This window comes from Gallinula chloropus, assembly GCF_964237585.1.
Source record: "Gallinula chloropus genome assembly, chromosome: 1".
Classification (NCBI taxonomy): Eukaryota; Metazoa; Chordata; class Aves; order Gruiformes; family Rallidae; genus Gallinula; species Gallinula chloropus.
In genome coordinates this window covers 131502124-131615828 of record NC_140085.1, presented here as the reverse complement: position 1 = coordinate 131615828, position 113705 = coordinate 131502124, and the positions used below count along the sequence as shown (strand labels likewise).

General features: G+C 44.5%; 1 protein-coding gene across 1 annotated transcript; it reads left to right on the top strand.

Moving 5' to 3' along the window:
- Positions 1-8504: 8504 nt before the first annotated feature.
- Positions 8505-112259, top strand: REPS2 (RALBP1 associated Eps domain containing 2; the record flags this gene model as incomplete). The annotated part of the gene is made up of 18 exons (XM_084279655.1): positions 8505-8750; positions 43993-44116; positions 47117-47265; positions 48770-48893; positions 52247-52344; positions 54063-54201; positions 55756-55819; positions 57687-57829; positions 61620-61714; positions 66646-66715; positions 69068-69133; positions 74005-74047; positions 76633-76769; positions 92126-92190; positions 104171-104254; positions 106825-106970; positions 109937-110042; positions 111825-112259. 18 exons carry the CDS (start codon positions 8505-8507, stop codon positions 111891-111893), a joined length of 1968 nt encoding a protein of 655 aa, XP_084135781.1. The 3' UTR covers positions 111894-112259.
- Between the last annotated feature and the right edge of the window lie 1446 nt (positions 112260-113705).

Genomic DNA, 113705 nt, shown 5'->3' with positions numbered 1-113705 from the left:
CTCTTTATGTAGGCATCCTTTCAGACAGACCTCTGATGTCCCTTGTCCATCTCTCCTTCCTTCCTTCCTTCCTTCCTGCCTGCCTGCCTTCTTGCCTGCCTTCCTGTATCCCTGCCTACCTGCCTTGACTTCCTCCTGCCTCCCTTCCTGCTTTCCTTTCCTCTTTCCCGTCTTCCTGCTTGCCTGCCTGCCTGCCTTCCTCCTGCCTTCCTTCTTGCCTTCCTTCCTGCCTTCCTGCCATCCCTCCTTCATTCTCCTTTTTCCTGTGCCATGGATTGCTCTTGCACGTGGAATTCTCCTTGCAGGCATTGTGTCCCCATGCTTCTCCTGTGCAGTCAGCTCCTGACACTGCTGAGTGACACTGCAAATCCTGTACCTAGTGCCAAAGAGCTGGTACGTCAGCACAGCCTGGCTCATTGCCCTTCACAGGTTGGGAAGCTGGACTCCAGAAGGGTGACTGTGCCATTAGCCTTCACCTACACTTGTCACTTTGGCCATGGGCAGCTCTACTATTTTGACTTGCAGGTTGGTGCGTCCGGCTCCTGCACGGGATCTCTGGACTTTACTGTATTATGGAGCCTGGTCATCTGTGCAGAAAACTGAAATAGCTTCTGAGCCATGTTATCAAAGCCTGCACTTCCCTCACTGAGCTCCTGCTAGTCACTGTCATTGCACCTCAAGTCCTGACTGCTAGTCCTTCGCAGAGCTTACGTGCTCCCCGGCACCCTTTCAGAGCACCTGAATGCCCTACAGACATTGCCTGTATCTGATGGACAATTAAAAAATACTTCCCTTGTGTGACTAACAAAGAATGTCTGCAGGGTTGCACAGCAAATGCAGTGGAGGTAGGAGATGTACCAGATTTTTCTGAGTCTAAATATACGCTCCTCGGTCACAAGACAGTAATTTTTCTTCCTTACACGCACCTTCACTCTTCACCAGGACAAGATTTAATATGTAATCTCTCTGCTGAATAATAGTATCTCAGCTGTCAACTGCCTGGAATTCTCACACCAAGAGAAAAAAATTAAGAACATGTGCAAATGTAAAAGCAAACAGTATTCTAACAACATGTGAGTCTTTGCCAGTCAATACGGGCAGTAAGAGCAAGTGTAACCAAAGAGATATAAGATTTTATTTAATAATGGGCATGATGTTAGCTCAATACCAGAAGATGTAGTCTATATTTTAGGCCCTATTCCTATTTCAAATCCTGGCTTTGGATACCTCAACAGCAAATCTATAAAGGGCTTGAAGTGCATCGAGTTGCAAAGACTCCAGGCCGTTTCTCTTTTCACACCGCCATAAATGCAGATTAACTTTGTCGGAGCCGCTGTGGCGCCAGCGAAGGGCAGTGAGGAGGTGCTCAGCTGGCCCCGTTCCCTCCTCAAATCTGCAAGCAGCAAACAAAGCTCGAAGAAGGGGCCCCTATGGAATGGTGCAGAAAATGCCTGCGATGGTGGGTACTGCAACTGTGAGGAACTCGCACAACGTCCGCGAGGCTGGGGTTGGTCTGGGACAGACACACGTAAATAAGATTGACTGCTGGTGTCTCTCTGCTGCCTGTGCTAACAGCGGACCCCGTGGCGTGGTGCAGCTGATGTGTTTGGCTTTTATATTGAGCTCATGAATTAGCTCAAGGACCGGGTGGACCCTCTGCTGTGTTAAAGTGTAACTAGGAGAGTGGTGTGAGAGCGTACCGCTTGCCTTACGGGGAACTCATGCAGGCCAAAGCCGTGTGCGGAGCAAGAAACTGTAGGAGCAGCACCAAGACCCCCTTTTTGGTCAATAGGTTATTTCATAAAGGAACCCATAGATTTTGAGAGGCAAATTAGAAGAGGGAACTCACAGAAGAGTGGATGTACAGTGATTATTTTGCCTGTTATTTCTTCAAATGGAAGATACGCATTTCGCTTTGCATTAAGGGCTTTGCTGTAGTGATTAACGTCCCTGTCCCTTTCTGTGATTATTTTTCACTTAAAAGGGTGGTTGCCAGTAACAGTTTGTGAAAAAGAAACAAGTGATGGAACATCAGCCACCTCACCAAGCACTAAGAGATTTTCTTTAATTATCGTCAGTGCTCTTGTAATAGCGACTTCTGCCTAACATGCATTTCCCTCCTTGTCCATGGGAATACCGTTAACTGTCAGGATGTATTTCAAGATCTACTTTTTAACTTGTGTCTGTGGGATAAGTCAATCATAGGTTCCTCCTTGACATTTTTTATATTTTTAATTTAATTTTAATTTTTTTTTTCTGCGTGTGTGACTTCCAGGATTACGTAGAACTTCCCCTGGCAGCACCTCTTGGTTCCAGGCTTTCAAGGGTGCTGACAAGATGACCTTTAGGAACCATTGCCCTGCAATACGGTACGGTTGGGCGTATTCTGGTTGAAACCGGGTGTTTGGATAGTTGCTGAAGGCTTGGTGAAATTCCTAAGTTAAAGCATAAATTACAGAGGAACGGCATTTTCTAACACTTGGTTTCTTGAGTCACCTTTTGAACCTACGGAATATAAGAGGGTAATGTTCAAAACTAGAAGTAAAAATTTAACTAGCTGATGTGCACCTAAAATATTATATTTTTATAAAAAAATCATGTGAAGCCATTATTTTAAAAGAAATACACTGCCAGGGGCTCTGATGGAAATTAGTGGAAATGAAACTTTCCTGGAAAGTTACCTAAAAGGGAGTATACTATTTTTGGCCTTGCTCTTACTCTGATGTGAGCACGGGGCTAGCCTTGTGCCGCCAAAGCTTGCACTACATGTGTAAATCTTTGTAAGAGGACCTGGCAAAAAGACTCTTCTAAACACAACTAGTTGTGATATGAGTTACAAAACTTTCCTGTAACTAAGAAACTGTACGTGCCAGTGTATAAAAACGATTCAATTTATTTATTGTTTGCATGAAAAATATTGTCAGTTATGTAAACTGGGTTGAAACATGATTTATGAAAGTATGGTTTAGCTCTGTGTGTGGTCCTCCTTCTCTACTTCCATCCCCACCCAAATAATAAATATATGGATATTTGTCAAATATCTCGTGACTCCAACTGTTACTCCGTATGATGCACTCAGCTGCTTACAGAAAAAAACCTGGCATGAACTGCGTCTCCCACAATCTGTTTAGAGAAGGCAGTTTTCACCTAGGGTGTAATCTCTCATTTATGAAAACAAGGAATAGGCCATAGAATCATAGAATGGTCCTGGTTGGAAGGGACCTCAAGGATCACAGAGCTCCAACCCCCCTGCCACAGGCAGGGCCACCAACCTCCAGGCCTGGAGCTACACAAGGTTGCCCAGGGCCCCATCCAACCTGGCCTTGAACACCTCCAGGGATGGGGCACCCACCACCTCTCTGGGCAGCCTGTTCCAGCACCTCACCACTCGCTCTGTAAAGAACTTCCCCCTAATATCTCATCTAAACCTTCCCTCCTCTAGTTTCAATCCATTGCCCCCTTGTCCTGCCATTATCTACCCTTTTAAAAAGCTGATTCCCCTGCTGTTTGTATGCTCCCTTCAGGCACTGGAAGGCTGCAATGAGGTCCCCCCGCAGCCTTCTCTTCTCCAGGCTGAACAAGCCCAGCTCCTCAGCCTCTCTTCGTAAGGGAGGTGCTCCAGCCCTCTGATCATCTTTGTGTCCCTCCTCTGAACCCTCTCCAACAGTTCCACATCTTTCTTGTATTGGGGCCCCCAGACCTGGACACAGAACTCCAGATGGGGCCTCACGAGGGCAGAGTAGGGGGGGATCAATCACCTCCCTGTCCCTGCTGGCCACCCCTCTTCTGATGGAGCCCAGGATACCATTGGCCTTGCGAGCTGCAAGAGCACACTGCTGGCTCATGTCAAGCTTCTCATCCACCACAATCCCCAAGTCGTTCTCAGCAGGGCTACTCTCAAGGAGCTCTTCTCCCAGTCTGTATCTATCTCTGGGATTCTTCCGGCCCAAGTGCAACACCTGACACTTGGCAGTGTTGAACCTCATTAGGTTCACCCGTGCCCATCTTTCCAGCCTGTCAAGATCCCTCTGGATGGCTCCTTTCCTTCTGTTGTGTCAACCGCACCACTCAGCTTGGTGTCATCTGCCTCAGGCTGGTGTCATCCACAGAGGTACGAAACAGCTACTATTTCTCGGGTGGTTTTAAGGCACCAGAGGTATTAACAAGCTGGAAAACAGGGAATCAAACTTTACAGTTCACAAGCCATTTCTCCTCTTTTTCATAGAGATGGAGTATCTTCATGTAAGCACCAGTGCAAAGAGTAATAAGAGTATTATTAGCATGCTGAATCGACGCGTGGAACTACAAGCTTGTCATGCCTGATGCCGCGGGCGGGAAACCCGCCCACCAGTTGCTTGTCTTCAAAATCCTCTTCCATTTTGCTATGAGATTAAATAAAAATAAAATTGATATTGGGAACAATGGGTGGGATTCACTTGCACTGAGTTGGGAAAAGCTAAATCACAGTTTTCCAGCCAACCATTTCCCTGTGTTTCCGAAGCTTCGCTCAGAGATATGTAGGATGTTTTTACTGTCAATGGGAAGCAGCTGCCCAGCCAGGTCTCATGACTTTTGGGCCAGGGCAAGTTTGACATGATCTGTCCCCTAAGATAAGTGAAATAACATACACATTTGAGTGAAGGGACCTTGGCTGTACTGCTCAAATAAAAATAGTTCCCAGGATCCCCTAAATGCCAAAATATTGGGAGGGATTTTTTACTGGTGATTATGTATTACATGTCATGTTATACATGGCAATTTATACTGATGGTTTTATCCTGAAGAAAAAATATACCTGTCATGCATATTGCTACTGTTCCTGCTAGCACATCTTTGTAAGTGATACTTGTTTATTTTAATTTTTTTACTGTGACCTCGCTCTCCCTCCCACACGTGATCGCACAATTGTTTGCAGGGCTGCTGCTGGCTGCTTCTAGAGAAAGTCATCGCGTTCTTACTTGGGTGGGGAGGAAAGGAGGACCACACACAGAGCTAAGCCATCCTTTTGGTAAGTCAGATTTCCATCCAGTTTACATTACCGAGGTTTTTTTTTTCCCCAGAAAACAATAAATACTTAAGTTGTTTTGATTCACTGATACACAGTGTTTCTCAGTTACAGGGGAGTTTTGTAACCTGCGATGACATCACAACTTCCCTGTAAACAGGAAGGTTGGAGGCTTCTTCCTATGATGCTTGCATAGCTTCTGATACCATGGAGTGCCTCTCGGTCTGAACTAACGTACCCTCACACGCGAGGACTGTCAACACCATCGCAGAGAGAGGAAACCGAAGTGCACTGGTCTACAGAAAGCAGCACCCAGGGTGGGTTTATGCTCCTCATTGGGTTCAGCAGGCTCACTTGGTGTGGTTGGACCCCTGCAGTTCACAGGGGGCAGGCAGACACCTGAGCACCCCCTGCTTTCTTCCCCAAAGGTGCGCTCGGGCTCACGGGGTTTCCAGCTCACGTCTGTTGCACCTTTACGCTCAGACCTGATTTTGCGGAAATAAGAGGCACAGGTTTCCCTGCCTCCTACCTCAGCTTGTGGGGGTTCAATTCTGCAGTGTCTCGGAGACGACACATTGGAGATGGTATTTCCCAGGTAGGCTGGTTCTGACTGACTGATGCCACTCTGTCTTTTCTAATGAAGTGGGTCATATGGAAAGGGGAGTGCCAGTTTTACAGGTCAAGAAAGAAGAGAAAATTGTCCAAAGCCAAAAAAAAAAAAAAAAAAAGTAAAAGCAAAACAAGAAAAAAGCATCTGTGTTTATTTGCAGTGAGAGGTGTGGCTGACACAACAGACAAGACTATTGTATTTGGGGACAGTGGGTGTTTCCAGTATCTTCCTGCCATGATTCACCTTAGGAAAACTTAGAGGAACTGAGGCCAACGCATAAGTAAAGGTCAAAGGATGCCCAGACATCGGCATCGCAAGTACTGAGCTGGTCAGTGATCAATAAGCACCTTCAAGCTCAGGGAAATGCACAACTAGCACAAATCATTGACAGTCTTCCTTGCTTGCCCAGCAAAACACCTCTGTTGTTCAAGTTCAGCTGTAAGACAGCTGTTCCTCTGTAAGCGAATTTGAAGATATCATTCTATTTTCCTGATAGGTGTATAATTTAATATAGTGATAGCTCGGTAAAGCCCTGTGTCATCTCCATGTGGCTGGTACCATGCTCTCTGACCAGCATCTTCTACCTGACTGCAGATACAGGAAAAGGATGGTGACATCACAGGACTCTCCAGGTGAAGAATCATTCACTCTTTGCTCTGCAGAGTCTTCTCAAGAGGACTCACTCAAGTAGCTCAGTAGTCTGAGCTGCTATTAGGGGTCTTTGCCACTTTAAGTTGGGCTACAGGATTCAGTTTCTGAAACATACTCACCCTCCTTCCAAAAGATATATTTCAAGATGAGAAAATACAGTCCAATGTCCCTAAAGGAACAAAGATTTCCCTGTAACACTTTTGTCCTTAAACACAGTCATCAATTATTCAGCCATCAATAACTGCAACTATCAACCCTTTCAGTGTTAACATGGAGAACAGACACAGATTTCAGATTAGAGGAATTAAAGTAGAAAGAGTAGTTTTAAAAAGATTTTAAGAAGAGATAATGGGTCTTGGTTAACAAGGACGGAGGTGATGAACTAGCAAATGTTTTTTTGGCTTTACAGACCATAAACTAAACTGATAAGCAATTTCTAACTTAATATTTTCCAGTAAAAAATGTTATGTAAAATGATTAAATTTGCACTTAATATTTTGCCAGAATTAATAGTAAATGACCACGCTGCCAACCATGTCCTGGGCTGCATCAAAAGGTCAGGGAAGGTGATTCTGCACCTCTAATCAGCTCTCTCCAGTTCTGGAGTCCCCAGCATAAGAAGGACATTGAACTGTTGGAATGGGTTCAGAGGAGGGCCAATGAAGATGATCAGAGCACCTCTCCTACGAAGACAGGCTGTGAGAGTTGGGGTTGTTCAGCCTGGAGAAGAGAAGGCTCCGGAGAGACCTTATCACTGCCTACCAGTACCTGAAGGGGCCTACAGGAAAGCTGGAGAGGGACTTTTTTGAAGAGCATGTAGTGATAATATGAGGGGACATGGTTCTAAAATGGAAGGGCATAGATTTGCTATTAGGAAGAAATTCTTCACTATGAGGGCAGTGAGGGCCTGGCACAGGCTGCCCAGAGAAGCTGTGGCTGCCCCCTCCCTGGCAGTGTCCAAGGCCAGGTTGGATGGGGCTTTGGGCAACCTGGTCTAGTGAGAGGTGTCCTTCCCCGTGGCAGAGAGTTGGAACTAGATGATCTGTAAGGTCCTTTCCAGCCCTAACAAGTCTGTGATTCTATGATTCTATGTAAGAAATGAACCATTTTGACTTCCTAAGCCTTTTGTATTTAGGAAGATGGCTAACAATGCTCACCATGTGTTGCTGACCATACAGGACTGTGAGCACACAGAGGGTAATCGGTTTTCTTCTGGGCCAGGCTGCACAGGTCAGCACCAGAGCCACCATGGAGACACCTCTTCGCATATCATCTGTGTCCAGGAGAATCACCTTCAGGCTGATGACCTCATTCCTTGAAACACATCAGAGAGCTGCTGGCAGGAAAGGCACTGAAAACCAGCGCGAGACCCACAAGCGGCCTCTTCACCCACAGATTCCCAGCCTTCCGACCCCCGGCTGTGACCCACCTGACTTTTCAGGTGGGGCTCGACTTGCAAGGGGAACATTTGGAGTGTTGGCAGAGAAGTAATAAGGAGGAACCTTGTCTCTGTAAACACAGGGCTCTTTCCTCTGCAAAATCGACAGTTGCAGGGTGGGAGGCGAGAGACTGAGCCCCTCACCAGGGTGCTGGAGCAGGGCTGTGCCAGTGGGGCAGGTATGGGAAGCCCAGGAGGGCTGGCAGGGGCATGGTGGGGGTGGCAAGGTGAGTCACGCAGCCGTGTGAGGGGTTTCGACGCCTCTGCACCCATCCAGCTGCCGTGCTGAGCCCATGGGGCTTCCACGGCACACTGGCGCTCTGCCCCACACTGCACCCACATCCCGCGGCTGGTGACAAGTGCTGGCGGTCGGCGCCTAAAAGATTAAAACCACACAAACTCGTGAGAAATGAAACAAGGAGAAGGAGCCGGGCAGAGGGCAGGGCAGGGCCGAGCCAGGCGGGCGAGCAGGGCAGGGGAACGGTGAGGGGCCGCGGCCGGCAGGGTCCCGGCGCGGTGCCGCTGGGTGCGGGGCGGAGCGGCGGGTCGAGGCGGGGCCGGGAAGAAGAGGAGGAGAAGGAGGAGGAGGAGGCAGCGGCGGGAACGACTCCCGACCGCGGTGTGGGCTCTGGCGACCGGGGCACTGCGGAGCCAGCACGGCGCCTGCACCGGGCGGGGGGCGGGTTCTGCACCTTCCCCGCCGCAGCGAGGCTCCGCCTCACGCCCGCCCGCCACGCCTCCCCTGCCGGCGGCGCGGCACCCGCTGCCCCACCGCGCGGCTCTGCCTGCTCCGCCCCGCCATGGAGCAGGGGTCGGTGGGGGGGTCCGCCGCTGCCGCCGCCGCTGCTGCTGCTGGCACCGCCGCTACGGCTGGCACTACTGTCGCCGGTACCGGGGGGCTGCTTCTGCCGCTGAGCGAGAGCGAGCAGCAGCGCTACTCCGAGCTCTTCTCGCGGTGCTGCCCGCCCCCCGAGGCGGCCGCCGGGGGCAGCAGCGTGGGCGAGCTGTTCCGGGCCTCCCAGCTGCCCCCGGACACTCTGCACCAGGTGGGTCGTGGGGCGGCCGGCTCGCCCCGAAGTTGCGGGGTGCGGCGGCGGGGGAGGGGAGGGGGGAAATCCGCTCCCTCGCCCCTGCGGGAGAGGGGGGCCGGCTTTGCCTCCGCCGCAAAGTTAGGGGCTTCGCGGCGGGCCGATAGCCCGGCTCCCCTGCCCTCCCCTGCCCTGTCCTGCCCTGTCCTGCCCGCGGGTTCGGAGCGAGCGGCGGCCCCGTCGTCGGCGGCGGGGCACTGCGGGCGGCGGCGGAACGCCGGGCGGAGCGGGGCACGGCTTCTCACCGCAGCGGCGCGGGTGGCGGGGTCTGTGGCGGCTTTGTGTCTCTTGCCTCCTTCTTCTTGTGGGTTTGTGGGGACCCCCCGCTCCAGGCAAGCGGCGGGATCGGTGCGGTTACGGGGGTAGGCGGCGTCCCAAGTCCCACCATGGGTGCGGTGGCACGGGGCGTCGCTGGACGGAGAGTAAGGTCACGCGTAGCCCTCGAGCGGCCGTACGCGACCCCCCCGGGCCAGGGTGGTAATGCCACCGCCTGCCTCAGAACGGCCCCCGGTGCCCTGCAGCCGGCAGCGGCTGCCGAGCCGAGACGGACGTGCGATGCGCTGAATTCCTGATATATATATATATATATATGTACACACACGTGTTGGTTTTTTTTCCTGAGCGTTGTTTCTGTCGGTCAAGTGCCGTCGTGGCGTTTGTACGTCTGTCCTGGAGAGCGAACACATGTAGGTGGGAGGCGAGAGGCTGCTGGTCCCTGAGCGCGGCAGGGTCCCAGAAGAGGCTCTCCTGGCAGAGGCCGTGAGGCAAAAACCCTCCTTAGCCCTGCGGAGGAGCTCGGTCAGGGTGCAGGAAGGTTCCTGCCGCCTGGTTTCCAGTGAGGGGAAAGAGCTGGACTTGCGGTCTCTTCCACCTGTGGATTAGTAATTCGACTGACGCACGGTAGTTGCATAATACTCCTGGCAGTAAACTAGAGGTAGGGTGACCGTGTTGGGGGTTTATTTTTATTTATTTTGTTCTATGTAGTAGCCTTAAGGAACCCTGTTCTTCGGTCGGCTGTTATTTATCAAGCAGGGGTGGGGGGGGGAAAAAAAGTCTCATGGAAATTGGGCACCGCCAGAAGGTACCAAACTTCTACCTCAGTGATGGCTCCAGAGGTGCACAACAAAAATGTTACCTGCCACAGTAGAACTGCTTTGGTTTGAGCCAGGTGGCAGCTTTGGTCTTGCAGGTATGTTGGGAGGTGAAAGTAGAGATCTTTGCGTAGATCTAGCACCAAGGGAAGGTCTCTTGCGAAGAGAAAGAGACCTCATTTTAAATAAATAAAGAGGCATGTTTAAGAACCGTCCTAAAGCCCTGTGAGGAAACTTGTGTGCTTTGGTATTAGTCACTTCATTTTCCGAAGAAGGATGGAAGAAACCTCTTGTTTTTGCTGTGTAGTTCCTTACCCTACCAGTCAAGTGAAATTTATTACTGTATTATAGCCTTTTTTGGGAGTCATTTTGATAGTAATGGGCATCTTAAGCCTGGAAATTTTTGTTCTTTTTTTTTTAAATGTTCTTGCTTTTTATAATTTTAGATTATTTCCAGGTATATTTATGTTGTGAGGAAAATGTTACTGGGAAACAAGCCTGTAATTGGCTTCAGGAATATTCAGATAATAAGGCCTGTGGGATCTGGGGCTGTTTCTCTTTTTCCTTCCCGCCCTCCCCCTCTTGTTTATATGGCATTAATCACAGTGACGTTCTGCTCTACAGCTAGAGCTGTCCTCAAAACCTACCGCAGCCTGGTAGTCTTACTAACACCTACTGGAACTTAAGAAAAAACTGAATTAATGTAATGTGTTTAAAGAGGAGGAAAAACAAAAAAAAAGGAAATGTTGATTTTTTTTGGTGGGGCAAACCCCACAACATTGAGATATTTGCTGATATTTTGTCTTTAATCCTCTTCCAAAGATGCAATGAACAGTTTCTGGTTAAAACCCGCTGCCATTGTAACAGTTATGGGAACAAGACTCATGGTATGTGTGTTCTGCTAGTTTCAGAGAACACCAGTTTTAAGCAGAGGCAGCTTGTTTGGGTTAAGATAACATTTTTCTTTGAAATAATTGTTGACCATAAAACCTATTGGTGGTGGTTTGTTTTTGGTTTGGTTTGTTTTTTTTTTAATGTGTTTTTAAATCCCCATCTGTCACAATTAGTGCTTAGTGTGCAGGCACCCCTACCGACCCGCAGAGAAATGGTCATACTGAGTTTTGCCATGCCAGAAATGAATTTGGACTGGAAACTAGTCCTGGATTTCTACTGTGCAGATCCTGCACAGTCCAGAAGGTACTTAACGCCATTCCCTGGACCTTGTGTGGGCTGCAACAAGTTGCAGCTATGGACTGCTTTTGTAAGAGGTGTGCAGTTTGCAGCTCTCTGTACTCAGGGTGTTCATTGAGGAGCGCTTTTACAGATCCCCATGCTTCTAGAACTGGCATTCAGTGCCACAGCCAAGTCCTGGACATGTGCAGTTGTCTTGGGGGACTTGAACTTGCGTAGGAAGTGGGCCACATCTCACTGAGATTCCTTACGCAGTCCTTGAGCAAGGTTTCTTGTTGATCAGGAAGGTGCTTACAGGGGTCAAGGGGAATCTCCTTCCACCTTCCTTAACTGTCATGGCGGAGCGTGTAGTGCCGGCAGCGGTCGTGTGCGGGCGCCGGGGCCGGCGGACAGCTGTTGGATGTGGCAGTTCCTGGGGGGGGGACAAAGCAGCCGCGCGTGCTCCCGAGCTGCAAACGGGCAAAGGTTCTGTTTGGTTTAAGGCTAGTTGGCGTGATCCGAGGGGTTGTTTAGATGCAGGAAGCAGGTAGGGGACGCGTGAGCGTGTGCCAGAAGAGGAAATGCTGGAATAAACGGGAAAAAGTCCAAGAGCAGCCGGGTTGGTAGGAGCAGATGGCTGCACCCGAGAGTCCCGGCTCTTGCTATAAGAATGAAGTGATTGAACGCAGATTCATTAAGCCCAGGCTCATTAGAAGCCAGCTATTCTGCTGGGTGGTAGGGTACGGCAGTGGTTGTGCCGATCTCACTTTCTTTAAAGAAGGGGTGGAAGAACGAACAGGGCAAGAGCTGTTTCAGGGCTGGGAAAATGGTTGGAGTTAGCGCTGAAATTAAAAACACTTCGCAGGGTGGAGAAGGGCATGACAGGGCCAGGACAGCGTGGGGTTTGGGGACTTGTATCAGTATCTCCCTTGCCTAAAGGCTGTATGGTGTGGTTAAAGGCCAAACTGTTAACGTTTTATTTAGACTTGCGCAAAGCCTGTGGGAGATCTTTCACCAGGAGCTTTTAAAGTAACTCTGTAAAACGTCTATAATCTCGTGCTAGGATTGGATTGTGGGGTTTTTTTGGTTTTTCTTTTTTACAATGCTTTTGTTAATGGAGGAAGGAACAGACTATCCCTGTGTCATGGAGTTACAGAGACTGTCAGAAACAGAACAACCTGAATAGCACCACCCCGATTTACATTTACTCCTTATGGTTAGATTGCAAATAGTGTTCCTTATGTTTTGGCTCCTAGTAACGGGGGGAAAAAAACCCTGAATTTGTACAAAAGGAAAATCCCTAAAAAAATAAATGTTTTGAACTCACTGGGGCCACAAAAATATCACTGAAGCAAGCACAATCCCACAGCACACTTGGTTACGTAGCTCAGTATTGATCTGTCAGGGGAGATCTCTACAAGTATAGCCAGGACTGATGAGTCTGTTGGGGTGCCAGTAACGCTTTGTTATATTTATGCTCCCGGAGTGTGTTGGGATGTCGGTACCCCAGAGCGAGCACTGTGCCACACGTGTCAGTGGTGGCTGGTTTGCCTGGTCTTGTTTTGGGCAGTCGCTTTGCGACCCCATGTTGAAGCCATCCGCCAGTGAGCACAGCTCCTCGAGTCAGGGACCCCGAAGGGCATCTGTTACCTGTGCCACATGCCGGTGGGCTGTCATCTGCCTGGATTTCAGATAAAATAGCTCCTTACAGAGTCATTGCCCACCGATCAGCAAAGGAGAGGTACCTTGTGCTGGTTTTACTGTTTGTCTGTATTGCTGTGGTCTCTGAAGACTTTTGTCTGAGAAATGACGGAGCAGGCTATGGATTCAAGATTTACACTGAAATGCTTATACTTACTTGATTAATTCTCACTTGTCCGCCCGATGCTATCTTTAATTCCTGTTTTTATAAACCCCAGTCTTACTTGCTGACTTGTGCTATCAGCACAGAGATCAGATTTTTTAAAGAAAAGGCATTCTTCCCTCTGCAAATGAACATGCTGTGTTATTTTGAGCTCTGAGGATGGCAAGGACTAATTGTGAGACACTGGAGCTGCACAGACACTGCATTTTTAACTGGGATTCTCCTTCCAGCTTTGTGTGAATAGGGATCTTGCTTTTCTTCCACAGGCTTCGTGTGTTAATTTGTGTTTACTGTGTGACTTGTCTCTATAGTTACAACTCTACAGTTTAACCATATTTTTCTGTTCAAAAAGCAGAAGTGTGAATAGATTAAAAAAAAATAAATTGCCAAGTTGATGTTTCTTTGGAGAAAAGCCAGTAAGGGTGGGCTTTTCTATACTTTTTCTTTAATTCCATAAGCGTAAATTGGTACCTGCATGATAGCTGGGGTGGGATTAACTGTCTGCCTCAAATAGGCAGAAAAGAACAAGAACCACAGCAGTTAAAATAGGAGCTTTTTTAGTGTGGGAAGTCTGGACCGATGGTAAAATTCGCTCTGTTGTGCCCCTTGATGGAATCTGGCACTATGCTAGTGCTGGAAATGTGAGTTAACCAACTGACTAGCAGTATGTCCATCAAAAGGTGATGTTTGGTATAGAGCACATGAGGATAAGTTCCATCCTACTGATATCTTTGAGTCAGGAAGAATCAAAATTGGGGGAAGATGTTTACACCTTCCTGGGAGCGGTACAGCAAGAAGAGGAAAGGAAAATTGGTGTTTCAATATCAAAAAAATCTGCCCAGAAATCTCCAAACTGTCATTGCCTTTTTACAGTCACAGGCAAACTTGTGTTTATGTAAGTAGGGACACGCAAATTGCAGAAGTAAAAAACATAGTGGTATTATTTATTTTAAAAATAAATCTAAATTATACCAAGGCCAAGAGTAAAACTTCACCTGAAGCAGTCTTGATATATTACATTTTGGGGGGCTAGGGGAGGGTAGAAAGTCCTGGTATGTCTTTAAGCTATTGTTTATCATGTAAACTATCATTTAGTGGTCATTACTTAAAAGATTAGTAGTTCTGAGTGCCTCAGTGTTGAGATATGCAGCAGAAGGCTTGTGGAAACTGTTCCTTCCCGAGCGTATTTCAGTCACTCTGCACAAGCAGAGATTCCTGGCCCTGGTCGTCACGGGTGTGCAGTGGGATGGTCAGAACTAGCCTGGCCAAGGCCTGCGGCCTTCAGCACTTCGCCCTCATTACACCTGAGTGTGAACCAGGTAGTTTATTTTGTGGTGAAACGGTGCTTTGCCGTGCCAGCGATTTAAAGTAGACCTACGGGAGGGATGGAGAAGAAAGATCCCTTGCCATGGAACTGAGGAACTCTCTCTGTGAGAGATTGCTGCAGTATAAAGCAGTGATGATAAAGAATGAGTTTTATTTTTATTTAAATGAGTAGGTTTGTCATGGTGCTTATGCAAAGGCAGTGGGTTCACCAAACAGTTGAGCGTAACCTCTTTTGCTTCCATCTGCAGCAATATCCTGTTGGTGTCCTGATTCCTAGATACAGGTCGGTCGAGGCTGTCCACAGTCCGTTTTGCAAAGCAGATGGAATAGGCAGAATTCAGCTGCTTCAGTGAGGGAATCTAGCGCAGACATCCCTCCAGCCCCACCTTGCCCCTGCAAAAGAGGGTTTGCTGTGAATTTAGCTGAGCTGAGCTGAAAAGCTTAGCTGAGAGGGGTTTATGAAAGGTGGAACAAGCATTTCTGTGACAAGGAATAGGGATAAATAATCTATTCAAATTTAAAACATTGTGAATCGAGAGACGTGTTTGATACAGCATTTGTAACGCAAGATTCTTTGATGTATTAACATCTAAACACACCAACGGTATGGTTAAATAAAACATTAATGAGCAATATGTTCTAGTTCAACTTTTGAAGACAGTCAAATGGTTGAACAGCTGAGTCAGTAGATAATTAACTAGAAAAAGTTGCTGGAGTAGAAAACCCGCTGAGGACAAATAGTAATCCCCTTTTCCTGAACGGAGGGAATGTTTTCTTTTTCTGGTGTGTTCAGGAGCATAACTGGGTGTCCACTGCATCAGACTGGGAGCTCTTGGGAAGGACATGGGTTTTGGTTTTTTTGTCTTTCCTGTGGTTTAGAAGCAGTCATGATGTGGAAGGATATGGGGGGCACACGATGAGATCCATTCGTTTGGTCAGCTGGTAGGACACAGTGTCCAGAAATAGTCACCTAAATCAGTAACTGCAAATTACACTTCGCTTTTTTACCAAAGTGCTTACAGGATGAAACACTTCTATAAACTTCCAAATGTTTGTGCACATAAGAAATGTGAGGTGTTCATTTTGTAGCAGATGAAGATGGTCTTTGTGTTTTTAAATGAATTCCAGTTTTCGTCTGAATTTGACTTTGCATCTGGAACACGTACCTGCGCAAGTAGGTGTATCTCTTATTAAAGATGATAATGGAGCAAATTGCTTGTGAAATAAAAACTAAGATGTATATTAAGCTATGTGGTTGCTTTAAATATGTTTTAAAATATTTCTTGTTGGTGAAACAAAAAATTATATTAAAAAAAAAAAGCCTTGTTCTAATCTTGACTGGGATGGATCTTGATATACAAAAAATATGAAATTAGGGTTTTATCTCTTCAGACTTGTCTCTTTTCTGCCATGAATCTGCCTCACAAACATAGAGGTTAAGGTGCCTTATGCTACCAATGATTTTAGACTGGGCGGTACATGAGGAAATTTAGGTAGCCTACTATCAAAGCACTTTATTTTTGATTTCAGTGGAGTTTTGTTGGGGTTTTTTCTGCCCCATGCACTCTTCCCCCATCCCAAAAAGCCACAAACGGCTCTTCCAGTAATCTTACCCTTGCATCTGCATAGTCCCGAAATCTGAATGTGCACCTCAGTCGGTCCTCTTCTCTGGCCAGAAGGTGGTGGGGAGCTGCTCCTTTGAGCAGGGCCAAGCTTGAAATGCTGGGCTTGGACCTCCTCAGTCCCACTGGCTTGGTGGCACTGAAAATTTAGAGCTGGCTGATGGGAAGCACTTGGCTGAGCTTCAATTTAAGCTGAGCTTCAGTTTAAGCTGTCTGAACGCGGCCCGTGGTGTCTGCTCGCTCGCTGCGGTATGAGTCATGAAGCTGAATTCTACTTTCAATAGTGAATGTCTGTAGTGTTACATTATTATTATTATTGTTATTAATTTCAAGTGCTTTTTGGCATGTCCTTTTCAAATTCTCTTTTTTTTTTTTTTTTTAATCCTTTCTTCTTAAAGTCTTTCTTTCCACACCAAGAAACATTAGATCAGCTCTGGCATAGGTAACGTTTCACATTTCATGCATTATTTACTTCTGGCATAATTTGCACAAGGGTGTCCTGTGAAAGCCAAGATGATGGTCTTCCAGAATAAAACAATGTGTCTCATCATATGGGAAACATGATAGGAGCTGTGAGCTAACAAAGGCAGTCAGGATTATTTTGTTACCAACAGCCACGGAGCAGTTAAAGGTGAAGTACTTGGAGGTTCTAAATGCCAAACACAAAAATAAATGGGAGGGGAGGCAAAGCCAACTCAATAGCCCGATTTATGAATTTATTAACCTTTTTTTCCCCCTTTCCTTCCTCTTTTCTGCCTTTATAAGAACTTCTGTATGTTTTAATAGTCACGGACTGCCTGGGCTTTGCTGTGTAGAGACAGAAATGCAAATGCAAGTTGTGGTATAAAATGCTGGTGTACTGTGCATGGGCACTGGAGACAGTGTCCTCTTTGACTCTGTCTGATGTTGCTGCTTTGAAGTCCTGTGCTCTTTAGCTGAATTGAGGATGAACACCTGGTTCAGATTCTCACTGGCTGAATGATGCATTTTCAGCACATAAGGTGCAAGCACGTTGGGTGAAAAGGCGATAATTTTAGGGTTTTGTTTAGCGATATGGAAGAGGAAAAAAAAGCAAAAGTCAGCCGCTTCTCCAAGTGATGCGTTGATTCAGACTAGAGGTGAGTGGGGTGTAAGATCACAGAAGGGCAAGAGGTGTCCTCTGCGCAATAGAGTGACAATGGTACACCTTCAGTTAAGAAGTCTTTTGACGCCTCTTCAGTCTTATAAAAATAGTTCATAAAATCCTTCTTTAGTTGAGAGTTAATTAAAAGTGATATTAATGAAGGTAATGGCACAGCTGTAGAGGATAATGTTCGTGTGTTCGTTGTCTTTGGAGGTTGTAGAGAGGTGGGCGATGGTCTCTTCAGCCAGGTGACAGGAGAAGGAACAAGGGGAAATGGCACAAAGCTGTGCCAGGGCAGGTCCAGATTAGATGTTAGGAAAAAATTCTTCACTAAAAGAGTTGTCGGGATGTAGAACAGGCTGCACATGGAGGGGGCTGAGTCACCATCCCTGGATGTGTTTAAAAAAAGGGTAGATGAGGTACTTAGAGATGTGGTTTAGCGTAGGATGGGAACGTTTGGACTCAATGATCTTAAAGGTCTTTTCCAACCTTGTGATTCTGTGATTCTGTTGCCTTGCAAAGTACCTGCTGTAATGTAAGGATCGGGGAAATGAGCTCAGGAAGCATGCGGTGTGTGATAAAACAGGATGGGCACAGGGACCATCAGGTCTTTTCTGGGGCAGCCAGTCTAGAATATATTAGAGTAACTGTGGGAGAAAAGCTTATTCTAAAAAAAAAAAAAAAAAAAGCTGATGAAATGGGAGATAAGTCTGTAAGATGTTTCTGTTTGTCGCAAAAATGCATCTTGTGTCACAAAGTCTCTCTTCTGTATTAGTTGGGTCCTGCTTTGCAAAGCAAAACAAAACCCAGAATTATGGGAAATGCCATAATTTCTAGCAGTCTTCTAGGGCACAAGAGAAGTTGATTTGGAAATGGTTAAAAACATGTAATTTATTAAACTAAATCAAACCACTTTGTTTTGAACTGCTTAGGTGTTAAAGCACTGTCATATCTTAAATACATAAATTTTGTGAAAGAGGATGTTGGTTTACATCATCCCTTGTTCCTTTCTGTTACACTAATTCTGTGTTTGCATGTGGCAGTGATGGTGGCCAGGCAGCTTGTTTGGAAGAGAGGATGTGGTGTCTCATGAATGAGACATCACAAGTGTGTGAAGCATTGAGCATGGAAAATACAGTTTCCATGAGGCTCTGTGGTACCTTTGTATTAAGGCAACCTAAAACAATATATCTCATTTCCTTGCAGAAATTTGAAAAACTCATTGGGAAACTGAGTGGGGTTGGGTTTTTTGTTGGCTTGTTGCTAGTGGGTTTTTTGTTTGGTGTTTTTTTTTTATTTTTTATTTTATTTTACTTTAAATTTTGAGGAAGAAACTCAGTATTTTGCAGTATTTTCAGTTAGTCTGGTTCAAGGTGGCTAGATCTGGTGACTGCCATCTAGTTGGTGAGGATTTGTCAGGGTTTCTGCATGTGTTCTTCATCACTTCTTGGGTATTAAGTCTTGCAGTTTTCAGCAATTTGAAGCACTTTCTGCCTCTGCTTTCAAAATGTCCTGTTTCTCAGTTCTGCATTCTGCTGACATAATTTTAATTATAAAAGACTGAGGACTGGGAGATGCCAAGTGTCCGATCTGCCATGCGGAGTTGTCCGTAATTGATTCTTCTTCTGAGAAGTGCAAAGCAAATAGTTTAGATCTTTGAAGCACGATTTTTTTCTGTCATTGTTGGGATTTGTGGAAGACCTAGATAATTGTAGCTGCTAGAAATGTTCTCCTTTTTAGCTATGTAGATGTGTCCCATATGTTCTGGCCATAGACTCTTCTTTTCTGTAAACTCTGAATTCAATATTAGTGATAAAAAGGGCTCCTGACTTTTTTTCCTTTGGACCTAAAATACAGTAATTCCCTTCTTAAACAGAGAGAGGGAGGAAAAAATGAAATACAAGGCTATGCCAAAGGGACAGTGTGTTTCCATAGATCCTTGTCGGCTGACTTCTAGTTTACTTTGGGGGTTACTTCTGGTTACTTTGTGGGTTTAGTAACTGCAACATTTGTGCCTCCCAGCAGGTTTTTGTGCTTCTGGTACTTCTACCTGGTCCATTACGGTTCTGGTTAGGAGGCATAAAAAACAAGTAGGTTAAAAGTAGTTTCCCAAGATAAGAATGTAAGGCAAGGGGAGACCTTACCTGAGGATGAGGGAGCTGGGAGGTGGTAGGAGCAGGACAGTGGTGAATCTCATTGCAAGTGGTGGTTGTGGAAGAGATTGGAGAAGCTTGAAAGAGTCAGCCAGGTGGCCAGCGTGTGTATTGGGGGATAGCTGGTTTGGGAGATGAGGAGGCAAAAATAAACAAATCCCTGTTGTGTAGTTAACCCTTGTTCTCTGTCATTGAACAATTGAAAAGCAGGAACCAGGAAGCTGCTTGGTTCTGACTTATATTAGATGCTTTAGATACTGTGGTGACGAGCAGGTTATAAACATAAACATGTGCTGCAGATAGAAGGTGAAACAGGCTGGAACCTGGTGACGTAAGGTTGAAAGGTATGCTGAGGCCTGAGCTTGCGTACCGAGGTGTTGAATGGTCTCACAAAAAGCATTTCAATAGCAAAAACCCCCAAAACCTCAGCAATAGCAAACCCCTCGAACCGCCCTCCCCCACCCCAAACCCAAATAAACCACTCCCAAACACAAAAATAACTGCACAATCTTACTCTGTTTTTAGGTTGAGTTTCCCACGAGATGTCACCAAGGTTAGAAACGGAGAGCCGCGGCTTTGTTCTCCACACCTGGCGTGTGACGGACGTGTACCACCGTGACAAGGAGTGTGCTTGGGTTGGGTTGGGGTGTTTTGTGCTTGTATTGTAGCCTGCTGCTAGCCAGGCTTAACCGTGGGCTGCTTTAAAAACAGCACTAAATTACTGCTCTGGAGGTATAGTACACTTATAAAATAATACAGCTGTGAAGTCGTGCCTGTCAAAACATGTTTTGAATGTTGTGAGAGGAAGGGACCAGGGTGGGGAGCCTTGGGACTGATGATGTTAGAGCCCGTGGTACTTCACGGTGGGACAGATGTTGGGTTAACTGGCTGGAGCAAATGTAGTTTCAGAACAAGAGCAAGCAGCTCTGGGTAGTGCTGGTGTTGGCAGGAAAATAATTCTTAATGTTACTTACACCAAGTTATCCATTACTTACCTTTCTCCCTCTCCCTCCTCACCTCCCAGCTGTATCATAGTAATTATATCTTTTATTTGATCTGTTCTGAATCAGGACTGACCTTGAGGAGGATACTCTCCAAAGGAACATTTCTCCTTAGGAAATGCTCGTTAGCTGTTTTTAAAGACTGTGTTATTTACCATGCATATGTTTGATTGCAAGAGACGTTTGCAAGAGGTAAAGCTTTAAGTGAAGTCTGGCAAGGCATTTTATTTAGTATAATTACTGAGTTTAAGCCCTGCAACAAAACAGGGCACTCTGGAACTGGGGTGAAGGTCTTCTGTTCAGATACTGAAGGACGGGTCTTAAAATAAGTAAGTAAATATCTCTGAGCAGGGGAAACATCCAAAAGCGGATTTTTTTTTTTTTTTTTTAATTTTTAAATTTTTTTAATGTCCTGTAACGTTTAAGTTACTTGGCATGTTTGCAAGTATTAGTAACAAATTAATACTGAGACAGGCACAGGCATATTTGGGCCATCCTTCCAGTAACTTGGTGACTCAGGGTAAGTTATGTTTCAAAATGTGTTTGACATTTTAATGCAGGGAAAGAGGAGCAATGTGTCAAGGGCTGTAGATGTAAAATATATTTAAAGAAATGGGTGAGCAGTGCTATCTATTTTTTCGTGTTCCTGATTCCCTTCCATATGGAGAGTTCTGGTAGCATATAATGCTTTAAATAGGTGCAGAACTGTCCTATGGTCAAATTGGCATTTGCCCAGAGCAGCATGTCTGCAGTTTCCACAGCAGTGGCACGGTTCATATGTGATTGGACACAGCGCAGAGAACTTGGGTTTGGGTTGGGTTTTATTTTTTGAATAGTGAAATGGTTTGGGCCAGCTCTAAATGCTTGGAGTTCTGCTTTGCCTCTTGATGGCTATTGTGAGACAACGTGTTTTGCAAGCGACATCGTACAGCAGTTTTAATTTCTAGAAGGACATGAAGCCGTTTCAAAACCAGCTCGCTGCTGTGCAATGGCTGGGGCTGTAGTTTTGTAGCCACAGAGTGTACTGGAGTTGTGTAGTTCCAAGGAAAGGGGGGGGTTGAATCATAAGCTAACACTCATTGGTGTCAATGAGCCACTTCCCAAACTTAAGGCTTAAAAAAGTTTAACCTAAAATGACTTCTCAGTGCTGTGAAATACAAAATGGTTCTTTCCCTTTGCTGCTGTGGTCTCTATTCTGTTAGAGGTTTGCCTCTCTGTGTTTTTAGTATCTTGTTAGGGTGTGTTTCATTCCGAGTTAGCCTTTTCTTGGTGGCTCTGGGAGACCTGTGGCAAGCGTTGTGCTGGAAGTGCTCCTTGGCAGTAGGAACGCGCAGGTTACCCCTCCGTGGCAGCAGTCACTCATGTATTAATGACATTGCAAGCAGAATATGAATGCTATGTATGTCCTTGTGTGGTTGCCCATCAGCCCTGAAAGCCATGAAAGGGTCAAATGGCTGAAGAGGCCTTTGAGTTTCTGGGTGTGTTATGTAGGCAGTGGGGAAGGCATCCTCCCCCAGCTTCCCTGTTAGCAGCTTGCTGAACGTGTCACCCCCTCTTTGCCCAACACCAGGTTTCATCTCCTGCTGGAATGACTTGGCAACTAATGGTCTTTTTGCTGTCCTTGGGTGGCTAACCATGGGCTTGTGTGCTGAAAGGTCTTGACATTTCCTACATTTAAAAAAAAAAAAAAAAGAGCACAAAAATGAGAGAGTCTCCTTTGTTACTGTTCATTCTTTCTAAGTGTGATCTAAAATTTGCTGACTTCCCATGTTACGGTTTGGGGTTTTTTTGGCCTGGTTTTTGAAAGAAAGGTGGCTTGTGCAATGGTGCTGTTAGCTCAGCCCAGTAATAACTTCTGAATCTGTTAACTGTTGCAACAAAATTTCAAGTATATCGAGAGACTTTGAAGAGTTAAGTGAAAGACCAAGGTAATTCATTAAAAGAAAAGCCAATTAATTTTCCTGCTGAGGAAAGAGTCCCAAAGTGAACTCAAGCCATATGAAATATTAAAGAATCCGTAGAGGAATGTCACTTCAAGACAGGGGTCCAGAGAAAGTTGGCATTTGTCACTTCTCCTGCTTAAAGGCAACTTTGTACTAGAACTGATGTAGTTAATACAGTGGTGTGGGAATGAGATGAAAGATGGATGTGGAATAGCATTAAAATAGTTACTGTGATAGAGAACGGAGAGGAGCAAAGGAGGAAGGCGAGTCTCTCTGTGTCTGCTCTGTGTCGCTATTTTCATTCCCTCTCTGCCCCACACCCCACCGCCCCCAGTCCCTTCCCACGAGGCTCCACCTGCGCTGCTCTTTGTTCCCCTTGGTTCCAGCTGGTGACTTCCACCAGCCAAGAGAGCTGCTGGTTCAGCACTTCTCTGCATCTGCCAGGAAACAAATAAATAGTGGGAAGAGGAGCGGAAGGGATGTGTTCTTGCTCTTTTTTGTCAGCTTTGCTTATGGCTCTTTTCTTTTTAATTGTGAATCTTGCAAAAATGTATTGCAGTGAGAAGGTTTCCTTGCAACTAGAGCTGAGTCCTCTCACCACCTTGGTTTCCTTAGTTTTCTGGTATTGAGAAAAATGCATCTGCTTCAACATTGATGCTTTGGAGACGGATTCTTGTTCATACAGCCATTAAACATGCCGTTGCCATCGTGAGGTTTGGTGTAGCCCCTCGGGACTTGCCAGTTACCGCTCGCGCTGTGCTTGGCAAGGTGTCCTGTGCCCCACACACCAGCAGGGAGGTGCAGCCCAGATTTCATTGCTTGCCCCTCTGCCATGTACATTCCCTCTGACTCCCGGGGAAGTCAGTACTGTGTGTCAGCACTATTTTTGGTCCTTTAGCGCCAGTACTTTCTCCTCCCAGTGTTTCCGGCGGTTACAGCTGCCATCTGCCTGGGAGCTAGAGAGAACGGGCCCATTCTGTTGCTGGGCTCTTCTGTTGCTCTGGTTGGTTTTTTTTCCAGTTGTGCTTTGGCTCAGGTTCCCCCTCACCCCAAGTGATGTCCCACCTTGTGTCAGGGATTCAGATGAACAGGTGGATTGTACTTGGTGCAACAAGCAGGTGAGCCCCTCACATACAGTGTGCCAGATCAGCATGTCACTGTGGATAGCTGCTTCTAAATCAAATACCCAACTTCACTGCCACTTGCTCCTTCCTCATTTGTTGCTGAAAGGAGGCATTCATTTAGCTGTGTTTAATGAGTCTACATGGTTTAGCAGCGCTTTCCCTTCAGAAGTTTCACTGCTTGTGGTGCAGGAGCTGCCCATGTTGCACTGGCACGCAGGAGAGCCCGCCTGCCTGAATCTCCTGTACAATCAGGTTATGTCCTAGCCCAAAATACTTCTCCTGCAGTGGGTTTATCTCATTATTTGTCTCGATGTCTATTCCACTCTTAACAAAGAGGATCACTGTCACCTTTTGAAAATATATACAGGTTTTTATTCATGTGGATTTATCTTTATAAAATTTGGTGGGTTTTACTGTGTGTAGAAATAGGTAGCACAGTTTCCTTAATTTCTGGCTATGTCTCTGCTCTCTTTTTTTTCTCAGCTTGGAAGGAAAATTTGCCTCTTTTTTTTTTTTTTTAAACTTGCATTACAGAAACGTTAGCAGGGAAATATTTGCGCAAAAATGACACAACTGTTTCCAGTGGAATTTAAAAATAACAAACACCCCCATCCATCTCATTGCTGGAGTGTTTTTTTTTTTTTGGAAAAAATCTTTTAGTGATATCTAATTATGCACCAAACATTGCTTGACTGGGTACCTTCTGACTTTGTGTTAGAGGTCTTGAGATACCCAAAATGTTCACAATGTGGTTTGTCTGAAAGACTGTTTGGAATGCAAAATTATTTCAGAAATCACAGAATCACTAGGTTAGAAATGACCCTTGAGATTGAGTCCAACCATACCTGTCCTCTACTAAACCATAGCCCTAAGCACCTCATCTACCCATCTTTTAAACACATCCAAGGTCGGTGACTCAACTGCCTCCCTGGGCAGCCTGTTCCAATGCCCAACAACTCTTTTGGTGAAGAATTTGTTCCTAATGTCTAATCTAAACCTGCCCTGGTGCAGCTTGAGGCCATTCCCCCTTGTCCTATCACTTGTTGCTTGGGTAGAAGAGACCAACACCCATCTTTCTACAGCCTCCTTTCAGGTAGTTGTAGGTGATGATAAGGTCCCCCCTCAGCCTCCTCCAGGCTAAACAACACCAGTTTCTTAAGCCACTTCTTGTAAGATTTGCTGTCCAGCTCCTTCACCAGCCTGGTTGCCCTTCTCTGGACACGCTCCATGGCCTCGAAGTCTTTCTAAAGGCCTAAAACCACACACAGTACTCAAGGTACGGCCTCACCGAGTACAGGGGCACAATCACATCCCTGGACCTACTGGCCGCACTGTTCCTGATACAAGCCAAGATGCCATTAGCATTTTTGGCCATCTGGGCATGCTGCTGACTCACATTCAGTCTGCAGTCAGCCAACACTCCTAGGTCCTCCTCTGCCAGGCAGCTTTCTAGCCACTCTTCCCCAAGCCTGTAGTGCTGCATGGGGTTGTTACGTCCCAGGTGCACTTGGCCTTGTTGAACCTCATCCTGTTAGTCTCAGCCTATCAATCCAGTGATCTGTTACTGTTAACATTCTTGCCTAGGGTTTTGAGGAGTATTACTCAATATGTATGCTTTTGCTTAAGATTCACCAGTTAATAAATTTTATGGAAAAATTGTAGCAATGTGTTAGTCAAAGGTACTGTAAGGTACATGTTAACGGTCTCTTGGCATGTTGTGAAATGCTCTACGCTTATGTTTACCCAGCTTGCACAGTCCGTGCATCTTCTGAAAACCTCAAGCTGAGTGGTGTGATCATGCAGCCTCACTTTTATGGGGAGCTGCATTATCTGCAAGCATGGAAAGGTCCTCAGGACATCCCTAGACATCCTGTCCTTTCCACACTAAAATCCTATTTCTGTCTCATTCTTGAGCAATTTGTTAATCCCTGTTGAAAACTCTCCCAAGTTTTACAGGCAATGTACTCTACTGCTACCTTACCTTTAGATTTAAGAAGTTGTTTGTTGTGAGGTTTGGGGTTTTTTAGCCCCATGTTTAGGGGCTGCCTACAGAGGATTTGAAGGACAGATGATTCCTCTCTCTTTTCAAGCCAGCTGTTATCGTTGACTCCTTTTAGTTTAATGTTGCAAACTGTCATTTACATGTTTGGACATTTCTACAGTGAGTCAGAAATGGGAAAATGAAAATAAAGAAAACTTTTCTTCCAAGAACCTTGCAGTATCATTTAATAATGAGATAGATGAATATACAAGTGGTTGTATCGTAAAGAATAAAATCTATACGGATGTGATTCTTTGGAGAAGAGGGATTTTCATGTCAGCTTTCCTTTGGGCTCTGAGGAGGTGTGCCCTTGTTCCTTAGGCATGTCAGGATGTTTTCTGTGGCCCCTGGGGAGCTGCAGTGCCGGGGGAGGTCCTTGCTGGGGATGGGGCTGTGCCACCTAGTTGCAGGTCTGCTGTGTGCCTGGACCGTGTTGCTGACCACAACCCCCAAGACAGCCAAAACACATTTACTGACTGCAGGATCTTTTGCATCCATCAGTGTGCCAGGACACTGACCGCCCCAAGACCATCCCCTCACCTCTGTGGGCTTCAGCGTAAAGAATTTGTGAAGGTTTCGATATTTATTAAAACATCTTAGGTTTTCCCCAAAGCAGGCTTGAATTTATAGATCCTGCAGAGGAGCTGAAATGACGGATTGTATCCCATGGTCTGTTTGTCAGTGTGTTCTTCCTCTCCCCTCCCCCGCTTTAATTCTGATTTTAAAACATGGTTCCTGTGGCTGGTGGCTTCCTCTTGTGTGCTTTTCATTCCTGAAAACAACCTTGGTTGTGGACCAGAAAAAGGAGACCCATTTTCAAAGGGTCCCAGTTAGAAATTTTGGCGCCAATCTGTTTAAACAAAAAAACCCCCAGCAAAACAACAAAAGAACCCAAATCCTACCCAAAAAACTCTCTAAGGGAAGGAATTCATGGTAAACATCTTGTTGAGTAGGAAGTGTTTCTTACTCATTCCTTAAAAAATGAGCCATATGCAAAGCTTATGGCGGCAAGATAAGTTGGATGGCTGCCGTTGTATGTGTCTGTCAAGAGTTAGAGAAGATCAGCAGTCGCCATGAGAACAATTTTATTGCAGAATGCTTAATAAGGAGATATAGGAAAAAAAAGTTAAGCTCTTAAATTGTTTGTTTTGTTACCTTTCATTCTGCTCCTCTGGGACTTTCTCAGAAAGTTTTATTTGATGCCAGCGTGTTGGTGTTTTATATGCTGCGCTCACATCTGCGCGTCGTGCTGCTGTAGATTTGGGTCTAAACAGACTGTAAGTATCTTGCACAGGAATCCAAGTCAAATCCTTTCCAAAGTTCTTGTAGAAAATAAGTTTCCTGTGAGGAGTGTCAAGATTTTGTTAAGTTTAGTACTCTGTGGAAATGCCTCCACCTCTTTCAGCAGGCTGGGGAAAAAAAAAGATCTAGTATTCCTGTGCAATACAAATTGAATTTATACTTTTGATGTGCAATAATACAATTATGTAGCTTGTTAAAATATCTTATTTAAAAGGACAAAAGCTTTTGTATTCTTTCAGTTAGAATTAATTCCTTTTGACATTGAAGTATGGAGCCAAAGATTTTTCAGTGTTGTGAGAATTGTTATTATGAAAGCAATTCTGAGGGATTTAAAAACAATAAGTGCCTAGGGTACAGTGCCCAAATATTATGACAATAAAAAGAAAGGTACAGAGTACAAATATATTCCGTTGTAAGCTCTGGTTTAATTGGATCATTTTCACATTACTTGGTGGGATTTTTTTTTTTTTTTTTTTTTTTTTTACTGAGAGAGTTGTCGGGGCCTGGAACAGGCTGTCCAGGGAGGTGGTTGAGCCACTAGCCCTGGATGTGTTTAAAAAAAAAAGGGTAGATGAGGTACTTGGGGATATGGTTTAGCTTAGGATGAGAACAGTTGGACTTGATGATCTTAAAGAGCTTTTCCAACCTTGTGATTCTGTTCATTGTGAACAAATTTTTTCAGTATTTCTGAATCTGGAAGAATGAAATAAGTTAAACCAGCAGGTGTCTACAAGGATGTGGCTGTTTCAAGGAAGGTTTAACGGAATATTTGCGATTGTCACAGTTTTCCCATGACTGTTTGCTTAAGAAGTTACAAATAAACAATTGATGCTTATATTTCTCACTGTTTATTCAGGAGGAAAAGCTAACAGAGTTGTCTTCATTTGGCAGAAATAAAACCATCCAGATTTTGTGCGTCTGCATCCACAGGCATGCAGTTCTTCAAAGCTGTATTTTATCTGTCAGTACTAAACACCTCCCTTTGTGTTAGTAAGGTACATAGAGTGCAGGGATTTAGAAATATTTGACATCATCCCAAACACAGTTTTGAAACTGTAGTGAGTTTATTCTTTCTTGTACTTGCCATGCCTGTTGAGAAGACTTTTTTTTCTTTGATTTCCCCTCCTGCACGATATTTCAAGAACTTGTACTGACCAGAAACTTTTCAGGGAATTAGAATATATATATGTATTTTATTGTATAATGCAATGTTGTACTTCATTTTCTTATTACTAGTTAGAGCAGGCAAGCTGTTTTAATTCAGGGCTAACATAGTGGCATAGGTTATTTAAAAAATCGTTTTACCTTGATGTAGCGCATCTTCTATAAAATCCAAGAGTCTTTCAGATAGAAGTTACAAAACATGCATATACTGGTTTGTTTTCTGAAGCAAAAAGTGCTGTGGATTAAAGTGCTGAGCACTGTGCACAAAGCAGTTGTTTCCAGAGTCTGAAAATGGGTTGTTCACATGCCAATAGAATGATTTTATAAGAAAGGTGGTGTGGCTAAGAAGCTGAAGAAAGACAAAACTCCCTTTTGCACTAGTCAGCAGTGAAACATTGAACCTGCAGTGGTGGTGAGTAGCAGGTACCTGATGGTGGTAGCTTTTTGGTTACTTGGCAGATGGGTCACGCAGGAGCACAAGTGTAAAATCGGTATTTCTTCCCTACCCCTATGCAAGCAACTTGGAAGGGGGTGGGAGGGGGAAAAGAGGCACTATCTTACCTCAACTCCTCCTCTCTCTTCCTTTCAACCTATTCCCAAAACCAGTGATGAAATGCAATCTAAATTCCTTTTAAGTATTCACACATGTGGAAGAAAAGACTCCTGGTATTTGACTGAAGACCTAGTTTCAACAGGAAGATCCAACTAAGCCACAGTTGAAAAGATTTCAAATGAAGAAATGTAGCAACAGTGCTTTCCTCCCCTCCTCTCCCAGTTTATTTAAGTGTAATCTTCGTGTTACATTTAAACTTGATTTCTGCAAGCTGGCAATGATAAGAACGCCTGAAATTTAGCTTCCCAACAAAACCTGAGACACTGCTTTCTGTGGCACCGCTCTTGCTGAGCAGCAGCAGGTAGGTCGGGCGATATCAGATAGGCAGGGCCAGGGTGAAGAGGGGTGTCCGGAGTAGGGCTTTCCTTGTTACCTTACTTCTCATGCTGAACAAAGTGGTTGTTGTAAGTCTACTAAGCTGGCAGATTCCTGTGCAAAAGCACTGAGGGAATTAAAAGCTTAAGTGGGTCCCTGCACTCTAAATGGTTTGGGCAAGGAAAATAGGGGAAAGAGTGTATTTGTTAAGTACGAATGCTTTTGCTTGTTCTCGGTTAGGCTCCAAACTAACAAAGCAGTTAAACTTGGGGGTTTTATCAGCCCATGAGCTTTGCTAGTGAATTCACACGGTGCCATTTAATGTGAGTCTCAGAGAAGGAAATCTTTTGAACGGTACAGCCCTTACGGAAGGGAAGAGTTGGTAGTGCAGCCATACAAAGCGCTACGTGCTGGCTAAAATATGAATTTATTGAAAGTCTTCTGTGGTTTTGCTCTTTTTAAAGCTGCTGCGCTTTGGCCTCTTTTTGTGAACGTGTTGTGGGGTTTAATTGCACGATAAACTATTTGCTCTGCAGGGCTCCTCTTCCATTTATTGCAGAAATTGTGCAAAGTATAAGGCCAAGGGTTAGAAGGAAAAAAGGCTGCTGCTCTTAAGATGTGAATTGGCACGCAATCCAAGCTCAGTTTTTGGCATCCAGCTTTCATTTACTTTAAGCAATAATTCATCTAAAGATTTCTGCTTAAATATAAAACTCACCAGTGTTAAAGAATAAGAAATAAAAGCAAGCAATTGAAAAATGATTTCCAGCTAGTGAATAGTATCCCAGTGCATAGGTTTAATTTTCAATAGTGAAGGGAACTAATGCTAAAAATGAATAGATAACTTAGAAACGCTGCATGTGACAAGCTTTCACAAATCCTTTTTGTTCTAATATGTAGTAATGTGTACAGATGTCTTTTTGTTTTTCTAGATTATCTCCAGAAAGTCCTGTGAAAGTCATAAAAGCCTCACAGCTGATATTTGTAAATACCTCGCCTGCTGCAATGTTTTATCCTAATAATGGAAGTATATTACAATAAACCTGTTGTTAGCTCTTGCATTAAGACCAGAGAAACCACAAACTCTTAATAATTTGGCATTTCCAATGCGTCGGGTGCTCCTCCTGTGCGCACCACAGTGCTGGAGCTAGCGAAGGTGTTTCTGCAGGAGCCGCGGATGGAGCTGGTACATGGCTGCTCTTTTCCAGTGCATCCCCCTCTTTCCCAGTGCATCCATCTCTACTGAGCTCCTTTTTCTTGAACAACAGATCAGCACAGAATAATTGCTTAATATAGCCATTACTAGAGGAGATTGTAAATACAGAGTATGAACTGCAGCAGGCTTTGGGAAGGGAAGCATGGGGCTGTGTTCCTAAAGGAAATGCAGATTTATGGCCCTGTTTTGGGACATTACCCAGACGTGGGTGATGCTCGGTTGGTGAATTGTCCCATTTGATGGCGGGAGGATTTCTAGCAAGCTTAAGGATAAACTGTAGCTCCTGTACCTTGTGTGAAATGAGACCTGGATCACAAATAGCTATGAGCACATCTTTATAACATGGGCCTATGGAAATGAAATTAGCAGGGATAGCAGCTTTTGTTTGTTTAGTGCAAAATGTTGCTTGTGAATGTGTGGGAGATGGAAACACAGATGTAGGAATTAATTTTGAAACAGTTGTATTTTGTGTAGAAAAGAGTGGAAATACATCTTAGAATTGGGGAGTGTGTGTGTATGTTTGGTTTCCGCTACTAGAAGAAAATCAGAAGAAGAAAATGGTACGTTTCCTTCTTGCTTTGCAGATAGTAGTATAGGTCTCCTGCAGTGCTCATTAGTGCCTTTGGAGAGCTGAATCAGCCAGGCATCACTCTCCATTTTACCCATCTCTTCTGAGTCAAATCTGCAGTCCTTTCTCTGCCTGAAGTATTCAGTTCTCCCGTATTAATTTGCTGGTTTGAGCCATAAACGTTTGTTGAAAGTTGTGCCAAGGACTGAGAAATTAAAAGTGGGGATTTGCATACCTTCTGAGATCTCAGCCACGGGGTTGCTCCCCTCAGCTGTGCAAGCCTGTGTGCAGTTCCCTGGTGCGGTGCCGGTAAAGCCAGGGCTGTTGTAGGAATATTTTCAGCATTTGATTGAAGCCTTAGAAATCCAAAGCACTTTTTGACAGCCTCTCGAAAGAGCAGATTACACTGTCGTTATCTGAGAGAAAGGTTGAGCAGGAATGGCTGCGGCAGTGATTTGCGATGGATCCACGCAGCATCTGTGAGCCTTGAGAAACAGGCTGCACCATTAGTGACTTTTTGTCTTCCCGGAGTGAACTGGCCTCAGCTGGTCCACACAAATTGCCACAGAGCTGGTAGTCAGAAAACCCTTTTACTGAATTTCACTCCAGACTTGCCTCCCTGTCAGTGAGTGATGGCCATCTCAATTGAGTGCAGTAACATGCCAATTAATTTTAAATTGCGCAAATCTTCACCCTGCTACCAAGACTTGGAAAACAAGCTTCATCAATTGCTCCCTCTGGGACTTTGGCAAAGGCATAGTTTAAAGCACACTCTATGACTTTTTTTTCCTCCTTTCCTTGATTTTATAAGTGGTTTTAGATTTTTTTTTTTTAAAGTGAGAGTACTTTTGCTAATTAGTTTGTTGAGTCTTTAAACCCATGTTGCCAAAAGTTAACTCTATGCCTTGTGTAGCACTGTAGAAGATTCTGCAAGAGAGCTGTGATTCTTAAGGTGGTGTATTATTTACTTTGGCATCATAAGAATTAGGTCTTACAGGTTTTTTTAAGCAATTAAAGCTTAGGGAGGAAAGGCTAATGGGAACAACCATAAAGTTGTTGCTGAACTGAATGTTTAAGCACTCATCTGTATTGCACTGGCCAGAGTAGAAAAATCTGGTGATAAAAAGGTGAATGATGCAACTTAGATGTTAGGCACCTATATATAAGAAAATCCAGGATTTTCTTTACTGGAACCAAGGCCCACTGAAAATAAATAGATCCAGGCAGATGAACTTGCGTTTTGTCTTGTAGAAAAATCTTGCTGTGAACCAAGTCTTGTTATGGGAGAGACCATCCTGCTTTGATCCATGTGCCAGACTTTCTGTGGTGAAATGCAAAAACCTGCAGTTAATCACTTCACTGCTGTATTTTTTATTTTTTTTTGGCCAGGTCTGCTTAGTGTCAGTCAGCACTTGGGTTCAGGTCACTGTATTTTGCTGGGATCTGGGAATACTTCCCAGGTGCATGCTTAGTGCGTGGAAGCTCTGGGAGCTGCCTTTCCCTCTGCCTTGTCCCCAGGCTGCCTGCCTTCCTTGGGAACCAGCTGCAGCAATGCCAGGCGTGTTTTCAGCACGGTGGCCTGTGGATCCCGTGGGTCACAGGAGCTAATGGCAGTAATGCAATGTATCCCCACAGCTCAGGCTGCAGAAAATTCAAATTACAGCTCAGTTTGTGGTCACCATCTCTGCTTATTTTTAAAGTCTGCTGTTATTTCTTTGGCTAATTGTTGAAGGCAGTAATTTTGGCATCTAGAATGTGTGAATGTATGGTCTTTCGGTAGCATTTTAAAATCAGAGAAATTTCTGAAGATCACAGAAGAGGGAAGGTAGTTTGAGGAAGATGTGAGGTTAGACTTCCCAGACACTCTCCTGGGTATTGCTGTAGACACTGGTGTGATGTTGCATGTGTTCCTCTGAGCATTCATTGTGTGTGAATGTCCATCCCACGTAAGGGCACAATGAGAATTACCTCAAGTGAGAGATTTTTAGGAGGCAGCTGTCTTTTGAGTTTGTATTTTCAAGTGTCTACAACAGTGCAAACTGGAGTTTGGAGGCTTTTAGCCCCCCTTTAATATATAATTACCATACAATTATAGAATGGTTTAGGTTGGAGGGAATCTCAAAGACCATCTAGTTCCAACCTCCCTATCATGGACAGGGACACCCTCCACCAGACCAGGCTGCCCAAAGCCCCATCCAACCTGGCCTTGAACAGTGCCAGGGAGGGGGCAGTGTCGCAGTGGGATAGATCAGAGGGATGCACTTCACTCTTGAGAGAGGCAATAATATGTTTATTGATATAAAACAAAAGGATGTAATGGTGTTTGGTAATAAACGTGACAATGATTAAGATTTGATAGTAAGGTAATCTTGATTAGTTAGTGCATAGAGAACAGGGTCAGGTGAATCTATCAGGGAGACCCTCCCGTTGAGTCACGAGGTTCAGAAAGAATCCCCTTGCTTTCTAAACTCCTGCTCAGAGAGGAGTCCAGGTGCGGCTGGATTCAGTCTTAGTCCCAGACTTGGTCAACGGTTTATGTCTAAAGGATTATATATACAGTAAATCCTTCCCATTTCTTAGCTAAGATCACAAATGTTAGTGCACTTATTCCCAACTCACTTACCGAGGATCTGTTGCAGATCTGTCACAACAAGGATTCTCTCGACCTCGAGGAGTAACCTTGAGAGGCGACCCTTTCCAGGGGAGATCCTGACGTGCAGCCGCTGTCGTCTCAGGAGAGCTCAAAGAGTTCTTGGACTGCTCACTATTTATGGAGTAAGATGATTGGCTCATAGTCATATTTACATACCCCCCCCCCCCATATGCCACTGGGCACATTAGCATAGATAACCCTTGGCTATTGTGTTGTTATCTGTCTTCATGAACTGTGAGACAGATGCAGAAGTCACAATCAGCACCAATGGTTATCAATCAATCCATGTAAACAGGATAAACAGGAAAACATGGGGACAACAGGGGAAGCATACTGTCACAGGCAGCCACAGCCCAGCACACAGTACTGGGAGGCTACTCTAAGGTCTCCCCAGTGCCTCTCTTCTCCAGGCTGAACAAGCTCAGCTCTCTCTTAGGAGAGGTGCTCCAGCCCTCTGATCATCTTTGTGGGTGTCCTCTGGACTCCCAAAATTCCATGTCTTTCTTGGAGTGGGGTCCCCAGAGCTGGATGCAGTACTCCAGGTGGGGGTCTCAGGAGAGCAGAGTAGAGGGAGAGAATCAGCTCCCTCATCCTGCTGGTCACTTGTGACATCGTCCAGGACACGGTTGGCTTTCTAGGCTGCAAGCACACATTGCTGGCTCATGTTGAGCTTGCACTCCATCACCCCCAAGTCCTCCATCTCAGAGCTGCTCTCAATCCATTTTCCACCCAGCCTGTAGTTGTGCTTGGGATCGTGCCAACCCATGTGCAGGACCTTGCACTTGGCCTCATTGAACTTTGTGATGTTTACCAACAAGTAGAAGTGCAGTCACTGAGAAGAAAAAGCTGTTCACTTTCCAAAATAAGTAGAGAAATGTTTTTGCCTGGCTATGTAAAGATAACAGGAACTGTCATGAGGCTTTACTGATGGTTGCTCTTGGTATGCTTTCAGCTGTGAAAATGCCTACAAATGGAACAGCTCGTAAAGTTATCCTGGCATAGCATCTGAGAGTGAAACTCCTGAGGTATTTCCTTGTAGCTGCAAAGAAATGTGGAAATAATAAGGCAGCTGTTGTAGTGGCAGCGGAAGCATCCTCTGGTACTGTCTGTAGGCGGGCCTGTAGAGCTCTTCGTGGTGATGGCAAGCTAAAATAGCTTCCAGGGTTTGCCCCCAGCAATGTGGTATGCTTGGACAGGATCGAGTATTTAAACAAATGACAAAAGAAAGCTTTAACTGAAAAGATCCATATTTTGGGTAGCCTTGGCTTGAGGCATCAAAAGAGACGTTTGACAGTGGATGGTTTTTATACATTCTAGTAGGAGATCGTGGAATGACCTTTCTGCCTGTTTTCCTTGTTGTACCAACGTGTGACTCCAGCTTTTCTCTAGCAGTTGTTTCCATAATTTCTCTTGAGGTGCTGAAGGAGTCTTTGAATTTGAGAAGGTATTTTTATTGTCTGTTTATAAAACATTATGGTGTGTCCCCAGGCGATGTTATCTTGTTACTGCTGTGTTCAAAGCTGGTTACTTTTTCAACTGCTTCAAGTTAACTTTTTGCTCCCTAGGTGAGATTAGTGAGCTGCTTTATGGGTGATGGGGTGGCTTTCGCAAACAGTGTTACTTATACCAAAGCTTTTTATTGTATTTTAACTGGAGAACAAAACAGAATTGTATTGCTGAGCTCGGTAAGTTACCTCCTTTATTGGCAAGTATGTCAAAACAAAGAACTGATGTTAGCTTCTTCAGAGGGGGGAGGTAAATCCTGTCTAACGCCGCTTCGTGATGTATAAAAATGAAGTGGATTTTTCTGTAATAGGTGTTTATTTTGTATAAGTCACACTGAAGCTTCATTTCAAAACTAGTGGGGGATTTATTTTTCTGAAAAATAATCACGAATTTCTTAGCCTGTGGGGCACTGCAAAGAGACTGAAGTTTGACAAATGGTAGGATAAGGATTCTCTGTATGAATAACAAACTGCAGGATTGAGTCAAATGTTTGTAAGTAGGCTTGAAGAGTCCTGCATTATAAATGGCTTCATGCTCCCTTATGAAACTTCAGCGTTTTCAATTATTATTTTAAAAAGAAATCCCAAACTCTGGGTATGTGTGTTAATCCATACCTGAACTGGAGAATTGGAGAGACCATTCGTCCTTTTAGAAAAAAGGCTGGGACAGATTGCAGAAGCTTTCCCAACAAAGGTTTGATTGTTATGGCTGAGCTTTGAGTTACACTTAATTTCAGGTTTGTGTGTGTGTGTGTACACATACAGTGCTTTGAATGGATTGTAAAAATAAACATGCTGAAATACATTTGAGTTCATAATAAATGTAATTCTAAAGAAAGAGCTCAAGCTTATAAATGAGGGCTGTATTTTTTTTTTTAAGCCAGTGAAAATGTACTCTCAAGTTGAAAACATGCTAATGGAAATGCTGCTTGTGCAACGTATTCCTCAAAATAATTAACAACCTGGTTGCTGAAGTGGTCTAAAATGCTAAGAGCACAAGGATATACTTACTACCTTTCCCTAAGATCCATCCCTGATAAAAATAGTGTTGTCCTTTAAGGATCCCGAGATGGTCCAGCATTTTCACTCCCACTGGGTGCGGCTCCTGTGCAAAACAAGGCATTCCTGCCTGAGCTGAAGAGGAACTCTCCATTCACTCTCACTAGTAGTAAGCTTTAGATACTATTTTCAGCTCAGCCTTCAGAAAATGAAAGTTTTAGGAAGGGAGGTGTTATTTGGGTTGACCTAGGGCCAGCCCTGGCTGGATTCCAGCGTGGATACTTCTATCCTGCCTCCATCAAGCTTGTCGTGCAATGTCAGTTGCTTGTGGATATGGGGCTCCAGGATAATGTCTTTGCTGAGCGGGCAAGAGTGTGGAGGGTCTGGGTTCTCATCCTGGACCTCCTCCATGTTATGTCCCTCGATACGTTCTTGGAAGAGAAGAGGTGGGCAGGAAATCCTTAGGATGACTAGTGCCTTTAAAGAAGCATATTTGCAGTGTATAAAATGTCTGGTATTAACCATCTCTGAGATGATGGGCTTTATGAAACATGTGCCTCCTGGCCAAGAGAACTAAGTGCTCTTGGCAGTGACTAGCACCAGACGAAATTCGGACAAGCCCTGTGGAAGCATCCTGCGGTCTACTTGTTTGGATGGGGTGGTGTTTACTCACTCTGTACTTGCCTTTTTACATGGGACGTTGTGCTCACTCCTTTGCTTCTACAGTAAGATTTGAAAAGCAGCTACAACATCCATAACCCAATTCTGTGTACTCTGCAGGTTTCCATGGGATTTCAGGTCTTAATAGTGATTTTTGGCTAGGCTTTCTGTGCAGTGTTTCAGAGAGTGACCTGCTGAATATCTGCATTGCCGTATCCAGATGCTGAGGAACTGATTGCCTGCAAAGAATGTGAAGCAATTCAGTGAATTAAGTAGGCTCACAATTTTATAAAATTCCACACTGCTTCTTGGTATCCTTGTGCTGAGTTATTAAATCTGGAGTAATCTGGGTTTGTGCTTTTTATTTTTGTGTTCCCAGTGTAATAAGCTTTATTAAAATTTCACTCAGAATCCTGTACAAATCTATTGGCACAAGCTGTAGTTATTGACCTGGGTAGTTGGCTTTTTTCATATGAAGTTGTTACCAACTAGTGAATGTGAAACACAGCTAGAACAATTTTAGCTAGATGAATGCTGTTCTCCCAGTCTTCATGTTCCAAAATAGTAAGAAGAAAACAGGAAGGACATTTCAGAAAGAATATGTTTCATCTCTTTAACCCAGGAGGCTTCTTACACACTCCTAAAGGCATGTGAAAGTAATGCTAAGTTTTCCTATCAAAGGAAAGACAGAGGGAGTATCAGCAAATGTATGTAACCTCTGACCTAAATCTGTAGGCACTGCTGTCATGAAAATACTTCATTTGGCGTGGAGGCTTCCAGGTATTTCTCAGGAGTGGTGCTTCTTAAACCTCCCGATGAGGTAGGTGGGCATCAGATGAAAGTGTCCATCCTTTCCACACTGCACGCAGATAAAAGATTCATTAGGGTTTGTATACTAAAGACAGAAGGTTGAGCATAGGAGGAGATGGGCTTTCCTTCAGGTACGCTTCAACACTTAGAACTATCAGCGTGCATCAGCAGCCTTTGTTCCCTGGCAGAGTTCTTCTAGCCAACCCTCCTTAATAATTGAAATCTTTTGATTAACAGTGCTGACTCACAGGTCCTGGTAGCTGCACAATTTCAGATCAATAGGTTTAGGTTGGGTTTTTTTTTTTGTAACTTGCTGTATGCTGGCATTGCCAGCCTTCCTACTTGAAGAGAAGCACTGCGTGATTCGCCTGCTTGAGTTTCTGTAGGTGTTTACAGCTGGCTGTTTTCGAGGATGGGAGAAGGGACCCAAACCACCACTGCACCAACCCGAATGTGACCGCCCTGCTCCTGCCCTCGAGTCTTTCTACTGGATGCAAACTGTTGTGTTTATGTGGGGTTTTTTTTGTTTGACCTCTGCTCAGGAATTGCCTCTTTCCTAATATAGAGAATATTTCTGCTCTTAGGCTTCGACATGAGGCAGAGGTGTTTGAAAAATGGTTTTAGTGTTTTGTTTCACATCGTTCTGTCCATGGACACGTGTGTGCTGAATCACGAGCCTCGCACTTCTCTCTGTTGGTATAAAATCACAGAATTGTAGGGGTTGGAAGGGGCCTTGAGATTGAGTCCAACCCCCCAACTCTGCTTGGAGTTGTTGGAAAAGTTTCCTCTGCCCCTGGAGTGCTCTCCCCCCAGATGTGCCAAGGTGCGATGGTATGGGGGGGGAGCACCAGGGCGCGTCATGTGAATGGTTCTGGGTGGTGCCAGGAGGGAGATGCTTGGGGAAAGCCCAGTGGTGCTATTGCCTCACAGATGTGGTCACTCTCATCTGCTTTTACTGCTGTGTTTAAAAAAAAACAACCTAGCACTATGTTTGTGTTGTCTCATGTACCATGAACTAAGCCATTTTCATTTCCTTTGGGTGTTGGAACCATGCTTACTTGGAATGGCTAGATTTTAGCAGGCACTTCTGGGGATGTTTAGAAAAAAAAGTCGTCTAGAACAGATAAAACATCTGGTTTTGAAAGGCAAGATGACAGAATAAAATAAATAGTTACAGAAATACCACTGATAGGAAGGATCAGAACTGAAGAACATAATCCATAGCAGAACCTCTTCCTCTGTGCAGCCGGGTACGTAGTGGCTCCAGGATGTTCCTCCTCTGGTTGCCTTCCCAGGCAGAGATCCTCCTGCACCGGGGATGTGGTATTTCTTACTTCACTTTAAGTAATGAAGTGATGGATACAAAGCCCTGGGTTCTGGGTAGTGTTACAGATACCTGACCAGCTATCCCTTCTGAAAGAAATACCAGTTCAAGAATGCAGCAAAACTCGTCTGTGACAGGCAGATCAAAGACTCTGAAGCACAAATTAGAAAAAACCCAACCAACAAGCCAAAGCAAAAAGGGTAAAGTGGGTCAGATGCATGACACTGTTTTGAGATAAGCTATTGATAAGCCACTGCTGCAAATATTTGCCTTTCAAACAGTGATAGGAGGGGTGATTGGTCCAGAAGGGAGCTTGGGGTTGCTCCGTGGTTGAGGACCGAGCTGTGGCATCAAAGCTGTTTGTCTCCTGGAGAGCATTGGGTGAGCGAGGTGGGCACGGGCTGAGGGCACAAGCTTTTCAACATGTTCCTTGACATGCAGAGGCTGTTGATGAACTGGAAAAATCTCTACTGCATTATAGCACCAGCAAATGCAAGTAAAAAAAATGTGCTTTCTGGGGTTGGGCTGAGATGGAAGGAGCAGCAAGGTCATTTCCTTTAACGTAGGAGTCAGTGATGCTTGTTTTCTTTCCGAATGACTTGAATGTGCCTTCAGCTTCCGCGTGTTCCTCGTGGAGTCTCGCAGCCAGCACAGAGATCTGAGCGCCTTTGGGCTGAGTTTGCCCACAGACGACAGGCAACACCACCAGTGATGTGTCAGGGAGCAACGGGGACACAGAACTGACAAAAATTGTGCTCCAGCTACATACAAAGGATGCCATAGCAGCAGCATTAAGGGCTGAATAGAAAAGGAAAAATACCAGCTCTATCTTTCCCTGGAGGCTGCAGGATGGTCATTTCAGTCGGTCTACAGGATTATGGAATAGTTGCTTCTGATTTTACCTCTTTTTCTACTTACAGAAAACAAACTTCAGCTCAAGGCTCACGTTCAGTTCCTGAAGTCTTGCTTTTGCAATCTGAGTTAGACCTCCCCCGGGTGTTTGAGAGGTCGGTGCACTTTGGAGACTGTTGTGGAAACTTGTTTGGAGAGAACTGGGGAGAGCTGGAATAATGTCAGATTGTGCTGGGAAAAGCGGCTTCATGTGGGATGTCTTCAAGGAGCAACTGCAAAAATAACACTCGCTGTCAGCTGATAGATAATAAATACAAAATCCTGGTTTGTGTTCCAGCATCTCAAGGTGTAAAACTTTTCTGTTAGAATTTCACATGGAAAATTAATCTACAACAGCTGCTTTTACTAACAGCTTGTAGCTACATTTTGAAGTTTAGTGTTGATGAGTTAGGGATATCTCTTAAATATATACATATATATTTTTGCAACCATATAAAAACTTCTGGCCTATCAGAAGGGTGCACAGACATCTAGAACTTGCTTTTTCTCCCCTTCTTATGGCTGCTTGATAGGGATGGTGGTGTGATTTGTGTACAGAGTGTGTGTGTTAAGGTGACCTGCTGAAATCCCATTGAATCAAGAGGTGCTGACTGAGGACAAACACAAGATTAGACACTGCAGCTTTCTGTCCTTCAAGAAATGCTTTCACATGTGTGAAATGAACTTTTTTCCTTAATTGGCAAATAACCTGTGAAGTTGTTTTGTATGAGCAGTTAACAACTTGCAGTAAAATTAAACTCAGTTTTAGTCTGCTCAGGATTGTGTTCTTGCTTTGCAAACCATTGAATAGATCAATTTTTAGCTAACTCTGTTTATCATCCTGAGGTTAGTTTTGGTGAGTGATACCCATAACCTGCCACGGTGAAAAATTATTTCCAACATACTGTTCATTCAACTTTTCTTCAGTATAGTGCTGTCACTGGAGGTTTACAGTTTTCTGCTGAAGAATTAAAAAAAAGTAAATTGCAATAAAAGTCAAATGCCAGTAGTTATGTGTTAAAACCCCTGGAAGAATTGAGGGATGCGAGTTGCTTTGATTTACATGTGTGTCTGTATAGCAGTGCAAGAATAGGAAATGCCAGTTCTTTCCCTGCTCAATCGCTGGAAAGTGTGCAGCCCAAACGGACAACAGGAAAGGAAAGAAAGAATTTGGTTTTAAACATGAGTTGAATGAAAGCACAACTGATGTTTCCCCCTGTCTTTCAGGGGATATTTTCATACATCTTACTTCCAAATTACTCTGGGTGTTACTAGAGAGTGTAGTTCCAGTTTGGAAAAAGGCATCGTATTGCATTCCTATACAGTGCCTTTAATTCAGATGGATCTTGGCAACTCAAGCTAGTTGTGGGATGTGCTATTAACTTCAGGACTCTTATCACTAGATGCAATCTGCCCATCAAGAGGCTGTGTGCACTGACCCAGCAAAAGGTAAAACTGGGAAACAAACACACAAAATTAAAAGATGCAGCGTTCAGCTTAAGCTGCTGTGGCAGTTTAAGCAGGCAGCATGTTCTGTGGAATTAATTTTGCATAAAGGCTAATCTGCCACCTACCTCTGTGGCTGATGGAGAGAGGAGCTGCTCCCGCTAGCAGCTGCTCTAAGCAGGGTCCTCATGTAGGTAGTAAGAGGCAATCTGTATGAATACCTATAATTTGGCTGCTCTGTCAGCTTGTGTCTGTTGCTCTGGGCTGTTAACAAAAGACCGGGATTTAGTTGCAAAAATAACATGGAGGAGCTTGTGCCTACAAAATGGTTTTGTGTCGTTACCTCTGAAGAGCAAAGCTACAGAGTCCCAGGCTGATTGGCAGGGAGTGTGTTTGAGAAACACAGTTTGAGAGACAGTGTATCCTTGAGAAAAACATATAGTCTGCTCGATCAGAATAAAGTGCTCCTGTTTCCGTATCGGGAGGAAGCAGGGCATTTCCTGCATTCAGTGACCTTAATATTTCAAAGTATAGAAAAAGATGGGCAAAATTACCTCTTAGTATCTTTTCCAGGAGTATGAGAGCATCGCAAATCCCTGTATGAAAGTCCCAGTTGCTGAGTGTTTCTTTTTCCTGGCAGCTGGCAAGAGGCAATGCAGATCACGGCATCACTGTTGCTCCATGCCAGCCAATGTAGGATGTCATGGCAGGAAAGGAGCCCAAGAGGAGGAATGATCCCTCTGGGGGTACACCCATCTACACGTGGGGATGTTGTGTGCCGTTTGTGTGCCATGGCAGCTGCCATCCCAGGCACTGCAGGAAGTGGGCACCCATACCCCTGCTTGGGAGGGTCTGGGTGCAGGGGGGTGCCCAGCTTCTGCAAAGGGCCTTACTCAGCATTATGGTAACATACCAGGGCCATGTACCCAAATTGGATTTCAGCTTGGTTACCATTGGACAGACTATTGCAGTTGGAAGGGACCTTCAATGGTCATCTAGTCCAACTGCCTGACTGCTTCAGGGCTGACCATAAGGTAAAGCATGGTATTAAGGGTATTGACCAAGTGCCTCTTAAACACCAATGAGTTTGGGGCATCAACTGCCTCTCTAGGAAGCCTGTTCCAATGTCTGACCACCTTTCTGTGGCTGCTTTGCCCCACACCGTTGAATATGACTCCTTATTGAGTCCCTGGCTGGTGGTTACCCATGTCCCTGCCGCAGTGGTGTTGTCCCCAGAGCCATTGGGGTCTGGCATGCCCGGGCACTTGTGGCTGTGGGGACCCAGCTAGGCTGCAGCTGCAGTGTGTGTCCTCTGTGTTCTGGGTCAGATCTGAAGGCTGTGTGCTGTGCCGCTGCGTCAGGCAGAGACAGGGCTGCTGGCAGGGAAGGGCTGTGCAGGTGTGGGGGGGGTGTGGGCTGCAGGACTGAGTCAATTGGGAGCATCTCGGGACAAGGGGAAGGAGCCCGCTTTGGAGTTCAGAAGTGGTACTGATCTGCCCAGCCCTCCCAAAGCAGTGCCAGATCAGCTGTCCTGGCAGCACGCCCACGCCACGGGCAGGCAGCCAGGTGCTGTTCCCGCAGCACAGCAGGCATCCACCCATGGACCCCAGTAGGCTGCTGTCAGGGGTGCACTGGTGTGTGAGACCCTGCAGTGGATCCTGTTGCTCCCTATGTCCCTCTGCAACACTGGGGTCTGTGTGGTGGTGTCTGCCGAGATGGGTGGGATGGGCTTGGCTCCTGATGTGCTTGCCCCAGTGGCAGCTCTCCTCCAAGGAGTTCGCCTCCACCTGTTCCTCCCACCTTGGCACACTCCCATTTTGGTTTATGTTTTGGCACCATCTATCTCAGGCATGTGCCAAATTCCCTGCATTCCCACTGGAAAATAGCAGGAACAAGGCCAGTGTCGGGGGATAAAGAGAGGCCAGAATGTGTTCAGAAAAAAAAGATATGTAGAAGAAAGAGAATGACAAATGCTGTCAGTTAGTTGAAGCTGTCCTGGTACAGGGAGTTAATCTCCCTTTTCATCAAGTGGTAAGAGAAGAGAAAGCGCTTTGATACATCCCACGATCAAGGAATTAAGCCGTGCATCTCCATGACTTGCGGGAAGAGAAGGAAGCCAGAGCTCATTCAGTCGAAGCAGAAGCCGCATCCAAAGGAGGAGTTTGCTTGAAGATAATTCTGATTGGTAAAAGTAAGAATTGCCATTCCAAATAGTTTGTTTTTTCAGTAATTGTTTCATCTGACATTGTACTACTCTGTGAGTGGTCAAAATATAGAAGAAAAAAACCAGACTATTTATTTGTGGTTGTTTTTATACGTGTGGCATGGGAGTGGTTTCTGACATGCTGTTGTGGAGCCAAGCGTGTGGCATGGGAGTGGTTTCTGACATGCTGTTGTAGCCTGGGAGAGATTCACATTCACAGACTGGGTTTTCTGAGGGGCAGCAGTTGCCCATGAAGAACCAGCACAGCTCTGCTCTCATCCTGCTCATGGGCGATGCACCTCACCTGCTAGGAGATGTGGCTAATCTGGGTGTGTGTCCAGGGGAAACAGTTTGGGGCTTCCCTTTATGCCCTGGGGGGAATGGAGTTTTGTTCTAGCCTCAGTGGCTGAGGGCTTTTTGTGAACATCTGGGAGCTCTGGGCATGGGAGAATTGGCTCCAGTGCTTAAAGCCTACTGATAGCTGTTGTTTGTTTAGCTGTCGCCTGAGCACTTGCTTCATAGAGGTGGCTGAGTGATGCAAAGAGTGGAGTATACGTGTAGAAATCAAGCTCTGGTGCCGAGACCGGGTTGGATTCTCACAAAGACAGGGGTTCTGTTCCAGTGGTACAGTGGGTCTTTACCTTGAGGTGTGTTTATGTTCCAGGTATGGTAACTGAGCAGTCATCCTAAGGGCTAACGTTAAGTGCCATTTCCTGCCAGTACCATAGCTTCTGCAATGGAAATGTGTTACTGGACACTTAACAAGTTACTAGTTCACCTGCTATTAAAATCCTGCATCGTATGAAAACCCCAAAGTTGTTTCAGGATAGCAGTGTTGCTAGCAATGCTTCTGAAAAGCCTAACAGCTCCCCATGTCCAATACACAAAGAGGGATGTGAGCAGGCAGTGGTGTCCTGGGTTGAAACAAACATGCTCAATAGAAAACTTTAAATACAGCAAGTGGTTTTTTTGGTTTTAAAGATTATTTTTTCCTTCTTTGTTGATGTAGAGGTGTTTACATTCTCTGGAAGAGTGAAAAGCATTTAACCAACAAAATGTCTCGTCTCTTTTAGATCACAGAAGTTTGTGGAGCCAAGCGGGTGGGTTATTTTGGTCCTGCTCAATTTTACCTTGCTTTGAAGTTAATTGCGGCAGCGCAGTCAGGGTTCCCAGTGCGGATTGAGAGCATTAAGAATGGTAAGTAGCAAATTTTGCACTTGTTTCTTGCTTTCTTTAACACTTGTCAGCTCTCTAAACTTTTCTTCTAACGTGTCTATGAAATAATTGTATTTTGAGGAGCAGAGAAAGGGTTCACTTTCTGAACCTTTTTTCTTTTTTACCCACCTCTCCTACAAGACAGGCTGAGAGAGTTGGGGTTGTTTAGCCTGGAGAAGGCTCCAGAGAGATTTTATAGCACCTTCCAGTACCTGAAGGGGCCTACAGGAAAGCTGGGGAAGGACTTTGTAAAAGAGCATGTAGTGATAGGATGGGGGGCATGGTTTTAAATTGGAAGAGGGTAGATTTAGATTGAATATTAGGAAGAAATTCTTCACTACGAGGGTGGTGAGGCTCTGGCACAGGTTGCCCAGGGAAGTGGTGGATGTCCCATCCCTGGAGGTGTTCAGGGATGGGGTGGATGGGGCCTTGAGCAGCCTGGTGTAGTGATAGGTGTCCCCATGGCAGGGGGTTGGAACTTGATGATCTTTGAGGTCACTTCCAACCCAAACCATTCTGTGATTCTGTTACATTCGCGAAGTGACCGGTAGAAAATTGCAGTGAACTACGTGTATGGCAGAGCTGAGATGACATCCCCCTCTGGAAAAGGTGTTTCCAAAGGAATGGCATGGATATTTGGGCATTTGAGGAAATAGACTGTTGAAGACAAAGCAGGAGCAAGCCAAAGTGACAAAGCTGTTTCTCAACTCCAAGTGATGCTGTACCAAACTTGTTTGGAAGTGCTTCTGGGATGGTTACACTTTGCCTGGAGCTTCACCTGCCTGCTATCCCTAAACCTCACTTCACCCATTCAGCTGTGAGCCCCCAGGGAACGAAGTAGAAGATTGATGAGTACAATGTAGTTGCACTGGTCACAAGAAATGCTTCCGTGTATCAACAAGAGCAAGGAAAACGGGGAAAACAGATGATCAGGTTGATCCAGACTCTGAGCAACCTCATCTAGTGAAGATGTCCCTGCTCACTGCAGGGGGGTTGGACTAGGTGACCTTTAAAGGTCCCTTCCAACCGAACACATTCTGTGATTCTGTGAATGACAACTGATCAGTTCTGGGGATGTTTCTCTCTCACCTTCACCCTCTAATCTTGACAGCTGTCCAGAGTGGGAGCTGACAGTCACTTTGGGTGCCGGCATGTTGCAGGGTGTGCAGGCAGGTTAGGGGTCCCCCTGTGCAGGGCAGCTTGCAACACTCATCTGTTTCAGCAAATAAATCTGCTGAAATAAATGGGTACTGGTGACAAAATCATAATCCTTCCTTTCGGCAGGTGTGAAAGCGTGTATTAGATGTAATTTAAAACAGCTTTGCCCTTCCCAAGGAATTGACAGTAATATTAAATGTACCATTTTTGATGGAGAAAAATGCTGTTAAGAGGGTTATCAAACTCAAGTGATGGAGAGAAAGCGTGTCCCTTTTAGCTGTGGAACCTTGATAGCAACTTAAATGGCTGGAACTTTATGTTCTTGCCTTGGCGATGCATTCTGAGCCTCAGCTTGGGCTTCAAAATCAAATGGCTTTTTGTTTGGGCTTGAGCCTGAGCAGGTTTGAACCCTTAGCTCCCATATCCCAAGTTTGATCCGTGCCTTGAGGCTTGGGCAAGAGTGCTGAAGGCAGGGATAGCCATTCACCCAGCCACAAGGTCAGAGAGGAGCTCAGAACGGCAGGACCTACCCATAGCCTCACAGTCGCGTCGCTGCTCAGGGCGCGGTCTCTGCTCTGCTCTCCCTCCCAAGGGAGACAAAATGGGAATCTGCCTACCTTACAAGGCACAGGGAGGGGGCTCCCAGCGCTGCCCCATCCCGGTGGGGGAGAGACAGGCTGGCAAGCAGGCGCAGACCTGCGTGAGCTGAGCTTCTGCGGAGCAGAGCTCCCAGCCGAGCAGAGGGGATTGGATTGGATACAGCGGGCGCAGTTTGGATCGGTACCGCGCTGCAGGGGAGTTTAAACCAGGAGTAAAGTGGGGTGGCCTGGATTTGTCTGTTAGTTTTCATTACCCACAGCTTGTGCCTCTCTCTTGCATGGCAGTCCTTTCTTAAGGATCTTAATTTGAAAAAAAAAACCACCCCAAAGCCCAACAAACTCGATGAGAAACCTGAACTGAGATGTACTGTGTATGTTTTACAAGTCCAGCCTCTGCAAATAATCCCTCAATTTGAGTGAAGAAGGGTACTTGCAGTCCTTGTATTGATATCCTGCTTGCTTACTGCTACTGAGACGCTTCCAGTGCTAATTACATTTTCTCTTGAGATGTATGAGTGCCTTTAGAGCAGGGTGAGTAATATGCACCCAACTTCCAATTGATTTCTTTTTCTTCTCAGCAGCAGCTGTAGGTGTGAATGATTACAGAGGTAATGTATTGGCTCTGCTCGGTTTCCAGCGTTCTGTTAATTTTAATTGTATTGATCTTTCAGGGTGGCTGTGCACAAAAATAAACGGGGTTTCTTCGAAATAATGGCGAATCGTCTGAAAGGGTGACAAAAGTGTCGCTCTTCTGCTCTGCAGAGCAGGCGTGACGCGGGACCTTTTGACACGGTCATCTCACCAGGTCTTGGCGTGGTCTCTGAACCCTACCATTTTTAATTTGTTCCTTTGGGTTGAGGATACTGTGATCTTGACTGATTAATTCATCAGTCCTGCAGTTTCTCTGGGAAACTATTCTTTTCATTACAGACAACGTTTTGAAGGCAGGAAATGAGTTTGCCCTTGCTTTAGTAATGTGCACAAGGCTTATTTCTTTCCCTTTGCACAGACAGATTATATATTAAGTTAGTGAATGCAGCTTTGTGTAACATTCACATTTTTATTAAGACATAAAATAATCACAGCAGTTCCAAATTTATAAATGTTACAAAATATAAATAGTACTCTTATAGATTAAACACTTCATCGGTTTTACAAGGCAGTGCTGTGTAAAGTACTCTAAAGTTCTGTAGCCTCAATTGAATTTTTCTCTCTTTTAATGAAGAATTGCCTCTGCCACGGTTTATGGCCCTGAAAAATGATGGTGAAGTACGTTACGGGACTCCAGCAGAACCCCACGGAGTTAAATTTCAGGTTCCACATGCAACTTTGGAAAAAAATTCCTACAAAAGAACAGATGAAGGGGAAAAACAGGTAACAGGCCTGTCTTCTTCTGACCAGTATGTTGTTATGCACCCTCCCTTTGGGTCCAGTCCTGTAAATGGTTACACTCACGTGGGCTTTACTCAGTTTTGCAGTACTAGACAGGAGATGAACTCCTGGAAGGCGAATAAACCCCATTGGAGCTGTGCTTTGATTTTGATGAACCCCAGTTGCACCCCTGAAGGGAATTTCTCTATATGAGCTTGTACAAAGCTGTCAGCCCTGTAATACTCTGTATATTATATGTTATATATATAATAGAGATTATAATATGTGTTATGTGTATTCTAAGTTCTTTCTGGGTTGTCCTCCTTAGTCCAGTGCTGTTTCTTGGAGAGGACTAGGGAAGGAGGAGCAAATAGAAATCTGCCTATGAAACGGAACAGGGGAGCAAGCCATTTCACTTGGCCAGTGGGATCCTTAGTAACTACAGAAATACTTGCTTGGAGGTGTTGAATCATGAGACACTTCCTGGGTGGGATGAGGCCACCAGGTTTTCTTCCCATCTAATCTCCCCCAGGGGTAGCCCAGAAGAAATCTGCTTGTCTTTTTGCCCTCAGTGAAACACTGCCTGTTGCTCTGAGTTGCCGGTTTAATAAAGCTGGCCCAGGGAGATTTGGATTACCTGTATGTGAGAGAGTTGGGAGTGTTTATTCCCATACGAGCGGCTCCACAGCACAACCTTGCTTTGCATAATTTTCCCCAGGCCTGACACCTCCTCTTCTGGTGCCGTATCAGGCCGTGTTGTAAACGCCTGGTGGCAGAGGCTTTATCTTCCGGTAAGGTGCACGCACGTTTGCCACGCGGTGCGTCAGCCTGAGTAACCGCGTTCCCAGCCTGAGGTCAGCCAGCGGGAACCAGCTGATGACAAGATACGCGGGTGGAATAACAGGATGAGGAAGCTGAGTGGTGTGGCGCTCTGCCTGTGTGTACTGACACTTGAACAACGCTGCTCTCAACCCCCTGACTCCATCTAGGTTATGTGTTGTATTTTCCTTTTTATACAGTAAACCATTTCAAGATCCTGCTCATAATCTCTGTAAATCAAGGGAAAGGGAAACTTTGAGGATAACTACCTAATAACACCTACAGATCTGCAGAGTGCTTAAAATACAGATTCAGAGATTTATTTTAATTTTTGTAAGTTTTTTTTTCTATGAAAAATGCTCTCCTACAAGAAATGCACTCATGCTAACTAACTGTATTATGTAAATTAAAAGATACCCATTCACATTAAGCCTTCTACATAGACTTTTTCAGGCATCTTTGGAAGTAAAATAACATTTAAGCTGTTCACTGTGAAACTTAGCTGTGGTGTTGCCTTGCTTTACCCCTAGGATCCTCGATACCAAATGCTGTGTTTGTTTTTTTAGGTTTTTAAGGAGCCTTCTCTTGGAAATAAAGGGCCTGAGGGAGCTGTATGGTTTCAGATTGCCGTGTGGGACTACTAGACTGGTGCATTGTTGTGTCATTTGGTGTTGTGTTTTTGAAATAGGAACCCAAATCTCCTCCGATGTCTCCGATCTGCTCGCCTCCTGCTTCTCCATCTACGTACCAGAGAATACCCCTGAGTTACGGATATGGTAAATCTAGAAGTGGGCTGGAGCAGCAGCATGGAGGTAGGGGAAAAATTAGGATGTGCTTATTGTATGAATTAATTATTATTTTTTCATTCCCAGAAGCGTGCAAATTTCAAATGCAACTGACAGTCAGCCTAATTATTTTAAAGTTTAATTAGGCCTGTATTTTGGAAAACGATTCAGTCATCTAATTTTATTTTGATTGTTCAATCCTGTTCGCTTTCTGGTAGATTAGATTTATATGTCACCCCTTGCAGATAAATGCTAATACCTAATCTCTGACAAGACTGTGTGCAATATATCCCAGTGACAGAGTGTTTTGTGAGTGTTTTCAGAGTGCGTGATGCTTTCGATTTCATTAAAGGGGAAGAAAAGCCTACTCCTGATTTCACTAGCTGCTATATTAGTTTTCACATTGGTAGTGAACCTTCCCTTGCAGTAAAGGATAATGATTTCTGATTTTGTAATGGAAGTAACAATAGGAGACGAATAAAAAAATAATCCCACAATGTAACTTAAGCAAAACTGACACAAATAAGGCATTACACAGATGCTCTGTCCTGGAGCTCACTGCCAAAAAGTACTGATTTTAATAAGTATAGTGGGGCATAATCTCAGAATCACAGAATTGTAGGAGTTAGAAGGGACCATTTGCCCCTTGTCCTGTCTCCACAGACAACTGAAAAGAGGCTGGCTGTTTCCCCCTGTGTCCCACACTTCAGATATTTATAAACATTGATCAGATCCCCTCTCCGTCTTCTTTTCTCAAGGCTCAACAGCCCTAGGTCAATCAGCCTTTCAGTTTTACTAAGGCTTTACTAAGCCAGTTTTACTAAGGATTTACAACTCCTGCTATTAGTAAGGCACTGTGCTCTCCCAGTTGCAACATCTGCTGACCAAGATGGTGGCAGCAGCAGGCGTAGGTGTATACTGGCCCTCCATCATGCCTCCTCCTTTCAGTTAGTGTGTTTGCAGTGAGGGAGGTGTGGAGCATGCTAGTCCTTTAGCTGTTGTCCTTGTGTACAAATGAGTGAAAAAGCAGAGCTTTTAAAACACACTACAGCCCTGTCAAGAATGTGTTCAACACTATTGTGCCTTCCATGTGAAAATTGTACCAGTACTGAGTCATGGGTTCATTTGTGGCTTAGGTAAACTGCTGTTTGTTCTGAGAAGTTTTTACCACCCCACCCCTGGTGTAACTGATTAAACCAGCGATGGCTGACTTTTGAAATAAGCAAGGCTACGAGGTTGTCTTCTGGTATGATGCATGTTCCGTCTCACTGACGAAGAGGTGGCAAGTAGTCCCCATTCTGCAGAGCCAGGCAGGAGGTGGCCGTGGGGAGCAGCCAACTGTTACCAGTCATTCACTTTGCTGTTTTCTGGGACTCTGGGTAGTGGTGTTTGAGAGAGCTTATTCCGTTGTCCCAATGTCTCCACCACCAAATTTGCTTGCAATTGTAGCTTCAGTGAAATTTCTCATGGAGTCCGTGGATGTCTGAAGTGAGCAGAGGCAGTAGTGTCCAACCCAGCCAGCAACTTCTTCTGAAATTAAGTATCCGACCAATTAAATGTTTAAGGTGATTAAAATCCTAGAGGAGTAAAACACTATGGTTATGTTCCATAGAGGGGGATGCTTCCGCAAGATGTGTTCTCAGTGGCAGTAAGCGGGTAGCGTTTTATGGCCCATCCTGTACCAAACGTCAGGCTCTGCGACCTGCTGCACTGAGGAGGACTGGAAAAGGTGGGCCTGAAGCCACCACGTGCTGGTGTACGCCCAGGAGGTGCTAAAGCCATCACATGGCTCTGCATCACGTGTCCTCGAGCGCAGCCCTTCACATTCTGACTGTGACTGTATCTGCTTTTCATGGTAGCTTTGGAAGTTTCTTGCTAGCAAACGCACAACAGTGTGGCCTTGGGCCTGAATCTCTCCTCCAATGGCTTCTGTGTGTTTCCCAACTTCCTTCCTGTGTTTTTTTTCTGAAATTAGCAGTTACTTCTACAGGCATAAAAATAGATACAGATACAGGATAAGGCCACTCAGGAAAGCAGGGAGGTTAGGAGTGTAATTTTTAAGGTCTTCCTTAGCTCAGAACTCTCAACTATGTAAGGGTTTGCGAGTGAGTTGCCTTTGTGTTTGCATACCTGACCTATTTTTAAAACACTGTTCTTAAACGTGCTCTTGTGTCACTGCTGACTATTTGCTGCAGTGGAACGTAAGCGACTCATTTTAGCAAAAGAAGAAGTAATTGTAACTTTTCTTTACTAACTGTACTGCGAATAATGCAAAGTGCTGAGTCATGTATTTTGATTTTCAACAGAAATTAGGGAAGGGGAAGCATAGTATATTGAAAATTAGTGATTTACTGCTTGATAGCATTCTCAAAGCGTAGTTTTGTACAGCTCAGTGGAATGCATTAGAAATAAGAAATAATTTTTTGCATATACCTCAGGAGTGGCCAGCAGGGACAGGGAGGTGATTGTCTCTCTCTACTCTGCCCTTGTGAGGCCCCATCTGGAGTTCTGTGTCCAGATCTGGGGCCCCCAATACAAGAAGGATGTGGAACTGTTGGAGAGGGTTCAGAGGAGGGCCACAAAGATGATCAGAGGGCTGAAGCACCTTCCCTACGAAGAGAGGCTGAGGGAGCTGGACTTGTTCAGTCTGGAGAAGGCTGTGGGAGGACCTCATTGCAGCCTTCCAGTACCTGAAGGGAGCAGGAGGGGAATCAACTTTTTAAAACGGTAGATAATGGCAGGACAAGGGGGGAATGGATTGAAGATAAAGGAGGGAAGGTTTAGATGAGATATTAGGGGGAAGCTCTTTACAGAGAAAGTGGTCAGGTACTGGAACAGGCTGCCCAGAGAGGTGGTGGATGCCCCATCCCTGGAGGTGTTCAAGACCAGGTTGGATGGGGCCCTGGGCAACCTTGTGTAGCTCCAGGCCTGGAGGTTGGTGGCCCTGCCTGTAGCAGGGGGTTTGGAGCTGTATGATCCTTGGGGTCCCTTCCAACCCATGCCATTTTATGATTCTGTTAATTCTATGATATATATCTGTAAGTGTATAAAACATGTAAATGTGCAAACAGGTTATATAAATGCCTGTTTCAACATGATGAACAACGATTTCTGTTATGTACTAATAGACAACTGACGGTTTCTATGAATAATTTCTAAAGAACTATGTAACATGAAAAAGTAGTATAGGGCTAGAATTTTGTTGTGGACAAAATGGACTTTGATACTATGATATTACATTCACATGGTAGATGCTTGACAAAGTGGACTTTGATACTGTTCACAAACTAGATTCTTGACCTTGCGGTATTAAGTTACTTCTTTTAACTTAACAGAACCTTTTAAAAATTATCCTCTTGTTTATATGCTTTATTTTGTAGCTCCATATGAGGTCAGACACTCTACTCACCAGCAAGATGGATCATCGTCAGGGAATTATGGAGCCAAACCTGCACTTGCCTGTTCAACTCTTAATCGGGTAATGAATTGCATGTTTTTCTCTAGTAGTACTACTAATAAAACTATAATAGAGAAATAATTTTTTTAAAAAAAGTGTTCTCTATGGTGCTGGTAGACTAGAGGCTGAAGCATACTTTTTAATACATGAAAAAACAGAAAACAAAGCTGATGGGAAGGTGAAATTAAAATAAATAATCCAATTAATTGAGTTGCTAAAGTTAAGTAGAATGAGAAGCACCAACAGCATAGGTAGGAAAACTAGGTTGAGAATCTTCAGTTCAAAAGTGAAAAAATAAAATAAAATTGAGATTGTCCTAGCAAAGCACAACATTTTCATTCAAAATACATGAGGTTTCACAGAGATTCCTGCTTGATGTAGAATGCTGTCTGTAACGTGCAGAATCCTATGAACTGGTTTTTCACCCCCAGTTGGTTAAATCACATCTCAAACAGAAAAAAATAAATTTCTGGATGTTTGTTATCCTTTCTGAGATGGATCCTATGTTTTCCTGCTGGTTGCAAAAGGAGATCTTTTCAATGTTCCAGTATGCCTGCTGTGATTTTATTATGCAAGCAGGTAGTTTGCCCTAAGGAAGAACCTTAGCCTCTAAAGAACAGCTTTTCCTAAATAAACAAGACTCCAGAGAGATCGTACCTATTCCCTAGTGCTTAGCACCCACACCCATGATACAATGGTCTGCAGGTAGCACCACATCATTTGTGCTAACTTGAAATTAAATTGGGTGCTTTCGTGCAGCACTTTGAAAGGAAAGTTAATTTACAGCATTATGATGTTGCCTGTTTCTGGGAATTTTTGATGTATTTCAGGAGTGGTGCTTTGCTTTTAATTCTTAGACAGTGGGTAGGTATGTCAGAGAAGGGGTTGCAGAGCTGATTTGAGACTGGTTATCGTTTGTTCTTGCCCTCCCTTTTTAAAGCTGTTGTCATCCAGGCCTGAAGCATCTGAAGTAGGAAGTCATTCCAATTTAATGAAGACAATAATTGTACCAGCAGCCCTTTTCCAAACACCACCGCCCTGCCTGCCAAACATACAGACCTCCTTTAAGTCAATCAGAAAGCAAAGACATAAATGAATAAAATGCCCTTCTCCTCCAGAATTTTCATTTCCCTGAGGGAGAACTTCTGCCTAAACTGTGAGAAGTGACAGAAGGTCAAGGAGGTCTCTGGAGGTTCATGTGTCTCCCTGGCTCTGTGTAAGGTGTGCTGAGTTACCCGTGTGAGCTGAGGGTCCGGAAGCAATGCAGCTCCGTAGTTACAGCACTGCTCCCAGACTAAATACTGGTTTCTCAGCAAAGCTAAATTTTCAAGTGCTGTGCAGCATAAATACAGCTTGAGGTCCTTCACTGGTTCCACCCATTTCAGGCGTATGGTGCGCAGTTCAGGGTTGTAATGCATGGCAGCCAAAATGAACCCCCAAAACAAATCCAGAGGTGATAAAGTATGACTTGGACTTTTCTTTTTGTGGTCAGCAGTAGTAAGATTTTTCCTTCTCCTTTCTGTTTTGGTCATGTAAAACTTCCTTTAATTGCCTGGGTAAAGGTACCTAAAATACTAGTTTCAGTTTGAAAAGGTAAGTAACGGGCTGGTAATCAGTGTGGCCATTTCTGCTTCTCCTCTGTCTTAATGTACATGTCTGCTAGTAGAAGAGAGTGAATTTATTTCCTGAGGTTCCCAGAACACGTGGGAACAGCCTGCAGCCAGTGTCCTTCCCTTCAGTCTCTTTCAGCGGAGCGGGAGCAGCAGGAGAGCAGCGCCCACTACTCAGATGACCCTTGGAGGATAACGGAGGAGCAGCGAGACTACTACGTCAACCAATTCAGGTCCCTGCAACCTGACCTGAACTCCTTTATTTCAGGTAGTTCTTACCCAACATCATATATATCAAGTAGAAGGACCAGGCTGAGGGGTGCTAAGTAGATTAATTCTTTCCCCCCCCCACCTCTCTGGAGGGAGTTTATGAGAAAGAGTTGATTGCATCTTCGTTATACAGACAGACAACTCAGAGAGCAAACCAATACCATAGGCTCAATGTATTTTTAGTAATAATATTCCTAATATCCTAAATATTGGGCAAATAATTACATCTGAGAGAGAAGCATTGCAATTGAGTAAAAATTAAAGTGAGTTCTCACACTGAGTGACTATATTTGTGGGTCACACCTGCAGTATGTATTGAGCCAAAAGAGTCCTTTGGCTTGTGCTTGCTTCCCAGCAGAATTGTGGCAGCATCCACAAATGATAGAAATGAAGTATACTTCACCTGTACTGTGTGGTCAAACTTGAGTGTTTATGGCTCTGAGGGACCGAGATTTTGGCATTTAGGTGATTAAAATCAAATCCTGGACAGCATGCATGAGATAAAAGCGTCGTGATACAGCCAAAAGCTCAAATAAATTACCTGCTGCTGACAGAAATTAGTGTGTCACCAGTTCTTTGCCTCAATTAAGATCCCTTTATATAATTTGCTTGAAAGAGAAAATGGCTGTTCAACCACATGCTATTTCCTCACAGACTGATTTATGTCTGTAACTGTGCTTGTATGTGTGTGTATGTATATGCATATATAGCTGCTTGGGGTGTATGTATGCATATCCAGCTGCTCGGGTAGCTGTGTATTTACCTTTATGTCGAGCAAGCTTCTCAGGCAGTTCTTGCACATTACTGTTAATAAACAATAAATTTCAGCTTCCACAGCATCCTAAAATAGTTAACTTGTAGAAATCCTTGCTGCAGGGTGATGCAGATCCTAGACGCTTGTTCAGGTTTCACAAGTCATTTGAGAAATCAGTGATTGGAAATACTGTCAGAAGTAACTCACTGTTTAATGCTAACTCTGGTTGAGTGAGTTCCTGAATCTTGGGTGGTTAGAGGTTGTGTGAGGATGCCAGCAGCAGGACAGCAGCCACAGCATGAATCACCTGGGTTTTTTTCCCCCCCATTTTCCTTCTTTTTTCCTTTTTTTTTCATTATTTTGCTTTTTTCCATAACATTTGAGTCACTGCAGAGGAAAAGTCAATAGTTGAAGCAGTGTCTTAGGAGTGCAGTGCAGACCCTACAGCACTGTATTGCTGGATGCATGGCTTCTGGGTGTAACGGAACCGTTTGTGTCTGTTATTTCATCATTGGTGACATACTAATTATGCTGGTTAGAATTACTAGTACTGAAGTGTGTTTTCCTTTTGTTTATTTTTCCCATATAGAGGAAACAGGGAAATGAGGTCAACAGCTCTGTCTGGCTTTCACTTATTCACCTAGAAACAAGTGGTCCTACAGCTATATTAGCAGCCAGTTAATCCAAGCACCTCTTGGGTGTAAAGTAAGCAGCTGCTTCTGGCACAGCAGCCCTGGCCAGAGGTAAATAATTGGAGAATTAATTTCCAGTGGTTGATGAGGCATGCTTTCCCAACAGGTTCCGTGGCAAAGAATTTCTTCACAAAATCAAAGCTGCCCATTCCCGAGCTTTCTCACATCTGGTAAGTACTGTAATAGTGCTGGGGATGCTTATCCTGGGTTTTTTTTTTTTTTGGTGGATACTTCTTTTTTTAAAGACACTTCATTCAAGAGTTCTTGTTAAATTTTGAAAAGTGTCTTCGATTTATAATTATTGCTCTTATCTCCAGAGTCACTTTGGGGCCCAAACAGCAGGGTGCTCATTGATCTTCCTGCCACGCTTGTTTGCTGTAGGGATGTTGGCCTGCTCAGCACGGCTGGGCGGGTTGGAGTAGCGATGTCACTGAGAGCTGTCCTTAAGTGCCGTGCGAGCAGCATCATTAGCTCGACGAACTGACACTCATCGTGAAACCACACCGAGGGGAAGCACCTCTGGAATGTTTTAGATGTGGTGTTGGGTTTATGTTCCCGGCTGCGTTTTGTCAGAGGGGGCCTAATGAATGCCTAATTTTTAGTGAGTACAGCCACAGAATTCATCAGTGCTTTTCTAATGAACCAGCACACTTATTTTTAATGAGCTTGTGCAGAAACGATGGCGGATGGAACTGTACATGATAGAATTTGACAAGGAGTCTATTATGTTTTCACAAACAACACGGTGCTTTGTAATTCAGTGTCACCCTTGCATCTCAGATAGGAAGAACAAGCAGGTTTAAATGTTGATCAAAAATGCTGATAGAAGTTTGACTTTTTATATTGCGCTTTTATGAAGAGACATGAGAAGAAAAGCTTGCAAGAGTCTAAACATGCACTGGGGTCAAAGAACATGTCTCTAATCTTTTCAAAACAGTTTGTCAGTTGGGAACATAAAAGAAAACCCTAACAAACAACTGAAGATATTGGTGGATATTGGAATTTAAATGAAAGATTATGTAAGAAGAATGGATTCAAAAAATATGTTAACAAAGCATGTTTTATTTTTCTTGGTGACACAAGTTGTTCCCTGTGCAAAACGTAAAGAGAAGTATTCCTTTCTAGTCAATAATTAATCATTTTGTGATTATGTGATTTATGAGGTTGTGTTCCTGTTTTAAACACACAGGATGTTTTTACAGAGAGAGTGGTTAGGTTCTGAAACAGGCTGCCCAGAGAGGTGGTGGATGCCCCATCCCTGGGGGTGTTCAAGGCCAGGTTGGATGGGGCCCTGGGCAACCTTGTGTAGCTCCAGGCCTGGAGGTTGGTGGCCCTGCCTGTGGCAGGGAGGTTGGAACTCTATGATCCTCGGGGTCCTTTCCAACCCAGACCATTCTGTGATTCTATGATATCTCAGTCTTTGTTACTATAACCTCAGCAGCTTGGAAAATGCTCCTTACTTTCAAAGAGTAGGAATTTAATGTTTATTTTACTCTATGTGCTAATGACAAAATAATGCTTATTTCTTGTGAAGAGTTAATTTATAAATACAACTTCTCAATCAATAAAACTTCAGAAATTCAAGAAGTATCCTAGAATTAAAGACAGGGCAGCTTTAGTGAGCAGACAGCAATAACATTCTAACTTGTTCTTTTCTTGAGTAAGTTCTAAGTAACCTTTTGCTGAAGTCTTTAAGGTCCTGCATGGATTGGTCAAAACTAGCTAACAGTTAATTTCCCCCTTGGAAGTACAGGAGATGCATTTCATGTGAGAACATACACACTCCGTCATATTGTATGGTATGATGGATAACAATAAAATATACTTTATTAAAGAGAAGTGACAAGTCACTATCAGAAAATTAGCTGCCTTCATTTTCCCCATGAGATAAATGTACAAGTTAGGATCAGGTGCGAACGCCGGAGATGCTTGTCTGGTATTAAAATACCCCTCCTCAAAGCTGCGTTTCTTTCTCCTGGTGATTGCACCCTGAGGTAACTAAGGGCTTGGAAAATCGTGTGCCTGTCATTCCTACAGGGAGCTGAGCGACGTGGACTGCGACGGGGCGCTGACGCTTCCGGAGTTCTGCGCCGCTTTCCACCTCGTGGTTGCGAGAAAGAACGGCTACCAGCTGCCCGAGACGCTGCCGGAGACGCTGCTGCCCGAGTACCTCCAAGCAGGTAACCAAGGTCCCTGCAGCAGGCTGCGCTCCGCAGCCATCTCAGAAACCCAGTGTACGTGTAAGATGGGGTTTGTTCTCTGTCCTGCAGGCAGGGTGGGGTCCTACATGGTGTAATGACTCTTTTTTTTAATGTGTGCATTTTTAATTAATTGCTTATGAGGCAATTGCTGAGGAAGGGATGTATAACAGCACAAAATAGCAACGCCTCTTTATATATCTGCCTCTCTGCTCCAGTGTGCTTCGGGTGCCTTTGTAGCTAAAGTGGGAAGTGATTACCTCTGGCAAAGATAACCAAAGAAGATTTCCATTTCTTCTAACTCTTTTGATGATTTTTCCCTTAAGTATCTGCCTGTTGAAGGTGTGTTGAAAATGATACTGGACTGCTTTAGAATTTCTGATGCAAATACATTTTGTTAGATGCAGTTCCTCGTGGTAGCAAAGGTTGGTTGTGAGGGTTTTTTTATAATTCATTTTATGTAATCCTCAGGTTCTTCTGTAAGTAACTTGCAGTAATGACAGGGGGCTTAAAACAGCATGTGTAGCCCAAGGATAAATTAATCCAAAATACAACTTACCTCAGTAGCAGTGTGCAGTGAGAGACCTGCCCTTTCATTTGTTCGCTTCGGTTATGTCTCTTTTAATTATAAATCAACATGGAAATATATACTGTCCCATCTAAAAAATGTGCATGACTTTCTAGGGCAAGGAGGATTAATCACAGGTGATAATTACAGTGCTAAGGGATAATATTTGAGACCTAATAAAATCTCCATTAAATTTGATTACACTGAATATATTTAAAGACAGGAAAAGAGCAAATCAAGCTGTAGCTAGGAAAATAGAATGTTCACCCTTTATCAGATTTGTGCAGTAATTTCTGGTGGAGTCATGTTCCTTGTAATCCACTATCTTCATATCCATGGGAAGATGTTCCTGTAAAACCCACACTTTCTTAGTCTTCATTGCTTTTAGCCTCTTGTCACAACTATAACTACCTTTCTCCCTTCATGACCACCACGTTGTTCGCTGCTCTCATGCCTGTTCTTGTCACAGATCAGCTTGTAAGCTCCTCCATGCAGGCTCTTGTTGTTGGCATGTCTTCATGTGGTGGTTTGACCCTGGCTGGAGGCCAGACGCCCACCAAAGCCACTCTATCACTCCCCTTTGCAGCTGGACAGGGGAGAAAATGTATATTGAGAGGCTCAGGAGTTGAGATAAGGACAGGGAGAGATCATCCCGCAATCAGCATCACGGGCAGAACAGACAACATGGAATAAAATGCACCTGATTTATTACCAAATCAGAACAGAGCAGGATAATTAGAAACAAAACCAAATCTTAAAACACCTTCCCCACCCCTCCCTTCTTCCTGCGCTCAATTTCATTTCTCTCCCTCCTCCTCCCCTAAGCAGCACAGGGGGAGGGGGAATGGGGTTGTGAACAGTTGATCACACATTGTCTCGGCCACTCCTTCCTTCTCAGGGAAACGACTCCTCACACCCTTCCCCTGCTGCACCGTGGGGTCCCACTCACAGGAGACAGTCCTCTGTGAACTTCTCCAACGTGAGTCCCTCTCATGGGCTGCAGTTCTTCATGGACTGCCCCAGCATGGCTTTCATGGGGTGCAGACCTTCTGACCCAGGCTGCTCCAGCATGGGGTCCACTGAGTCACAAGTCCTGCCAGGAAACCTGTCCTGGGATAGGCCCCTCTCCCCACAGGCTGCAGGTCCTGCCAGCACAGGCTCCCACCAGATCACAGCCTCCTTCAGGTGTCTCCACCTATTCCAGTGTGGGGTCCTCCACGGGTTGCAGGTGGAACCTCTGCTCCCCATCATCTTCCATGGGCTGCAGGGGGACAACCTGCTCAACCATGGTCTTCTTCATGGGTTGCAGGGAAATCTTTCTCTCCAGTGCCTGAAGCACGTCCTGTCCCTCCTTCTTCATTTAGCTTAGTGTCTATGGTAAAGTTTCTTACATCTTCTCACCCCTTTCTCTGGTGGCAAAAAGTCTCTGCTTGGTTTTTTGGGGTTTTTTTTTACCTTCTTAACTCTGTTATCCCAGAGGTGCTACCACTGTTGCTGATTGGCTGAGCCTTGGTCAATGATGGGTCCGTCGTTGACCTGTCTGGCATTGGTTCTGTTGGACCTAGAGGAACCTTCTAGCAGCTTCTCACAGAAGCTACTCATGCAGCCTCACCCTCCTCCCCCCCCCACCCCGCCCCCAGCCAAGCCTTGCCACACAAACCCAAAATACTTCCCATTAAGCCTTCTTCTATACAACTGCAATGGAAATAACTATCTCTAGTAGTAGGGAATGAATTATGTCAGTGGGAGAAGGAGCATGGTAAACTGTGGTGGTTCCCTGGGAGTCCTCTTTTTCCCTAATTTGTCCCTTTCAGCACTGAGGTTTTCACTATTTTCTTACCTGGTTGTTATTTCATGTGTTGCATGCCACCAAGCATTCCAAGCTGATGTGCATGGAAGAGGTGAAAGGACTCTCAGTACTGCAGCTAACATGCTCACTCAGGTTAGCTTGAGGGCCTGAAAATGTCTCATGTTCATTCCCCTGCCTAGTCACGGTTCAGAAACCTATCGTTTGAAAGACTTGCATTAATAAAAACCAGAACATTTTGGTTGCTTGGTTGGTTTGGGTTGGGTTTTTTTGCTGTTAGGAACTCGGTGGAGATTACTGGAAACTCTTTTCATTAGGTTGGTTGTTATTTTTCAGAATGAGGCAGGATTTGGTTCAAGGGAAATTCGCATCTCTTCAGAGTGTTAAAGCATCCAATAAAGTGACTTGGAGCGTAAGAGCATTTACGAATGAATTAATCTCCCTAGTTTTATGGCTTGTTCCATGAACTGCATGCTCAGGGACAAACGCTATTCTGGCACAGCTCCATTGGCAATTTGACCCACCACCTCCTTTTCTGGAAGTTTTTATTAAAACAAATTTACCAAATTTGTAAAGCTATTTGCCCTGTATGTAACCCACTGTATGCTAAATTAAGACAGATTTGCAATAGCTTCATTTATTCAGATAAGCTAGATGCTAGCCAGAAATGATAAATTTGACCCGAGAAGTGGTTATTCTGCCTTTCAATACGTTGATCTTAAAGAAAAACTGCTCTCCAGCTGTTATGGCAGATTTCTCAGAGGAACTAATCCCAGAATGGCATCAGCAGAAAGACCTAAGTTTATGGAAAAGAAATGAAGTTCTTGTGAATATTGGTAGAACAAGTTAGAGAGGGTTTTTTTTTGTTTCCTGCTCTCAATGCTGTTTAGCTGAAGAATACTGCAGCAACTACTGTCCTTGCCTGTTACTGGCCTTCAGTTTTAATGTATGATGTAGATTCTGCTATGCTTTCCAGTATTCAAAGTGTCAAAAATTAGAGCTGACTGTTCGGTTAGTACCTTTAACGTTCATAAGCCAGCAGCGTATAAACTATAAGGCCCACTAGGCTGATACTGGACTATGAGGAGGAAAAATACAAATAAGCAGTTGTAGTTTGGCAGGTAATGTTTACTGAGAATCTCCTTTCTCAAATTGCACCATTATTTCTACAACAGAAATTATTCATGTTATCCCTTCTGTGACATTGAATCAGTCAAAATAGAAGATAGATTTTCTTCCTGGTGTTTGACATCTGTGGTCTATAGATCAGTTCTGATGTATATAGAGATGAAGGGTGAAATTATTCTGGAACAGGTTTTTAAAAAGCGTGTGTTAAACAAAGACTTGGCATTTCTTGATCTCTTTTTGTTTGTTTGTTTTCTTTCTTTCCCCTGCAGCTTCCTTGAAGCCCCTGCGTGACTGCACGCTGTTTGAGTCTTACCCTGAGTCACTGCCAGGCAGTCAGCAGCCTCGAGACTTTGGTCGGGCAGAGGTAAGAAGGTGTAAGCAGGGCAGCAGGGTACCTTGCAGAGTAATAGCCCAGCTTCACCAAGGCTGTGGTGTGCCTAGCAGCAGAACAGCAAGTCTGTTGAGAGGACTTCAGGAGTCTCTGAGTTTACCATTAATCCACCTTAAACACCTCTCTTAGGGTGCATGGAAAGGTCTTGGCAGGCTTTTTAAGAGAGATTCTCACAAAGCAGAGTGATGGAGTGACTCCAGCCTGGTGTGGAGTTGGAGCCTGTGCAGGGCAGTACACCATACCTGTTCGCTGGGCTGCATTTGGCCCTCTGAGTTGGAGCCAGCGATGCGGAGCTGAGCCCACACTGCTGGAGGGGTGATGGCACAAGGAGAGTGCTCTGGTGAAATCTCTCCTGAATCTGAATTGGTTGAAAATGTCAGGCTTTGGGTGCAGACCTTGTTCTAGTCAGGCACTGCTGACTCTGGCTCTTGGGTGTTTTTTTTTCCACATACAGTGCTCTGTTTTCACACTCACTCCCTTGGTTTTGATAATGAGAATAAAAATGGCTTGGCTTGTCCTGGTTCCTTGTGCTTTGCTTCTTTGGAGACTGAAACTGTCCCAGATTGTGTGCAGTATGGACACATGTAGTTCTGTTCAAAGCGATTCAGTCTCCATTTTAATATCCAGCCTCAGGAACTGTGATCTCAGTAAGGAGCTGGGAGGAGTGTTTGGAGGGAAGGATGGAGATCCATTGTAGCTATATCATAACAGATACCAGTAATGGAAAACCATTGCAAGCAAAACTAAACTAAGGAGTAGAATTTATCACTGAGATTAAAAAATAAAACTTAAAAGATCCTGTAAAGCTGAACTAACCATGGCCACTGAGTTGGGCACAGACATTGCAACTCTGAATATATGCACTGTGAGATCTAAGGGTTTAGTATTTAAGGTCAAGCAGATTGACTGCAAGAACAGGCCCTTCTGATGCTGCTTCCAAGTTAAAAAGTAATGGCAGCTCAGCAAGGCTACTTTCTGCTTATTTCCTCCCTGTGCCTTGTTCTGGAGAGTTTCTGGGTCAGAACTCAGCTGTTCCCTCATCAGATTCAGCTCAGTGGTGGCTTTGCCAGACAGCCTCTCCCAAGCTGCTGCAGAGCCCAGTGCTCACTCTGGGCAGTGCTGCGGGCGATGCTTTGAATGCCCAGTTTATCTTCTGGAATATGTAAAATACACTGCGGTCTGCCAGGCTGGTACTGCCCTTTGTACAGCTGTTTGGCCGAGGTGCAGCAGTCGTGCTGGGTTTTGAAAGCAGCTGGTAGGTCGGTGGTGTAGTAGAACAGTCTTGTCCCTTGCGTATGACCTTATCTTGGCAGGGTGGTTCACAGGGGGCTGCAAGATTGGGCCACAGACCACGCTGTGCTAGAATTTACTTCTTTGCTGTGCAGTCCTGTGGCAAAGCTCAATGGTCCCTTGAGAGTCTGCCTCATTAGTGTACCTATGTGTGTATTGGTTTGCAATTTAAACAAGCAGAAGAGGCAAAATTTAAGGCGATTTGCATTTTGCTGATGTCATCATGTGTATGTATGCATATACATAATTCCATTTCCAGACTCCAGTAGGAGTATTTCAGTTAACTCCCTGCATCAACTTAAGATAGTAATTTTTAGAGAGAATTAGTTGTCTTCCTAAAAACTGTCATATCCCTGCCTGGATGGGGTTCCTTTGTCCATAGTGACCCCTGAGTGTCAGCTTATCTTTATCACTTGCGTTTTCACGTGCATTTAAAAGTACACACACGTGTTTAAAAAAAGATATAATGTATCACGAAATTGCATTAACAATATAAATATATAAATGTGCATCTTTATACACGTAATTAAAAACCTGCAGTCTATATAACTTGACTTCAGGATCTACTTCAGTGTCTCTGTGTCTAGGGAGCCCTTGGTTTTGTCCAGGTACTGACTTTGCAAGTGCTTACTCTGAGGCTTCAGTTATTGCAGTGTCTGGTTTTTAGGCTCTTGTGATCTGTGGTCCTTGAATGTGTGTGCAGAGTAAGGATAAATCTAGAAGGAGCAATTAAATCACGTGCTTTTTTTCTTTTTAGATTTTTCTGCTGCAGTGGAGATGCTAGTAGTAGGAATTATTATAGTAATACTTAAAAAGCTCTACAGGTTATACAGCACAAAATGTAAAAAGACAAACCCAAACAAGCAAAAAATCCCCCATTTGCTGTTTCATTCTTAATTTGATTTTCAGTAGTTAAGCTTTCAGATCTCCTCTGCCTTATCTCTGCTCTCTCCTCCTTGAAACATTCTCGCCATTGCTGCCGATAACTTACAGATTCCTCTGCTGCCTTTGTAGCCAGATAATGTTCTTGGGGGAACAGCTGGATCTTCTGCTGCTCCATTCCTAGGTTCTGCAAAGTAATTTTATTTTCGTTTTCACGGCTTGGTTGAAAATGAAGCAGATTCTGTAGCATGATTGCCAGCTGGCTGAGCACAGACAGTGTTTCCTGACTATATCCCGATTGTTTGACTGGTTTTGCTCCATTTCTTAGTTGTTTGGCTCCTAGACATGCAGGACAAAGGCCTGGATTAGTTTGTTTCAGGGCCTTGTTGTTTTGGTTCTTTGTTATCCTCCAAAATTAAAGGACTAAAAAAATCTCTTCTCAAAACTGATTTGAGAATGATTTTGACATTATTTTTTTTCCACTGATGTTTTTATGGTCAGAATTAATACACTGGATGAGTACAATTTGGAAGGTCAGTAATTCATCTCCCATTCATCTCCCTCCGTGGGATGTGCAGTAATTCACTGTTGCAATTTAATTTGTAGCTTGGCTTCTTGAAGAAATATGTTTAGATACTTGATCACTACGTTAAAAACATTATATCATCGATGCAATCAGTTAGGAATTATCTCCATGTCTTTGTCTCTTTCCATCTATCATCCATTCAGGCTTTTAAATTTCATTTCAGAAGACCATTTTTTACTGTGACTGCTGAACTACAGTGCTGCAGTACAATGGAAACAGTTCTTGAATGCAGCCACGAAGAAAATAATGGCAGGAGACAGGTTGCCTGAGTGCTAGGCTTTCTTAAACTCAAAAAAAACCCACATGAAGCCTGCTAATGTTATGCTCCAGAATGAGAAGGGTGACTGCTTTTTGTTAACCAAGGAGGCTTTGTCTTCCTTTTTTTTCTTTTTTCAAGTTTTTTTCCCATTCTGGTTCTGGGGCTTTTGGAGTTTTTTGTTTGGTTAGGGTTTTTTCCCCTCCCTTTAGCTCTTTTCCTCAAGCTTTCTCGCTTCCAAAAGCGTCAAGATAAAACAGGAGATTACCCACTAAATGCACAAAATGACTGACTCAGAACTGCCTCAGAAATGTCATGCTCACAGTTCACTGAAATTTGTGAGTTGTTCCATTGATTCAAACCTGCACCAAGTTAGGCCTTTAGTCTGACACTCTTAAGAGTGCCAGGGCTGGTTAGGGATGTGAAATGTTTTGTTCACCTGCTTTCAGAATCCACAAGCCATGTATGTGCTGTGTTACTTCCTCAGAAGCACAGGGGAATCCCACATATGTCTTTATAAAGCAGGTCTTACAGCTGTTTACTTTTGGCCTTCATGAGTTACTGACTTGAGATTTTTGTTATCAGTTCTTATAAATACTTGAGGAGTGAGTGTCAGGAGGATGAGATCAGTCTTTTTTCTGTGGTGCCCAGTGAGAAGACAAGAGGCAATGGCCATTAACTTGACTACAGGAAGTTCCACCTAAACTGGAGGAGCTTCTTTACTGTGAAGGTGACTGAGCACTGGGACAGCTTGGTCCCAGAAGTTGTGGAATCTCCATCTCTGGAGAGATTCAAAACCTGGCTGGATGCTGTCTTGTGCGGCCTGCTCTAGGTGATCCTGCTCTGGCAGGGGTTTGGACTAGGTGGTCTCCAGAGGCCCCTGCGAACACCTGCCGGTCTGTGATTCTGTGTGATGGTTTTGTTTTTTGATGGTTTGTTAGTGGGTTTTTTGCTTACATTTCTTCAAAATCTGTGTTTCTGAATCCATTTGAGTTTGGCCTGGTGGATTTCAGGATGTTTTTAGGTCCAACCACCTCCATGCTTCCTGGGGGAAAACCAGCATCACTTAATAGTTAGAGAAACTCAGAGTTTCTGATGCTTGCTTTGTTGTTGTTTTGGCTACGGAGCGTGTCCCTACTCTTACAGATAATGGAGGTAGAATTTGTTCCTTCTTGTGAGCTATGCAGCAGAAGTTACAAGAACAACTAATGCCTATAAGGTGCTGCTGAAAAAAAGGAAAGTTTAGAAATAAGACTGGGGAGAAGTTCCTTGTGTTCCCATCAGGGGCCTGAATGGGCCTCCAACAGACACACTCATGAAATCTGTTTTTCCCCATCTCAGTGACTGTATGTTGAAAGAAAAGAGTAGCTCAAAGATCAGCCACCTCAACTTGAAGACTTTAAATGCAGAACTACTGGGCTTTGAAGCACGGCATTTTGGCTGGGTAGACTGTTCTGTTTGAGACTCTGACTGGTGGGAAGGGGCTGGAGAAGGTTTCACAGAATCATAGGGGTTGGAAGGGACGTCAAGATATCATAGAGTCCAACCCCCAGTTAGGTTTCCTCAACCCTAGTGCAGATGTTGCACAAGAAGAGAAAAACACAGAATGCCATTGCTCAGCTGTGAAAGGTCTCTCCTTGCCTATAGTCCTTAGCTCCTTGTCATTTGCCACTGAAGTGCTTCTCTAACTCATTCTGTGTGTGGAGCTGCTGTACCTTGAGAAGTGCAGTTATGTTGTCTTTCTGCAGGTGCTCTGTGCTTTATCTGACAAATCCTGGGAAAAGGGAGAATATCACCTTTATTTATGTGGATCTGTATTCTTAAATACTTGACTGTGGAAACATGTGAGCTACAACAATTAGTATAATAAGTAAATCTCTTTTCTTTAAGAAAACATCAGCTGAAGAGACACCTGATAACTCTGCCCTATTACAAGATGGAAAGAAAGATGACAAACAAGGTATTGAAATGTATAACTTTTTTTCCCCCCTCCTCCCCATTACGGGTTAAACTCTGTGTGTTTTTAGTAATACCATATCTTTGCTGACAGAATCAATGGTATATTTAATTTTGAAGCTTGCTGTGTGTTGCTGTAGATTTAAGAGACGCCTCCTTGACATTAGCTGAGTTAAAGACAAATAAATGGATGGGTTTGCTTGAAAATTAGTTCTGTCATCTGTAAATGATACGAAATGTGCCTTCTAAAACACTTCTAGTCATTAGGCAGTTAATGTTGCACTTCTTTTTTTAACAAAGATGTAGCTGTTGTTATCAGGAGTTTTGTGGGAGGAAAGATTACATTGTGCCAAATAGCAACACTTCAAAATTAGTTTTCATTCCTGTTAAAAATAATCCCCATATTTTCTTGGAGGGAAAAAAAAGTTTTGGACAAACTGGATTGAAAATCCTCAACGTGTCTATTTATCTTCAAATCCGCCAGCGACAAGGCACGTGAAATAGAAGTGATGGTTTTCCTTTTTCCACCCAGTAGCTTCTAGGGCTTCCAGAATCTGCTGGATAACCACACAGTTATTTGTTCCCTTTTCCCAGCCTTTCAGGTTCTCACTTGCTGTCCCTCAGTTGTGGAAGGAAAACATTTGTGGGTATTTATTACCTGAAAGGTGCCTGTAAGAAAGCTGGGGAAGAACTGTGCATGAGGCATGTAGCAGTAGGACGAGGGGTGACGGTTTTAAACTCAAAAAGGGGAGATTTAGGCTGGATATTAGGAAAATGTTCTTCACTATGAGGGTGGTAAATCACTGGAACAGGCTGCTCAGAGAGACAGTGGAGGGCCCATCCCTGGAGACGTTCAAGGCCAGTCTCGATGGGGCTCTAAGCGACCTGATCTAGTGAAAAAGTCCTTGCTTACGGCAAGGGGGTTGGACTACATGACCTCTAAAGTTCCCTTCCAACCTGACACATTCTGTGATTCTGTTTTGTTGCCTAATTCTCAGAGATGTGGATTATGCCTTACTTAAAAAATAAGTACCTCGACCTCCCAGCTGCCCACGTGTTAAGGTTGCATCAGAACTGTGAGACCAGGTAGTCCATAATCCTGAATCACCTTCCACACAAGTGTGACCAGGTTTGGCATTTTCCCAGGGACCCTGGTTCAAGGAAGGGCTGTCAGTGTTGACGGGTGTTTGTAACGCTTTTTGATGAGCTGGCTTATTCCAAGAAATTAATGTTTTGTTGACAAGGTTTGTGGTGTTTTAAAATTCATAATGAATCAGAGCAGGACTTGAATCTTGAAGGTTACTGCCTTGAAACATCTAGGGAAGATTTACTTTTTACTGCCCTGTAGGCAAAGAGCATGGGCTTTGTTTTTTGTAGCAGACACATTAAGTCAGATGGGGGCCTCTTGGATGCATGTAGTCCTTCAGGGCTGGAGATTTCCTGTATTTATGACAAGATTCCTACCTTTTCAGCCAAAGAACAACTGCTCTTCTTCTACCATTTATTGCTATTCTGATAAATGGAAGAGGAGATCACTCTCCTGACTGAGGAAATCACCCCAGAAGTAAAGAACGTGTAGGTCAGAACTGCAGAAGCAAATTCTCCTGCATTTCCAAAACTGTATTAGTAGATCAGCTCTGTCAACTTATAATATAGTTAAATAATAAGTTAATGTAAATACAACTAGATCCCAAGGACCAGACTTTTCCCACGTTTGGTTTGAGGAAGGCAGATGAGATGAGAGCTTTCATTCCGAGCGGTCCTTTGTGATACAGCGTACCACAGTGCAGTAAGATCGCTCGAGTGCATTAATCACACCTTGAGGGGCTCGTTACTGAAGGATACGTTGGCATCAGTGGAAGGGGAAGAAGCACAAAGAGTGGGATTTCCTAAATTTTAACCCTGATTCCACCCATGCTGTATGACGTTCCCTGGGGCAGGCTGGTGAGGTTTCCACTGCCAGCAGCAGCCAGTCGCTCATGTGCTCTGGGTTTGTCACCTGGGAGAGACCAGTCCCAGCTCTGCCAGGTGTGGCTCTCTGAGAGCACTGCGTCTGGGAAACAGAAGTCATCCTTAGTTTTAGGCACACACCCAACCCCTCAGCTCTCAAACTTTGAGAGTAGTGGCAGCTTGGGCATAGGCTTCTTTGTTCTTGACTTTCGTGCTCTTGTTCTGAGGGTATTTGGCTACTTTTCAAGTATGTCTGGTATTATCAGATGTTCTAAGTAACACCAGGCTTAGATACTTCTTTCTCGGAGCTGATACCTGTAGATTTTACTTGCACATACTTAAAGTAATTCTCATTGTTTAATTGTTTGGCTTAGTGTTGTTTTTTTTTTTAATCTTACTTATTAAGCTCTTAAAGTAAGCACCGCTCTCAAAACGATACCAAAGGAATTTCAGCACTTGACTGTGAAAACAGGTAAGAAGAAAAAGAATTTGAACTTCCATTAGAATTTTGATCAAGTGTTTTTATAGTCAGCCTAAATTAATGTAATTTGATTATTTTTTTTAAGAAGCTTTTGCTCTCATACTATTTTACTACAGACTGAAATTAACATTTACCTCCTGGGGACTGCTTCTTGCAAAATTAATCTTAATTAGTACTTTGGGTTGTCAAAGGGTTTTCTTCCTTCTTTGCTGTTAAGGTACATGTGTTCTTGACGTGTGGGGAATGTTTTTAACGTAGCATTTTGTAGGGAGTCTGAATTTTGCTTTTCTGTGCTATGAACGAGATGCCAGAGCATGAATATTGTGCCTCTTGATAAAAGCTCTTCTCCAGTATGGAATGAGCATTCAGTAACTGTTCTGAAATGGCCTGGTTCTTTGTAGGAACTGAGCTTTCATATTTTACGCTCAGGAGTTTAGGCAGACTTTTGGAAACACAGACCTTGTGGTGCTTACAGCACTGGTACAAGCTTTTGATTCAGGGTGGGGGGGGGATTTCTTTGTTGAAACCACCCCTGATTTTTCTCTCTCCAACTCTGATGTTCCTGTTACACAGGAAAACGTTATTTCTGAAACAGCACATGTCAAAACTGGTTAGTTGCTCCAGAAACTTCTGATGCATTCAGTTCAGTTCATCAGACCTCCCTTGCTTTCTGGTTTTACTGTTAATCTCTTTCCTAGAGTGGGAAGAGTCTTTGTAAGCCCTTCCTGGTCCCAGTCAAGCTTAAATTGGGACTTGCTGTCTTTTCCTTTTGCATAAGTATATTTTACTCATGAACATATCCTCAATTAAGAAAACTGAGCCCACATGTCTGTCATAGCAGTTTTGTCTTATAGCTCAATTTAGTCATGGCTGCTCAACAGCTGCATGCCTCGCTTCCCAACTCCCTTTTTCCTGGCTTCTTCCCAAACTCCTGGCAGCTGCCAGATTTCCTATCTTCAGCTCCTGTTCTCAAATGATTGCTGCCTCTGACACACACACTCACACACCCTCTGACACACTCACACTCTCTCTCACACTCTCTCTCACACTCTCTCTCACACTCTCTCTCACACTCTCTCTCACACTCTCTCTCACACTCTCTCTCACACTCTCTCTCACACTCTCTCTCACACTCTCTCTCACACTCTCTCTCACACTCTCTCTCACACTCTCTCTCACTCTCTCTCACACTCTCTCTCACACTCTCTCTCACACTCTCTCTCACACTCTCTCTCACACTCTCTCTCACACTCTCTCTCACACTCTCTCTCACACTCTCTCTCACACTCTCTCTCACACTCTCTCTCACACTCTCTCTCACACTCTCTCTCACACTCTCTCTCACACTCTCTCTCACACTCTCTCTCACACTCTCTCTCACACTCTCTCTCACACTCTCTCTCACACTCTCTCTCACACTCTCTCTCACCCTGCCCTCTCAAGGGGCGAGACAGGCAGTTGTGAGATTCTCAGTTCTGTTCTCCTCCCCCCAGTTTTGCCCAGGAGCACCCCACAGAGTTTTATTTTCAGTTCAGCAATTGTGCCTTTGGTACGCTTAGGAGAAAAGCCTACTGTCACCAACCTCTTTTACCCATGTCCTTCGACTCCTAGTCAGGAAGGTCTTCCCAATGCTGCCGTGCTCCTCCAGCAGCATTGCTGTGTTGGTATACCAAGGGAGATGATGGCAGAATTTCATCCCATCATCATGATCCTGTCACTTCAGGGGGTTCACCCTTGCTGTCCTGCACGTCGAGGCTTTGACTGAGCACGTTCTCAAGTTGCATGATGAGATCAATGTTAGAAGTAAAAATGTTTATCTATGCAGTGGGCTTGATACAGCACAGCAATTAAAATCATAGAATCATAGGGGTTGGAAGGGACCTCCAGAGATCATTGGGGCCAACCCCCCTGCCAAAGCAGGCTCCTTAGCTCATATGAGCGGTTGGTCACATTTCTGAAAAGTCATGGTACACCTTCAGGATAGAAAAATCATTTAGGATGAAGTGGGAGAAATGTTAGGTCCTGCTTTGGTTATTTATTTGGGCTGTCAATGTAAATTCAGGAGAGCTGATACTGCTGTGCCTCATCATGGGGAAGTTATCTTTGCAGGACTAGAAATTTCACATCAGTGGAAACCTTATAGACTCAGCATCTAACATCTGGCCAGCTTATTTATGCTCCTGAGTGCAAGATCATTATTGGCCTTAGATGTTTGAAGGATTAAATGCCAAATTTGTGAGTGTTTAAATAGTTATGTTGCTGCTTAGGCCACTGTAAGAGGCGAGTCAGTGGAGGTGATGCAGACTAGCGGGGACCAATTTGTGTTTCTTTTCTTTAGCCATGTGACATACTTGCACCCTTTATGGTACAGTTTTCCACCCTATCTTCAGCCTGTAGAGAAAGGAGGCGCCAGTTGAGTACAAGGTATTAGGCTACAGCCAAAAGTTACGAATCAGCATCCTTTGGAGTATTAAAATGAAGTTGTCTGGGGAGGGAGGCCTGGGAGCCAATAAATGCCCAAGACAGGAACCTTCACACTCTTCTGTGAATGGAAAAAATAGAGTTCATGATCGTATGTGACTTTAATTAGTGCAGATTGAACTCTTCAGTTCATTAGGCTCTACTACTCCAGGAAAAGTACAAACTTTTAAATAATAAATGTAATTAATTTACTTGACAGCTCCAGGCTTTATCAGCTTCATGCCAGGTAGGCTTCCATAGGAGTAGAAATATGGGAAACTCATGAACTGGATAAATAGTCCTGAATGGTCTTGGATGATTATGTCGTGTGTGTGTGTAAACTTGCACATCATGAGCATGGACTGAGCATCCAAAATAACTGCACATTTCACGCAAATCCTGCCCCAATTATTTGTATGTAACATGAACTTCCCACCTTACTATATTTTTTATATTATACTCTACTACTTCTTTTGAAAGATAAAGTCTGGGTATTGTGTAATCGTAGCCTTGAATTTCCTGGGGTTTGTTCAAAAGCCTAAAAGAAAATCCTTGGCAGTAGGATTCTTTTGCTGTCGTTTTTCATTAGCAGTCATTCTCAGGTTCTCTCTTCCTTGTATGCCTTCCTGTTTACCTCGCCAAGATGTCCTCGGAGGGTTTGAATGTCAGTTTTACCTGCAGGATCTCAGACAAAAGGCTTTCTAAAAGAAGTATGAGCAGAATTATGGTCTCTGTAATAGAAGGAAAATGTGAAGGTTCTTAAACATGGCTTAGCTTGGAAAGGATTTATGCTTCCTATTTCTAAGCGGCATACACTTAATAATTGTGCATGTAATTTAATGATCAGCTATTTCAGCATTGGAAAAATTGGGTCATATGGCTGTAGGGGAGCGGTGTCTGAAGTTGTATTCTCTGGGAGTTTGACAGAGAGAGGGGGGGGGATTATCATCACTGTATATTTTAATATTAATTCTCTCTCCCTCCTTTAGTTGCTAGGAAGAGCTTGTTGCACAGAAATCTGGAATGCCCGTGAGCCAGCTCAGTGGTGACAATAATCTACTAAACTTGGGTCATAAGTGGTTGTTTGTGTCACTGCCAGCCCCATTTGGGTTTATTCCATCTGAAGCACCGAGCAGCACTGTGTGACCCCAAAAGCAGTTTCTTGTATGAAGAAATGGCGTGTGGCTGTGCGTGTGCCATATGCCGCTGCTTGCCTTCTATGAGCCTAGTGCTACTATGGAGGGTCTATGCAGTGGTACAGTACAAACCATTAAGTTAGTATTTGGCAGCTGCTACTATAAGTACCTTCTGCTCTGTGCTTTGGAGGATCTGATGTGTGGTCTCAGGTAGTGCTCCGTAGTAGCTGGTGATAAATGTCTTGCTCAGAAGTAGGCATATAGCTGAAGTAGGATAGAAACTCTGATAATTGTATTATTTTCTTCTTCCCCCAACCCACTTACTACTTTTAAGTGTTGTGCCTTGATTGGCAGAATAATGGGAAAAGTACAAGGATTCATTTTGTGTGTGCATTTGGGTTACCAGTGCTGCTGTCATACCTTGAGGATATCTCAGCGGGCTGAATCGGAAAGCAATCTTACAGATATGTTTTCTCAAAATGTTCTGATGTTAGTAAGGAGAGTAACAGAACAGTCACAAAAAGACTCTGCAAACCAAGGAACTGCCTTGAGGAATTACCCAGAGAAAGGAAGTCAGCACTGCTGTTTTCCTATCACATAAAATCTCTGTGTGGCAGGGTATTTGGAATTCATCCAAATAAAAGAAACCGATTTTTTACATTGCTAGAAATGTGTTTGATCAACACTTTAGGCTGGAAAGCTCTCTACCTTCAAATATTTTTTCTTCCCAATGTTAAAGTAGTCTCAACCTGATGTGCTAATTTTAAATTTTTTTTTTATTTTAATGGGTGGTAAGATGATGTACTTATCCCATTGTTGTAAGCTGATGTCCTTAACTGATTAAAGTATCTAAGAAAGGGTATAAGCCTTTGTGATTTGGGAAGCAGGACAATTAATAGATGCCTGGACTAGGAATAAGATGTTTTCTATGGGAAGTTTATGCTGTTCCTTATGTTGCTTTATCATGCCTACACCCAGGAGTAGGGATCAGAGCCATCAGACCTATTGCTTTCCCTGCGTTCTGGTCGCCAAATTAAAGGATGGAGGTCTGGCTATGTTTGGGCTTTGAATTCTTGGGACATTTACACAATACCAAGACAAAGGGGAAGAAGAAGAGAAAATAAATCCCCATTGCTCAAGTGAGATGAGCACCCTCTCACATCCGCATTTGCAGCGCTCGCAGTTTTAACCACCATGATCCTGCAGTTAAAGGCATTTATTTAAAATCCGATGTTTTTAGCAGATTGTTTTTCTTTTCTGTTTCAGCCGCTCAGGAATCTAATGCACTTAGAGCCAGACCACGATCCAGGTACTGCTTTCATTTCTCTTTCAGGAGAAGTCATGAGTTCCTCTGGTGTTAGACACAAGGTGTAAGAACTGGTGCTGCATTTTTAATTCCTTTTTTTTTTTTTTTTTTAAGTTGGGGTTGTGCTGGAAACCCAGCTCAGATAAAACTCAGGTTTATGTGGAGAGATCTGTAAGCTACGCACCCTACCAAAGTACTGCCTAGAGCCCTGCAATCTCTGGGCATAAGGCGCTGGGACTTTTGCCTGTCTGCCCAACCCTGCTGCCTCCTCGGGGTGGTGGCTGCCTCCAGCCCTTCCCCAGGGACAGCGGGGACCACTCCATCGCAGGAAGTTCTTAGCAGTTGGGTGCTGTCAAAACCTGTTGTGTGCTGTCAGTGGTCGTGTATGGAGGGAGATGCTGCACGCCCCCGGCAGACACTGGGATAGCAGCTTGGGTCTCGGGTACGGGTGAGTGAGTCCTTCTGTTGGCGTGCGCGTACTTGGCTCTGGCTGGTTGGTGTGTGGTGGAAGGGCTCTTACACTGTCACGTGCTAGAAGTGACACCTGCTGAATTTGGGTGTTTGAAAGGAAAGGGAAACCTGTGCCACAAAATGTTGCTTATAAAGGGATGATTCAGCGTTCTGGTGTACAGCCATATCATGCATTCACCTTAAGCATGGGGGATTTTGGTGCTGGTTAGAGGGCCTAATTTCTTTTCTCTCAGGTAACGAGAGTGTAATAAGGGGGACCCTCCTTACAAGCTTCTCAAAGCCTGCTAATAAGAAAGGATCAGCTGTAGGCATGATGAATGAAGACCGAAATCCTCTGTTCTTAGGACCTATGTCCAGGAAGGCTGAACTGCCTTGCAGGCTGCTTTTCTGCCGCTGGCCAATGCTTTTTAATTTTCATACTCCTTTAAATTTTCTTGCCATGTAACTGAATCACAGACTGAAAATATGAAAAGAAAGTGGATATATATATATAAAAACGTACTTTTTGCAAAAAATACATAAAATAGCAAATGCTTAAGCAAGCTTGAAAAGAGTCACATGAATGTGACTGCTGTGTCACATATGACTGCCTCTCATCTGATGATATGTCACTACTTCAACGCAGAAGTTGAGACTGAAGGTTCCTGGGCACATCCTGAACTCAGCTGCACTTGTGCTCTACAGCCTGGAGGCTTCTCTAACCTCCAGGGTCTCTGCCTCCAGGTGTGCCTGGCCACCGAGGCTACGATTCGAGTGTTATTGCAGCTCTTAGCTCTGGAGCTTGGCTTTTTTAGCCTAAGCTGTGTAGGATCTTAGTTGCTGACTCTTTACTGGCTTTTTTGGGTGTCAGGTCTGCATGCTGCACACAGCAATTTGCTGTTGCAGGACTCTGTGTTGGCACTGCTGCAGCTGGCATATTGTTTTGCACAGCAGTCATTCTCTTACTCCGTCTTGAAATAGAAATAATAAAAAAAATGAAAAATCTCAAACAGTGAGGTGGTACAGTTTTAATGCAAGTAATGTGCACATTGCATAATATGGGAAAGAAAAGTGTAAAACCTTCAGATTCTGATCCAGAGCTTTCCCATTTATTTCAGGGGGTTGGGTTAGGACTTAACGTGATGGGGGCTGTGGAATTCAAAACTGCCGAGCTAAAAAATTCAGCATCAGCAGAGGTTTTTGTGTCACATGTAAATTCTGAAGCAATTACAGCTTCCACTCCTGTATTTATTCAAGTTTACATCAGAAACATAGGATCGACACTGGCAAACGTCTGTCCTGCTAAGGAGCTGTTTTCCCACAACAGCCTGGTTGGCACTAAGCGGATCCGTTTCCCGTTAGCAGGAGTTATTTCTGTTCTGCTCGAGCGTGTTTTCGGCCTTGCCTGTCATGCATAATGTGTTACCCTAAGTGTAACATCTCACGTTGTCAGCGCTCGCTTCGAACAAAGCCCTGGGTCTGGTGGAAAAGCTGGTAACTACAACAGCTGAAAAATATTGGATGCTGTTCAGCAGAATCAAAACTCTTAGCGAATGCGCCGCAGTGGGATTAATGGGATGTGGAAGGGTGCAGAGGGATTAGCTGAGACATGTGTTTGACCAGTTTTGGGTTACTTTGGAGCCATTTGTTTTTTTCTGGTTTTTGTGGAATTAGGTGACTGTTACAAAAAATTTATTCTGGTAGATTGTTATAAACTACAAATGTTTACAGAGGTAGGTTGGAAATATACCTGCACAAACCCTGCCCTCACAGTTGGGAAAGGCAAAAGAAACTGGTACAGGCAGGGAGTGTGGGATTTTACTGGGGTTTGATCAGAATAGTTGCTACAATTATCCTGTTGGCAGTTAACATTATGTGAGAAGAGCCTGAAGCTGTAATAGAAAAGGCCGTAAAAAATAGAGCTCTGTAAGCGTGACCCATTCCTTTCCCTGGACGTGAAGTTCCCTCTGTTGTCAAATAAATCTGCCTTGTTATAAGGGGGAAATTTTAGTCAGTAGGGCAAGGAATTTCCTTCACCAACTTGAGATCTGCTCAGTGTATTTTTAGATCATCATCACTGTAGTTGTTTAAAATTAATGAAAATATTTCTTGCTTTTCCCCTCCCTTTTCTTCCTTAGGTCTTATTCTAGCACATCAATAGAAGATGCCATGAAAAAGGGAGAAGAACCCCCTACTCCACCTCCAAGGCCACAGAAATCACATTCCAGAGCTTCCTCTTTGGATCTGAACAAAATATTTCAACAGAATGCACAAGGTAAAGTTTGGAGCTTTTCTTCTTCTTTTGAGACCACCTGGGTTAGCTGCATACTTGGCAACGTGATCTGTTTGCACAAATGCTTGACAACATGTGCATATGCTCTCCTTTCTAATACACTGCAGAACAGAAGAAGTTGCACTTCCTTGCATTACATTGCCACTGAGGGGGAAAAAAAAAATCACTGTTGGTATAATTTAGGTGATTGTAACTTTTTCTGGCACAGTAATGGGAAGCTTAACATATGGTAGTCTGTCATCACTGACTGTTTATGACTAGCCTGTCTGTTTAGCCATTTCTCACCAGTAACTACAATATATTTGATTTTTATTACTATTTATTTTTTGTAGTTCAGAAGCAGGAAAAAAAACACTTGAGGTTTAAACTGGGAGAAAATGAAATTTCTCAAATATTGTTATGTTGAAGCCTTCCCTATGCGTGGGGGCAATCAGAAACCCTTCTCTGAGTAACGCAAAAGGGTAATTTCTTTTGCCCTGGGTGTGTGTTGAGGGGAAGGAAAGAAAGTGTAGAGTATTAGCTGGAGTGAAGTGAAAGAAAGCCTCTCTCCTGTGCGCTGGTATTTGAGCAGGTCCTTGCCTCTCACAGTGAGTGGTGGGAGAGGAGCTGTTTGTTCAGGGCAGCAGTCACCCAGCGTCGCTGAGCTTTAGCAGCGCCCTTGAACCAGGGCAGACCTTCATGCAGCGCACACCCATCATCTGATGCAAGGACTAGGTTAAACATGCTCGTGTTTATCCTTCAGAAGGAAGCCGAGGTTTGACTGTGTCAAGGAATGTTTTAACTGGGCTCTCTGATGTGGTTGTTGGAGGAGAAAAGAGTTTCACCTCTTGCTGTATGGGACTTTTTTTTGTGTGTGTGCAAACACCAGGCAGAATCCAAGAGTCCTGCTCTGTGCACTGAACCCTGAAACTCAATAGGAATAAACTTCTTTTTTTTTTTCCTGCCTTACCCGGAGAAGCAATTCCTGATCTTTGACTGTGGTTTCTGTTCAGGGATCTGATGTCTCCAATTTTGATTTCATTATACATCAAAATCAAACCCGAAACAGAGCCAAATACGCATTTTCTAAGGCAGAAAATCCTCTCAGAATCCAGATAAAAAGTGTAACTGGAAGGAAATAAGGTTGGATTTAAGTTTCTCTTGGAACACAAATGAAAGGAGAATGTAAATTCTCAGAGAAGTCATTCTGTGAATGAGAAGTAACATCTTGCTTTTGAAATGGATTGTTTTGGAAGTCACCATTATTTTGAAGTAACATACTGATTTTATTCTGGGCAGCTTAACAAACTGACAGTGTTAGAGTGAGTGCAGGAAAGGATAACTCTTCCTATCAATACTTTTTTGGAATGTTTCCTCACTGGAAATGGGGCAATTAAGTAAGAATAGGCAGTTGATGGCTCGCAAAAAAATGAAAGTGCTTTGGCTGCCCTGCATCTGTTTGTCATGTTCAGTTCAGATTTATGGTTATTTATAGTTGGAGCAGACATTGGCTCTAGGTTGACAGAAGGTGAGGTATAGTGCGTTACCAGATTGCAGGGCTGTGGATGGCCTCCCAGAGGTTCGGCTTCCTCCCGTACCTCCGGGGACTTGGCTGGTCATTTTTCTGCTCCCTTGAACGTGCCTTGGTGGCAATGCTAAATATTTGTGGTCGTCGTCTTCCTCTACTGGATCTATTCTGGTTTTGTGTAAAAAATGTAAATACTTGTTGTAAAAGAATAAGGAGGGATTTTGTAGCCCTGGAGTACTTGAAGAAGAACTTGTTAAACCGCTTGTAGCCCACCCCGAAGGAAGGGTTCCAGTTGCATCCTCAGAAGGAGGGGATTGAATCAACCCTCCCCAGTGTGCCCAAGTCCTGTAGTGCATTTACTTTGCTTGGCTTTGAAGTAAAATGTCTGCTTCAGAAGTCGTAACTTCAACTCTTCCTCCTATGAAGAAATACACATACTCTCTTTTCTGCCATTAAGCCCCGAGTAGTCGTTACTCTGATCATCCTGTTGGTAACGTGCTTGTACACAGCTGCTTTCTTGCCTTCTGCTTCTCTTGTTTTGATCACGCTATTTTTCTTCCACTGTTTCTTTTCATCCTTTTCCCTGCTGATCTTGATTCTCAGTAGAAAATCCAGTCTCCTAACTTTTTTGATACCTTTTTCATCTGGAGACGGTTCGGAGCGGTCGTCGTTTCGGAGCCACACTCTTTACCCAGGTGCACTTTGCGCTTTCTGAAAAGGCAGTTTGTAGGGGAGTGGAGGGGTTGAGCACTGTCCCTGTAACCCAGAGCGCCTCACTGAAAAGAAAGGGCCTGTGCCTGCGTGTTTGTGTGAAGTAAATTGCACACAGTTGTATAATAACACGCTGTATTCCCATTTCTGCTGACAGTACGAAAGCTGAACTTTAGAATAGTTTCCATCTGCCACCAGAAGATACAGTTACAAATTTACAGTGTAGATAGATGATGTGGTGGCAGTGTGCTGTTTGGATTGCTTGGCTGTTGGGATGAAACACCCTGGCATAAATACCGAACCTGATGTGTTCCTATCCACAAGTTAGTTGATTGCTTTCTGTCCCAGTGTGCTCCTGACTGAATTTTTGCTTTATGTTTTCTCCCTGCCTTCCTTCCTAGGTTTTCACAAATAGTCTAATTGTTGTAGCTGAACCACAAAAAGCAGCTGGAATGACTATCCCTTCTAGCACCCTGGTATTGCTTAGCATTTGTACAGAAAACCAGACTCTAAAACCAGCCATTTTCATCACTTTCAGAGTATATTCTATTTGATTGGACTAATCTCTTTCTGGCACATTAGTTTTTGTCCAGTTTCTTGTTCAGAAACAATCTGATTTTGTGAGTTTGGTGGGCATTGAGTTTTATCTTCAATTCCTCATTGGTCATGTCGATCTATAGGTATCACTTCTTTAATTGTAAAGCCAGCAGTGTTTTGGAGCATTTTTTTTCCTTAGTCTTTAAAGTGAAAAAAAACCCCAACTCTTTTATTCAGGTAAATTCAGCCAAGGACTGTGGCACATCCTTCTTTTGGACACTGATTTGTTGGGGCCTGTTCTTGTCTGTTTTTCATTAACTGATTCTTTGTTATGTTTACTACTCACCTTACGATGCCTCTCTCCTGGCAGGTACACACAGATAGCCTTTATCTGTGTGGGTTAGAATGTCCAGCATGGAAACCAAGCTTTAAAATTGTTGAATTGGGACATCACTGCACTTGAAGGAGGTGCCTTCATTCCTATGTCATAGCTGCACTCTGGGACGCTGTAACTAGTGTTAGCCAGGGAAAATGTACAAAACCAAGAGAACTTACTGAAAGACCCCACCTTCTACACATCTGCCATAATTATGGAACTGATTTAGACTGACATTTTAATATGCACAAGAGAATTATTGCTCCGTCCATATCTCTGCATATATGTAGATGTATTAAAAGAAATGAACAAAAAAACAAACTCCAAAAAACCCCACCTTTTATTTCTGCTCATTGAGGCCGTGACTTGAGATGGTGCTCTAGTTTTGGAGGACACTGTAGATGTGAAAAGCTATAAGGATGTATTTTATCATGTACTGAGGTTTTTTTTCTCAGCTGTGACCCAAAGAATATGGTGTGGTTGAGAAAACATGAGTGGTAGAATAGCCTTATTTAATGTTAAGCCAACTTTGGGAAGCTCAGCTTTGGGGCTATTAAATGGTGGCATCAGTGAAGCAGCATGCCTATTGCCAGAACTGTTTTTCTTCTAAAACTGCCACAGATGCCCCTGGTTTTTGCTTAGCTTGGAAGGATGTGTGTTTTCTCAAGCCTTGCACACATGAGTTGCTGCAGTGAAAGTTTCATTGCCTCGATGCAGAGTGTTTTCAAAACCCACTAAGTAAGCCCTGATGAGTTTTTCCCACAGTATCAGCATGCAGGGCTGCTAGTGAATGTAACTAAAAGAAAAATCATTGCATACCAGGTTATCCTGTGAGTCCATATGTGAATTTCTGTTAAGAGATGTTGAGACAGAAGTATCTTTCTTTTTATGTGCTTTTTGTATTCGCATCTGAGAAAAATTTAGTACTGCTAGATTCTGAATTTATTTCTTTTCATTGAATATATAATCTTTGGCATTTGGCCTGTGTACATATGAAGAAAGTACTTGGCCGTGGTTTATGCATTCCTGGAAAGACAACAGCAGGTCTTAAGTGCAAACAAAAATGTCAGTTTAAATGCACACATGACCTGGTTTATATCTTCATTTCTTCTCTAGCCCACTGTCTGGTCAGACACAAGCCAAGAGCTCTCAGAGCTCTGTGGCCTGCGGAGCTTTCCAGCACTGTTCACAAAGGTTATTTAAATTATCTGCTCTCTTCCATATGTCCCACAATCTGGGTGAGGGGGCAGGTCTTGAGGAGGTGAAAATTATCACAGCCTAGAGCCCAGCAATCCCGCAGCAAAGCCCCCAGCCTGACAGCAGTGGTAAGCTAGGGTCCACCTTGGGGCAACTCTGGGAGTGGGGCAAGTCTCAGCTTAAGTATTGAAGTCCAAAACCGCATCCATTGTCTTCTGGTGTTTTGCTCACTTAGGTTTTCTGCCCGTGACCACTAATAAAGAATTTGCTTTTAGGCAGTTCTAGTCAGTGACAGCAACCTGGGTCTTACAAGACTGATACACGTGCCTCTAAAATACATTTCATTTCCCATGTAGTTTCATTTCTGAATTGCATAACTTCTTTCCATTAACAGTCCTGTAGAACAAAGGATACTTGTTTGGAAAGGAGAATTTGCTTTGATGAAACAACAGTTGTCATAAACAGTGTTGTTTTGTGTTGTTATGGAAGGGAGTTTGAATATCTGAGTAATTCATCAAAACAGCCATATAACTATTTACAAATTAATTTCTGACAGAAGGTTTTCAGTGCTCATTTGCTTTTGAAATGTGCCTTCTGCTGTGGTGGTCCCTGAGATGAAGCGTGCGTGGAATGTGGGCACTGCTACTCACACGGGCTTGTGAGCAAATCCTCACTGTAACCTGTACCCGCTCCTTCCGGGGTGCCAGCTTGAGCCAGCACCCTTGGGCTTGTATTTTTGGGTTCTCCTATCTTTTAAAATGTGAGGTGTTAAGTACTACACTTGGTAAGGGCAAAACACCTTAGCAGTTAATTTTAAGTGCAGTGTTTTCTGTAACGGGTGATGTTTTCCTTATGGTCAGATCTGTCACCTCTACTTATCTCTGCTGCGCTGGTCATCTCTGCCAAAGAAGACAACATCCCCTCTGCTCTCAGTGTAATGTTTGTAGAAAAGGGTGGAGGGAACAGATTTATTGGTGTGCCTCAGCATTCTCATAAGTTGTATTAACATGTCCCCTCATCACTTCTGTATTCCTTCATGTACATGTCCCACACAGTTTAAAGTGGCACTTCTCTCATAAAAATCAGTGGGTACAAACTTCTTTCCTGTACTTACTCATTTTCATTAATGCTACAGGAGAACTGGTGTTCAGCAGCATGTTTTATCCTCTTTTTCATACCTTTGAAGAGGAAGACTCTCTGTTACTTCCCTTACTTCATCAAACCCTTCGTTACTCCATTCAGGTAGCACAACCTTGCCCCAAACACACAGGCTTGGTGGGTTTCACGTGCCAAGCGTGGAGATTTCTGAATAGTGAGCGTGTCTTTGAAATCTCTTTGGGTTTTCATATTTGCTCAACCACAGCCAACTGCGTATTCCTGTATGGTTTTGGTTCATGTGTTGAATAAGACAGTTCTGTGACTCTGTGGGAAAGAGGATTTTGTGAATTGAAGTGATTGTTGCTCCATTGTCATACATGGTTTGATACAAACAGGTCCAGATAGTCCCTAATGCTGGTTTTGGCTGTCTTCAGCAATCTTAATTTCAGCTGCATCCTATTTTTAGCTTAGGGAGGAAATGATGGTGATTTTCCCTTATGGGCACATGGAACTGGGTACTAAAAAAACACACCAAATTTAACCTAGATAAGTGTGATTACTGCATTACCTTCTGTATTCTTGTATGCTTAAATGTATGTGCTAGGAAATATTTGTATGTATCGAGGTTAGCTGTCTTCAAGTCTTGGCTACTAAAGGCAAGCTTTTAAGGGGTTGATGCAGGGGGTCGTGTGGTTTGTGTTCCTGTAAGTGAGATTTCTCAACTAACTTTTTGGTTCAAAGCTAAAGTGACATGGGCAACCCAGGTAAGAAATGTTCTTAATGCTGGATTTGGATCACAGTGAAATTAGTTCATTTTCAGGACCCTGGCCTCTCATTGCTCTTCTATTGGCCTGGATTTAGTAAAATCCAACTACTTTCTTGAGCAGTAGGGCTGGATTTTACCCATGCTGTAGTACTGTACTGTCCTGCATGTTACTGTATTGAGTTTATTAATCAGACCAAAACATTTAATTAGGAAGCTGACAAAAAAATAGGGTCCTGCAGCTAAGGAGGAATAACCCCACGCACCAGTACAGGTTAAGGGCTGTCCTGCTGGAAGGCAGCTCTGTGGAAAAAGGCCTGGGAGTCCTGGTGGACAACAAGTTAACTGTGAGCCAGCAGCGTGCCCTCATGACCAAGAAAGCCAATGGCATCCTGGGCTGTATCAAAAAAAGTGTGGCCAGCAGGTCAAGGAAAGTTCTTCTCCTCTACTCTGCAATGATGAGGCCTCAGCTCTGGGCTCTCTGGTTTGAGGAGAACAGGGAACTACTGGAGAGGGTACAAAAAAGGTCTATGAAGATGATGAGGGGACTAAAACATCTATCTCCCTTATGAAGAGAGGCTGAGGGACTTGGGAGTTTTTAGCCTAGAGAAGACTGAGGGGGGAAATCTTATCAGTGCTTATCAGTACTTGACGGGTGGGTATCAGAAGGATGGGGTCAGTCTTTTATCAGTGGTGCCCAGTGACAAGACAAGAGGCAATGGGCATTAACTTCGATATAAAGTTCCACCTAAACATGAGGAGGAACTTCTTTACTGTGAGGATGGCAGAGCCCTGGCACAGGCTGCCCAGAGGGGCTGTGGAGTCTCCTTCTCTGGAGATATCAAAACTTGCCTGGACGCTGTCCTGTGTGGCCTGCTCTAGATGATCCTGCTTGGGCAGGGGGCTTCTCCAGATGTCCCTTCTGATTCCTGCCCTTCTCTGATTCCGAAGGGCCTTTATTTTAGAATAACTATAATGGCAAACACCATCTTCAAAATACACCATTTCACTGAATACTGGTTCCACAGTAGGCCAGAGCTCTGGTGTTGCCAGCTTTGACTTGAGAGCGCAGAGTCAATTTGACATCTTTGGTTGTAACAGTTACAATTTAAATTTTAAAAAGCCTTTTACACATAAACCAAAGGAGACACAAAAATGAATACTATTCTCTGGCACTGTATCTCTGCAATGAAAAGTCTGTGAAGTGCTTTCCTAACATGAATATTGCAAAATTTTTTTTCCTTTTTTTCCCCCCTTTTTTAAAACAAAAAATACGTGGGTTTGTTTTTTTTTTTTCTTTTGGGACTCAGCTCCTGATCTGTTACTGGAGTTGCTGTTTCTGTCTAGTCGTTTTCCCCTTCAGAATATATGTGTTCATTGAACTGAACTTATTCTGAATAAAATATGAATGTCTTCCCTTTGATTTGAATGGAAGAGTTTTATGCCTCTCAGCCTTTTAGAATTTTTTGAGAAAGATTTATGTGTTTACAACTATGCAACTTATTTCTTTGCCCACCTGGATGAGGACATAATTAAGGTTGAATGGGCTGAAGAAAATAGTGAGGACATAAATGGCTGAATGGTTACTGTGTGACAGGGCTATGATGGCCTAACTTAATTCTGCATTTTTAGATTTTTGAATTTTTATGTCTAAGGTCTGAGTCCAGAAAATGCTTGTGTGCAAACTGAGATAAATTGTACTGGTCTTTCAAGTGTAACTGTTTCCTCACAACTTGTGTAGATGGAACTTTTTTAAATGTTATTTTTTCCCCCAATTTTTTCTCATCTTAGCTCTTGTCTTTCAGGACTCAGGAGTGGTTTGCAGTCTGGTAACAGACTCTGTTCCATGAAAAAATGTTGGTTCATCTTAAAATAGTTTATAGTCCAGGTTAAAGCAGTGAGGGTCTTCTGTTTCTTATGTGGAATGGGGGGGGCAGAGGAGATGCAAATTTCCTCATCAGAACAATCTGAGCAGCAGGTGGGACTGTGGGGGTGGTGGGTGGTAGCCCATTGCTCTTTGTGTGCCTGCTCCAAGCTGGTCTGTGTTGGACAGGATCACGGGCAGCAAGTCCCTGGGAAATTCCTAGGGTGAGAAGCTCTGGCAAGATGGATCTGTGGGAGGTAGGTGGAGGGACTGTGCCTCCCTGTGGGTGCAGAATGAAGTTGTATGTGAAGAAAAATCATGAATAGTTGGGAAAAAGGAGGGAGAAACAGTTGCCAAATAGCAAGACACAGAGAAGGGAGGGGTAAAGGAAACAATAATGAGGAAACAAAAATGGGTTATGGAAAATGAGGAACTGGAAGTTAAAACACAGACATTGTGGATATATGACAGAATACAGAAAACAGGTGCTTAAAAAACCTCACAGTTTCCCAGTGAAAAGATGCTAAATTGCATACATAGGGCATTCAAAATGACATCATGACGAAGCACGTTTAATGGTGCCTTGCTTACTTGATTTGAAAGCGACCCATCAGGTCTGTGAGCACACCTGTGTCCTAAAGGGAGTCACACACCTGCACACTCATAGTGCAGGAGTGTTAATGCTTCGTGGCTGGTGCTGTCACTGCCACACCACCTGCTCTCCCTGCAGCTGAGGTACTAACAATGTTCTGTAGGGTTAGCACCTGAAATACACCTCTGACTGTGGGTGGGTGCACGTATTGCTCGCTGCGACAGGTGAAGCTTGGCTGCTGAGCACGTTCCCAAAACTGTAGCTTTGTGACTCAATCTCTATACCCTGTCTCTGGTTCTGGCGATGCTTTCTGCAGCCTTTCTACAAACCTGAGAACAAAATTAGCATCAGGAGTCTAAAAATCTTCTTTTTTTGCATTACTGTTACCTGCTGCAGAGACATCAGTAAGGGTGAGTGAGGATAAGTAGGAATAATATAATACCTGGATAAACAGGTATTTCACAACGACCCTGCTTGAATCCTTCCTTAAATTTACGCTCCTGGAAATGATTTTTCTTGTGGTAACTTTCTACAGGCATGTTACAGAGAATTAATAAATCACATCCCTTGGAAAACAGTTGTTTCACAATCCACCTTATTAACGCTGCTGTCAGGAATGTAGGTAGCTGAAGGGGGGCAGAGGCCGGTGTCGGCACTATGTGATAGGCAAGTACTAATGGCAGTGAACAAGAAGGGAGGTTTTGTAAGAAAGGGCTAAGCAGAAACCAGTTTAGACACAGAACTTTTCTGTGGTTTGTTCTTGGCAGCAGAAGCAGGAAAAGTATCACACACGACTCTCCAAAACAGCCTCGGAGGGGAAGGGTGAAAATGTCAGCTTCCCAAACTACCCAAGGAACTGAAGCCTTAGGGAGTTTGGGGAACTGAAGTATAATTCGTTCTGCTGGTTTATCCTTCTTGACCTGTTTTCAGTATTGCAGAACCTTGCTTCCTGATAAAATTAATTGGTTGGTCTTGAGTTCAACCTGATATGGGAGCTAAGTGATCTGAAGCAGTGTAAACTGATGCCTCTCCCTTGATCCAGCAACAGTGGTGATGCTGGGGGCTGGTCCATAGCATCCACTTGAAAAATACCAAACAAATCAGCCAGGCTTTATTGAGGAACCTGTCAGAGTTTTCTCACAACTGAAGTCCTTGGTTGGTCCTCACCTGGTTGCAGAAAGGGTGGTGGGAAAGCAGAACAGAAGCAAGAACCTGCGTTTAGGCCATCTAGATGCAAGGCAGCCTGGATTTAGGCTGCCTTTAGTTAGGACTCTACCCTCTGCGTGATCTGATAAACACAGAAAAACATTCTCTTTGGGAATGGTGACTGAAACAGGAGTGTGCCCTGTTGGTCATGGGATGAAAGGTGCTTAGAGCTTTCTCGTGAGATGAGGTCTCACCCCCATCCTCCTTTGGTAGGTGGTTTCTTGTTTCACTTTGCTAGAAAGGTACAAAATGTCCCTTGATCCAGGAGAATTCAGATAAGAAAAGCAGGGGGAAGGAAAAGAAAAAAGTGTAAAATGGAAGCTTTTTTTCACCCAAAGACTTAACTTGCCTGAGGTGATACCCAGGGTAAGGTGAGACACATATAAAACCAAGAAGGAAGACAGCTGCCAAGAGTGGAAATTAAATAACTACCTGATATGGAAATGTCTCGGGAAGTCTAGTTTTATATGCTGCTGTTCCAGTATTACTTAATTTTTAAAAAATCACATGCATCCAGCAGCTCAATGTGCTATAGCAGTTGAAGAATACTGCTATAGCACACTGAAGAATGCTAAGAAACAATGCTAAGAAACAAGTGACTGTTGTTGGGCAGAAGAGGTGCAGCACGTGGCCCTTACAGGTTACTCTGAAGTATCTCAAATTTCTACCCAGAGTTTTACATCCTTTCTTGCTGCTGTGCCTGGTGAGCTATAGACCTATTTTCCATCGGTTTGACAGGACTGTGATAATTTTATGTCTTTTCTTTGGTGTCCTCTTCCTAGATCAAATAAATCAAGTAAAGGAGCCACTTGGCTGATCACCGTGATTGATCTTTTTCCCTGCCATGGGTAATGAGAGCACTGAGGCTTTGTGTTGTCTGTGAGGGAGGCTGGAGGCAGAGTGGCATGGCCAGATAACGTGGCATGCCCCGTTCTCAGAGCGTGGAATTTCATCCTGGTGTTTGTTTTGAAGTATTAATCTAACTTCAGATTGGAAAACGTGGGGGTTTTTATCTAGTGTGGTGTCCTATTAGTGCTATCAGGCCTCTGTGGTTGCCAAAATAGGGCAGAAAAATGGTCCTTGGAAGCTTTCCATGCTGATAATGTGCCTTAAAGTGTAAACATGCTAAGTAAAGAGCCATGGTTTTTAAACCGAAGGCCTTATCTTTGTGGGAGTAACTAGTGCATGAAAATGCTATCGTTTACAGGAATACACCTGATAGGGATGCTGGATATACTAAGGTCTATTTTACTGGCACTGGTATGGCCTCTCCACAGTGCTATCTCGGAGACTTGCTGCACATTGCTCACCCTGGTGCGAATGCCACCACACTGCTCAGCAAGGAGGTGACCTGTGTGAGGCCCCTCCGGCTCCCTCTGCTTTTGCACAGGCTGCAAAGGCTTGTTTCCAGTGGGCAATGGCAGGCAGCTGATCTGAGCTCCAAGGTGTGCCCCTGGAACTAGAACACTTACGTCTTCGGTGCTCAGTCCCAGGGTACTTGCTTTTGTTTTGCAACCTCCCCTTTTTTTTGTGTTTGCTTTTGGAGTAGATGTGGTGATGTGGTGATGCCATCTCTAACAGCAAGGGCCGATCCCTGCAGGGCAGTCTCCCAGGAAGGAGGGCATGTTGAGATGCTGGAGCGCGTCCAGAGGAGGGTGACGAAGCTGGTGAAGGTTCTTGAGCACAAGTCCCACGAGGATCGGGTGAGGGAGCTGGGGCTTCTTAGTCTTGAGAAGGGGAGGCTGAGGGGAGACCTCATCGCTCTCTACAACTACCTGCAAGGCAGTTGCAGAGATGTCGGGGTTGGTCTCTTCTCTCAGGTGACAAGTGGTAGGAGGGAATGGCTTGAAATTGCATCAGGGGAGATTTAGGTTAGATATCAGGAAAAATTTCTTTACTGAATGTGTTGTCAGGCACTGGAACAGGCTGCCCAGGGAGGTGGGGGGGTCACCACCCCTTGAGGTATTTAAAAGGCATGTAGATGAAGTCCTTAAGGACATGATCTAGAGGTGGACTAGTCAGGGTTGGGCTGTGATTGGACTCAATGATCCAAAGGGTCTCTTCCAATCCAGGCAGTTCTATGATTCTATGTATTCTGGTGTAGCCTAATAGTACAAGACACTTGCTGATACACATAAAGACTTAGGGTTATTTAAGATTGTCTTCTTCTAGTGCAGTGACACCAGAGAAGGCTGAAGCCTGCAGCATCTGTCATTAAATATTTCTTTTCATTGCCCTGCAGGGGAATAAAAAAAGAGAATTTTTTTTTCTTGTAAGTTGTTGCGAGTCCTCAAAACTCAACTAACTTTTGTCTAACAACTGTATTCACATAATCATGATTTCCTTCAAACAACAGGCCAAATATGTTCTGCAACAGCAGGAATTTTATGAATATTTCATGAGTAGCTTAAGTTAGAATTTGCAGGATTAAAAAGAGGAAACTGGGTCAACTGCACATGGTGTAAGCATCTAACTTCTTTAATGCTAAATTCATATATGTTGCATTTTGAAAGCTGTGAATAGGCAGGTTTTTTTTGGGGGGGGGGAATTTTTGTTTGTGTTTTGGGGGGCGGTTGTTGTTTTTAACTTGACCCTCATGGAAAAAAATCACTTTTCCCATTGGAATTTTGTGGGCCAACTCCCAGGAGACTTGTGGCGTTTCACAGTGCGAGCAGCTACTTCAGGAGATGCTTTTCCAGCAAGATTGGCTGCATAAAGGGTCCCTTCCACATAAAGGCTTCGCTGCTGCTTTCCTTGGTATATGGCTGGGTGGAAGGGTCGGTGAGTGAGGGCATGGAGTGCTGTATCCACCAGAGCTGAAGTCAGTTCTCCACGGATGCAGCTCCTGCAGTAAAGCTTCTGAGGGCCTGACAGAGCATGAGCCAGCATGTATGAAAATGATGAACCCCAGAGGGCACTATGTATGTTCAGAAGGGCTAAGGGAGCTTCTGGGGCTGGTGCCTGCCTGCAGCACCACTGACCCTGGCCCCCCATGCCCCTTGCCAGGGACCCCCCATGCTCTTGTGGCAGCAACTCACTTCATAGCTTTGTGGTTGGGGTGCCAGGGGCTTAGTAGGAAGTGTGTGTGATTCGGGCTTCCCCATGACATTAGAGCTGTTTGAAAGAGCAGAGGTGTTGGAGGAACAGCATAACGAACAGGACTAGGCTCTGATGAGGCTGCACCTTGAGTACTGTGTTCAGGTTTGGGCCCCTCACTACTGAGAAGACATTGAGGTGCTGGAGTGGGTACAGAGAAGGGTGACGAGGCTGGTGAGGGGACTGGAAGACAGAGGTTACAAAGAGCATCTGAGGGAACTGGGGCTGTTCAGTCTGGGGAAAAGGAGGCTCAGGGGAGACTGTATCACTCTCTACAACTACCTGAAGAGAGGTTGTGGAGAGGTGGATGCTGACCTCTTCTCCCTAGTGACAAGCAATGAGACAAGAGGAAATAGCCTCAAATTGCTCCAGGGTAGGTTTAGATTGGATGTTAGGAAAAATGTCTTCACAGAGAGGGTTGCTAGGCATTGGAATGGGCTGCCAGGGAGGTGGAGGAGTCTCCATCCCTGGAGGTATTTAAAAGACAGGTAGATGCAGTGCTTAGGGACACGGTTTAGTGGTGACTTTGGCAGGTTAGGGTTATGGTTGGACTTGATGATCTGAAAGGTCCCTTCCAACCAGACAGTTCTGTGGTTCTGTGACATATCCTTGTGGTGATAATCACTGGTGCATGCTGGTGTCTTCCATGGAGCGTTGCAGCAGAGCTCCCACAAAGTTTCCCAAACATAAACTTACTGCATGGAGTATAAGTACTTGTCTGCTATTACAGTGTGCAGCTGATGGACCTACAGAGTGCTGGAGTTTTGAGCTAGATGATGCTTTCAAATATTGTTACAAGCTGGAATTGCCAAAGCTGCTGCCAGTGCTTGAAATTAAAGTAATGATCTGAAGCTCAGGCTAAAGGAAAGGAAGGTTTCTCATGCCACTGTTCCTTTCCAAAGGTTAGTCTTGTAGAGGAGATGGAGAATGTAGTGATGAGATCTTGCTGGTATTGCAGAGGCTTTATAAACAGAACTCTTGAAATGCAAGAGGAAAGACCCAAATGACCATGTTTTTCCTGATCTCTTACACCTGCAAGAGTGTTAGTGGTCCCTTGCTTAAGTTAAGTTGGCTTTCAACTGTTCTGCTTCTCTCCTTGGCTCTGTGTGCAGTGATGCTAGGCTTCCTTTTGATTCATGAGATCGGGATAGAGAAGATGTAAACACTGATGTGTTATAAGCCTCCTTGAAGCTCTGTGTAGCCAATATGTCTGTCCTCAGTATTTTCATCCACAACTATTTTATTCTCATGTCACTCTTGTCTGGAAAGGTTGGTATGTTTTGTCTTTGCATTTTCAACCCTGTGGACATTTTTAGACTTGGTGTATAAGATACGTAAATGGCTAAGCAGTAACAAGACTTGTAATGAATGGTCTCCCTGGCTTTTTAAAAGATACATGGAAATAAAAGGTGTATAAATTTAATTGCTTGCTTAGCATTATTGTGGTGAAAGGTGTTTCTAAGTTTAATATTATTTTGGGGGTGTGTTTGCTTTGCAAATAACCACCAGCAGAAGATGGACTGTCTGATACCTTTGCCAGTGCAGGTGCTGTGCAGTCCTTGCCATGGGAGCTTGAGGAGGGTGACCCACCTAAGGACCCCACCAGTCCCGGGGGGTGGCTTTGTGCTGGCCTAGTCCTCTGCTCTGTGGCAGCTTTTGGAAGCCATCAGTTTTGTCCCTTGATGGATTTTTGGTATTTTAAGGAAACTGATGAATGTGGTAGCTGGACCTACGTGATTGTTGCCCCCTTTTGTGCTGACGACACTGTGTTATGTTAAAGGGGCTGGAGCTGACCATTAGGGTTTCTTGTCCTCCCCTTGTTTCTCCTCCTGCTTCTGGAATAAACACCAGTGAGTAATAACCTGCAAAAACAAAACACAAAGCCAGGGAAACAAATTTATTTTTGTTTCATTTAAGCTTTTTTCCTATTAATTCCATGGCAGATGGTTTCTTTTTCAGGCTGAGCTCCATCACAGAGTGTGTTTTATCTGGAGTGAACGCTAATGTCTACACTGGATGCTAAAGCATCACTTTTAAAAAAGGCAATAATGTTAATAACAAAGAGCCAAGTCCCAAGGACAAGTAGACCCGATTTCTGGGCTTCTTTAACTAGAATAGGATTGCTTTAGCTACAGCTTTTGTGGCTGACTGGCTTCCATCTCTGCTTTTTATCATAACATTGTGGGTTTTTACAGCAATTAAATCACTACTCATTCACTACTCATGAAGTTATTTCAAATGGGGTTTTGCTCAATAAAGATCAATTTTGGTTTGTGCTATTAAAATGCTGAATACTGCCTCTTCACTGGGAGTTATTATGGAAATTCTTGTTTTATTTGGAGTTAAATTAATGTGGTTTTGTTTGTGTTTTCTTCTTTCCTCACTGTTCAGCTGTGAGGTCTGGCTGGCTGCCCCCACCACCGCCTGCACTGCCCCCTCGACCTTCGGTATCTCAGGTATGGAAAAAGGTTTAGCGTTTTGCTGTGTGTTACTCACTTATTTGTGTTACTGTTGCAGTGGTTTGCACAAGTTGGCTTGGACATGGCAGTTTTCCTTGCTTCCAAGTTAGTGCAGATCTGCAGTCTGCAGTTCCATACATGTCCGTCTTCATTGGTCTGTCTAGCCAGTGTGTTGCAATGTCAAATTGCAGACTAATTAAATCTCTTTGTAGTGGAGCTGACATGCACCCACTAGAAAAAACTGTAAATTAAAGGCTGGTGAGGCCAGTCTACTAAGAAGGGTTTCATGCCTGAAAGGCATGGGCTTGATACCTGCTGTTTGCTTCTCAAGCTCCAGATGCTCAGAAGGCATCTGCTAAGGGAGCCACGGCCTGTGAGAGTGTATTTCACCCACGGGTTTAAAAAAATAATGCTGAAAGGAAATGAATGCCGTGCCGGTTACGCTGTTGAGCTCCAAACCACTCATGGTGTGCTTTTGTTTTGCTTTTTGGATGGGTGCTTGGTTTTAGAGCATCACACAACCACAGCATGATGCAAATCGACTAAACCTCGTGTATCTGCATCCAGATACTTCTTTGTGTTTTAGGAAATGATGGAGGATCCAGCATCTTGTTCTTCTTATGCTGTTGGCTCTGTTAAGTCTTAAACTGCGGTGTGCTTCATATAGATTCCTCCTTTAGGCGAAGTGTGTAATAGAAAACAAGCCCGTAGGGGAGTTAACAGCCCATTACATATAAAAACTTGGCGAGGCACTTTCGTTGGGCCAGAAACAGTCCTTATTTGAGTTCTGGATCTACTCTTAAGAGTCCTCTGTTGAACACTTCTTGCTGCACAGTGCTTGTGATGGAAATGATAAAAGGCTTGTTGCCACCCCCAGCTCCACCAGCAGCTTATTGCTCTTTTCCTCTCCCCAGCCCTCTCTAGCATCTGAGCACAGCTAGTTTCTACCTTGAGAACCGTAGAGCATTCCATTTTGAGCTTGTGTGCTTCCCCCGAGTCATTACAGCATTAATGTCTTTGCTAACACCACGTGCTCCTTTGTGCACCCATCACATTCCTACTTTCATTGAATCAAAGAATGGTCTGGGTTGGAAGGCACCCCAAGGATCATGGAGTTCCAACCGCCCTGCCACAAGCAGGGCCACCAAACTCCAGTCCTGGATCTAGACCAGGCTGCTCAAGGCTCTATCCAACCTGACCTTGAACACCTCAAGGGATGGGGCATCCACCACCTCTCTGGGCAAACCACTCGTGGCATTGCCTAACTCTTCCTAGAGAGCAGCATTTCCCTCTGGCTTCCTCCGAACCCACAGCATGGCTCCCTGCCTGGTGCCTGCAGCAGCTGTGGCCGCAACCCGTGCTGGCCTTCCGGCCCCTGCTCAGATTTGCCATGGCGTGCCGGCTCCGTGCGCCACAAGCCCTCTCACTGCCACTGGGAAAAGCAATACATGTAACAAATCCTGCTCTTAGGGGAAGAACCCACCATTGTTTTCGAGGAAAGTTCTGCTAACAGTTGTCTTGGCCTGCATTAGGTTCGTGTTGCTTTTGCAGGGCAGTGAGGAGAGATGCTGACGGAATTGTGCATGTCCAGCAGCTTTCTCGCTGCGTCACAAATACCAAACCAACCGCTCATCCCACGCTGGGCCATGCAGAATACAGGACCTTTCTAAAATCATAACCCCAGGAAGATTCTCAAGTGAAACTCTTGATCCAATCCTCTCCAATACAAAAGTCTTGTTTTCTGGAAGGTGTATGTGGGGGGAGGCTTCTGGGTCTACTCAGTAAAGAATATATATAGTCAATGCTTTGAATATATATATATAGCCAGTGCTTTGAATATATATATATATAGCTGATGCTTTGAATATATATAGCTGATACTTCGCTTACATGCATCGCATTAATTAATTTCTGAATATTTTTAAAGATATTTAATCAGATGCCCCATCAAAATGGTTTTGTTCTGTTGTCTAGCAAAAACGGACATAAAGCCAGTTCTTGAAAACATAATAAACTTCATGCTTGTCACATTCTGTTTATTTTGTCTCCAGGCGTGCCTTTCTGTGACAAAGGTAACAGACGGTAGGAAAGTATGTGTGATGGGGTTATAATTCAGCTGAGCTGACCCTTAAGAACAGCATGTAAGCAATAGTAAGCATATGGATTACATTAGTCCAGTGGGGCCCTTGATTTAAGGAGCACGAAGAAGTTGGAGGGAGGGCTCTGCTTTCAAAGCTGAGGCGAGATCAAGCACTGAATAAAAGCTGTGATGCTGAAATGACATATTCAGGTTTTTTCCCGATTCAGGATTTACCAAATTCTTCTTAAATTCCTATTTTAACTTATTTTCCAACAACGTTATTGAAAATCCTATTCTTATTGCCCTAAGATATTGCTATATGCCTGCAGTTAAGCACTGGGAATGACAGATGTAGCTTGGAAATGAAGCAAACCCCACATATTTCAGGTGGCTGCGCACCATGGAAGTATGCTCGTGGTGTGATTACTTTGGCTCGGCTTTGGAAATCAGTTGATGGAGGAGGAGAGGGAGGTAATTTCTTCTGAGGGCTACGGTTTTCTATGGATGGCTGAGAAGAAGCCTGCACCAGTTGGTTCTTTAGAGTAAGATTAAGGGGCTCATGGGATATAAAGACCAAAGTGCAGGAAAAAGAAGAGAGGTACCAAGGGGTAGGTATTAGATTTCAGCAAAGCAGAAGTCCTCCTGTGAGCTTAATAGATAGCAGTACAGACCTTGGGCCTGGGTTGCTGTTGTTTTTAGTAGAATTTGTTTCAACCTTTAGGAAAACATTATTTTTCCTGTCAGAACCTCCAAGGTAATCAAGCTCGGTGAGATACCGAAACACTGGTTAATCCCAATGTGCCAAACATCTCCAGCCATATCACAGACCTCTTATGTCCGCATCCAACTCTGCGTCCACAGTGCAGTCAGCTGGATAACGAGGGAGAGGGACTGTACCCCTGGGGAAAGTGTAGCTCAAGGTAAAACGTAGAGGTAATACTGCTGCACCCTTGACTTGGGAGCTCAGTGAAAGCTGCAGCTTTCTGTGAGAGGCTCGAGCCCTGGGATCCTATGAGGACTTGCCTGGTTTATAGAGAAATAACATCTGGGCTGACTTCTCTGCTCTGGGTTGCTGCTGAGTCCGTGCTGTTCCACTCCTCTGATGGGTAGATGCCTTTACAGGTGTGGTTGCATCTCTTCTTGCCCCTATGATGAGTTTTAAGGTTGGTAGTTTAACTCTGCAGGTTTTTTTTTCTTATTGATGACCTCTGAAAGGCTATAGTGGCTCCAATTCCTTGTGGTTTTTCTCCATTGCCAAAGGTTAGCGTTGTATTGACTTCGTATCAGACCACAAACTGTACCCAAGTTTTCCTCAGGTCTTTCACCAGACATTTCTCCGATGCAGCAGTGTTTTCATTTGAGGCCCCTGGGGTGACTGTAAATAAATTTAATAAATAAAGATGGACAACAGGTAAGATTATGTAATGCAGATGCACCATCATCTTCAATTTATGATCTTTTAACCCAAATCCTAACCCATACATTTCTGCACTGCAAGCCATTTTACACCAGAGTTTCCAGTAAGACATGAAATGCCGTATGAAATTCTTTATTAGAATCCTCAGCTCATGTTATTTTTCTATTAAAAAAAAAAGAAAAAAAAGTATTTCAAGTTGTGCCTAAACTCTGTACAGGGCACTTGGAACAATTTTATATAGAAACAGGCTTATACAAAGACTAGAGTTTTGTTTTGGATAATATGTTGAAGCGTTTCCTTTTTAGTACCGTGTGTATACCTGTGTGTACCTTCACTGACACCTTCTGTAATCTCTAGTAGCACATCTCACCCTTAGGAAGTCTGCTTGGATTTAAGGATTTAATTCTGTCTGTATCACTTTCCCTGTTTCTTTGGACCATAAATATTTAACATGCTGAAAGGTGTTGTACAGACTTGGGACACTGGCAGTGCCTTGTATCCCTTGCTCATTTCTCTTGATATGCTATAGTTATGGCTTTCACACTCTTTTTAAAGTTTTTCAAAGTTTTTAGGGTTTTTTGTGTTATTCCCATCATCATCCTCCCCACCATGAGCAATGGTATATGGAACAGATAACATGTAGCTTGTTGAAACACCTACTTAGGTTTTTTATTTCTGGTCTTGTAGAGGATGGGATTCAGTGGCTCAAGTAATTTTGCAGCTCCTGTGTTCCTAACTTAATGGCAAATGTAAGTCATCATGTAGAAATGTCACAAAGGTGGCTGGCCTCCAGACTTTTGTGTGGACCCAGCGCTGTACGTAGAAAATTTGTGTAACTTGGCAGCAGTAAGAATCGTAGTAGGAAGGCAGTAGCATATGTAGCAGATATGCAGTCAGTGACACAGATTTCAGATAGAAAATAACTTTGGGTGCTCATGGATAGCTTTGCACAGGACCCATACATGTGTATGCATATCTCATGGAAGCCTCTGTTGTTGCTGGGTTGTTGGGTTTTTTAAATGGAAAACAAAATAATGCTTTATTACTGTTGGCTTTTAAGCCTACAGAAGTCATTTACCACAGCTGCTTGCTGTGGGAGGTTTAGTAGCATATTTATGCTAATAGGAATTACAGATCAACAGTGAAGAGCAAATATAACTTTAGGATTTTATCCAACATCAGCTCCCTATCTGCAGCACTGCCCAATTAGATCAGTGTTCCTTTATTTGAATGACTCTATTTTGGTACCTTCCGGTCCAGTAATGAAGGCGTATCTCCAGTCCTGCCTGTGCTATATAAGGGGATTTGAAAATAGTGGGACTGGAAGAAAACTGTGTATATCTTGGCTGGAAAAAATGATGTTCCTAGTCTCTTTTCTCAGAGTCTAAATATTAAGCTTGTTGGTTTTGTACATTCATACTGGCTTCTGCTGGACTTTTGTATCTGGAGACCTTGGGACCTGGTTTTCCCACCAGTTCCATGCTGACAGATTTGACAGGTACTGAAAAAATTATGGATGAAGGCGAAGTGTTCAAGTGAAGTGGCATAGGTAGGCGGCTGTTAATGTTACCAAACTGAAGTGTCATAGAGTCACAGAACAGTTTGGGTTGGAAGGGACCCTCAAGTGTCCTGAGTACACTGCAGCTTTAAAGATTAAAATGTCACTGTTACATGAGCTTGAGCTTGAGTTCAGCTGTCAGTTCAGTGGCTGTTGTTACCATTACATGTTATTGATTTGGTGAAATCACAGGAAGAAAGTGCTGTGAAGGATGCTGGGTGGATCACCCTACCCAGTCACAGGCACCTGGTGGTGTGGGAAAGCAGAGATATTATTCTTTCTGACATAGCGAATGTTCCGCGCTCCAAGCGTTACTCGATACTTCATAATTCCTTCAAGCTTTTTGGCCACTCATCATCCAGAATTGCAAGCGAAAACTGGGACCCAGTTCAAGAAGTTGTCTCTACTTAACATGCCTCCATGCTCTGCTGAATCCCCAGAGAGCCCTGAGCACGGCGTACGCTCAGGCTGGGTCTGTAACAGTCAGTTACGCGTGCCCGCGCTGACCTGCAGCACCGAGGCCAAGCGGTGGGGAAGGACTCACGTCCATGCTGCTGAGACCTCCCGACGGCCTCTGTGCTGGGAGATGGTCCCTGGGGATCACCCCACAGCCTACATCTTTGGGTAAAACTGAGATATGTGGGTAGGGCTTGCTGGTCTCTGTTTTGGGGGTCTTTGGAGAAAATGTTCAGCCAACTGAGGTGCTGCCTTACACTGTGAAATTATGTGAGGAAATTCAAGTGCTGGCAGGACACCTGGAGTTCTACAGGCAGGAACTTTTTTGTTATAAGGAATAAGAATTATCAAAAAAAAAAGTGAAGTTTTGCTTTCGGCAGCGTATGCTATTTGTATACACGATCATACTCTCCCAGACAACCATTTTATATATAACCAAAGGAATACTTCTCTTCTAGCTTGCATTTACCACCACTGTGCCAGAACAGGGTGGGGTTTTTTTGATCATCTCCACAGTTTCGATTGCAGAATAACATATGTTGTATAATCAGTGCAATAGGTGCTGAAGAAGCCTGTAACTGTAATAAAACTGAGAGTCTTCTATAGCATGAAAGATGTTGCCATCTGCCACTTTAATATAATACAAGTGGATTATCTTCCTCTCACGAAAATTATGTATTAAATCTACAACGGCCAGACAAAATAAATTACAGTTTAAGAAGTGGTGGGAAGTAGCGCTCTGAAAATTGAATTTGGGGAGTAGCTGATGGGTGCCGTAAAATCCGTTCTAAAGAGGTTTCTGGGAGAGCAGAAGAAGGGTGAGTATCTTAATTAAAATGGGTTGTAATAATTTTTGAATTTGGCTTCACATTTATTGTAACAACAACAGCAACAACAACAAAAGCTGCGAATCCAGTGCCTGTATCTCTAGTGGAACGCTCATGCCCCTTTCTAGCTTACGCTAATCTGGTGTTGTGGAAGCGGAGTATTAAAACAGATTGTTAATGCTTCCATCTGGGCCCTATTCTTTCCTTGTGAATTGTTGCAGCAATTTGTTTGTATTTACTGCCTCTTCCCCCAGCCTTATCACCAGCCCTCACGTAGCTCTGGGAGAGAAGCAGCTTATCAAAACTTCGGGGCTGCACAGCGCTGGGAAAGAAGGCAGCAGGCTGAGACCCCGACAGCTTGTTGCCTTTGCATCCCTATGGGTCTTCTTTCTGCCTTATCATTTTCAGTTCCTGTTTCGAGCAATAAAGAGAATGGATGGTTCGGTGTGGGATGCACTTGTAGAAACTGGAATTGAGACATCTTGACTTCTTAGATACTGGTATTAAGCAGAAAAACATGAATGTTCAGAAAGGAGCAAGATACCTTTCAGGTGACCTTACCATAGAGGAGATGATAGAAGATTGCAATGGGCACATCCTGAGTGTTAAACATATTTAGTATCCTACTTTTTCTTACAGATAAGCTGTTCTCAATACTTTTTTGCAAAGCTAAGCAGTGGCACTGTTTAGGTGATGATTATGGGCTATTCCAGTGAATGCACAGGGATAATTTAATTTCTGTGAGTAGTGCTGTTGACTGCAAGGGGTCTCTTTCTACACGTAGAGGTAGCCTGGAGCAGGAGTGTGGGTGAGATGGCAATGCTGGAAAGACCAAATATATACTTTACCTCTTGCAAAAAGGCTCTTAAAGTAACAGAAATATGAAAGCTCCACGTACACATTTTGTTCTGGAAGATCAGTTACAGGTTGGCTTGAGGAGTGGGTCTGATACCTACCTGCAATCCAGAGTGACAAAGCAAAAGAACTGGAAATGTAAGGGAGGAACCGGTTGTTAAGGTAATGCTCCTCTTACACTTAGGGAAATCTTTCATCTGAGGCTTTGAAGCATTTAGTGCTTAAGTGAGCGTTACCTATTCTTTCACAAGGGTACTGTTAAGTATCAGCACATGGAGCAGTGAGGAGGTTATGAATGACTTGTCAAGGATCCTGCAATGAAATAATGAGCATCTGTGATTCCTAATGCTCTGCTTAACAATGAGGAATGGTCTGTCCTAATGTTCAGTATTGGCTGTAGGCCCCAGGTTGATCTCTGGCAGTGGCCCTTGCACAGAAACTTTGTTGGCCGGTTTTATCTGCTGCCCAGAAGAATGAGGAGGGTATGGCTGTTCCTAGAGAATAGGAGACTGCGCTGGGTTAAAAGGAGGTGCTGCCTATTAACAACTGGGCTTTGGTCTTTGCAAAGATAACCTCTTCAGGAGTTTCGGAAGAGGACTGACCCTGTTTCTTTCTGCGGTCGTTGACTCTTCCCAAAATCAAGATGCTCTCTTGCCTGGTCTGCAGACTGGTAGTGCCCATGAGCGCGATTTTCTTTGCCCAACTCCAGTTGCCCTGGATGTGGACGCAGCCATACCAGCACCATTTCTTAGGTCAGTAGGACATAGAAGAGGTGCTCTCTTACTACTATAACTGAATTTTCCTTTGGAAGACCACGTTGCATAATGTATAGTCTCTCAGTGCTACAACCCAGTGGTGGTGAATTTTAGGCCCCAATATAACAGTGAGAAGTTTCCAGAAGGTGGGGAAACTTTGAGGTGTTTATTGCTGCGATGGAGTGAGGCAGTTTATTGCTGTGCTTCTGAACACAAAATGGGTTGCCCAAAGACCTTACTAAGCGTGGTGTAGAAACAGTGAATCACAGAACATACTGTGCAGTGTGAAAGGCTTTGAACCTGGGATCAGTCTCACTCAGCCCATCACCTGCAGGCTGCAAGGACTGGCTTTTACCCCACGTCCGAATCAGGGAAGGGAAGGGAAACAGAAGGATCCCTCTGCCAAAACGAAAAGCAGGAGTTATTTTTCCTTCCACGTCCGTGTGGGGCCAGTGCAGGAAGGCACCAGCTCTCGCAAACATATTTGCAAAAGCCTCTCAGGCCTCTCCTGGAAGGGGGTGCAGTTGGGTCAGCTGACTCAGCAGCCCTGCTCTGCGGTGCTGCTCGTCGCAGCCAGACAAGAAGATGTTTGCCAAGGGTTAAACGCTGTCAGGCCCTGAACACGATCCCCAGCGACAGCATACCGATTCTTTCACGCTTGGGCAGTTGTGTCAGCGGCACATGGCCCCGGGGAAGGGAGATCTCTCTCTCTCTCCTCGGGGAGAGCTTGTAGCTCGGCGCTGATGGGCAGAGCCAGGCTCTGCGGGACGGGGAGCGGGGCCGCTCCGGGGAGCCGAGGCTGGCCGTGCCCAGCGCCCTGGGGCAGGCTCGGGCTGCCGGCTCTGCAGAGCGCGGAGAGAGATTTTGGGGTCCTCTGAGCGAAATGCTGACGAATGGGCTGTCCCAGGTGCCGCTAGGTGGCACTTTAGGGACACGGCAGTCACTGGCTTTTATTCCTGATGCGTGACCTCCACGCCAGAACTTGTTATTTTTGGGGGGGGGGGGGGGGGGAGGAGGTTGGGGTTTTTTTCTTGGTCACACGTAACCATTTTATTCCCTGTTACCACCCGCCTCTCTGGCTGCGGAGCTTTGCCACCCTCACGTCCCGGCAGCGGGGAAGATCGGCCAAGCCATCGGCCAGCCCCATGGCCCCTCCTCAGCCAGCGGGTACCACAGCCCTGCCGTGGGGCTGACACATGCACCTCAGCGCTTAACTAGGAAAAAGCACATCCTGAATCTGCGGGAACTGTGGTATCAACACGTTGGGAATTTCTAAATCTTACCGGTTTTGGCATCAGCACTCCTATTTATATTTGCTTGTACTAGAGTACAAAGTTTATCCAGTTTTCCCTTTCAGTTCCCTTCAGTTCAAAAGAGTTTTCTCCTGCAATGAGACCATTAAAAATAAGGAGGTGTGGTGTGTGTTTCTGCGAAAGTTTGGGTTTCTTTTTCCTTCTCTTCCCTTTCCCCCTTCTCTTCCCTTTCCCCCTTCTCTTCCCTTTCCCCCTTCTCTTCCCTTTTCCCCTTCTCTTCCCTTTCGTCCTTCTCTTCCCTTTCGTCCTTCTCTTCCCTTTCGTCCTTCTCTTCCCTTTCGTCCTTCTCTTCCCTTTCCCCCTTCTCTTCCCTTTCCCCCTTCTCTTCCCTTTCCCCCTTCTCTTCCCTTTCCCCCTTCTCTTCCCTTTCCCCCTTCCAGGTCCTTTGTCTTACTCTGATTTCAATTTTCCTGCTTATTTGCAATTGCCACTGTAGAGCACTAGTCTATTTAGTTGTTTCTACCCTGTTTGAACACATTGGTTCTTGAAAAGCTGCGTTTTGCCTTTACATAAATAACAAGGGATTGGTCTCTTTTCTTTTTCATTCCCTAGATAAGTTACTGTATTCTTGCTTTTGACAGAAGGTTTAACATAGACTCCCAAAATGAAATGAGGACCAGAAGCTGCCTTCCTGGCCAGGTTAGGGGGATATCTATGCTCCCTGTCCAAGAAAGGTCATTAGAAGCTGGCTCTTGTGTACCTCCATCATTGCTGTGCGTTGTGCAGTAAGACTATAGTTTATCATATACATATTACTTGGGGCTCTTACTGCCCCTACAGGACTCATTTGTCAAAGTATTGTGATTTGGGCCCAAATTTATCGTATTGTTCTCTTGGGTATTGAAGCTTCACTGTCCCCAAATAATTCATGAAAGCCTCATGGACCTTAACAGGACACTGTTACCAGTGCTTAGAGCTTTCATTTCTTTCAAATATAGAAAAAAGTGGTTTTAGAAACGAGGGAGGTTATGGGCTAATTCAACTTCCTGATAAAGAAATGCTTTGTTGCATCAAATGGACTTTTAATGGTCTTTTGGTTGTTGTAGACAGTGATTGTTTTTTCCATTTCACTCTCCTATTTGTACCAGAAATCTGCAGTTACAGAAGCAGCACTTCAACCCGTGAAAAACTTTCCAGAATTAAAAATAGTAGTATCTAATATTCAAGATACTAATATTCAAACAATACCTGAAAATTACAGGGTGGGATTGTTCTGTTTTTAAACCATCAGATAACAGTACAGATACAGCGTATTTTTTGGAGGGGAGAGGAGGGGGAAAAGTCTTGTCAGCCAAAATACCTTTTTCTCCTCTCCAGAGGAATTTCATGTGCATTTAAAAAAGAGATCCCAGATCTCCCCCCTGTGTGCACGTGTTTGCCCCCGTACGGTGGGGGAGCAGCAGTAACCTGGCAGAAGCCCTTTTCCCCTGCAGCTCTCTGTACAGCTCTTGCAGCGTGTGCTGTGGAAGAAATGGAAGTGGTATGAAAAAGTCCCTCCTTTGTACATACACCAAATTCTGTGCTTCCTGTCACCTTTGGTTAACTTACCATTTAAACACTGGGAAACTTGTGACTGCTGCAGAGCTTGATGCGCTGATGCAGAAACCCCTTGGCAAGAGTGAGTTGGGTTCATCAGCGTGACATGCTGTTGTTGTTATTATGGGTAAAACCCTGGCTCCTTAAAAGTTTGAGGTTTGCCTTGAGCTTGCCTTTGAACACAAGCTTTCACCTAGGTAGAAACAAGCCTTTTCTTTATTTGTTTTTTGGAGGAGAGAGCAGGATGGCACATTTCCCCTCCTGCCTGGGGGCTGTTGTCAGTGAAGCTCCAGCTTGGCAGAGGTTGGGAAAGAGAAGGGAGGCTGCTTCTGCCAGTGCCAAGTGCCCTCAGCCTCCTGGTCCTTGCCTGCCTTCCCCATCTTGCCAGGCCATCCCTTCTGGACAGAAAACAGCCACACCGTGTTTATGCTGTGTTTGCTGCCGGGGGACAGGCAGATCCAAATCCTGCTGCCCTCCCCTAGGGTGAAGCGCTGTGCCCTGTCCTGAGGAAGCAGATCAAAAGATGGGGAAAGATTTTGGGAGAGGCAAGGCGAGGGATTTAGACAGATAGACTGGGGGGAGGGTGTTTTGTTTTGCCAGAGCGTGGGCCTGTGTGCTGAGTGCTCAGTGTGGTTTCTGTTTGAAACACGAAGAAGGAAGATTTGTTTGGCTGCTTTTATGACTTGTGTTTTTAGTAACTTTACTGGAAATGTTGGTGTAATTCAGACTTTCTCCAGCCTTGCAAACTTCAAAGACAGAGGCTTACCCCAATGAATTTTCATCGGATTCAGGAGATAATAAGGTGACAGGGTGCATCCGGGATCTTTCTAGCTTTTATTCCCCCTCCCTCCATACCTCAGTCTTTCTCTGAGTATTTAGGCTGTAAAAGTAACTCCAGAAGAAATTCTGGGTACATTTACATTCAGAGATATGGTTCCAAGCACTCCACAGAAAAGTCTTTTCTTTTGTTTTCCTGGCACAATAAAACACAAGGAAATGGTTTCATTCTAAATCTGCAGAAGACGTATGCCACCCCTTCTGCTGCCGCCCTAGGTCTCCATTTCCCCTACTGTCGAACTGTTAAAGTAACCTTTCTGCATAACGTTGCCTTTCCTTGACTTTACTGCATGTGACTGTTAGTCGGTTTCTGGGTGTAGCAATGACTGACTTGGTCTTGCAGACAGAGCAACCATCGGAGGCCGAATTACACCCTCAGATGAATAGACCCCCGTCGCAGGCAGAAGAAAGCAGTTCAGCAAAGAAGGTGAGACCCGCGCGTGTTGTGCCCTTGTGGGGTGTGATTCGCCTTCTCAGACGAACAGGGTGGTTTCCAGTTTTAAAGCAAGCAAGGGTTAGGGCTAGGGTTACGTTTTTACATGCTTAGCTTCTCTGCAGGTCAAGATGCTGGAGAGAAGCGGGCTCATGTGAGGCATCAGCTCAGATAAATCACCAGGAGAGCTCTTAGTACACACACATCGATGGGCGTGCTCGAGGGGAGGCAGCTCACCGTTTGTTTCAGATCAATAGGGGCTTGGGGAGCCTTGGGGAAGACAAAACCAGAGTTTGCTTGTACCCGACCCCTGTTTCGCTGTAATTCCTCCAGACTGTGTTGCACTTCTTGCTTCCAGTTACTGGCGATTCGGTTTTGGTGTAAACACACCTGCTGGCGAGAGGTCAGGATCTGGTGCTAGATGTGCGTAGGCTGGGAGAGGTTTGCTGGAGTTGTGGAGTTTCTGCTGTGGCTTTGTAGGAACATACATGCCATTTGTATAGAGTGAGCACTGCACACACAGTGGCACGTTTTGAGGGGGCTTGTGAAGGAAAGGAGGGGCCTTAGCAGTGGGTATGAGCATTTCCCAGCTCCTGGCCACGCTCCCACCGCCTACTTCCAACAGCCACAGCCAGAGCAGGTTTTGATAGGGGCCGAATGCAGATCCTCCCCCTCCAGCCCCCGATGCAGCCAGGGAGCACCTGCAGGACCTTTGCTCTGCCCAACTAAGAACTGTTTGCAATACATACCTTACTTACGGAGCATCACCACTCTTCTTACCCTAAAGGGGAGCACAGACAAATGTCTGCTCTCATTTCCTGTGAGATAGGGCTTTCTGGGCAGAGTCCTTGCTCTGCTTGTGCTCACTGTATGCTGCTACTAGCCTGGCCCCACTTCTTCCTCGCTCTGCTTCGCAGCCCTGACAGGGAAATGAAATCCTCATGGTCTACCTGCCTCATGCTGGCCCCCATCCCATCTGGCTGTGGGGCACAGGAGGCAGGTAGTGGATGTGATGCCGAATCACCGTCCAAAGCTTGGGACAATAGCAGCCAGCCAAAGAGCACCTACAGTGTATTCTGCTTTTGGGTATTGCATCATGTCTTCCAGCATCACGCTGGAAATAGAAAAGGGATTTGTCCTATGGGTTTGGCCGGTTTGCGGCAGTTCAGGGTAGTCTGAGACTGTGCATTTGGCCTCCCACCAGTTTATAGTTGTAGAAGGCATACACAAGTTCTTTGCCTGCTGTACATCATGTGTTTGTGAGGAGCTGGGCATATGCGTAGGATTTCAGAGCACGGGATTTGAGATCTGTGTGGTGCTGATGCGCTGACATCCTGATCAAAAGATCTCATAATATTTTTAAATCTTTTTCAGTAATGGCAGAACCCTTTTTTAATGTAGTACCCCCTTACTTCCATACAATTCTAATTCCTCTAATAATTGCAATCCCTCTAGTACTTAATTATTGATGGTCTTATGTTGCTTTCATACTGTATCACTCATAGGAGTCACTTCTGACGAGTCAGGCTGCTTACGACAGTGGTTTTTGTTTGTCTGGGTTCTTCTTATGAATGCTGGGTCATTACGTTTCCTCATTTAATTTTTTTTGTCTTTATTTTATTAACATTTGGCCCAAAAGTCATAAGATAGTCTGGCCAGCAAAATGTGCACTGTGCAAGTGATAATAAAATTTGGTCTTTGGTCTTGATTGTAACACTAAATGCATAACCTCTGTCAAGTGACATTGGCTTCTTGAGTCTTAGTTTTTTCATTAATGACATGGGGCAGTAATAGCTATATCCCTCATAAAAGAGATCTAATAATATAATACACTGAAAAGAATATGTTTATGTTCCACATTTAAACCAGCTTTAAGCCATTAAAACTACTTCTTGTTGCAGAACAAAGGATGTTTTTAAAATAATGAAAACACCGTTAAAGGCATAAAAATCCAACCCTTTTATTTTACATGCAAACCAGACTTACCTCTCTGATGCAACCTCTCAAGTGACTGTCCTTCTCCACTTATAATGTCTTAATTTGGCATAGATTATTTTATACACGTCTTCCAAAGCTGTTTTCAGTGTTGCTTCATGTAAGCGAGGAGGGAGGAGAAGGCAGAGACTCCGAGCCAGATGGGTTGGGTAGTGCGTGGGGATGCGAGCGATTGATTATTGATTTTTACCAACTGGGAGTAATTAAAAGTAAATACTGTTTTGGTTCCAATGCTTCTGGGTCACTTGGCAGCTAGTGTTTGCCTTTGTGCTGCTCCCCCTGCCCATCCCAAATGTGCACAGCACTTCACAAGCCAGTTCTGAAGAGCCTGTCATCCAGATGAAGACAAAACACCAGTGTGATTGTTTCATTCATTAAAGGGTTGTGGGAGTTACTGTTCCTTTTTTCTGAATCAGAAACCTGAGAGGCTATTACCAAATTGCAAATAAGCTCTTTAAATTATGAAATCTTAGGCCAGATGTCAGCAATTTCAGCATCACAAGTATCCCTCTGCCTAATGATGGGACACACATGGCCTGACTTAACGTTGCTGTGCTTGTCTTTTACAGGAGGTTGTTCTCTCTCAGCCGCCCTCGAAACCCACCCGCAGGAAGCTCCGGACAGAGGCGCAGGGCCTGGAGACCCCCGAACTTTCTCCCACTATAAATGTGACTTCTTCCCTGCCAGCAGTCAAGCCTCACCTCCCCGTCCAAAAGTAAAAACTTAAGCACGCCAAACTGCGCCGTGAGATCTGACATAGCAGGGTTTGCGCTTTGCCTGATTTGTGCTTGGTAGTTCTGGGTTTGAGACTTCTTCACAAGATAGGGGTCTCTGATAAGAGACAAGCCGATGGTATCCTGGGCTCCATCAGAAGAGGGGCAGCCAGCAGGGACAGGGAGGTGATTGTCCCTCTCTACTCTGCCCTCGTGAGGCCCCATCTGGAGTTCTGTGTCCAGATCTGGGGGACCGAATACAAGGAAGAGGTGGAACTGTTGGAGAGGGTTCAGAGGAGGCCACAAAGATGATCAGAGGGCTGGAGCACCTCCCCTACGAAGAGAGGCTGAGGGAGCTGGGCTTGTTCAGCCTAGAGAAGAGAAGGCTGTGGGGCGACCTTATTACAGCCTTCCAGTACCTGAAGGGAGCATATAAACAGGAGGGGAATCAACTTTTTAAAAGGGTAGAGAATGGCAGGAAAAGGGAAAATGGATTGAAGATAAAGGAGGGAAGGTTTAGATTCGATATTAGGGAGAAGTCCTTTGCAGAGAGATTGGTAAGGTGCTGGAACAGGCTGCCCAGAGAGGTGGTGGGTGCCCCATCCCTGGCGATGTTCAAGGCCAGGTTGGATGGGGCCCTGGGCAGCCTTGTGTAGATCCAGGCCTGGAGGTTGGTGGTCCTGCCTGCGGCAGGGGGGTTAGAACTCTGTGATCCTTGGGGTCCCTCCAACCCAGACCATTCTATGATTCTATGACTCTATGACATCCACATGTGTCTTTTCAGGGGAAGATGAAGTCTGTAGTGACCATATAAGTTGATGATATTTAATTTATAGCCTCTGCAGAGGTGTCCTGCCTCTGTATCTGGTAAACATGTCTGAAGAGCAAGCCTCGCTGTTCAACCAGCATCTCTAACACAACTCCTTTTAGCTCGGTGGGTGTGTGGTTTTTGCCTTGCACATCACTTCAGGAATTTGTGTGGACAGACATGACTCAATAAATCCCCAGGAAATCAAGTCATGAAATGCTTGATGCTGGTCATGTCCTTGTGATATTTCTTCATCACAAGGCGGGTTAGAAATGACCTTACCACTGGTATGAGCCGAGTCACAGACCAGTGGTGATAATCTGGTAATTGCCAAAGGCAGCATGTGTTCTTTGCTCTCATAAATACAGCTGTTGGAGCTGTCAGCGAGAAAAACTTGTAGGGATTTCCCTATATACTTATTTAATAGCAGTGGGGAAGGGGCTGTATAGGTGGGAAGCAAAGGCACTGGAAGCCCTACTTGGTCTATACGTCTCCCTCAACTGAAATAGTGGGTAATGATCATTGCCCCCCTTCACCTGAAGCCTTGCAAAGACATCTCATTCAGTCTGAAGCAAAGCCAAGCTGCCACATCGGTGGGGTGGGCCTTGGCAAACTCCTTACCTGTATGCTGGATCTGTGCTGTGTAATTGGAGGTCGTAACTAATAAGAGTTGTAGGATGCTCTTGAAGTGTTATTTTGTGCTTTGGGAGTGCATATGCCACAGCAGTTCAGAGAAAGGTAACAGCATTTGTTAGCATCTCGATTTAATCCTGTTTTGTCTGTATCTTCCCTAAAATGTTTAAATAACCATGGAGGTACATCGCCCTGTTTTTTTTTACCTCTATGATTACTACTCTATAGCCCATGGAGAGTAGTTTGAAGCAAAATACTGAGGCAGAAAAGTGACAGTTCACTGGAAAATGACAGCATAAAGACTGGCCCGTGCTGTGAAGCGGGTTCTGCTGCAAAGATCAGTCCTGTCAGCTCTGTTAAGAGCTCATGGGGGACAGTGGACCACTATAGACCTTATTTAAATAGGGCAGCTGGTTTAGATCAAATTGGTCATAAAGAGCTGTTGATGCCTTGTGTAAAACTTTAATCTGTTTGGAAAAGGGCTTGGATATTCAGCCAGTATTTTCTGTACTTTCTTTCCTTTTCTCTGTTGTCACCTTTGTTATTTGGAATAGGTTGGTCTTTATGTACAGATGTGTCCCTTTTTGTTCCTGTCTGCCTAACTGATTTCCCCCAGATCAGTTATTATGGGCATAATAATAATAATAATACCACCATATTTTATTTAAGCAGCAAAAGAGATGAGGAAAGTCTGTAAGCCATCTACTGTTCCTGTTTGTGACATCACAGACATTTTGTGGGGACAGGACAAGGGGCAATGGCCGCAAGTTGGAGCACAGGAAGTTCCACACCAATATGTGAAGAACTTTTTCACAGTGAGGGTGACAGAGCCCTGGCACAGGCTGCCCAGGGGGGTTGTGGAATCTCCTCCTCTGGAGATACTCAAGACCCGCCTGGACGCCTATCTGAGTGATATGTCCTAAGGAGCTGCTTTGGCAGGGGGGTTGGACCCGATGATCTCTCGAGGTCCCTTCCAACCTCTATGAGTCTAAGATTAAGTGGTTTGGGTGGAAATGACTGCTTTGAATGGAATGTGTATAATTTCTGAAGTAAAGAAACATCACAATCAGCAGTGCTCCCTAAAATCTGAGACAATACTTTCACGCAGACGTCCTTTCTTTCCACATAAGATGTTTTGTATTTTCCATTAACGGCTCCCAAATCTTTCAGCTCCACAAGTGTCTGAAAGCGGCTCAAGCGAAGATGCTGCAATAAGCACAGCTATGTAGGGATTATTCCCAAATTGAATCAGGCTGCGGTGATTTTGAAATAATTGAGACAGCCTAAAATGCTTCTGTCACTCGGGTTAACAAGCGTGGCCGCTGTGCTTCCAAATAGGCTACCTGGTTCAGCCATCTCATTTCAGCTTCACATTTCTCTGCTCTTAAGGCCATAGCCTGTGCCTTGGCTTTGAAGTGTAGTCTGGCGTGTGTCAGGTAAAGAAGTGCAGCACGGAGAGCTGCTCTCCTCGCGTCAGCCGCTGTCGAGGGTCCTAATTGACATGTTTTCCATTTCTCTGTCTGGCAGACAGTCTTCCAAGCAGAAAAGGGCCATCCAGACCGCGATACGGAAAAACAAAGAAACCAACGCTGTGCTCGCCAGGTTGAACAGTGAGCTCCAGCAGCAGCTGAAGGTAAGGGACGCGTGGGAAATCCGCGACTGAGCTCCCTGCAGTCAGTGACGTGTCACCTCCGGCGGAGAATCTTGTTCCTCCTCTCTCAGATGAAAGCTACTGCGTTACTTCTGGGAGGGAATAACTGTACCGTGTGTGTGGGTAGGGTGAGGCTTTCCAGGAGGAGTTGCAGCCTGTGGGCTGACTGCTCCACTGGCAGCTGGTCTAACGGGTGAGCTTTGTCTTTCTGAAAAGTTTGGTAATGAGATGGGTGTCACCCAGTGCAGAAGAGCAAGTCAAGCGTATCTTTCTTGCCTTCTGGTCAGTTGTGCTATGTAACTGTCTCCTAGACTCAGGCACTTGATACCCATGGACTGGCTAGACCATGCTTCACGTGAACACTTAGCACTGATTTTTAACATCTGCTGACTTTTCTTTTAACCTGTTTTCAAGGGGCTATTTCCTTGCATACATCAGCTCTGGTTTTTTTCTGTCATCTCAATCCAAAGGCGGTGCAGACTTTAGTTTTCTATCTAATACAGTTTTTTCTTCCTTGCATATTATGAATACACTTGTCTGGAAAGGGAGGTGGAGCCCCAGTTACATTTTTTCTCCAGTCAAGGTGAAAGTTTGATTCCATGTTAACATAATTTCTTAACTGGCTTTCAGGGATCTCCCAAGAGAAATGCAGGGTGGATGCTCTGGACTGAAATCATAGCAAAATACAGGACAGATATTGAAATAAGCGCAGAGATGAAAGCTTTTGCTGACAGCACATTGACAGCACATTGCCATCATTCCTTGGCTCAGGTCTTATCTGTTTCCATGCACTATCTTCAGCGTGCTTAAACTCCCTGACCTTCACAAAACAGGCCAGTGCTGTTATCCGTGTTTCACGGTAGGGCGAAGGAAGCACGTAAAGACAGAGAGATTTGCCCGAGTTTGCACAGGAGCAGGAAACTGAACTTGTCCTTCAAGTCATAATGCTGCCTGGAAGTTTTCTGATGCAGCAGGGCCTATATGGGTCCCCTATGGGGACCAGAAGTCTTGACAGGTACCCCTCACACACAGTGAGTGAAGCATGGGGAGCCCAAAGGCAGGGCTGTGAGCTGGCCCATTTGGGGTACAAAATCTCGGAGGTGTTGCAGGACAGTCCAGCTCTCATGTGGGCTGGGGAGCCCTTTAATGGGAGGTTGATGAGAGCTCGGTGCCTCTCAACGCTGGGGCAGGGTCAGCCTCGAGACCAGAAGAGGCTTTCCTGATATCCCTGATTCCCAAAGCCTTGGCAGTCAATACCTGACTGAGACAGGCGATCTTCCTGCCACAGCTGTCGCAGAGGTAGATTGCAAAGCCTGTGTTGTCTTTGAAAAGCTAAGTCCAGTTCCTTTCCAAAATGGCAGAGGTTGGTTCTGTGAACCAAAAACTCTTAAAAAACAGTTTTGAAGGAAACATGATTTCAAAAATAACCTGATTTTTTTGGGTGAAAATGGCCAGTTGTGGCCAGCTTCGCTGCATCCCAAGCTATTCCACCAGGCAGTGGGTGACTGCTCGCTCTCCCTGATGGACCAAGTGATTGAGCCTCCATATTGCCCCGCTGTAAGGAGGTGGGAGCAGAAGGCTCTGCAGGGTGGTCGTGTGGCATTGGTACAGTGTTTTGAGGTCACAAGGAGAGTTACTTTAAGCAGCAGAACCCCAAACCTCTGGTCAGTGCCAGCAGTTTGTGTGGGCTGCTTTTCACCGGAGGGGGCTGGTGCACGCCAGCATCAATCCCCAAAGTTACAGCCCATCTCTTCCCTCCTGCAGGAAGTTCACAAGGAACGAATTGCTTTGGAAACGCAGCTGGAGCAGCTACGTCCCGTCACCGTCTTGTGACCTCTCCCACCGCCGCGCAGCAGCGAGAGGGCAGCACGCTGCCCGACAGCCTTGCTGGGGGAGAGGAGCGCGGCACGGCTGAGCAGGGTTTCTTGCCGAGGTGGCGGCGGTGGGGAGCACTGGCTTGTGGGGTCTCCCTTCGCCCCACCGCACACGTTTGCAAGCGAAGAAGGTACAGAGAACAAGTATCTGACTGCTGGGCATTCCTGAGCGGGCCGGGGGATGCTTCACCTTTTTCTTCCTCCCTCTTCCCAGCCTAATATGTAAATGCAGTTTATCACTGAAATGAATAACCTGAGAGTATTTTATTTATGTAAAGAACTCCTGATTCATAGGCGTTCCGGCAGCACCTCCTGCCCCGATCATTAAGAGGTACAGCATTCCTGAATTCTTGCTCAGATATAAAACTCAGATGGGCTTCTGGGTGTTACTGATTCCCCTAGGATTGTATCAAGGTGGACCACATGTGGGTTTAATGTGCTACAGGAATAAAACTCACTAGACATACAGTCTCTGTCTGCAGTCCCATGTCAGATAGATGATTATTTTCTTAGTACTGTTTATTATGCAATCATGGATGTATTTTAATGTTAGAGAACTTGTATTTTCTAAGCTCAAATCATATGAGAGAACAGTAAAAATACTAAAACTTAATTATTTTGGAAATTACAAACCAAAAATAATCTGGTTTTTTTTGAGCTATAACTGCTTCCTGTCACCAGTGTTTGATCACTCACTCGCAACTGCCAGTGTCTCTGCATCCTTTTAGCATGTTTGAGGTTGCTGGCTTACAGCTTTTTTACCTTTTTTTGTTTGACCCACCAGTGTATTCCTAACAAGAGGTTAAAAATGCATTTGGGGCATTTTTATAAAAGCTGTTCTACGTACATTTGTATTAGTCTGCTTTGTTGTCTTAATAGCTGCCAGTCTGTTTCAAGGATGTGTACAAGAAGCATGTTTCCAACAAGAAAAAAGATAGTAGAAGTGCTGTATAAGAGGTTATAAAATGTGTGATGGAAGCAATTGCCTTCTAGAGCAGGTTTTTTGGACGCTCCTTTGCACCTTGCTGGAGATGCTGCTGACAGGACGAAACTGCTCACGTCCATCTCTTCCTGAAATGAAGAGGCAAAGGTTAATTATTCTCCTGGGTCAGATCCAGAGCCGACTGAGTCCTGTGAGGATTTCTCCGTGGATGCCAGTGGCCGTTGGCTTCGGTCTCGGTTCTCGCAGTGGAAGCCGGCTAACCTACGCTGCTTTGTTTCTTGGGCCCATGCTCTTGTACTGGGCGACTTCAGCCATAACCCTGTCAGCCTCACTCCCTCCACGGCTCTGATGTGCTCTTCACTGCAAGGGAATGTCACCAGCACGTTACCCATCTTAAATACGACGCTGCACATGTTTCATTGCCTGTCGTTCACTGACCTGATTTACATGTACGCCTTTGCCTTGCAGAAATGGCACGGTGGTTTCCGGCTGTGCTTGATGTGATGCTTTCTCCCTGTAGCTATAGGGTGGCCCTAGGGCTGAGGGGAAGGAGAAGCAGGTTTGAAGCAGCTGGGTAGCCTCCCTTTAGGGAGTATCGCGGAATGGCCGCGGCAGGGGCGTCGGAGGACATCGGAGCAGCCAAAGGTTTTGTTGGGAGATAAGAAAGATGTCAACGGAAACATTTGAAGTGATGAGGAAACGGCCTGCTTTTGTGGAAGGGGATGTGGATGTGGGCCGTGGATCCGGAAGGCTGGAGGTGAAAATCAGCATTTACGGAATTGTTACTGAAAGTCTGGTTTTGTAACGCCTTGGTTTCGATTCAACGAA